General features: G+C 39.1%; 5 protein-coding genes and 3 pseudogenes across 7 annotated transcripts; 6 read left to right on the top strand and 2 right to left on the bottom strand.

Moving 5' to 3' along the window:
* Positions 1 to 1,081: 1,081 nt before the first annotated feature.
* Positions 1,082 to 8,190, bottom strand: LOC110796613 (probable 2-oxoglutarate-dependent dioxygenase At3g50210). Of its 3 annotated transcripts, XM_022001677.2 has the most exons (13): positions 8,012 to 8,166; positions 7,519 to 7,692; positions 4,445 to 4,560; positions 3,516 to 3,634; positions 3,339 to 3,402; positions 2,873 to 2,940; positions 2,451 to 2,509; positions 2,194 to 2,359; positions 2,053 to 2,072; positions 1,923 to 1,969; positions 1,729 to 1,809; positions 1,555 to 1,644; positions 1,082 to 1,462 (listed from the first exon to the last, which is right to left on the bottom strand). In XM_022001677.2, the coding sequence occupies exons 3-13, from the start codon at positions 4,520 to 4,522 to the stop codon at positions 1,334 to 1,336; spliced, it is 921 nt and encodes a 306-aa protein (XP_021857369.1). In that variant the 5' UTR covers positions 4,523 to 4,560; positions 7,519 to 7,692; positions 8,012 to 8,166; the 3' UTR covers positions 1,082 to 1,333. The 3 variants fall into 3 exon arrangements, with proteins under 3 accessions (XP_021857369.1, XP_021857367.1, XP_021857370.1); XM_022001675.2 differs by lacking the exon at positions 7,519 to 7,692 and having other exon boundaries at positions 8,012 to 8,190; XM_022001678.2 differs by lacking the exon at positions 7,519 to 7,692 and having other exon boundaries at positions 4,445 to 4,584; positions 8,012 to 8,168.
* Positions 8,191 to 29,602: 21,412 nt separating this feature from the next.
* LOC110796628 (uncharacterized) lies at positions 29,603 to 32,212 on the top strand. Its single transcript, XM_022001701.2, has 3 exons — positions 29,603 to 30,287; positions 31,024 to 31,550; positions 31,658 to 32,212. Exons 1-3 carry the CDS (start codon positions 29,603 to 29,605, stop codon positions 32,210 to 32,212), a joined length of 1,767 nt encoding a protein of 588 aa, XP_021857393.2.
* A 4,236-nt stretch (positions 32,213 to 36,448) lies between these two features.
* On the top strand, positions 36,449 to 70,731 carry LOC130467462 (DNA-directed RNA polymerase subunit beta''-like; annotated as a pseudogene).
* Positions 70,732 to 70,829: 98 nt separating this feature from the next.
* LOC130466964 (30S ribosomal protein S2, chloroplastic-like) lies at positions 70,830 to 71,707 on the top strand. The gene has a single exon (XM_056835494.1). The coding sequence runs from the start codon at positions 70,994 to 70,996 to the stop codon at positions 71,702 to 71,704; it is 711 nt and encodes a 236-aa protein (XP_056691472.1). The 5' UTR covers positions 70,830 to 70,993; the 3' UTR covers positions 71,705 to 71,707.
* Positions 71,708 to 71,816: 109 nt separating this feature from the next.
* LOC130466963 (ATP synthase subunit a, chloroplastic-like) lies at positions 71,817 to 72,885 on the top strand (annotated as a pseudogene).
* A 14,823-nt stretch (positions 72,886 to 87,708) lies between these two features.
* LOC130467461 (ATP synthase subunit alpha, chloroplastic-like) lies at positions 87,709 to 93,769 on the top strand. Its single transcript, XM_056835971.1, has 2 exons — positions 87,709 to 88,416; positions 93,761 to 93,769. The coding sequence occupies exons 1-2, from the start codon at positions 87,709 to 87,711 to the stop codon at positions 93,767 to 93,769; spliced, it is 717 nt and encodes a 238-aa protein (XP_056691949.1).
* Positions 93,770 to 109,692: 15,923 nt separating this feature from the next.
* LOC110800961 (uncharacterized) lies at positions 109,693 to 120,157 on the bottom strand. Its single transcript, XM_056835970.1, has 4 exons — positions 120,100 to 120,157; positions 119,796 to 120,006; positions 119,412 to 119,676; positions 109,693 to 109,887 (listed from the first exon to the last, which is right to left on the bottom strand). Exons 1-4 carry the CDS (start codon positions 120,155 to 120,157, stop codon positions 109,693 to 109,695), a joined length of 729 nt encoding a protein of 242 aa, XP_056691948.1.
* Positions 120,158 to 126,924: 6,767 nt separating this feature from the next.
* On the top strand, positions 126,925 to 127,717 carry LOC130467459 (ATP synthase subunit alpha, chloroplastic-like; annotated as a pseudogene).
* The last annotated feature ends 16,462 nt before the right edge of the window (positions 127,718 to 144,179 follow it).

Raw genomic sequence — 144,179 nt, 5'->3', positions numbered from 1 at the left:
AGTTTTGTTTCCTCCACCGCCTCACAAGCTACACACCGACTCCATCCCCGACACACGCTTACTCAACCCCCTCCTTGTCGGAAAAGCTCCACGACATGCTCTCCAAAAGAATTTTTTTACTCTAGGTACAATATTACCATGCCAAACTCGTCCCCAAATGTTCGAACCAACCGACGACGAGGCATTATGCTCACAATCAACATCACCAAATATTGCCCGATTCTATTTATTGATTTATGAAAATACAAATACTCCAGATTAGTTGTTACACTTACCTTTGCACAAAGTTTTAGGTGATAAGTGGTTGTTTGGTTATCAATTGTTATTTTATTGAAAAAGTAGATATGATAGGAGTTAGTGGGGTATTTTTTTTAATTGAATGAGAGGGGGTGCAAGGACAAAAAATTTAGTGGGGACAAAAAAAAAAATAGTGGGAAGAGAGAGTATAATAATTGTGTGGTCATTCTTAATTTAAAAGTGTAACAACTAATCTGGGACGGACGAAAAAAGAAAGTATAACAACTAATCTGGGACGAAGGGAGTAATTAAATTGGGAAATTTCAGAAATTTTAAAAAAAAATCACAAAAAAATTGGGCATTTAAATTTAAATATAAAACAATTTAAATAATTATTAAAAGATATTATTTAATTAAAATTTAAAGACAAATTAGATAAAAATGAGTGGCCACAATTTTTGGCAAGTAAAAGAAAATTTATTACTGACCAAAAGGTACGCAAAAGCCCAAAAAACCTACAACTCCAACAAAAAACTAAAAAAAAAACACCAAATTAAGTTAACTCTCCCCACCTTCTAAGAAGGGTCGAAGAGAAACCTATCATTTGTTTTACAACTCAAACAACTAGCAAATCTCTGCTTCTACAAGCAACTCTATAAACAATATTATGCAAAATACTATGTTGATCATCTTGAACTCCTTGAAAAATTCTTCGATTTCTCTTAATCCAAATCGAATAAATTGCTTTAATAAAGCACATAGTATGAAGCTCACCTGTAATGCTAGTTTTCCTACAAGCTTTAGCAGCTTGCATTAAAGGGGAGAGTATTTCTGTGGATCTGCATAATAGAAAGAAGCTTGCTCCAAATACTAGCAGAAAAAGAACACTCAAAAAACAAGTGTGCTACAGTTTCTGCGTCAAACACAAACACCATCAGTATGGTGATGACCACCATAGAAAGGTCCCTAGTTGGTCTGATATTTTTAAGCAAGGGCTATTATTACAGTTGCCCTGTCACTTGCAATTGATTAATTGAATCTTTCATACATCTGAACAACAAACTATAATTCGTACACAGAATTTTATTTTAAAATTTTAATACCGAAAATTAGTCGTTACTTTACCAACTAAATGTTCCCCATAAACAGCTTGACCAAGAATTTTGATTCCCCCCGTCCTCTGCACACAGATGTCCAAGGGCTCGATTGTTGCATCATAATTTGGCTGTCCATTCAAGATAACTTCATTTAGTTTCATAGAAATAGGTTGATACGTAGTAGTAAAAAATAAGATGACAGAAAGAGGGCAAGGCTAACCTCATAGAAGTATGCAACACAAACACGATATTTGGGAGACTTGTTAATGACCTGATGTAAGGTGGACTCATAAAGTCCATTGGATAAAATCTGTACATATTCGAATTCCACATAAAAGTTTAGAGATGCCATTAGCACTAAAAGAAATTTTAACAAAGGGATGGGCAAAAAAACCTTCAACATATCGCCAATGTTGCATACAAATGTCCCAGGAATTGGAGGAGCCCATATCCATTCTCCTGAATGGTTCCGAACCTTTAACGCAATTGAGATGGTTCAATCAAGAATAAGCAACACAAAAGGAGATTACAATTAGGTTGAAGATTCAAGAACTATTTATAACCTTCATATTGAAACAATAGATGTACCTGCAGAGCTGTTATGTTCTCATCTTGATTTACGAGCGTCAAAAGACCTATTGAAGGACATTATGAAATCAATATCATCACATAGATGCCAGACATCTACTACATCTTCAATCTCAAAGCAAAAACTTACCATAATCCGTGTGGGCTCCACTGATGTTATATTATATATAAAGAGTGCACACAACAACAAATTGTAAACATTAAACAGCAAAGAATGAGTGAAAAACAAATGCAAGAATCCAAAAGAAACATTAACTAAAAATTAAGTTACCATCCAATGTCAGCTCCATGTTCGTCATGCCCATTTTCCTTTGAGATCACAGGATAGCCGATCAAACGCATGACCCAAAATGGATCACCAGCTATATGACCTTCCAACTCATTGAACTTCCCACCCAAGGCTAAGGCAATACCTTGCATAATATTCCTAGAAAGTTCTGTTGTTATGCCAATAGAAAGAAACCTTTATTCGCATAAAATACAGTGTTGGCTCAAGGAGGAGAGAACTAAGAAAGTTTGAAAGCATGCCTGCGCAAAGATCAATATATTGCTCCATCACTACTTTAAAGTTCTGAGGATTAGACGGCCTGCAATAAGGGGGAGAAACCCATTATTTAAAGCATCAAAGCTTAAAGTTCAACTAATCCTACATTTTGTGATTATTTCTTAAATCTTTAGGCTGTAAATGCTTGATGCACTATTAGAAAACTCAAGCTAAATGCATTTTCTATCAGTTCCACACAAAACAAATTGTGCAATACTAAGGTTGATTCCCAAAACAAAAGAAACATTAACCATACATAGTATGGTTGCGTGCATATCGGACATGCTTTTGTTTCCAAAAGAAGAACCAATGGTTTATAATGTTGTTATAACTTGCATACATACCGTTTATGCATTTGCCATAGCAAAGAAAACATAGAATATGAAACCAGGGTTTTGCCACATACCATAAGTTAGGTCCTACTAATGGTTTCCCCATATCTCCATACATTCCGAGTTTCAATTCTCTGTAGCACTGGGAAAAAAAGATAATTATATTACATGATAAGTAGTGTATAACTGCAAAAGCTCCCACTAATCAAATACTCATTTCTGGAGTAAAATGATTTGCCACTAGGATCATACCATATCTTCTATGAAAACTTATATTCATAAAATTGATCTGACATCATTGAACACTGGTCGCACTGTCATCCAGATATTTAAAAAAAATCACAATGAAAAGTATGTCCTCCAATACGGTTTCACACATTACGATTATTTTCCTCTTCACAATATACAAAGATCACTATTAAAATATAGCAAGTTCAGGTGAAACGAAATGTATTTTGTTAAGCATATTCCAAGAGTAACTAGTGTTGCTCAACAAAACAAACAAGATAAAATTTGAGGGATTAAAGTACATTGACTAACATCAATAGCTTCATGCACATCAGGTTCACCCTTGGTTACATTGTCTCCAACTTCTTGATAGCCTCTGCATTTAAAGGTTCAAAGTACAGAAAAAGCATAGTGGACTTTTATGTAATTGTGCAAGTGAAGCTCATCGTCAAAATTAAAAGGAATAAGTAATCATAATAGGAAAATAACCTATATCCCGTTGCTGCTGACAACTTGATCTTGAGTTTTTCTTCAAGAGGCAGGTCAAAGAACTTGTGTGTGACATCTCTAACTTCCCTTAAAAGGGAGTCCGGAATGCCATGGCCTTTCTAATTAATCAGCCAAAAAAATACATAACCATTTAGTACATGAATAACAAAACAGAAAAAGCATTCATGCAAATGATGGACTTATGATCTGAAACATTGTTTAGAATTTTCTCCTTCTAGTAATCCTAATGTTCCTTGTTGAAAAACAAATTGCCCGTTCCGACTGTAGTAAATTTTTGTAACAGCATGCTTACAAACAAATGGGTTATGAAGGTGATAGCTAAACTTGGTACATAATGAACAACATAAACTGCGAGACATTATTTCAGCAAAGAGGGTATAAATGTATAGTTAACTTATACATATACTCGTAGTTTAGACGTGATGCCTGATGAAAGCTTTTGATGAGGACAGTACATAATTGTTCCTTACATGGGGATCATTAGGCTCTTGTTACTTTGTCAGTGGGTCTAGGTCACACGGTAACACGGTAACACCGATCAAGGAGGAGGAGAGTTATCCACTTTGATCCAAAGAGACAATTTTATCCCAAAATCAATTGGCTATGGAAGGAGAATTTTTTCAAGCTTATAAGTAGTTATAATCTCTCCACCCTTCCAATTTGGAAAAACTGCTGCATTTTTAAATTTTAATATGGGGTTGAAACAGTTCTTACAAAAAAAATCTTTGTCCCATATTACAGCTATCACGGGGTATTCTGTACATTTTAACATAGTAAATGTGTGATCGATGATCAGACATGCAAGATATGTAGAGTGGGCATGTTAAGAGTAAGGAGGCTAGGGTAACGATAACAACAATAATCTACTCTTAAGAAAACTACTCAAGGGGAGTATAAAATGTGAGTACCACATAGAAAAAGCCAGCCTCTCTACAAGCTTTATCGAGTTGTGTCACAACTTCGCATACACCAACATCCTCGGCCATATTTGCATCATCAGATTTTGCAACTAGAGGACTAATATCTGCATTGTGTCAACGGAAGATGACTGTATCAAACCATTAAGCAAGTCAGAGAATGATGAAAGTAAAATCCACATTATGACTCCCAAGTCATAACTTCGTCGATTTTATTATACTACTATCGATTTAATCATAAGTAATTAGCATAAGAATAGGTGGGCCTCGTTAATAGTTGATAAAAAAGGAAAAAGATATTTACATAATTACCGTCCTAGATAAAGAAAAATTGAATAACAATGGCACATAAGATTTCAAGCCTTTTCATTTTCTAGCTAATTTGTATTCCAATGGTAATTACTAGCTTGATATTCAAATTTGTCACACTTAACCACTTGTCAATTAACTATTTGTCAACTTTAGACAACTACTTGTCCAGCAAAAGTCAAGCAAACTAGCTTGTCCAAACTGATTTGTTTGGCCTAGTTAATATATAACTTTTCCTACAATGATCTAGTTATTAGCTTGAAACTTTTAGAAATTACAAGTTCATCCCTAGCTACAACCATTAGATTGAGACGTGTAATTTTGTCAATCCTTCCTAATTTCATTATTGTAACACATTATAAAATGTATTAAATGCTTATATACAAGCATACAACCATTGACTCATGGATTATCATTACTCCATCCGTATTTTATTATTAGTCACACTTTCTGAAAATTATCGTACCTTAATATGAGTAACACTTTTAATTTTGGTATGTGATGGTCCTTACTCCAAATTATATGAATATTGCTCTCTGTCATATGGTCCCCACGCTTACTCACATCTTCTTTTTCCCACGATATTAAATCCACCACAATCAATTTCTTACAATAAATAATAACCTAGTACCCACTTACCTCTTATTTTAATAAAAATCAAAACCATCTCCCCGAAAATCCCATGCCGGTCAAACGGTTACTTATACTAAAATATGGAGGGATATCCAACCAAAAAACCGCATTAAATATAATTCGTGACAGATACCGTGACAAAAAAAACAGTAGCATCTCATCGGTCAGATTTAAAATTCCGTTAATTACTACTCTCTCAGTTCTATAATGATGTTTCAAATTGAAATTTTGACACTATTCACAATTGAAAAGAACATTTTAAACTTTTCCCGATATACAAGAAAAAGAATGTTCTTGTTAGATCTAGTTTGATTCATCTCAATAATTACTTTAATAATACCAAAATTGTATAATTTTTATTAATATATACTTCCTCGGTTCTTATTTGACACAATTGATTTTGGCACACATATTAAGGAGAGGTAAAAGAGAAAGTTAAAGGACAAAAGTGCTCCTTAACAACAACCAACTCACCAGAGGGTAAATATGACAATTCACCATACAAAAATTTACCATAAGAATTGTGTCAACTAAAAAGGAATTTCCCCAAAATGAAATTGTGTCATGTAAATAAGAACACAAAAAGTAATATATATATAGTGCATTAGCACATGTGAAAAGTATAAACTAGAACATCTTTTATGGAACGGATTGAGTAATTTGTAATACTACATTTGTTCCTAAATGATTTTTACGCTTACTATTTGCACAATAATTAAGAAAGTTTTGTGAATATGTGATGATTGGGGTAACAAATGAAAAAAAGAGTGGTTATAAATTGTCCAACAATGTGACTATGTGGGTGGATGAAAACTAATATTAAGTATTAAAGTATTGTGAGTGGGTAAAATTATGGTGGACACCCATGATTAAAATATGTCAAGTTATATGTTTTGGTGGGCCAGATGAGGGTTTAAATGTAAATCTTATGTATCAAAAATGGAATAAAATAGAGTGTAAACTGTTAGATTATGCAAATAATCTACTTATTATGTGAATATTTTCTAGTGATAATATGTACGTATATTAAGTAGATTAGAGTATGAATCTAATATTGGGGCTTCAACCATCAGCTTAAGCTTTTGGTTGAGTTGGTTCTCTGACATGGTATCGGAGCCAACGTGACGCAAAGGTCACGGGTTCGAATCTCATCAACCCCTCCTTTCAAAGTGGAATATTTCGCGCTGGGTATGAAGAGGCCTATGTTGCATCCACACTTCAAGCCCAAAGGGCTTTCATGTGAGGGGGCGTGATAGAGTATAAATCTAATCTTGGGGCTTCAACCATCAGCTTAAGCTTTTGGTTGAGTTGGTCCTCTGACATAAACAACTTTAAAAAAACGGACTAAAACATAAGAAACTAGTATTGGGCAAATCCCCGTTAACACATGAATTATTTGTCCTTTTTTTTTGAACCGAAATATTGGGTACCCGATACCAAACCCGGAACCGCAAATGACCTGGAGCAAGTATCGGCTGGACTGGTTCCAGTTCCAAATTTTAAGAATCGGTCATAACCAATTCTGGTTCCGAATCTAGATTTTTAGGACCCAGTACCCGGTGGATACCCGTTGGTGCAGGTTCCGAGACCAGTGAGACCGAAACGGGCACAAATAGTTCAAAAAACATGATCATTAATTGTTGTTTTGGGTTAAGATTTAAGAAGTCTAGAAAAAAATAAGCAACTTAAAAATTGTCAAAGCTAATACTCCCTCCGTTCCTAAATAAGTGTCACTTTTCCATTTTTAACGTTCCCTTATAAGTGTCACTTTTCTATTTTTGAACATATACTTTTTCCACTTTTCTATAAATCATAATTACTTTTACTTACACATTCTACCATTTTCCACTTTTCAATCACCACATCCACTTTTATTTGTACTTTATCAATAAATAATTATCTACTTTTTCCTTTCCCAAAACAAAAACATTCTCAATCATTAACTCTTACACACTTTACAATTTTCTTAAGCACCGTGCCGAGGCCCAAAAGTGACACTTATTTAGGAACAGAGGGAGTAGTTTATTAGAAATAACCAAAAGATAATTTACCTTTAACTTAATTTTTATTTAGAAATAACCAAAAGATAATAACCAAAAAAAGTGAAGGTTAACGGGGGGTACCCAGTCCGGAACCGTTCCCACGGGTTCTGATATCGGTTTCACAATTTTTTGAGCCGATTTGATCAATCTGTGACCGGTTCCAAAAATTGAGATCCGGTTCTGATCAGTTATGGTACTTGTTCCTTAGTTTTTACGATCCCGCTAAGCTCTAATTGCACCGAATAATAGGTCAACCTAAACCATTATTTCAGATCATAAGAGAGAACACTATCAAAAGAGAAAAAAAACCAAAAAGAAAGAGCCGAGGAATACGGCCTTTGTTTGACATGAAGTCGAATTTTGCTTCGAATTTCGGAAAAAAAGAAAAACAATTGCTTTATACAAACGACTACATAATTCCTAATTCCTACGGAGTACTGGGCAATGGCTAGAAACGACTACATAATCTGGAAGCTTCATACAAAAAGAATATTTATAAAAATAAAAATTGCTAACGAACTTTTTTTCCAAAAATAAAAATTAAAAACCAGAGATAATAGTGAATAAATTTTACCTATGATGGGAATTGATTTGAAGTCAGTTGCCATTAAATTAAGCTTCAAGTTCACTCTTTTTCTCTTTCTTTTGCTCTCTGCTGAGCTGAACTGATTGATTGTGTGGTGGCGACTTTGGCGAGATACCAAACATTCGCCCAAATGCTCCCGACGTCACTCGTCCATAGTGGTAAATGGTACAATTTCTGCCTTATTTTATTTGTTTTAATATGATGATTTGAGTAAAATATTTGATAGGCTTATTATGCTGATTTGACATTGTAAGTAAAAAAAAATTAATCCGTATCTATACTAATGAGGTTTGAACACTAGACCTCTAGTTTGGATTATAATTCTCATTACCATCTTAACCAACCACCAATTGTAGTTTATCTCTTCACATTAATTTATAAATAAATGTTTACATGAAATCTAAAACAAATAATTTTTATGTGACTTTTTAATTTCCATGGACTAATTTGAAAAGGAAAAAAATTAAAGCATTATGACAACCATGAAGAAACCTGATGTTATAAGTCTCATAAGTATCAACTATAGGATTTCCATATATAGCTGTATATATATCTAATTTGGTGTTTATTAATTTGACGCATAGTTCCACGAGAAAACAAATTATAAGATGATATGATTGAAAACTTACTTCCCATGATAAATGACTTAGCGTGCCTGTGTAGTTGACGAACTTGACGGATATTTTTCATTCTATAGAATACAAGTATTTAGGTCAAATATTGAGCTCAATAAAAATCTAAAACTTTTTGTTATTCAATGTAGCAACCGGGGCATCGCCCGGGCCACACACTAGTTATTTATATGATAATTTGACTAAAATATTGTCAAAATTGTCTAACAATGTCATATTCAATAATCCTATAATTTTGTCCATAGATAAACATTTATATAAAATGAGATAAAACTAGATATATTTTTTTAGGAAATGGTCTTTTGCGGGAAATTTTGCATCGCGATGTGATCGACATATGTCATTTCTGGTGTCTGTTTTAGTGTAATGTAATACGGAGTAGATGATTTTAACAACAATAAGGGTGCGTTCTGTTCACCTTAAAAAAATAAGTTTCAGTTCCAATAAGTTCAGATAAGTTCTAATAAGATTTAACAATAATAATAATAAGTTCACTTGATCTTTGTAGCTTGTTAAGCTTGTAACGTTTTGGTGTTTTCCCATAATAATAATAATAATAATAATAATAATAATAATAATAATAATAATAATAATAATAATAATAATAAATAATAATATTAATAATAAATAATAATAATAATAATAATAAGAAATAAATAATGATAATAATAAAAAAAACTATAATAATAATAATAATAAATAATAATAAAAATAATAATTAATAATTAAATAATTATTCTTATATTCTTCTTCTTCTTAATATTATTATTACTTATTATTATCATTCTTATTATTATTATTAGTGAAATATTACTATTATGATTATAAATAACCCGACACGATATTAACCCGAACCGATAAGAACCCAAATTCGGCGAAAATTGACCCATTATATTCAAATCCGATTTACCCGATCTGACATGAAGATGACCGATATGATTCTCAAATCCGTTTAAACCCAACCCCTTTTCAATTCGTTCCCGTTTAAACCCGTACCCGTTAATACTCGAAACCGTTTCAACCTGTTCCCGTTTAATCCAGGATCTGTTAAAACCCGAACCCGTTTCAACCCATACCCGTTAAATCCTAAACCCGTTAAAATCCAAACCCGTTTCAACCCGTACCCATAAAAGCCCGAACACGTTAAAATCCGAGAGTAGGGCTGACTACTTGGAGTTAGGCCTGCTCTTTCTGTGCTTTAGCTACACCCGTACAACTAGTCCCCAAGAGTAGGGCTGACTACTTGGAGTTAGGCCTGCTCTTTCTGGTCATTTTCTGCGCAGTTGGCTGTATTTTCTCCCTTTTTTTTTTTGAAATATAAACCGTCGCGGTTTACTGTAATAAATTTTGATTTTTGAAACAATAAACCGTCACGGTTTACTGCGCTCCATGTGTCCTTCATCAGGGTGGGTGACTCGAAGAGTTCTTCTAATCTGGGCCATTCATTTTCTCCCTTATGTCACTTCAGTCATTTTTCTTTTCACTTTTGTTACTTCTTACCTTCTTCATCTTTTCGCTTTCTTTCAACTTCCTTTCCTTCGAACTCAATTTCGCCATTTCTGAAGTGTTTTAACCCCAAGTTTTGCGCTTTCTTGTGTTTTCGCATTATTTCGGTGATTGCACGTCGATTGGTGGTGATTTAGTTTCCTGGAAGTGCCAAAGTTTTCTGGGTTCATAGATAAACATTTATATAAAATGAGATAAAACTAGATATATTTTTTTAGGAAATGGTCTTTTGCGGGAAATTTTGCATCGCGATGTGATCGACATATGTCATTTCTGGTGTCTGTTTTAGTGTAATGTAATACGGAGTAGATGATTTTAACAACAATAAGGGTGCGTTCTGTTCACCTTAAAAAAATAAGTTTCAGTTCCAATAAGTTCAGATAAGTTCTAATAAGATTTAACAATAATAATAATAAGTTCACTTGATCTTTGTAGCTTGTTAAGCTTGTAACGTTTTGGTGTTTTCCCATAATAATAATAATAATAATAATAATAAATAATAATATTAATAATAAATAATAATAATAATAATAAGAAATAAATAATGATAATAATAAAAAAAACTATAATAATAATAATAATAATAAATAATAATAATAAAAATAATAATTAATAATTAAATAATTATTCTTATATTCTTCTTCTTCTTAATATTATTATTATTCTTATTATTATCATTCTTATTATTATTATTAGTGAAATATTACTATTATGATTATAAATAACCCGACACGATATTAACCCGAACCGATAAGAACCCAAATTCGGCGAAAATTGACCCATTATATTCAAATCCGATTTACCCGATCTGACATGAAGATGACCGATATGATTCTCAAATCCGTTTAAACCCAACCCCTTTTCAATTCGTTCCCGTTTAAACCCGTACCCGTTAATACTCGAAACCGTTTCAACCTGTTCCCGTTTAATCCAGGATCTGTTAAAACCCGAACCCGTTTCAACCCATACCCGTTAAATCCTAAACCCGTTAAAATCCAAACCCCTTTCAACCCGTACCCATAAAAGCCCGAACACGTTAAAATCCGAGAGTAGGGCTGACTACTTGGAGTTAGGCCTGCTCTTTCTGTGCTTTAGCTACACCCGTACAACTAGTCCCCAAGAGTAGGGCTGACTACTTGGAGTTAGGCCTGCTCTTTCTGGTCATTTTCTGCGCAGTTGGCTGTATTTTCTCCCTTTTTTTTTTGAAATATAAACCGTCGCGGTTTACTGTAATAAATTTTGATTTTTGAAACAATAAACCGTCACGGTTTACTGCGCTCCACGTGTCCTTCATCAGGGTGGGTGACTCGAAGAGTTCTTCTAATCTGGGCCATTCATTTTCTCCCTTATGTCACTTCAGTCATTTTTCTTTTCACTTTTATTACTTCTTACCTTCTTCATCTTTTCGCTTTCTTTCAACTTCCTTTCCTTCGAACTCAATTTCGCCATTTCTGAAGTGTTTTAACCCCAAGTTTTGCGCTTTCTTGTGTTTTCGCATTATTTCGGTGATTGCGCGTCGATTGGTGGTGATTTAGTTTCCTGGAAGTGCCAAAGTTTTCTGGGTTCGTGTTTTTCCTTGAGGGTTTTAGTCCGCCATTGTTGAGCTTCCGCTTTCGTCCTTTCCCTTTCCAGGTATCTCTTTTGCTTCTCTTCTGTTATTTTCTCTGGTTTTTCATGTAAATTCAACTGTTTTGGTGGTTATTTTGTGATTTTTTGTGGTATGTTTGTTGGGTATTGAGTTTAGAGTGTTTTTGTTTGAGGGTTCGCCATTTCTGAACTTCTGAAGCCTTTTCCTTCTTCTTCTCTCCCTTTTTCCTTTTTTTTAATTATTTTTTTTTGTTGTTTCGCACTTTCCTTCCTGTCGTTTTGCACTTTCCTTCCTGTTTTTTTTTATTTTGACTTTCTTTCTTCTACTCTTTGTTTATTCTTTTTTCTCTTTTCTTTCAGTCAACATGTCTGATACCTCTGATAGTGCCAACCCTAGTAGCCCTGGGTATATGAGTGACTCTTCTGAGCCATATTCCCATTCTTCCCCTTCATCTGTTTCTTTATCTTCTGATGAAGAAGCTAGGACAATAGCAGAGAATAGAACTAAATCTATGAACGATGTCATGTCTCGCTCTGAGCCTGCGGTGATATCCATTTCAAGTGGTTCTTCCTCTGGAGGTGGGTCTCCCGTTGCAGGCAGGGCTACGCCTGTTGTGCTAGAGCCTACTCCTTCTTGTCGTCAACTCCTTAGAGAACTGCGCCATGAGCATTTGGCCAGGGCAGTTCGACTGAACCCTCCCCCTAATGCCCCTGTGGGGTTAGATGTTCAACCTTTGTCATAAGTAGCTTGGTTGGACAGTTTTGATCAACTAGACGAGCCTTTTACTGGGGGTATTGATGGGTCATTGCATGTTTACCGCAGACGATCTACGATGGCAACTGGTCCTGGCATTGTTTCTGGTGACGCAGAGCGTCGTGTGGAGAATCCCATTCTTGAGGAGGTGGAGAGTTTTCGTCCGTTTCCCCTGTATGTCGAGGAAGATCTTCCCGTTGGCTCGACTGAGGATTACTTAAGTCCTGAAGTTTCTTTTGATCCTTTAAATGCTGCGCCAGATGCGGACTGGCTTAAGGCAGCTCGCCAACACGATTATCCTGGTGTTGGAAGGGAGCTTTATGCTTTTCCCCCTGGGTACGAGCTGGTCGTTCCCGCAGATGATGCTCGTATTACTGCTCCTCCTCCAGGTCATATTGGCTTGTATTCATATCACTTGGACTTTGGTTTGCGCTTCCCCCTTGATCCAACCTTAGTCAAATTTCTGAAGGCTTTCAATGTCTGCCTGGCGCAGCTTCATCCGTTTGCTGCACGGACCTTGGTTTGTTACTTATGGGTAGTGCATTTCAAAGGTTTCCCTGAGACTCTTTCTTTATGCAAACGGCTGCACTGCATTAGAAGCAGTGATAACAAGGAAGGGAGCATCGGTTGGTTTACCACTTACACTGCTCGGGGCAAGATGACATGCCTGGGTAATCCTACCGGGCAGAGGGAATGGAAAGGGCGATTCTTCTGGCTCTGAGTTCCATCCGACTTTCCTTTGCCTCGTACTTTTGTTCCTCCCAATGGCAAGATGGAGGGTGTGGAGGTCCTTGCTGGTCACAACCTGGAGGATGCTGCTTATGAGTGGTTTGACTCCATGGTCAAGCGTGACGCTAATGGAAAGGACATTGGTCGTGCGCCAAAGAATTGGCTGCCTCAGTCAATGTATATTCTGCGGAATGATGTTCTTTCCGCCATGCACTTGTGCAATACTCATCCCCACGGTATATTTTTCTTTCCTTTCGTCGTTTTCTGTTTTGTACTTAGTTTTTTTTTATATGACATTTTTCTATGTTTCTTTGTCCTGCTAGGTCGCCAACACCTTGACATGAGCTCTTTGGGGTTGGCCGCTGATGGAACCCCGCAGACCAACGAACCGGCAGAAGATCCTGCCAATGCTTATCGCACCATAGCAGATGTTGTTGGCGGGCGCAAAGCGAGTTCTCGGCGTACTGCGCGAGGTGGGGGTTCTACTGCTGGTCGTACTAGCAGAGGTGGTGGCTCTGTGGCGGGGCGTACTGGCAGGGGTGGGGGCTCTACTGGAATGAACATAGGAGCGGGTACCTCTACATCACGTTCCACCCCTGCTCCTCGAGCTACTCCTTCTACTCCTGCCTCTGCCCGGCGTGGTCATACCACTCGTGGGGGAGGTAATGTTGCGGGCCAGCGTCGCTCCCGCCCTGATATGGAAGGTACCTCTGCTGATGCCGCGGGAACTGCTGCAGACCAACTGCGATCTGCCCCAGTGGATCAAGCTCTAAATTCTTCCGCCTCCGAGCAGGTGGAGATTGTAGCTGAGGAGCAGGACGTTCCCTTTGTACAGCATCCGGGCAAGCGGCACTGTACCGGGGAGAGTTCCCGTTCGCAAGAGCAGGCCCAAACTTCCGTCCCTGCGAACCAAAGTAATGCCTCTCTCCCTACTTCCTCTGCTGCTCTGGCTGCTTACTTGGAGGAGCAGTTAAAATTGCCTGAGTCGTTTATTCCTTCCTACGTGAATATTCGAAACAGTGAGTTTTTGGAGAAGGAGTACCTTGATATTCGCCCTGAGGTGAATCCGAATTTAGCTGCTTTCTTCCCCCCAGGGCCCATCAACGAAGATGTTTTTGTCCCTCAATGGGATGTTAGGGCAAACGAGTCTTTATATGCCAGCTTTCCAGAAAAGGGGGGAACGCTGGCATATCGGATGCTGCGAGGGATAGCTCTGCCGGCTGATTATCCGCGTGAGCGAGTTTATACCCCAGGAGCTAATGCTTGCCAAAAAGTATTGGAGGTAACCTTTGTGGTTTATGTAGCTTTTTATACTTAGCTATTTTTTGTGTCTTTTTCCTTTAGCTTTTACTCATATTTATACTTAGCCATTTTTTGTGTGTTTTTCTTTTAAGCTGGGGGTGCTGTGAAGGAGCTCTGTGACTTCTTCATTTACTATCAGAGGAAGCACGATGATCACCTAGCTCTGCTGGAAGATAGGGACAGGCAAATCCGGGATTTGACCCTAGAGAATGAAAGAGCTTCTTTCTCACTCACTATTTCCAATGCCAATGTGCAGGCTGTTTATCTTGAAAGAGATAACCTGGCTAGTGAGGTTGTAACTCTGCGTCCAGCTGGGGAGAATTTGGCTAAGGCTCAGGCAGAGTTAGAAGCAGAGAGAAGACGCACTGAGGATCTGGCCGAGCAGTTGAGTCTTGCTGAGTAGAGGCATGCTGATGAGTTGGCAGGCCTTCGTCGTTCTGTGCAAAAAGAGGTGGCCGCTGCTGTGCGGGAATTTTGCCGATCCGATGCCCAATATGCTCTCTTGACGCAGAGATACGATGGTGGGTGGAAGGCGGCTTCTCTCATTATCAAGCATAAATACCCAGTTTGACTGGAGTTTGATTGAGGAAGATTGGCTCGTTGGCCTGCATCTCACTATTCTCAGGGAGTTGCGAGAAGCCGAAGCTGCCGAAGGTCGTGCCGCAGAGCCTAGTGATGTGCCTGACTTCTGCGTTGAGAACCTTCACCCAGGAGATTTGCCTTCTTCTGATGAGGATGATGCTGAAGGCAATGACGAATAATGGGTGTGGCGGCTATCCCCTTGCTCTTCCTGTATTACCAGATCTGTTATGTAATAGTCTAGTTTAAACAATATCACTTGGTGTTTAGTTTTAGTTTGGTGGCGCTTGTGTCACCTTCTTTGGAACAGTATTCAATAGTTTATTTCTGCTTTGCTTCTTGAAACATTGTTGATTTGGGCTGATTTTTCAACTGCCCAGGGCCATTTTGTAGGGTTGTACTTTATCTTTTCCCTTGGTTTTTTAATGAAGGTATAGCCGCCGGCATGTGTTTTTCTGTGTTGTGTCACTAAGTACTTAGCCAAATTTTCGATATCTTTTTTGCCCTTGAATTGTTCTGGCCTTGGCCAGAGCAAAACTTGTAAAACGTTCTGCGATATTTAGTTAACCCTTTGGGTTGCTTCCAGTTTTTGAATTGTCTTGGCTTTGGCGAGGACAAAACTCAGAGATTGCTTTGCGATAGTTAGCCGACGCTTTGGGTTGTTTCTAATTTTTGAATTGTCTTGGCTTTGGCCAGGACAAAACTCACAGATTGCTCTGCGATATTTAGCCGACGTTTTGGGCTGTTACTAATTTTTGAATTGTCTTGGCTTTGGCCAGGACAAAACTCATAAAACGTTCTGCGACTTCTTTGAGTTGCTATGTATTCTAACCCAGAAATTCATCATGATACTTTTCTTCAGCTAACTTGATTGATCAAGTCAAGTTATATGTTGAAAATGTGCATCATGATGCGTTTCTTGGTTACTTAGCATTTTATTTGCCACAATATATTTTTTCTAGAACAACCAAGCTTATTTCATTATATGTACTCTATGAGGAAGATACAAAAAGGATAATTTTGGCTTATCTTGCCTTATCATCATACAATCACTTATGTTAAACATAGTATTTTTTGAGCATATTGGCGTTCCAGCTGTTCTTTAGCTCTTTTCCTTCCATTGTCATAAGGTGGTATGAGCCAGGGGCTACTTCCTTTGTAATCTGATATGGTCCTTCCCAGTTTGCAGTGAACTTTCCTTCTGCTTTTCCCTTTCCTGTGGCAGCTGTTCGTCTAAGTACTAGGTTCCCTACTTGCATAGGCCTATGTTTGACCTTTTTGTTGTAAGCCCTGCTCATTCTTTCTTTGTTCGCTGCAAGTCTTAGCTGTGCTTGCAGTCTTACTTCTGGCAGAAGATCCAGTGATTCTCTCATGAGTTTCTCATTGGTGCCTTCCTCGTGGTACTGCACTCTGAAACTGGGCAGGGCAACTTCTACTGGTAATATAATACTGCTTCAGCTCCAAAGGCTAACTTGTAAGGACTTTCCCCTGTCGCCTCTTTCTCTGTTGTCCTATTGGACCACAGAATTTCTGGTATGAGGTCTGCCCATGCGCCCTTAAAATCCTCAATCTTTTTTCGCAGAGCTCCTAGGATCTGTTTGTTTGCTGCTTCAGCCTGTCCATTGCTCTGGGGGTGGCATACTGATGCATATGCGAATTTGATCTTCAGCTCTGCGCAATAATCTTTTATTTGGTTACAATCAAATTGTGTCCCATGATCAAAAACCAAACTTTCTGGGATACCAAATTTTGTAATGACATTTTTCCAAATGAAGTCTTTCATCCGTTTAGCTGTTATGCTTTTTGTGGGCTCTGCCTCTATCCACTTTGTGAAATAATCCACTGCCACGATCAGGTATCGCCTTCCTCCACTTGCTGCTGTGAATGGACCCAAGATATCCATTCCCCACTGGGCAAATGGTATGGGGTGGATGATTGGTTACAGGTCATTTGAGGGCTGATTTATTACTGGGGCAAACTTTTGGCATTTGTCACATTTTTTTACACATGATTGTGAGTCACTCACCATGGTTGGCCAGTAGTATCCTGCTCTGAGGGTTTTTAAGGCTAGTGTTCTGCCTCCAATATGGTTTCCACATATTCCTTCATGAATTTCTTTAATGATCCTCTGGGACTCCTCTGTTGATACGCATCTCAGCATGGGTAAGGAGAAGGATTTCTTGTACAACTTTCCTTGATAAATCACAAACCAGTGCTCGTTTCATTTTATCTTCTTCTGCTCTGGTTCTGCTGTAGGAAGACCCCTGCCGAGTTTGTACGATACTATACTGTCATACCATTGTGGCTCTGTGCTGATGATATTTACTGCAGGCTTTTTATCAATACTTTTTTCCTCCCAGACTTCCACCATCACTGTCCTTTCAAGGTCCTGTAACGAAGAGCTTGCTAATTTTGAAAGGGCATCTGCTTGATTATTCTCTGCTCTGGGGACTAACTGAATCTCAAAGCTTTCCAGCTGGGCCACTGCTTCCTTCATTAGTGCCAGATATTTCTGCATGGACGGTTCTCGAGCCTCATACTCGCCTTTATACTGACTGGACACTAATTGGGAATCTGTTTTTAACACGATTTTCTTAGCATCCGCTGCCCTGCATATCTGAATGCCTGCAATAGCCGCTTCGTATTCTGCCTCATTGTTCGAAGCTTTAAACTTAAACTTTATGGCATATTAAAAAACGTTGCCCTCTGGTGAGGTCATTATGATGCCTGCCCCTGACCCTGTGACTGCAGCTGAACCATCCACATAGATCTGCCAGGTCCCTAACGGTTCTTCTTCCTCTTCATATGATGCCTCAGCTATAAAGTCTGTCAGTGCTTGCGCTTTTATAGCAGTCCTAGTCTTGTATTCAATGTCATACTCTGAGAGTTCCACTGCCCATTTCAAAAGTCTGCCTGAAGTATCCAATCTTTGCAAAGATTTCTCCAAGGGCTGGTTGGTTAATACTTGCACTTTGTGAGCATCAAAATACGGTTTGAGCTTCCTGGCTGCTATCATGATGGCAAAGGCCATTTTTCGATCAAAGGGTATCGCTGCTCTGCTGGCGCGAGAATATGACTCACAAAGTAGACTGGTTGCTGGACCTTGTCCTTCTCCACTATCAGGGCCGCTGCTACCGTTTTTCTCGAAGCAGAGATGTACAGCTGCAACACGTCCCCAACCTTTGGCCTAGCTATGGTTGGGAGACTTTTCAGGTGGTTCTTAACTTCTGCAAATGCTTTTTCTTGCTCTGGTCCCCACTGAAATGTTTTATTCCCTTTCAGCAGCTGGAAGAAAGGTAGGGACTTGTCTGCAGACTTGCTAATGAATCTGGTGAGGGCCGCCATTTTTCCAGTCAGCTGTTGGATATCTCTCACATTTTTTGGTTCTGGTAAGTTCAATATGGCCTCTACCTTTTCTGGGTTGGCATCTATCCCCCTTTCACTGACAAGAAAACCCAGGAACTTTCCTGATTTTACCCCGAAAACACACTTCTTTGGGTTGAGCTTCATGCCATATTGCCTTAATGTTGCGAATGCTTGTCGCAGATCTTTCACATGGTCTGCTTCTTTCTTGCTCTTCACTATGGAATCATGGACATACACCTCTACGTTCCGACCCTTTTGCCCTGCAAATATCATATCGACGAGTTTCTGGTAGGTTGCTCCTGTGTTTTTCAAACCAAAAGGCATTGCTCTGTAATTATAGAATCCCGCGTCTGTGACAAATGCGGATTTCTTTCGGTCTGATTCTAACAAACTGATCTGATGATACCTAGAGTCCATGAAACTCAGCAAAGCGTGTCCACTTGTGGAGTCTACCAATTGATCTATTCTGGGCAATGGGTAGCAGTCTTTTGGGCATGCTCTGTTTAGTTCTGTGAAGTCTACACACATCCGCCATTGACCATTTGCTTTTTTGACCATCACCACATTTGCTAACCACTCTGGGTAGTCACACTCTTCTATGAACTTTGCTGCTAGTAACTTGTTTATCTCTTCCTGAATGGCTACGTTCTTCTCCGCAGAGAAAGTTCTCTTCTTTTGTTTTACTGGTCTCACTTCTTTGCTGACATTTAAACGATGAACCATAACGCTGGGATCAATTCCTGGCATTTCGTCAGCCGAGAAAGTAAATATGTCTGCGTGCTCCCGCAGCAAGCCAATAATGTTCACTCTGAGAGATAGATCCATGTCTGTACCGATCCTGACTGTTCTATCTTCTAACCCTTCCTCCACCTCTATTTCTTCAGTTTCCTCCGCGGGTGTGGGCTTTTGCAATCCTTTTTCTCGATGTTCAAAATTTTCCATGTCGAGCAGTGCATCTTTTTTACGTTCCGCTCTTTTTCTTTTCCTGGATTGGGGGATGTCTGCCTCTACGAGGGGTGGAGGTCTGGGTGGCTGCTTTAAGGCTGTATGGTAGCACTTTTTGGCTTGTTCCTGGCTTCCCTTAACCTTTGCTAATCGATTATCATTTATGGTATACATCATGGTGAGGTGGTAAGTGGATACCACTGCCCCTGCGTCGTGGATGAATGGCCTGCCCAGTATGGCATTGTAATCTGCGGGTACCTTTACTATCATGAAGTCCACCATGACATCCTTGATGTCTTTTCCCTGCCCAATCTGCACCGGCAAACTGACTATCCCCTCTGGTATCACTGTTATCCTTGTGAAGCCGATCACCTGGTAATTGACTGACTTTACGTGTTTTTCATCGATCTGCAACTCTTGAAAAGCTGGCCAAAATAAGATGTTTGCAGAGCTGCCTCCATCTATCAGGATACGATGGATTCTCCTGTTAGCCACATTCAGGGCTAGCACCATGGGGTCATCATGGGGGTAGATTATGCCTTTACAATCATCCTCTGTGAAAGTGCACTGTGGGATCTTTGGAGGGGCAGGCCATTTACCAGAGTTATGGTAGTTGACCTGGTGCTTGAACTCGTTTACACTGGCCTTGGCGCCGCTAGCTGTGGTCCCGGCATAAACCGGCCCTCCTGTTATGACCAGAATGTCGCCCGACCTTTTTTGATCTGCTGGGTGGCTCTGTTTAGGATCTGCCTTCTTGTTATTGAATCTGTTATCATTATCCCTGTTCTCATAGGTTCTGCTATATGAGCTCTTTGCTTTGAACTGTGTCAAGTATCCCCTCCGGATTAGGTCTTCAATATTATCTTTCAGGTGAGTACATTCTTCCGTGAGATGGCCATGATCCTTGTGAAAATCACAATATTTCTTCGGGTCCCTGTATTTGTTATACATTTTTGGTGGTCTCTGCCACTTCTCATCTTCTTTATTGATGGCAAAAATCCGAGTTCTGGATGCAACTAAAGGAGTATATTCATTGAACTTACCCCTCTTTTCAGCTCTGAATTCGTTACCTCTGCCTCGGCCCTGTCCATGCCAGTCTTTTCTGGGCTGTTGGTTTTCTCTTCTGTCTGGGTATTCTTTTTTGTATGGCTCTTTCTTGTTCTGACTGCTATAATTGTTCTCACTTGCCACATATCTGCGTGAGGTTGCTCTGCCGATTTCTTCACTTTTGATGAACTCATTTGCCTTCCCCAATACCTCTGCCAGAGTTGTGAATGACTTCCTACCCAGATAACTCTTGAATTCCCCATCACGCAGACCAGATATCATGGCCAGGACTGCCACCTCTTGCTGCAGCTTGGGTATATTTGACGCTTCCATGTTAAACCTGGATATGTAATCCCTCAGAGATTCTTGCGACCCTTGGACGACTGACATCAATTCTCCTGTCATCCTTTCTCTAGCAATATTGGCTACATACTGAGTACGGAATAAGATGGACAGCTGCCGAAAGGAAGTGATCGTCCCTTTGGGTATCTTATCGAACCAACTCTATGCTATCCCCTCTAGTGTAGAAGGAAACACTTTGCACCACATAGAGTCCGTATTGGTGTAAAGCATCATATGCCCCCAAAGGCTGAGAGGTGATTGATTGGATCTGTCTTTCCAGAGTACTTGCAAGTGGGCATTTTTATCTTTTTCATCCTCTCGGAAAGTATTTCATCACAAAAAGGGGAATTATCGGGTCTAACTATAGCTCGGATGGGATTCAGCACACCTGATGCGGAGTGACGTCTTGGGCTAAGCATTTGCTCTGTTCTTGCCCTGGGTTGAGCTCTGCTAGGTGTGATGCTTTCTGCTTCATGCTCTTGATCGTCTACCACTTCCATTTCCGGCTGCAAGTTCCTCCTCCAAACATTGGGGCTATTCTGTGGCCTGGGGCGCTTTCTCCTCTGGTCAACCTCGATCTCCGGAGGTGGCCTCATGACCTTGGGGGTTGTTTGAGTGAGGAAAGTCAAGACTTCCAGGGCTGTGCGCATCTGGTCTGGTGTGAAGTTCTCTCCCAGACGTGCCAGTGAGGCACTTGTCGGGATTTGGATGCCCTGGCTAGGGGTTGCCATGACTCTGGGCTGGGGTGTTTCTCTTGGTAGTCCCGTGTTTTGGGGCATACCGAATTGGGGTATGGTCGCAGGTCTTTGGCTATTTCTGGTAGTGGGTGGTTCTATTTGTTGGATCACTGGTTCACTAGATTCAGTCATTGTACGAAAAGGGGTTAGGTGTTCTCAAGAAGCGAGGCCTGAGAGGTCCCCTCCTTCTAGCGCCACTTGTTCCGAGTATAGAACTGGGAATGCTCTGCCTGGAGACATTGCCGTGTCAGACAGAACGAACGTAAGCTAACCTCGGGGGTTTAACCGAGGAAACCCCCTCCGATGCCTAAGTCAGCAAACGAAATAATATTCTAGAGAGAGAAAGTGGAGAGGGTTAAGAATTGTACTTGTATTGAACGTGTCCGCAAATGAATGGGAACGAAAGTATTTATAAGCGTACTATTCAGTACTTTGGCCTATTCAGATGTCGCCGCGTGTACGTTAGTGATGTACTTGTTATTTGTCCTTTTGCTCAACGACGCATCTCTGTTGTCGTCTAGCAGGTCGCTGCCCCGCGGACCTAGGGGTCTGCGTGGTCCTTGAGGACTTATGTTATTTTCAGTGATTACTTCTTGCGGTTTGCTTTGCTTGGAAGGTCTTGTCAGACGATCAATGGTCTGATGGGACACGGACGGTCTTCTAGGTTACTTCTATTCCCGTACAGTTAGTCACTTATTTTAATTAATTACTAAAAAAATTCAAAAAAGTCATAAACTAATTAAATTAGAAAATCCAAAATACCCAAAAAGAACCCCAAAAAAGATTAACCATATCAATTGGAAAAGAAAAGGGAGCAAAATGCAGCTCAAAAAAGCTTGAAAAATAATCATTAATGGCATAACACCATTCTCATTTACTCGAGGAGAGTATAATTGATTTATCGGCATAGCTGCTTTTGTTTCCCATTGAAGCTAACTCAAACATAGCTATTCACAAACCATAAAATAATTCACAAAATCAAAGAAAAAGAGGGGAAGACATGATCTGATTCGTCATCTATTTTGTATCATCACCAAGAAATCAACCCATTTTACAGCAGAAGGTTTCCTGTCACGCGGCCTGACAGGAACGACCAAATGCTGACGTCATAAAAAACCCACGCGCACCTTGTCACGCGCAAACCATTTTACCCGAGTTTTCCCCTTCCCTCTATCCCTGACTTCTCTCTCCTCCAAAAATCTCTGCCATCTCTCTCTCCTCCAAAACTCAAGCCACCTTCTTGCCGCCGTCTCCGTCACCTCACCGCCGTTGATGTGTGTTTCTCCTCCTTCTATAGATCGAAGAATGGGCCATCACCTCCTCGTCAGTGTCCTCTCTAAAACCCTAGCAACCTTCATTCTCTCTTCTCCTTCCTCAATCTCCTCGATCTCTCCTCCTCGCCGCCGTTGCAAGATGCGCGTTCTAACCCTAGCCTTTTCGTCTCCGCCGCCAGTATACTTGAGGTTTTAAGGTTTTTTATTTTCAGTTTTTGTGTTGTTGAAGTGGATTTGATTTATTTTTTATGTGATCTAGGTGCGGCTGAGTGGGAGATATTGAGCGGGGAAGGAAGGCGATGTTTGACGGCGATGTTTCAGAAGCTTTGAAGCATAAGCAGAGAAACAAGTTCTTGATTGAAATTTTTTTGTCACCATGGTCGTGGGGAACAAACAGTGGAATAACTGATTTCTCTTTACCAAGGCCCATTTTCTAAGTGTATTTATTGATTTAGTTTAGTAATGATTAAATAGGTTTTAGTTATGCCTTTAGTTAATAATAATTTATTTTTAGTTGTATTTTGTTATATTTAGTTATGAAATAAAAGGATTTAGTTACATTTGTTTGAATCCAAAAAAAAAATTGTTTTAGTTATAATTTTCTTATATTCAATTAGTTAAGAATGATATAGTTTTAGTTAAGGATAATTTCGTTTTAGTTAAAAATAAGTCGTTTTAGTTAAGATTAGAATTTTGAGGTTTAGTTATGATTTTATGAGATTTAGTTAAAATTCACGGTTGCTATACGCAACCTTCAATTACTTTGGCGCACCCCTGTAATAAACCAGAAATACCCTTTTTAATTCTTTGGTTTCTGTATGAAATAGTTAGCTATATTTTGTTCAATCTGTATGAAATAGTTAACTCTATTTTGTTCAATCTGTACGAAATAGTTAGTTCCACTATGTTCAATCTATACGAAATAGCTAATTCTGTTTTGTTCAATCTGTACAAAATGGAAGTGTATATTTCATATAAGTTACATGAAGTGACTCGAAAAAAACAGAAAAAAACGGATATTACCTCAATTCCAAGGTCTTCCAATTCAAAAAAAATCGTCCATGTCAATCCAAATACGTATTCTAATTTTATCACATACACGTTACACTAAAATAATTCAAGTTTACGTGAATAAAAATAATAGGGGAAAAGGTTGAGAGAAAACAATAAAAGTGGGGGTTAGGTTTTTTTTTTAGAATGAAACAAATGAAAGAAAAAAGGGTTGCGTTAAGTAAAATCATGCTGCATTTAGCAACCCCCTTAAAATTTTGGAAGTATTAGTTATGATTAAATTTCCAAGGTACAATTTTAGTTATTATTTCAGAATTTTTAATTAAGATTTTTGTAGTTTTAACGAAATTGCGGAACAATGTGAGTGATAGCGTTTTTTCAAGTAAAAGATGGGTCAAAGCAAAAACATTACTCCTAGTCCAATATAAGATCACTCTAGGATCACTTGCAAAAAAAATTCCATAAATTGATTTAATCTTAACTAAAACACGATAATTCTTAACTAAACCTAAGAAAATATTAACTAAAACAAAAAAAAAATCTTAACTAGAACTCATAATGTGTAACTAAACTTAAAAATTCATGACTCGCCCTAAAAATGTAGCTAAAACTAAAAAACTTATGAAGTTCTAACTAAAATTCAAAAAATCCTATCTAAAACTTCCAAAACCATAACTTAAACTCGAAAAATCTTAACTAAAACTAACAAAAATTAACTAAAACTCAAAAAGTTTTAACTAAAATTCAAAAAATTATGATGGCAAGAAAAGAAAAACCACTTTAACGAAATAGGAACAACATGAGTCAAAACCCTTTTCCAAGGAAATGATGGATCAAAGCCCAAAAAAATTACACATAGCCCAATATAATGTCACTTTAGGTTCACTAGTGAAGAATTTTCATTAATCGATTTAATCTTAACTAAAACATGACTATTCTTAACTAAACCTTATAAAATCTTAACTAAACTTAGAAACACGTAATTAAAACTTCTGAAATCATAACTAATTGGTTCCATTGCTTAACTAGTTGGTTTCGTTGCTTAACTAATTGGCTCCGTTGGTTAATTAATTGAATTTCAGGCTTAACTAATTGGTTCCATGACTTAACTAATGGAATTTCAGGTTTAACAAATACTTTCTTTAAATCTGTAAACTTATTAGTTTCATTGCTTAACTAATTGGTTACATTGCTTAACTAATCGGTTCTAATCTTTAACTATTTAGTTCCTTTGCTTAACTAATTAGTTTCAATGCTTAACTAATTGGTTTAATTACTTAACTATTTGGATCCAGTGCTTAACTAATTGATTCCGTTAATTAACTAATCGTTTCTAATGTTTAACTAATTAGTTCCATTGATTAACTAATTAGTTACTATGCTTAACTAATTAGTTACAATGCTTAACTAATTGATTCTATTGCTTAACTATTTGGTTTCTATGTTTAACTAATTGGCTGCATTGCTTAACTAATTGGATTTCATCGCTTAACTAATTGGTTTCATTGCTTAACTAATTAGTTTCAATGCTTAACTAATTGGTTTGATTACTTAACTATTTGGATCCAGTGCGTAACTAATTGATTCTATTAATTAACTAATCGGTTTTAATGTTTAACTAATTAGTTCCATTGATTAACTAATTAGTTAATATGCTTAGCTAATTAGTTACAATGCTTAACTATTTGGTTTCTATGTTTAACTAATTGCCTGCATTGCTTAACTAATTGGATTCGCTTAACTATTTAGTTCTGTTGCTTAACCAATTAGTTACAATGCTTAACTAATTGATTTTATTGCTTAACTATTTGGTTTCTATGTTTAACTAATTGGCTGCATTGCTTAACTAATTGGATTTCTTTGCTTAACTAATTGGTTTCATTGATTAACTAATTAGTTTCAATGATTAACTAATTGGTTTAATTACTTAACTATTTGGATCCAATGCTTAACTAATTGATTCCGTTAATTAACTAATCGGTTCTAATGTTTAACTAATTAGTTCCATTGATTAACTAATTAGTTACTATGCTTAACTAATTAGTTACAATGCTTAACTAATTGATTCTATTGCTTAACTATTTGGTTTCTATGTTTAACTAATTGGCTACATTGCTTAACTAATTGGTTTCATTGCTTAACTAATTAGTTTCAATGCTTAACTAATTGGTTCCGTATGATTTTCTTATTCTAATTTTTTTTTTTAAATACGTATGCTTAACTAATAAACTTTATTGTTTAGCTAATTGGTTCCATTGCTTAACTAATTGGTTCCATTGCATAACTAATTGGATCAATTGCTTAACTAATTAGTTCCATTTCATAACTAATTGGTTTCATTGCTTTACTAATTGAATTTTAGTGCTTACTTAATTGATTTCATTGACTAACTAATTGGTTCGGTTGCTTAACTAATTAGTTCCAGTGTTTAACTAATTGGTTCCAGTGCTTAACTAATTGGTTAAGTTGCTTAACTAATTACTTTCAGTACTTAACTAATTGGTTCCATTGCCTTAACTAATTGGTTCCATTGCCTTAACTAATTGGTTCCATTGATTAACTAATTGTTTCATTGCTAATACTTTTTTTTTATATCTGCAAACTCGGGAAATCTTAACTAAAACTCTTGAAATCATAATAATACGCATGAAATATTAACTAAAACTCATAAAATCTTAACTACACCTTATAAATTATTAACTATAACTTCTGAAAATCATAGTACTAAAACTCACAAATCTTAACTAAAACTATAAAATACGTAACTAAAACTAAAAACACGTAACTTTTAACTATAACAAATTGAACCTTAACTAAAATGATTCTTTTCTTAACTAAAGCAAATTAAGCTTTAACTAAAACGAACTTATATAATTAACTACAACAAAACCAATCTTAACTAAAACGACATTATTCTTAACTAAATATAACAAAAGTGTAACTAAAACAAAAATGTAACTAAACTATAAAATTACATAACTAAATATAACTAAAACCGAATAATTCTTAACTAGAATAATTTAATCATTATTAATGCACATTAAATAAATCAACAATTAGACTTCAAAAAGTACAACCAATCAAATAAAATTTGTTTCAGGGATTGAAATTAATGACGTAATTACAACATCAAGCAACAAGGTAACGCAACATCAACATCAACCTTGGGGCTTTACCTCAAGTGGACAACAACTACACAACAACATCACCGAGGGGATCTCCTCGCACTGCACTCGACTACTCTGTCACCACCGCGTCCAAATACAGCGAAAATCTTATTATCACCATCGTCGCCTCGTCCGACCATTCCGGACCAGCAGAAATCCACCACCCTCCCTCGCAGCACCCATCCGCATCCTCATCGATGTTGTAGCCTGTAGGTTGTTACAAAATCATCAAAATTAGGGTTTTGAAAATCAAAATCGGGGAAATTGAGGATTTTCAGAGGAGAGGGAAAAGAGAGAGTGCCGGAGGTGGCTTAGAACGTGACGGCGATGAGGAGGAAAAGAGCATGGAGATTGTCGGCAACTCCATGGGAAGAAGGAGAGAGAAAGTTGTGTTTTGAGGAATTGAGATTGAGGTCAGGGAAACGGAGATTCCGAGGGGAGAGAAAGAACGAGAGAGTGATGAGGAGAGAGAAACGAAAAATAAATGTTTTTACGAAATAATTTGTTGAGGTATTGTTGACTTCAGCAAATATGTGACAGCTAAGATGGTTTGACGCGTCAGGCCGTCGTTTTTAAGTATTTGTATTTTACAGAAAATTATTTCAAAACATTTGCGAAATCAAAGCAGAATTGTAACCAGAAAAAAAACATGTAAATTGAACGACGACGACAGCAGCAGAAACAACAATGAATTACCCGTTTTCCATAAACAATGAATTACCCGTTTTCCAGAAAAATAATTTCAAGTTTTGAAATTAAAACCGTTTTGAAAAAAACAGGTGAAATTCGAAAGCAATAACAACAACAAATACAGTAGCAGCAACAAGTATGGTGGCGAGAGAGGAGTAGCAGCAAAAAGTTTAATTTTTGGGCGCTATTTTTGGCATTTCTGATTTGATTAGTTTTGGAATTTTTTAATTAAAATTTATATATTAATTAATTAAAATAACTAAAGTACGATTAACGGTTATTATGTTGTTGTTAGTGAAGAATTGGCTGGAATATTTGTAAAAGTAGCAATTGACAACAATAACTAAACACCTAGGTAGTAATTGACAACTTTTAACAAGATAGGTAGTAATTCACAAAGTCACTAAAGATCTAGTAGTAATTGGCAAGTTTTCCTATTATAAAAAACAAATTTATAGATGAACATTTTAAACGGTTAAATGATTAATTTTGTACATCATTATTGATTTTGAATAAATATTTAGAATTTCTCCCTTATTTGTCTCTCTACCTTTCCTCTCTTTTCAGGAAACCCCAAAAAAACCTTAAACCCTAGCATTGCGCCTCTTGCTCCCTGGTGGTCGTAGCCTTAACAACCACCCACGAACTTTCGTGTCGCCGTCATAGTAGTAATTAGGTGTTCAATCAGGCATAAAATGGCACTTTTCACCGGCGAAGAAGTCGAAGAAGGAACGAGGTATTTACACCGATTGCTTCAAACTCCTCTTCGTGCTCTCCTCTTCTCTTCGGATTTCTCTTTTTAGCTTGTACGTATCATCGGAAGGAAACAACCCAAGTAAACTAAGCCGAGTTTGGGTCGGAGGATTAGTTGCATCGATTGTCATCAACCTTGGTGCATATTTCAAGATCATCCCGAAACGCCACCGTTGATAAATCACCGATAAAGGTAAAATTACGGGTTAGGATTTCTATGTTGTGATATGTTGTCCTTAAGGATTTTGGCATCATTCATTCCGAAATTAGCCTTGTCGTCGTCTTGTGGTGTCAGAAAACGCCAACCTTGACGGTAAAAGTAAATATTAGGCTAGGGTTTCTAAGTTGGTCTTAAATTGTTCCCTATCGCTCGCTCCAACCTCTGTTGTTTGTAGTGTAGTCGCTTTTTGAGTGGGTTGGATTACACCTCGTTGGTGGTGCAAGTAAGTCCCTCTCAACAAACAAGGTTGAACACAAGTAATGCCTAATTGCTTTGTAATGGTCTTTAAAGACCCTAGTGATATAATTTGTTTAGATTGTTTTATAATGGTCTTTAAAGACCTTAGTGGTGTAGTTTTAGGTTGTTAACTTTCTTTTATTAATGCAACTTAAGCCTATGTAAAAAAAAAACACAAAGAAACTAGAAAGAATGAATGAATATGAATCTTTGTTCTTCGGATGCATAAATAATGCATAACTATTCATTTCTCATGATTGCTCGCATATTTGTTATTCCATTAAATGTTTGTTTGTTGAGTAACATCAATAATACAAACAAGGTATAAATTTTATATTTGGTCGTGCAGTGATCAACTTTGTGTCGACTAACAATCATATGATTCAACTTCATCGAATATCATACACAAGTATTAATAAATTTGCATGTATGTTCCACCATTCTCCCAGCCTCAATCTCATGAACTTTCTTTATTAGTACAATATATTTGTAAAACCATACGGTATGTTGTATTCGTCCGAAAATAAGTCACTGGTAATAATAGACTCTGTACCTAATACCTATACTTAGTGAGCAGAACGTGGAGAAAGTCCTTGTTGTGCTTATAAACGTAGCAATATTAAGGTGAAGAGAAAAACCACGACATTACGACATTACTTAGTTATATGTGGAGTGAGGAGAAAGATACAAGAATAATAGAGATGGCATCACCACTGATGGATGTCTATCTGGAAACAGCTGCAAGAGAAGGGAATGAAAGTTACCTGAATGAAATTCAAGTAAATGTCAGCGGAGAAGAGAACGGAGAAGCAACTCCGGATGAAAGCTACTTCCTCGGTCAAACACCGGATGGGGACAACATTTTTCACTTGGCAGCTAGCCGAGACCGCTGTGGCTTCATAGTGAAGGCTCTGCAGAAAATTCCTGCAGTAGTGCTGCTAATCTGCCAGAGTAATTGCCGGGGTGAAAATCCGTTGCACATTGCTGCGGGATTAGGTCACCTTGAATTAGTGCAGGCGCTAGTAAATTTCTACAAGTCTCACTTGCAGGATGTCAAAGATAGGAAGGCGAGATCCACCTTACTGTCTCTTATGGTGGTTGAAGAGGGAACCAGTCCTGAGCCATGGGCAGCTCAAGACTCGAGTGGAAACACACCACTGCACGAGGCTCTCAAGAATGGATATGAGGAGGTGGCAGTTTACCTGCTTCAGGTGGAGCCTAAATTGGCTAATTCTGCTAACAATGCTGCAGAAGGAACCCTATACCTTGCTGCAGCATATGGTCATGAGCAAGTTCTCCACATGATCCTAAACTCTGACATTTCTTACAGCATAAGTGCACCAGCTGGGTTGACTCCACTCCACGCAGCAATACACAACTGCACAGGTAAGACTTTAATACTCGCACTTCAACCACCTATATGTAATATGTGCACTGCTTCATTGGTTTGTATCTAACAGTTCCTTTCCCCAAAAACAATTGGAACTTAACCAAAATGTTCCTTTTTCTCTACAAACCAACAACTTCCCTCGAGAACATTCTATACTACAATAGCCATTCTAACTCATAAAACCCAACACTAAAGACAAACCATAGTGATTTAGTGACAAACAATAGTGATTTGGTAGGGGGGGAGAGGAAAGTTGATTTTTTAAAATAAAATAAATAAAATATTTCCTCTGTTCCTTAAATATTGCTTCATGTTGACTTTACGCTTCCTAACACATGACTTCGACTCTTAATCTCTTGAATGCATAAGTAAAAATCATAAAAAAATTGACATTTAGAAAATATATATCGATAAGAATCTAACAAGATCCTACAAGATTACCTATTTTCTTATGTATATATTACAAAAGATGGTCAAAGACACATCATGAATAGTGTAAAAGTCAAAATGATGAGATATTTGTGAAACGGGAGAAATATTGTACTATTAAAATGCAACAAAATTTAGGGAACAATCATGTCATGTTTTATTTTCCTTACTTCCCGTGAAAAATGTCAAATGGCCACTACACTATGGGACTGAGAGAGTAATCATTTTAATGAAACATTGTCCAATGTTTTCAAAAAATAATTTCTCTATGTACCTAAGTATATCAACCATGTTGCTATGCAGAAGATGTTGTTAAACTCTTGCTAGAGAAACACCCAGAGCTAGCAAAGATAGCAGATAAGCGCAAGCAAACAGCTTTATACTACGCAGCAGTAGCAAACAAAGAGGGACATGTGGAAGCGATACTAAAAACGGAGAAATCGTGTGCATACCTACGTGACGAGAAAGGTCTTACTCCTTTACTTATTGCAGCAAGTCTTGGCCAATTAAAAGCTGTTCGTGCAATCCTCCTTCATTGTCCTCAGTCTGTTACAGTTTGTGATACTAATTGTAAGACTGCCCTACATCTTCTGAAATTGGGAGGTTACCAAGAAGGCACAGAAATGCTTAGTATTCCAGAACTGGAGAGGCTCGTCAATATACCAGATATAGAAGGAAATACTCCATTACATCTGGCAGCAAAGAACTCTGACCACATTATGGCAAAGGTCATACTAGATACTGATAAGTCAGGGATTAATCTGAGGAATAAAGAAGGTTACACACCATTGGATTTTATAAAAGTACAGCAACAACTCTCTGAAAACATGGTAAGTAGATCTTAAATATTTGTGATCTGTACCAAGCATCTTGTAACAAATAAAGGACTAGTAAAGTTATGCAATGATAACGAAATTACTTTGATATTTAATCGCAGGCAGAAATAGGCTACCACCTACTAATGGAAGGTGACAAACAAACACGTACTCAACCTCAAGTGATCAACAAAACAGTGCTTTGTCCAGAAAAAGCCAACGAAAGAATACAGAAAAACTTCAGTACCCTCGGGGTTATAGCTGTAGTTTTAGCAGCTGTTACTTTTGCCGCAGGATTTCTAATCCCAGGTGGGTTTGATAGAAGTGGTAGTGCTGTTCTTATAAGGGATACAGTTTTCAAGGTGTTCATGCTGTCAAACACAGCTGCTATGTGTGGCTACACAGTCGTTCTGTTCACTACTCTTTGGGAAATGATGCTTGCTCAGCGAAGTGATGAGCCTAGATATCTTCTGTCTTTCAGCATCCATATTCTTCAATTGTCTTTCTATGCAACACTCATAGCCTTTGTGAGCAGTGCATATGCTCTGACATCAGCTCGGTCACTATGGTTGGCAATTGTTCTAGTGTGCTTGCCTCCATGTGCAGTTTTACTAACTATATCAAAATCCCTTGTTTTTCGCCTAGCAAGAATTTTCTCCAGACTTCAGATTTATTGAAATAGGAGAGAGATAACTACCTTAGCATTTTTTTCTAGTACCTTGTATCTAATCTGATTCCTATTCATGTAAACTTACCTCTATGGTCCAAATAGTTTGCACACCATGGCATAAATATTTGCAGCTGCAGTCATTCTATATACAACGATAAGGAAACAGTTCCTAATTTACATTCGATTCCAGTAACCTGTAATATTTGTTCTGAACACCTGAAACCCATGTAATATCATCAATCAGACGATCAGGAGCTCCAGTCATAAATTTTTTTAGCATCCAACCCTGATTAATCTTCTCTCATCTATCTACACCCTTACCTATAGAATTGCAAAGGGTCAAATAAACAGGGGAAACAAAAGATGAACATCATCAAGATAATTCCCTGTAAAACAAAAACAAAACCCTTACTTCAAGGTAGGCTCAGTTTTTTTATTAAAAAAAAATAAAAACAACCTAAATCACTCTGCAAGTCTGCAACCTCTCACATACTACAAGAAAATACCTGTCAAATCAATATCTTGCACTGAATACTCTTCCCATTACTCTAGAGAGCCATGATACTAAAGCCATCAAGAAACATGCATCAATCTAGCAACCAGCACAAACCACTTCATGGATCATTATAAGATGAGCTAATTCATAATTTCAAAAACCCAGAGGGAGGTTAGACGAAACCTCAAATCATCAATCAGCACTCTAATACTAGTACCCTTGCCCTAATGCCTCAAATATGAGTCAGCGTAGGGCACGCGGCAAGGGGTCGGCTGTACAGGCACCAACCCTCAAATGGCAACCAGAAATAGGCTCGCCGAGAACAAATCAAAATTTATTTTCAAAATGACTAATGATTTAATCTTCTGTGATGTTTACCTATTCGACTAATCTCGCATTATCAGAGTAATATTCTAGAGACAAAACCAACACTAGTAAAATTCTATATTTAAAAGACGATACGAAACAAACAAAAGTGAACAAAGAAGGCTTCATAAATCCATCAAAATTCCCAGAAATCCAAAACATGTACAGTAGAAACAACGACAACAACCCTAAATTTGTTCTTGATACAAGTAAATTCGAGCAATTATATAGTTAATACAAAACCCTAAGAAGAAGAAATTAAACAGGAGAAGATGAACCGATTAGTTGATATCTGCGTCGTCGAAATCATCGGAGAAAAAGTTGAAGAAATCCGCATCGGCGAGCTTGTTGCTGTCTGGAGCCATCAATCCTTCGCCGAAAACCTCGAGTGGATCGATGTCGTCGACATCCATCGCCATTGCAGCACCTTGCTCCTCCAGCTCCGCTAGGTAGTCCCCCGGAATTGTCTTCATCTTTCTATCTACTCGTTACCCTTTCTATCTCTTGGGAAACCGATTACGGGAAAAGAGAGCGTCTAATTTTCAGTGTTTTGGGAAACAGACGCGAAATATATATAGACGCTAGGAGGCCCAAGACCAAAAGGTGCACACGCACAATCTACGCAAATTTTTTGCTCCGCTAAAGTACAGTCGGTGTTGGTTGTACCTAGAGCTGTTCAAAATTAAACTGACCTGAGAATCCAACTTGAATCGACTTGTATTCCGAAGGATTGTAAATCAATCTGAATTCGAAATTTTGTTAAACTAGAAAACCCGTAACCCGATCGTATCCGATTCATTATAATCGACGACCAATTTTGACCCGTTAATGCATGACCTGGACCCAAACCTGATACCCTACCGGAATATAACCGATAACATAACAAACCCGACAGGACAATGTAGACTTGTCAAACGGGTCAGTCGGGTTAAAAAATTATTTTTGGGTTAATTCGGGTCGGTCACTTTCAGGTTTGGGTTTACAAATGCTTGTTCAAGACCCAGAATTTTCGATTCTGGTCGACCCAACGGGTTGAGAGATATTAAAACGCGTATTATATTTTCATTAATATAGGAATAACATACAAAATATGGGCACAAATTAACAAATTTTCCTACACAGGTTTATATTTAGTCAAATTCAACCATAAAATGACGTGTAATTCAAATTAAAATCATATTACACCCAACAATAGTAACAAGAACTTGTGTACTATGCTTAAAATTCCTCATATTTAATACTACTAGTTGTTGGACCGCGCGCGGTCCCCCAAGATATTAGAATCGGTTCGGGATATTTAATTAGCGTGTAAGCAAAATCTGTAGCGTAAAACACCGAGCCAACCATTAAGCCAAAAAACAACGAAAAATGCTAAAAGATTACACAAACAATCACGAAGTTATGGAACCGTACGAATTGGTGACCATCATATTTTTATCTAGGGAAGATAGATACAAAGTACTCGGTGCAAATTAGAACATAAGGTACTCGACATAGTGCCCGAGTTATAATATGTACAAGAGTAGTTATGTTTATATTACAAAATATTTAAGGGGTATTTGTTGAGAACACCGCACTACGGGCTTGTCCCCTTTAAAAACCTCTAGGTAGTGAGGCTTCATTACCACCTTCTATACTATCGCAACATAAGCTATTTCTGTTGACATGAAGCGTAGGACTCGTAAGCATAGTAAGCGCAAATTCTAAAGGGTTTGATTCTAGGCTAAGCTGAGACTACCTATATCTTACAAGTTTCCAAGGTAGATTAACCACAATACTAATTATTTTACAAGCGATTAAGCTTAGCTAAGCAAAAGGGTGGATGACTGATTGACTTGAATTACTGACCAGAGGATCTAGCTTCTTCATCCTAAGCAAAAGGGAGGACTAATGATGCACTTGAATTACTTACCAGAGGAGTCATCCTCTTCTTCGTTTGATTGTCTTGCAATACTCCCCTGTGCATCACGTAGCTCAGCTATGAATTCCTACTTCAGTTTCTTTTTAGGAATGGCTCCTTGCTCTGGCTGCTTCCCAGTCACCATTTCCTGCTCAGGGTTCTTCCTACGAAGCGTTGGTTGTTCAAGCTGCTGCCTAGCGACCATTGCTTGTGCAAGCACCTGGTTGGCACTCGGTTCCTGTTCAGCCTGCTGATGAGCAAAGTGATGCTCAACATTTTCTGCTTGGACCTCCTCTGGTTCCAAAGCAATCGATTTCAAGCACCATTCAAGCACGTCGTTCTTTGAAAGGCCCACTGTTGGACCGATTTCCAGCAGAAAGTAGTTGGACTTGAGCATTTCCTTGAGCTGTTCAAAGGTCGTTCCATCATCCTGGAAATATAGGTGTTTGTTAAACTCAGGAAACATGTTTCAGGCTCTGTATGGTAGAAGAAAAAATTGACACCGAAGAATTAATAAAGACAACACAAACTGCAATATCATACATGTAAGTGACTAAGTTCCTAATTGTATCTGCAAGTCTTGTAGAAAGTTCCAGGGGAAAAGGACAGCACCTTACAGAAACCACTTAGAACTTGATAAATGTAGAAAAATAAAGCTCAGTTTGTTGTAACGCTAATTAAAAGGACTTGAAAAAGGCATTAGTTTCATTGTTTCCCTTGGAAAAGGGAAAATTTTCGAAAGAACAAGACTATAACGCGTAGTAAACTTAATCCTTAAGACCACATTCCAGAACATGCAACCTGGATCAGAGTTCGCCTGTATTCTAGTTTTCTCTGCGTTGTTTACAGTTATTTGATTTAGAATGCTGGAGTGTATGGCTGCCTTTGTGTAGTCTCTGTTTGTCTTTCATTTCTTATGTAATTTGCAGTTTTAACCTGATAAATTTAAATTTGATTTCCTTCAATGGTCAGCCTAATTTGATAACAATGTGTAGCGTTGTGTCCTTTTCTTTCTAAATTTGTACATATATTTTAATGGGTTTTGCAAGATTTTTCCATGTTGACTTGTTAGTCTAAGGGAGATAGGCTTACACTGTGCTTCATCCTGAACGTGTCTGCAGCTGTCATCCTGAACAACTTCTCAGAATCTTCAGTGAATGAGGTGCATTCTATCGTGCGAGTCCTATCAGATGCCACGAAATTGTAGGTAATCCTGCAATGATCATTTTCAAAAGTGTTACACAACATTACATGTAATCGTCTGTAAAAAAGCATTCTTAAGTTTGTAGCTTACTTGGGAGTAGACACGGTATCTGCCTTACATCTGGTGCAAGTGTAGGTTGTCCCTGGTGGAATGTCTCCATGCTGTCCACAAGCAGAGTACCCCAGGTATGCATTGATCGTGCTCATTTGAGGGTTGGGTATTGTAACCCTTAGCCAACGGCGTTGCTCTTGCAAGGTGTTGCATGGCTAGGGAAAAAATGCGACAGGTTCACAAGTCAGGCACACTTCTTTATATTCCGAAGTGCATCAACATTACCGGAACAATAAGATATACACTATCCGTGTATCACTTTTTCTCATATGAGTGTGAGTTTCCAGCAGGTTTTAGCTCAGTTACCCCAGACCACTTTCTTGAAGTCAGTGGTGGTTACCAGGTGTTTATTTTGTGATCGCTCTATTATGAAGCAACATTATAACTACTCTAATAAGACAAATTGTGAGGGGGTCGAAAAAGCACGAGGCTAATGCGTGACCTCGTCCCTCGTGGGCGTGACGTTGTCAGATCAAGTGTATTTGGATTTCCTGTGAGTTTACACCCAATCGACTAGTAATATAAGAGTCGCCATCCAGTTTTTAACGACAATGAGAAAAACTGACAAAACCCGGTTATCGTGACATAAAGGGAGTGCCATTATGTTCGACCACGACGGCCATAGGTTCCCTTGTGATCCCTGGTGTGGGGATCGCTCAACGTACACCCGCAGGACAGAGATTGAGAGTTCGGGGGACTGTAACTACCGAGAGGAGTGCTCATCGATAATACTCCAGAGGCAGATTACCTTACTAGCTCAGCATAAATAATTGAAGGGACATGCGTTAAACTATTAAACTATTCTGAATTGATTTTAGCAATATACAACACATAATACTAAATCGACCGTGATTATCTTATTTAGATTGATTTAAGGTACTTAGCATGATAATTCAATTGTTCAAGGTATTATCTTATTAGGCGTGATAGATCAATCAAATTAATAGTTTGACAATTTTATAAAAGGGTGATGAAAGCGATTAAATCATATGAGGGACACATTACAACGCACCCTTGAGAGGTGCGTTGTGGTTCTCAGAAAATTAACCACTTGGCTTTGCTATTTCTCCTTTTATTTAACGAATCGCGGGTTTCTAAGCAATGTTCCAGTATTTCGGCTTAATTCATCAAGCTACAAGGGGGAGGATGCGTTCTGTTCGATTTTTGGGTCGATTGCGACAGAACGCCGGATCAATTTCGCAGCGTGAGGCTTAGGCTTAAGGCTAGAGTCAATACTCAGGTTATGGAATTGTGTGTTCTTTTTCACGTCGGTTTTAGGCTGTATTTATGTTAGGTTATGATACATATGATATTACATAAATCATGCGGAAACAACCATTAACCCAGGATTACATATTATTTACACATAATCATATAGCATAATTTAGATGCATACTCTTTGTTGCGTGCCCTCCCTAGCTGCGCCCGAACCGAGCAAGAACAAGTCTTTAGGACTCCAAGTGTCGTCCCTCCGTAGATAGTCCACAGCACGTCCGGATCCGCCTTAAGATTGACCAACTAGAATCGCCCTTAAGGTGCTAGAATTTTCGGCACTTTTGAGCAAGATGTGTGATTGAATTTTTCTCTCAAAAACTCACTTTGAATACTTTAAAAAACTCGTTATAAATTGTGAACCCAGGCCACATATTTATAGGGGTATGGAAAGAGAATTGGAATCCTATTAGGATACGAATTAATTAAACTTAGAATCCTACAAGAACTCTAATTAATTAATTTATCAAATAGAATTAGGAATTTAATCATTAACCGAACTCTGCACGTTTTAGGAATCGTGCATGAACACAAACACTTACGCACACACACACGGCAGCCACGATGGGCCGCCCATGCGCGTGCGTGCGAGCAGCAGCCCACGCAGCGAGGCCTACGCGAGCTACAAGCCCACGCAAGCACCTGCGCGCGCTGCGCGCGCTGTGCGCGCTGCCACGGCCTGCTGGGCCTGGCCTTGCGCTGGGCCTGGCGTGGCCTTGGCTGTTCGTGTGGCGCGCTTGGCTTGCTGGGCGATGGCCTGGCTTCGTGCTGGGCCCTCGTCCGGCAGGCCTCGTCCGATGCTTATTCATACGATACGCTTCCGATTAAATTTCCGATTCCGGAATTCATTTCCGATACGAACAATATTTAACATTTCCGATTCCGGAATTAATTTCCGTTTCGAACAAATATTTAATATTTCCGTTTCCGGAATTATTTTCCGATTCCGATAATATTTCCGATTATGACAATATTTCCGTTTCCGGCAATATTTCCGATTCTGGCAATATTTCCATTTCCGATAATATTTTCCGATACGTACCATGTTTCCGTTTCCGGCAACATCTACGACTTGGATAATATTTATATTTCCGATACGATCCATATTTCCGTTTCCGGCAATATCATCGTTTCCGGAGTATTCATTTCTTGCCTGTGACGATCTCAGCTCCCACTGAATCCAAGATCCGTCGATTCCGAATATCCATAGATGGAGTATTTAATGCCATTAAATACTTGATCCGTTTACGTACTATTTGTGTGACCCTACGGGTTCAGTCAAGAGTAAGCTGTGGATTAATATCATTAATTCTACTTGAACTGAAGCGGCCTCTAGCTAGGCATTCAGCTCACTTGATCTCACTGAATTATTAACTTGTTTAATTAATACTGAACCGCATTTATTAGACTTAACATAGAATGCATACTTGGACCAAGGGCATTATTTCCTTCAGTCTCCCACTTGTCCTTAGGGACAAGTGTGCATTTCCTAATTCCTTTGTCGCTCGATGCTTGCTCTTGAACATAAGGTAAGAGTTGTCATCCTTATTATGTCCAGAGGTGTTCCTCGGTTTCAGAGTTCAACTGATCAAATAAACAGATAATCATAGCCTATGATTCATCCGAGCACGGCCATGCATTTCACAGTTTCTAGCTCTCCGAGTGGCCTTGTACAACTTTTAAGCATCTCATCCCGATTTATGGGAGGACAATCCCAATCTTGCGATCTTGAGATTAGACTTCGTTTGATAGGTGATTACCTGAGCGTTGCCTTTATAGCCTCCTTTTACGGTGCGACGGTTGGTCAACGTCAAAGCAACCAGTTCTCAAACAAGTAATCTCAAATCACTCAGGTATTGAGGATTTAGTGTCTAATAATTTTAATGAAATTTACTTATGACAGATTTTCATCTCTTACAGTAAAGTTTCATAGGTCTTGTCCGATACTAATCTTCCCAAAGTAAGTATCTATGCAAATGATTATGACATTGCCATGTCCACATAGTTCAAGAAACAGAACTACTAGTCATCTTGCATTCTAATCGTCTAACGTTTTCTATGCGTCCAATTTTATAGAAAACTCCGACTAGGGACCATTTTCAACCTTTGACATTCAAGTTCACTTGATAGACATTTCTTAGTCACAGGACTGGTCCTGACAGTCTATCTTGAATATATCGTCAAATTGAAGGGACTCATCATTTAATAAACCACAAATTAAATGGAAAAATGAATTCTTTTCATTTATTGTGAATGATTAACCAATAATGTTTTACAAAGATTTAAACTCTAAAACTTTAAAACATTAAATAGAGACATCAAAGCCATTCTCCAATATGCTTGATTCCCATAGCTGCAGTGTGCGAGTTGTGCTTCGCTTGCGGCAGAGGTTTAGTTAATGGATCTGATATGTTGTCATCAGTTCCAATCTTGCTTATCTCGACTTCTTTTCTTTCAACGAACTCTCGTAGAAGGTGAAATCTACGAAGTACATGCTTGACTCTCTGGTGGTGTCTAGGCTCTTTTGCCTGTGCAATAGCTCCGTTATTGTCACAATACAGGGCTATTGGTCCTTTAATGGAGGGGACTACACCAAGTTCACCTATGAACTTCCTTAGCCATATAGCTTCCTTTGCTGCTTCATGTGCAGCAATGTACTCCGCTTCAGTTGTAGAATCCGCAATGGTGCTTTGCTTAGCACTTTTCCAGCTTACTGCTCCTCCGTTTGAGGCAGAAGACAAACCCAGACTGTGATCTGAAATCATCTTTGTCGGTTTGGAAACTTGCGTCCGTATAGCCTTTAACAATTAATTCATCATCTCCACCATAGACCAGGAAGTCATCTTTGTGCCTTTTTAGGTACTTCAGAATGTTCTTGGCAGCAGTCCAATGCGCCTCTCCTGGGTCTGACTGGTATCTGCTCGTAGCACTGAGTGCGTACGCAACATCCGGGCGTGTACATATCATAGCATACATTATTGAACCAATCAATGATGCATATGGAATCCCATTCATTCGTCTACGCTCATCAAGTGTTTTTGGGCACTGATTCTTGCTTAGAGTCATTCCATGAGACATGGGTAGGTAGCTTCGCTTGGAGTCCGCCATCTAGAACCTATCAAGCACCTTATTGATATAAGTGCTTTGACTAAGTCCAATCATCCTTTTAGATCTATCTCTGTAAATCTTGATGCCCAATATGTACTGTGCTTCTCCTAGATCCTTCATCGAAAAACATTTCCCAAGCCAAATCTTGACAGAGTTCAACATAGGAATGTCATTTCCGATAAGTAATATGTCGTCGACATATAATACTAGGAAAGCAATTTTGCTCCCACTGACCTTCTTGTATACACAAGATTCGTCTGCGTTCTTGATGAAACCAAAGTCACTGACTGCTTCATCAAAACGTATATTCCAGCTCCTGGATGCCTGCTTCAATCCGTAGATTGACTTCTTTAGCTTGCATACCTTTTTAGCATTCTTTGGATCCTCAAAACCTTCAGGCTGTGTCATAAACACAGTTTCTGTTAAAACGCCGTTTAAGAAAGCAGTTTTGACATCCATCTGCCATATTTCGTAATCGTAATATGCAGCGATTGCTAACATTATCCGAATATACTTTAGCATTGCAACTGGTGAAAAAGTTTCATCGTAATCCACACCGTGGACTTGCCTGTAACCTTTTGCAACCAATCTAGCTTTGAAAACTTCAAGTTTCCCATCCTTGTCCTTTTTCAGTTTGAAAACCCATTTGCTTCCAATGGCTTGGTAGCCATCTGGCAAATCGACCAAATCCCATACTTGGTTTTCAGACATGGAGTCTAATTCAGATTGCATGGCTTCTTGCCATTGCTTGGAGCTAGGGCTCGTCATAGCTTGTTTGTAAGTCGCAGGTTCATCACTTTCAAGTAATAGAACGTCATAGCTCTCGTTCGTCAAAATACCTAAGTACCTTTCCGGTTGAGATCTATATCTTTGCGATCTACGCGGGGTAACATTTCTAGATTGACCATGATTCTCACCAGATTCTTCTAAAGATCTCTGAGTTTCATCCTGAATGTCATCTTGAGCATTCTCTAGAGTTTGTTGTTCGACTCGAATTTCTTCGAGGTCTACTTTTCTCCCACTTGTCATTTTGGAAATGTGATCTTTCTCCAAAAAGACACCATCTCGAGCAACAAATACCTTGTTCTCAGATGTATTGTAGAAGTAATACCCCTTTGTTTCCTTTGGATAGCCCACAAGGATACATTTGTCAGATTTTGGATGAAGTTTGTCTGAAATTAATCGTTTGACGTATACTTCACATCCCCAAATCTTAAGAAAAGACACATTTGGAGGCTTTCCAAACCATAATTCGTATGGAGTCTTTTCGACAGCTTTAGACGGAGCTCTATTTATAGTGAGTGCAGCTGTATTTAGTGCATGTCCCCAAAATTCTAATGGAAGTTCGGCCTGACCCATCATTGACCTGACCATGTCTAGCAAGGTTCTGTTTCTCCGTTCCGACACACCATTCCATTGTGGTGTTCCAGGAGGAGTCAATTCTGATAGAATTCCACATTCTTTCAGATGGTCATCAAATTCATAGCTCAGATATTTACCGCCTCTATCAGACCGCAGTGCCTTAATCTTCTTGCCTAATTGATTCTCTACTTCACTCTGAAATTCCTTGAATTTGTCAAAGGATTCAGACTTATGCTTCATTAGGTAGACATAACCATACCTACTGAAGTCATCAGTGAAAGTGATAAAGTAGCTGAAACCACCTCTAGCATTTGTACTCATTGGTCCACATACATCTGTATGGATTAAACCCAATAGTTCATTTGCTCTTTCTCCAACTTTAGAGAAAGGTTGCTTTGTCATTTTGCCAAGTAAACATGATTCGCATTTACCATAATCCTCTAAGTCAAATGGTTCTAGAATTCCTTCCTTTTGAAGTCTTTCTAAGCGTTTCAAGTTTATATGGCCTAATCGACAATGCCACAGATAGGTGAGATCTGAATCATCCTTTTTGGCCTTTTTGGTATTTATGTTATATACTTGTTTGTCGTGATCTAATAAATAAAGTCCATTGACTAATCTAGCAGATCCATAAAACATCTCTTTAAAATAAAACGAACAACTATTGTCTTTTATTAAAAAGGAAAATCCCTTAGCATCTAAGCAAGAAACTGAAATGATGTTTTTAGTAAGACTTGGAACATGGAAACATTCTTCCAGTTCCAAAACTAGCCCGGAGGGCAACGACAAATAGTAAGTTCCTACAGCTAATGCAGCAATCCGTGCTCCATTTCCCACTCGTAGGTCGACTTCACCCTTGCTTAACTTTCTACTTCTTCTTAGTCCCTGTGGATTGGAACATAAGTGTGAGCCACAACCTGTATCTAATACCCAAGAAGTTGAATTAGCAAGTATACAGTCTATAACGAAAATACCTGAAGATGGAACGACTGTTCCGTTCTTCTGATCTTCCTTTAGCTTCAAGCAATCTCTCTTCCAATGCCCCTTCTTCTTGCAGTAGAAGCATTCGGATTCAGAAGTGGGTTGACTGACCTTCCTCTTTACAGATTTGGCGCCAGTTTGCTTTGTTGGGCTGGCCTTGTTGCCACCTTTCTTAGCATTCCTCTTCTTTCCAGATTTCTTGAACTTGCCCCCACGCACCATAAGCACATCCTGCTTATCACTTTTGAGCGTCTTTTCAGCGGTCTTCAGCATACCGTGAAGCTCAGTGAGCGTTTTGTCCAGACTATTCATACTGTAGTTCAGTTTGAACTGATCATACCCGCTATGAAGAGAATGGAGGGTGGTGTCTATAGCCATTTCCTGAGAGAATTGCTGATCCAGCCGACTCATATTCTCAATGAGTCCAATCATTTTGAGAACATGTGGACTTACGGGCTCGCCTTTCTTAAGCTTGGTCTCAAGAATTTGCCTATGAGTCTCGAATCTTTCGACTCGAGCCAGATCTTGGAACATGTTCTTCAACTCACTGATGATTGTGAAAGCATCTGAGTTGATGAACGTTTTCTGCAGATCCGCACTCATGGTGGCGAGCATTAGACATTTCACATCCTTGTTGGCATCAATCCAACGATTGAGGGCTGCCTGAGTGACCCCGTCGCCTGCAGCTTCGGGCATCGCCTCATCCAGGACATACTCCTTTTCTTCCTGCATAAGAACTATTTGCAAGTTCCTTTGCCAGTCAAGGAAGTTTTTCCCGTTCAACTTCTCCTTTTCGAGAATTGATCGAATGTTGAATGAATTGTTGTTTGCCATATTAAAAACTACAATTGAAAAGAATAAACAAATAAATAACCATTCACAGTTTCTCTTAATAAACTTAAATTCTAGCATACATGCATAATTCAATGTTTATTAAGCATTTTATTCAAGTTATGTGTTCCGGCAGGTGTGAATAAAATGATTCCAAGATCCTAAAATCATTGAAGAACTAAGCACAGTTTGTCGACTTAATCCTAGAACATCTTAGGTAAGCAAAAGCCTTTTGCTAATAGTCTAGAAACTATTCTTGGTTGATAGGTACGTCTAAGAACTTATTAGGTAAACTTATCGATTTTGCCACGACATAAAAGGACTCCTTACTTATATCGTTGAGTTTCACCAAAACTAACATGTACTCACAATTATTTGTGTACCTTGCCCCTTTAGGACCAATAAGTAACACCTCGCTGAGCGAAAACTATTACTAGATTGATGTAAAGGATATCCAAGCAAGTGTATATTTTGGCATGGCACCTTTTAACTCAATTTTTAAGTTTGGAACTTAAGGCTCTTACTATGTTGGTTAGATTTTAAGTGAACTAAAATCCTTAATCATGCAACATAATCAAGCTTTTGATCTCATGCATTTTAAGACATATTTAAAAGCAATAAATAACTTAAAACATGCATAAGATAAATGTGATCTAGTATGGCCCGACTTCATCTTGAAGCTTTAACTTCAAAGTTCGTCTTGAAAATCTCCGTGGGAGGCACCATTTTCTTCAAATAGGATAAGCTATAATTAAAACTAATTACAACTATTTGATGGTACGCAGACCATATTTGAATTGAAAAACAACTTTGGTACTATAGACCAATTACATTCAAATTAATGGTACGCAGACCATATTTTCTATCCTATTTGGGCCATACTAGTCACTTCATAACCTGCAAAACAGTACATAAACAATATATACCATTCACCCATTCATTATCATGAATGGCCCACATAGCTGGTTAGTAAAACACATTATGCATCACGTAAACATTTGCAGCAATTAATCAAGGGCACCAATAATCTACCAATTATTCAGTCCTTATTAATTCTAATCAAGTTGTTTTAACCTTAAGGATTTGTAGACCTAATCAAGAGTTTATGACTAAAAAGGGCTCCCACTCAAACCAGTAAATTCATATGCTTTACTAATTTTAAACATAAAAATGTATTTCTAGTCTAACCGGAAACATACAAATTTAATTAAAATTTAAAGCTCATATAAATTTATGATTGAATCCAAAAAGTTTAATTTAATTTCAGTCGTATTTAAATTAATTCATGATTTTAATTTTAGTAAAATAATTAGAATAAATAAAATTTATTATAATTACAATATTCAAAATTAAAATACAAGAAAATAATTTAAATTATTAATTTTAAAATTAATTAAAATTACGCGAATTGAAATTTTCAAATTAAACATTCAAAACGATCTAATCGTAACGCAAACACCCTACGCATTGCACGCCCATGGGCCGCACGCACACAGCCATCGCTGGCCATGTGCGCGCAGCCCATGCGCTCGTCGCATAGCTGCTGTATCACCATCGCAAGCCATCGCACGATGTGGTGCTTGCTGCGCGCGCGCCAGCGCTGGACGCACGCTCGCCATCGCTCGCAGTGCGCGCTCGCCAGCGCTCGCAGTGCGCGCTCGCCAGCGCTCGCAGTGCGCGCTCGCCAGCGCTCGCTGTGCGCGCGAGCCATTGCTCGCTGTGCGCGCGAGCCATTGCTCGCTGTGCGCGCGAGCCATCGCTCGCTGTGCGCGCGACATCGCTCGCTGGGCGCGCGACATCGCTCGCTGGGCGCGCGACATCGCTCGCTGTGCGCGCGAGCAACGCTGGGCGCAGCGCTCGTGGCACGCGAGCTTGCGCTCGCTGCGCGCGAGGCTGCGCGCTCTCGCGCGAGGCAGTGCGCGTTGTGGCGCAGCTCGCTTGCTGCCCACACGCGACTGCCTTGGCTTGCCTTTCGCCCATGCCCATTTGTTCATAGCTCGTGGCCCACGACACAAGGCAGGGCTGCTGCCTTGTGCTCGTGCACCATGCCTTGCTCATTGCATTGGTGCCGCACGGGCGACGAGCTCCCTTGCTCGTCGTCGTATGCCCGCACTATACAACACCCCTTAAGGGTAACACGAAGCGTCCTTTGCTTTGTGCGTGCAAGTTATATGAACGAATCGCATAAAAAATTTAAAATTTATATTTAAAATTAATGACAAATTAATAAATAATATTAATTTCATAATTTTAGGGCGAAAAAATCGAAAATTTATTATTCAATTGATTTCCGATTTACATGGATTCAAGTCTAGGTCATAAAAATTTAAAATTTATCATAAATTTACAATTTTTATGGTGGTTTTTAATCATAGGTTTCTAATTAAATTATAATTAATTATGAAAATCAAATTAATTCTAAATTATTCTAATTTTCAACAAATTAATCATAATTACAAATTAGATTGCATAATTAACAAGGCTAGGCATTCAAACTTGTTAAACATATACAGTAGGTCAATAAAAAATTCAAGATTTATCAACAAGAATCGCAAATATTTAATTTAACATCTTAAATTTACGAAATTTTGCATTCGAAAAACTAAAACCTTCGAAAAGTCATAGTTAGGCTTCGAATTTGAGAATTCTGGGTTCGGCAGAAAAATACTTTTTTTGTCAAAATTTTAGAATGCCTTTTACATGCGGAATTGACACAAAAATCACTCGATTTGGATGAGTAACGAAGAAACTGCCGAAAAACTGCGTACGTATAATTAAATAAACGCAATTTGCAATTAATTAACAATTACGAAAATTAATCACCCCTTTTAATTCTTGCAAATTTGTAATATTTAACCATGTTCATGCAAATTAGATTATGAAAATAATAAGGGGCACGTGATACCACTGTTAGGTTATGATACATATGATATTACATAAATCATGCGGAAACAACCATTAACCCAGGATTACATATTATTTACACATAATCATATAGCATAATTTAGATGCATACTCTTTGTTGCGTGCCCTCCCTAGCTGCGCCCGAACCGAGCAAGAACAAGTCTTTAGGACTCCAAGTGTCGTCCCTCCGTAGATAGTCCACAGCACGTCCGGATCCGCCTTAAGATTGACCAACTAGAATCGCCCTTAAGGTACTAGAATTTTCGGCACTTTTGAGCAAGATGTGTGATTGAATTTTTCTCTCAAAAACTCACTTTGAATACTTTAAAAAACTCGTTATAAATTGTGAACCCAGGCCACATATTTATAGGGGTATGGAAAGAGAATTGGAATCCTATTAGGATACGAATTAATTAAACTTAGAATCCTACAAGAACTCTAATTAATTAATTTATCAAATAGAATTAGGAATTTAATCATTAACCGAACTCTGCACGTTTTAGGAATCGTGCATGAACACAAACACTTACGCACACACACACGGCAGCCACGATGGGCTGCCCATGCGCGTGCGTGCGAGCAGCAGCCCACGCAGCGAGGCCTACGCGAGCTACAAGCCCACGCAAGCACCTGCGCGCGCTGTGCGCGCTGCCACGGCCTGCTGGGCCTGGCCTTGCGCTGGGCCTGGCGTGGCCTTGGCTGTTCGTGTGGCGCGCTTGGCTTGCTGGGCGATGGCCTGGCTTCGTGCTGGGCCCTCGTCCGGCAGGCCTCGTCCGATGCTTATTCGTACGATACGCTTCCGATTAAATTTCTGATTCCGGAATTCATTTCCGATACGAACAATATTTAACATTTCCGATTCCGGAATTAATTTCCGTTTCGAACAAATATTTAATATTTCCGTTTCCGGAATTATTTTCCGATTCCGATAATATTTCCGATTCTGACAATATTTCCGTTTCCGGCAATATTTCCGATTCTGGCAATATTTCCATTTCCGATAATATTTTCCGATACGTACCATGTTTCCGTTTCCGGCAACATCTACGACTTGGATAATATTTATATTTCCGATACGATCCATATTTCCGTTTCCGGCAATATCATCATTTCCGGAGTATTCATTTCTTGCCTGTGACGATCTCAGCTCCCACTGAAACCAAGATCCGTCGATTCCGAATATCCATAGATGGAGTATTTAATGCCATTAAATACTTGATCCGTTTACGTACTATTTGTGTGACCCTACGGGTTCAGTCAAGAGTAAGCTGTGGATTAATATCATTAATTCCACTTGAACTGAAGCGGCCTCTAGCTAGGCATTCAGCTCACTTGATCTCACTGAATTATTAACTTGTTTAATTAATACTGAACCGCATTTATTAGACTTAACATAGAATGCATACTTGGACCAAGGGCATTATTTCCTTCAATTTATAGGAAAAGGGTGTGTGGAAAGATAGATTTTAAGATACGAATCCAAAAAGAATCCGGAGATAAAACGGCCCCAGGCACTTTCAGCGCCCAGGGCTGGGCGCCGAAGATTTCGGCGCCCAGATCCAGGCGTTGAAAATGGGATCTGGGCCGAGTTCTTTGTCAGATTTGGATTCTTAAAACGCGGAGCTTTCGAGATTTATCCGAGTCTTTTAGTGCGTATTAACTTATGACGGAATGCGTCTGGGCCCGTTACGAACTCTAGGCTCGTTAGGAATTTAATTAATACGTAACTCTTATTTTTGAATTATACCAGGAATGCAAATTCTATCTCTTTTAGGATTTATGTTGGAGTGCAACAGGTTTCTATCTTTTATCACTTTGCCACTTTTAACAACTACCTTTTACGGTAGTTACTATTCTTAGCAGGTTTCTTTAAATAGCAGTTTTGGCTGAAATGAAAAGGGTGATTGAGATCCGTTATTTTATAGGAGATGCGTTGCCAAGTGGAGATTTATGTTCTCATCATCGAACCTTCCCTTTCGGGAATGGGGACAAAAGTAGGTGTCTACAGTTAGCCCCCACTTTGACTGAGTCTCGAGATGAGACGATGGTCAAAGTACTAGACGGAGTGCATCATACAAGACATGGTGTATGTGACCTGTTTTGCGAGGGTCTCACGAGCCCTCGAGTGATAACATTTGACTTAAGGGTCATCATTTGAAGTGTTAACACATTCCTCACGTGTCATTGGAATTTGTTAACTGATAGTATAGAAACTCCCTCACTTTGTCATTGGAAGTATCTAAGATGTTTTCGAAATCAAAGCTATAAAGTGTAACTAGGCCTGGCCAAGCCCAATCACGAGGTAAAACGTTTTAAAGATTCTCATTTTCAGGGTTAGCTAAACGAGAAAACCCCCTTGTTTTTGTAGGATGTAAAACGAAGGAAAATCCAGCACATCGCTCTTTTTTGGAAAAGCGGAAAACCAATCCTTTGATTTTTTGAAAAGGGAAACCATCCTTTGATTTTTGGAAAAGGGAAACCATCCTTTGATTTTTGGAAAAGGATAAACCGGGAAAAGTTATCGCTGCAGCGAGTAAGGACCTACGTGGTTAGTGACGCAGACCCCGCCCGCTGAAGGTGGGCGAGCCTGTCCGCTGAGGGTGGACACCCCGTCTGATAGAAGTGGACGAATCTGTTTTGAAGTTTGAAAATAAGGACCTACGCGGTTTGTGACGTAGACCCCGCCCGCTGAAGGTGGGCGAGCCTGTTTTTGTTTTGAAGATTTTATTTTCTTTTTTATTTTCGAAAATTGAGGACCTGCGCGGTTAGTGACGCAGACCCCGCCCGCTGAAAGTGGGCGAGCCTTGTCCTCTAAGGGTGGACGCCCGCCCGCTGGAGGTGAGCGAACCTGAATTCGTCTTTTCGATTTGGGACTCGCGTGGTACGTGCCGCGATCTTGCCCGATTGAGGTGGGAAAGTCCCTATTTCATTTGTTCTTGTGATTTATTTTGAGAATTTTCTTTTTATTCATTCTTGTAAGAGCGAATTCTTTCGAGGGATGCTCGGATTTAGTTGCAACCTGAATGTGGGTTGGCAACGTGTCTAAACGGACCATCGTTTCGTGGTCGTCTGCCTTTCATTATTTTGAACAATTCTTTACGGCTCATAGGATGTATGTCACCGTTTAGAACTGGCCTAGTTATGCCAGTACTTGGGTCCTTGTGAAATGACCGGTGGGACCATATGTGAATGTTAATGGAGACCTTTTGCTTTGAGGTTGAGTTCATTTTTGAATTTGTCCAAGCACGGGACGTAGCTTGGAAACGTCGTTTCAACTTGCATCCCTTTGCATATTTTCCTTTTTTCGAGCCCCCAAGCATTTGTACTTGGTGGTCGTTCTTTGCCAAGAGAAGTGCGTATTTTATAACGTCTTTAATCGTGTTTGGGACCGTGCTCGTATGTGCGAGCGATCTTTGTAGTGGTATGCTACTTTGATGAAGTCGTGGAGTGCGACTTCATTTTCCGGGCAACAAAGTTTTGCTTCATTTTTCAATATTTAATACATCGAGCTTACTTCGGCCCGGATTGATCTTTTTGACAAATAAACGCTTTTTAATTTGAGAAACCAACGACTTGATTTTTGTTTTTGTGTTTCGAAGAATGACCTTGATTTTTATTTTTTCTATACAGCCTTGAAAAATGTACACATATTTTTTCCTTGAGACGAGTCTAAGTTTCGACAAGCTTTAACATTTGTTTTCACTTTTCGGGCTCTAAAGGTGCTTTGAGCTTGATCTTGATTTCAACAGGGCCTCGTGTCTACTAACACGGTTTTAAGTCCTTTCCTGCTCCGCGTTTGAAGGGTCCAGACCTTGGGCTACATTTCCGGCGCCTATGACCTGGCGTTAAAAATTTCGGCGCCCAGCCTTGGGCGCTGGATATATATTCTATTTTGGCAGTTCCCGGATTTCTTAACGCTTTTCCGAATGGGATTAGGATGTCACTTGATGCTTTCGTGTATATATAGGGGTTAATTACGTCTTTCTTTTTCACCACTCTCAATCTTCCTCTCTTTTGCAATTGCTTAGCTTTTATTCTTCCCTACTTTTGCCATGTCGATTCCTCCCTTCTCCCTCCAACGAGTTGTTAGGCGCTGGCTAAGAGCCCTTAATCCCACAGAAAAGGCTTTTTTGAAAGGATACCACTTAGAGGCATTCTTAGGCTTACAACAAATTAATATTGATTATAATTTTCTGTATGCGGCCCTGAACGTTTGGGATTCTGATCACCATGTTTTTGTCTTTCGGGGCAATGAAGTATGCCCTTTGCCAGATGAATTTGCCGCGATCCTTGGTTATCCTACCAATGCTACTCCTGCTACCCCTGGCACTGTTGAAGAGGGTAAAACAACTATAGGGGCTTTCCTAGGACTAGATGCTAACATGCTCGCTGAGATCGTTGTGGGTGATAAGGTTAATTTGGCAAAGCTTGTAAAACATCACTTTAGACCTAGTAAAAATATGACTGAACAGAAATTGAACATTCGAGCACTTGTATTCTGCTTGTTGAACCACTATTTACTGTCGAATAACAATGGCGAGTTCGGTGACATAAGGTTGATCCCTTTGATCAGCCAGATGGAAAGTTGCTATTCCATTATGCCGTTGGTTGTTGCCGAGACCTTACTGAGTGCGGATGAGTTAAAAAAGGATGCCAAGTCTGAAATTTTTAAGGGGAGCCCCCTATTGCTGCAGGTAATCGATCGTTTATTCGCGCAAAGTAATACGCATATTTTTTCTTTTTCTTTTCTTTTTTCGTTTGCCTCGACAGCCCCCTGCCTGGAGCTGATTTTCAGCGCCCAGAGCTGGGCGTCGGAATTTCTGGCGCCTGGTAGGCAGGACTTTCGTTTATTATTATTTTTCTGATCGTACTTGTTTTTTGCAGATTTGGCTCATGGAACGACTTAGGCTTCTAAAAGCTCCTGCCGATCCTAAACATTATCGCCCTGTAGCCTTGGGTAACCGAAAGTATTTGCACCAAGGCCGGGACGAGGCCGAGTGGGCCTCCTATTTCACTCATGGAATATGCTCTATTAAGTGGGTGGTACCGTGGTGGGGTTTGACTAATATGACGGGGGGTTCCGAGGTGTTAGTTTATGTTTCTTTGTTGGGGCTATCTCGGCCCGTTTATATCTTTCCCTACCGAGTCATGCGACAATACGGCTTAAGGCAGACTATCCCGTTTTCCGATACGGTTCCACCTAAAGTAGCGGTCTTTTCACAAGCACGGGTTCAAGCATGGGCTAAGTATTATGGTGGCCTCCCGCGTTGGACCGTGGCTAGAGATGGCTTTGTGGGTCTTTCCGAAAACTACAAGTTGTGGATGAGTTCCGATGATAAGGCTGTGAGAACTAAGGCTCGAAATGAAGAGCCGACTGAGCTTTTGATACCTTGAGGTAGGGCTAAGTATGAGAGTCGTGATTCTGCTAATCCTCGCGATCATGGTATTAAGAATGTAAAAGCTCGTCCTGATCGAAAGCGAAAGGAAGTTCTTCCCCGTTCCAGTTCTAGGCCTAAAAAGGTGCCTAACATGAAGGGGCCTGCCGTTCACAAAAGAAATGCAAGTTCTCGCGGAGATCGTCGCCGGAATAATGTATGGGTTAGGAAAGTTCAGCCCCTAGTAGAACCAGTGGCTAATCCAATTGATGTTGATAATCCTTCCCCTACCATTGTTTGTGCCCTTGGCTGAGTGGGCTATAGCTGTTCAAACTGAAAATGTTTCTGAGGCCTTGGCATCCTTGGAAGTTAGTGTCAAGGAGCCTGTTCTTATAGAGATTGATATAGGGGCAGCGCAGAAGCCTGTGGAGGTGGACCCCGCGAACATTGCCCTCTACAAAACTTTATTTGATGATCCGGAAGAACTCGAGTAGTGTAGTTCTTGTTAGGGTGTAGGTGCCCTTTATTTATTTCAGTTGTGTTTGTTTTTCATTCCTTAGCACTTTTGTTTTCCTTCTTATTATATTAATAAAGGCGTAATTTTATTTTTCTTGTTTTCCTTTTGCTTCTCTTTTTTTTATTTGCTCATTTCCAACACTTATGCACATTATATTTTTGATTTGATTAGACCAAATATAATCCATAAATAGGATTGCCTACGTATCCTTGTTAAATAACTTTAACTTAGAATCAGGTCGCGCGTAGTTCTAGCTAGAATAAATTCTAGGATGCCGAATTTGATAAGTACGTTCTGAGATGGAAACATATCATTCGAAACGATAGAATAAGTGAAGTTTATTATTATTTTAATCTGCTGCTTTGCCGTAAGCCAAAAATTTGTTTTATTTTTTGAGTACATGTATTTGTACGAAAATCTTTTCATGTGTTTTTTTTTGGTACGTATATCTGAATACGTGCTGTACCCCCCAAGTGTTCGTTATTTTTCCGTGTATGTGCGGATAAAATGACGAGAACTTCTGGGCAAAGTTTGGCAAGCAGAGAGATTCAGCGCCCAGGCTGGGGCGTTAAAGATTTCGGCGCCCAGCTCTGGGCGCTGAAAGTGATTCCTGGGGAGAATTCTTGGCGTGTTGCTTCTTTTCCTTCACATGTTCTTGCGTTTATTCCTTTTTCTTTGTTTCATTTACTTTTTGTTCGTCAGAAATCAATTTTGACGCTATTTCGGAAGCTTTTTGGGCTGTTAGCGTTAGACGCATTTTCGTCCAGATTAATTTTTTCTATTCGTGACTCGAAACGGCTTTGAAAATGGATTTAGGGTGCGGAAGATATGAAGATCTTTGCATAGGCTTTTTAGGTGGGTTGAGGTGCGTGTTGTTAATGATGGGGATGATGGGTTTGTTAGGTTATGATACATATGACACTACATAGATCATGCGGAAACAACCATTAACCCAGGACAACATATTATTTACACATAATCATATAGCATAATTTAGATGCATACTCTTTGTTGCGTGCCCTCCCTAGCTGCGCCCGAACCGAACAAGAACAAGTCTTTTAGGACTCCAAGTGTCGTCCCTCCGTAGATAGTCCACAGCACGTCCGGATCCGCCTTAAGATTGACCAACTAGAATCGCCCTTAAGGTACTAGAAAATTTCGGCACTTTTTGAGCAAGATGTGTTTTAATTTTCTCTCAAAAAAAAAACTCACTTTTGAATACTTTGAAACTTGTGTATAAATTATGACCCCTAGGCCTTTATTTATAGAGTTATGGAAAAGGAATCGTAATCCTAGTAGGATACGAATTAATTGAAATTAGAATCCTACATGAATTCTATTTAATTAATTTATCCAATTAGGAATAGAAATTTAATCATACACTGACTCTTGTAGATTCAGGAATCACGCATGAGCACAAACTCACACACACACGGCAGCCACAAGGGCTGCCCATGCGCGTGCGAGCAGCAGCCCGCGCAGCACGGCCCACGCATCCGTGGCCCTTGGCGCGCGCTGGGCCTGCCTTGCGGTAGGCCTGGGCGCTGCCTTGGCTGGGATTGTGGCGCGCATGCTTGCTGGGCGATGGCCCCGGCTTCGTGCTGGGCCTTCGTCCGGCAACCTCGTCCGATGCTAATTCGTACGATACGCTTCCGATTAAATTTCCATTTCCGGAATCTATTTCCGATACGAACAATATTTAATATTTCCGATTCCGGAATTAATTTCCGTTTCGAACAAATATTTAATATTTCCGTTTCCGGAATTATTTTCCGATTCCGGCAATATTTCCGATTCTGACAATATTTCCGTTTCCGGCAATATTTCCGATTCTGGTAATATTTCCATTTCCAATAATATTTTCCGATACGTACCATGTTTCCGTTTCCGGCAACATCTACGACTTGGATAATATTCATATTTCCGATACGATCCATATTTCCGTTTCCGGCAATATCATCGTTTCCGGAGTATTCATTTCTTGCCTGTGACGATCTTAGCTCCCACTGAAACCAAGATCCGTCGGTTCCGAATATTCATAGATGGAGTATTTAATGCCATTAAATACTTGATCCGTTTACGTACTATTTGTGTGACCCTACGGGTTCAGTCAAGAGTAAGCTGTGGATTAATATCATTAATTCCACTTGAACTGAAGCGGCCTCTAGCTAGGCATTCAGCTCACTTGATCTCACTGAATTATTAACTTGTTAATTAATACTGAACCGCATTTATTAGACTTAACATAGAATGCATACTTGGACCAAGGGCATTATTTCCTTCAGTCTCCCACTTGTCCTTAGGGACAAGTGTGCATTTCCTAATTCCTTTGTCACTCGATGCTTGCTCTTGAACATAAGGTAAGAGTTGTCATCCTTATTATGTCCAGAGGTGTTCCTCGGTTTCAGAGTTCAACTGATCAAATAAACAGATAATCATAGCCTATGATTCATCCGAGCACGGCCATGCATTTCACAGTTTCTAGCTCTCCGAGTGGCCTTGTACAACTTTTAAGCATCTCATCCCGATTTATGGGAGGACAATCCCAATCTTGCGATCTTGAGATTAGACTTCGTTTGATAGGTGATTACCTGAGCGTTGCCTTTATAGCCTCCTTTTACGGTGCGACGGTTGGTCAACGTCAAAGCAACCAGTTCTCAAACAAGTAATCTCAAATCACTCAGGTATTGAGGATTTAGTGTCTAATAATTTAATGAAATTTACTTATGACAGACTTTCATCTCTTACAGTAAAGTTTCATAGGTCTTGTCCGATACTAGTCTTCCCAAAGTAAGTATCTATGCAAATGATTATGACATTGCCATGTCCACATAGTTCAAGAAACAGAACTACTAGTCATCTTGCATTCTAATCGTCTAACGTTTTCTATGCGTCCAATTTTATAGAAAACTCCGATTAGGGACCATTTTCAACCTTTGACATTCAAGTTCACTTGATAGACATTTCTTAGTCACAGGACTGGTCCTGACAGTCTATCTTGAATATATCGTCAAGTTGAAGGGACTCATCATTTAATAAACCACAAATTAAATGGAAAAATGAATTTCTTTCATTTATTGTGAATGATTAACCAATAATGTTTTACAAAGATTTAAACTCTAAAACTTTAAAACATTAAACAGAGACATCAAAGCCATTCTCCAATATGCTTGATTCCCATAGCTGCAGTGTGCGAGTTGTGCTTCGCTTGCGGCAGAGGTTTAGTTAATGGATCTGATATGTTGTCATCAGTTCCAATTTTGCTTATCTCGACTTCTTTTCTTTCAACGAACTCTCGTAGAAGGTGAAATCTACGAAGTACATGCTTGACTCTCTGGTGGTGTCTAGGCTCTTTTGCCTGTGCAATAGCTCCGTTATTATCACAATACAGGGCTATTGGTCCTTTAATGGAGGGGACTACACCAAGTTCTCCTATGAACTTCCTTAGCCATATAGCTTCCTTTGCTGCTTCATGTGCAGCAATGTACTCCGCTTCAGTTGTAGAATCCGCAATGGTGCTTTGCTTAGCACTTTTCCAGCTTACTGCTCCTCCGTTGAGGCAGAAGACAAACCCAGACTGTGATCTGAAATCATCTTTGTCGGTTTGGAAACTTGCGTCCGTATAGCCTTTAACAATTAATTCATCATCTCCACCATAGACCAGGAAGTCATCTTTGTGCCTTTTCAGGTACTTCAGAATATTCTTGGCAGCAGTCCAATGCGCCTCTCCTGGGTCTGACTGGTATCTGCTCGTAGCACTGAGTGCGTACGCAACATCCGGGCGTGTACATATCATAGCATACATTATTGAACCAATCAATGATGCATATGGAATCCCATTCATTCGTCTACGCTCATCAAGTGTTTTTGGGCACTGAGTCTTGCTTAGAGTCATTCCATGAGACATGGGTAGGTAGCCTCGCTTGGAGTCCGCCATCTTGAACCTATCAAGCACCTTATTGATATAAGTGCTTTGACTAAGTCCAATCATCTTTTTAGATCTATCTCTGTAAATCTTGATGCCCAATATGTACTGTGCTTCTCCTAGATCCTTCATCGAAAAACATTTCCCAAGCCAAATCTTGACAGAGTTCAACATAGGAATGTCATTTCCGATAAGCAATATGTCGTCGACATATAATACTAGGAAAGCAATTTTTCTCCCACTGACCTTCTTGTATACACAAGATTCGTCCGCGTTCTTGATGAAACCAAAGTCACTGACTGCTTCATCAAAACGTATATTCCAGCTCCTGGATGCCTGCTTCAATCCGTAGATTGACTTCTTTAGCTTGCATACCTTTTTAGCATTCTTTGGATCCTCAAAACCTTCAGGCTGTGTCATAAACACAGTTTCTGTTAAAACGCCGTTTAAGAAAGCAGTTTTGACATCCATCTGCCATATTTCGTAATCGTAATATGCAGCGATTGCTAACATTATTCGAATAGACTTTAGCATTGCAACTGGTGAAAAGGTTTCATCGTAATCCACACCGTGGACTTGCCTGTAACCTTTTGCAACCAATCTAGCTTTGAAAACTTCAAGTTTCCCATCCTTGTCCTTTTTCAGTTTGAAAACCCATTTGCTTCCAATGGCTTGGTAGCCATCTGGCAAATCGACCAAATCCCATACTTGGTTTTCAGACATGGAGTCTAATTCAGATTGCATGGCTTCTTGCCATTGCTTGGAGCTAGGGCTCGTCATAGCTTGCTTGTAAGTCGCAGGTTCATCACTTTCAAGTAATAGAACGTCATAGCTCTCGTTCGTCAAAATACCTAAGTACCTTTCCGGTTGAGATCTATATCTTTGCGATCTACGCGGGGTAACATTTCTAGATTGACCATGATTCTCACCAGATTCTTCTAAAGATCTCTGAGTTTCATCCTGAATGTCATCTTGAGCATTCTCTAGAGTTTGTTGTTCGACTCGAATTTCTTCGAGGTCTACTTTTCTCCCACTTGTCATTTTGGAAATATGATCCTTCTCCAAAAAGACACCATCTCGAGCAACAAACACTTTGTTCTCAGATGTATTGTAGAAGTAATACCCCTTTGTTTCCTTTGGATAGCCCACAAGGATACATTTGTCAGATTTTGGATGAAGTTTGTCTGAAATTAATCGTTTGACGTATACTTCACATCCCCAAATCTTAAGAAAAGACACATTTGGAGGCTTTCCAAACCATAATTCGTATGGAGTCTTTTCGACAGCTTTAGACGGAGCTCTATTTATAGTGAGTGCAGCTGTATTTAGTGCATGTCCCCAAAATTCTAATGGAAGTTCGGCCTGACCCATCATTGACCTGACCATGTCTAGCAAGGTTCTGTTCCTCCGTTCTGACACACCGTTCCATTGTGGTGTTCCAGGAGGAGTCAATTCTGATAGAATTCCACATTCTTTCAGATGGTCATCAAATTCATAGCTCAGATATTCACCGCCTCTATCAGACCGCAGTGCCTTGATCTTCTTGCCTAATTGATTCTCTACTTCACTCTGAAATTCCTTGAATTTGTCAAAGGATTCAGACTTATGCTTCATTAGGTAGACATAACCATACCTACTGAAGTCATCAGTGAAAGTGATAAAGTAGCTGAAACCACCTCTAGCATTTGTACTCATTGGTCCACATACATCTGTATGGATTAAACCCAATAGTTCATTTGCTCTTTCTCCAACTTTAGAGAAAGGTTGCTTTGTCATTTTGCCAAGTAAACATGATTCGCATTTACCATAATCCTCTAAGTCAAATGGTTCTAGAATTCCTTCCCTTTGAAGTCTTTCTAAGCGTTTCAAGTTTATATGGCCTAATCGACAATGCCACAGATAGGTGAGATCTGAATCATCCTTTTTGGCCTTTTTGGTATTTATGTTATATACTTGTTTGTCGTGATCTAATAAATAAAGTCCATTGACTAATCTAGCAGATCCATAAAACATCTCTTTAAAATAAAACGAACAACTATTGTCTTTTATTATAAAGGAAAATCCCTTAGCATCTAAGCAAGAAACTGAAATGATGTTTTTAGTAAGACTTGGAACATGGAAACATTCTTCCAGTTCCAAAACTAGCCCGGAGGGCAACGACAAATAGTAAGTTCCTACGGCTAATGCAGCAATCCGTGCTCCATTTCCCACTCGTAGGTCGACTTCACCCTTGCTTAACTTTCTACTTCTTCTTAGTCCCTGTGGATTGGAACATAAGTGTGAGCCACAACCTGTATCTAATACCCAAGAAGTTGAATTAGCAAGTATACAGTCTATAACGAAAATACCTGAAGATGGAACGACTGTTCCGTTCTTCTGATCTTCCTTTAGCTTTGGACATTCTCTTTTGTAATGGCCTATTCCATCACAATAAAGACAGCTTGATGTGGACTTGTCCTGCTTTGATTTAGCATTGCCCTTGGACTTTCCACCTTTCTTGAATGGTCTCTTTCTAGCCTTGAGTAAATCTTTGGCTTCACAGTCCAGTACTATTTCAGCCTTTCTGACAAGGTGAATAAATTCTGCAACTGTTTCTTCTCTTGGTTCACTTAGGTATTGTTGCTTGAAGCGACCAAACCCACTGTGTAGTGAATTGAGCAAGACAGAGACTGCCATCCTTTCGCTTATTGGTGTTCCTAGTAGACTTAGGCGATCAAAATATGAACACATAAGATCCACATGGAACCTCAGTGGGACGCCTACCCTCTGTTTAGTGCGAAGGAGCTGAACATGTGTTTCTTGGACCTCCATCCTATAACACCTGTTGGGAGAACTAACCTTTAGACCAGACATTGATTCAATCAACTCATGGACGTTCAGGTCCCTGTCCTCCGTACTTCCACGACAGATATCCCTCAGATTCTTGATGAGCGTAAAAGGTTCATAGGCTACAAACCTTCTAGCCCAATCATCAGGGATATTGTTCAGCATGAGACTCATAACCTTTTTGAGATCCGCATCCCAGGCGTAAAACCTCTCAGGGGTCATGTCTCTGGCATAGTAGCTTGGCATGGGATGTGACAGTACATACTCAAGTCCATTGAGTTTGACTATTTCAACTAGCTTAGCTTCCCATTCAAGAAAATTTGTTAGGTTCAGCTTGACCATAAGCTCAGAACCCATGATGATGTTTTGATTGTTGTTTGCCATATTAAAAACTACAATTGAAAAGAATAAACAAATAAATAACCATTCACAGTTTCTCTTAATAAACTTAAATTCTAGCATACATGCATAATTCAATGTTTATTAAGCATTTTATTCAAGTTATGTGTTCCGGCAGGTGTGAATAAAATGATTCCAAGATCCTAAAATCATTGAAGAACTAAGCACAGTTTGTCGACTTAATCCTAGAACATCTTAGGTAAGCAAAAGCCTTTTGCTAATAGTCTAGAAACTATTCTTGGTTGATAGGTACGTCTAAGAACTTATTAGGTAAACCTATCGAATTTGCCACGACATAAAAGGACTCCTTACTTATATCGTTGAGTTTCACCAAAACTAACATGTACTCACAATTATTTGTGTACCTTGCCCCTTTAGGACCAATAAGTAACACCTCGCTGAGCGAAAACTATTACTAGATTGATGTAAAGGATATCCAAGCAAGTGTTTATTTTGGCATGGCACCTTTTAACTCAATTTTTAAGTTTGGAACTTAAGGCTCTTACTATGTTGGTTAGATTTTAAGTGAACTAAAATCCTTAATCATGCAACATAATCAAGCTTATGATCTCATGCATTTTAAGACATATTTAAAACAATAAATAACTTAAAACATGCATAAGATATTTGTGATCTAGTATGGCCCGACTTCATCTTGAAGCTTTGACTTCAAAGTCCGTCTTGAAAATCTCCGTGGGAGGCACCATTTTCTTCAAATAGGATAAGCTATAACTAATTACAACTATTTAATGGTACGCAGACCATATTTGAATTGAAAAATAACTTTGGTGCTTTAGACCAATTACATTCAAATTAATGGTACGCAGACCATATTTTCTATCCTATTTGGGCCATACTAGTCACTTCATAACCTGCAAAACAGTACATATACAATATATACCATTCACCCATTCATTATCATGAATGGCCCACATAGCTGGTTAGTAAAACACATTATGCATCACGTAAACATTTGCAGCAATTAATCAAGGGCACCAATAATCTACCAATTATTCAGTCCTTATTAATTCTAATCGAGTTGTTTTAACCTTAAGGATTTGTAGACCTAATCAAGAGTTTATGACTAAAAAGCGCTCCCACTCAAACCAATAAATTCATATGCTTTACTAATTTTAAACATAAAATTGTATTTCTAGTCTAACCGGAAACATACAAATTTAATTAAAATTTAAAGCTCATATAAATTTATAATTGAATCCAAAAATTTAATTTAATTTCAGTCGCATTTAAATTAATTCATCATTTTAATTTTAGTAAAATAATTAGAATAAATACCATTTATTATAATTATAATATTCAAAATTAAAATCCAAGAAATTAATTCAAATTATTAATTTTAAAATTAATTAAAATTACGTGAACTGAAAATTTCAAATTAAACATTCAAAACGATCTAATCGTAACGCAAACACCCTACGCGTTGCACGCCCATGGGCCGTACGCACACAGCCATTGCTGGCCATGTGCGCGCAGCCCATGCGCTCGTCGCATAGCTGCTGCTGTCCTATCGCAAGCCTCCGCACAGCGCCCCATCGCACGCGAGCTATCGCTCGCAGTGCGCGCGCGCGAGATCGCTCGCTGGGCGCGCGACATCGCTCGCTGGGCGCGCTGGCTCGCTCGCTGTGCGCGCGAGCCATCGCTCGCTGGGGCGCGACATCGCTCGCTGGGCGGGCGACATCGCGCGCTGTGCGCGCGAGCCATCGCTCGCTGGGGCGCGACATCGCTCGCTGGGCGAGCGACATCGCGTGCTGTGCGCGCGAGTAGTGCTGGGCGCAGCGCTCGTGGCACGCGAGCTTGCGCTCGCTGCGCGCGAGGCTGCGCGCACTTGTGCGAGGCAGCGCGCGTTGTGGCGCAGCTCGCTCGCTGCCCACACGCGACTGCCTTGGCTCGCCCTTCGCCCATGCCCATTCGTTCATTGCTCGTGGCACACGACACAAGGCAGGGCTGCTGCCTTGTGCTCGTGCACTACGCCCTTGCTCATTGCATTCGTGCCGCACGGGCGACGAGCTCCCTTGCTCGTCGTCGCATGCCCGCATTATACAACACCCCTTAAGGGTAACACGAAGCGTCCATTGCTTCGTGCGTGCAAGTTATTTGAACGAATCGCATAAAATTTAAAATTTATATTTAAAATTAATGAAAAATTAATAAATATTATTAATTTCATAATTTTAGGGCGAAAAATCGAAAATTTATTATCCAATTGATTTCCGATTGATATGGATTCAAGTCTAGGTCATAAAAATTTAAAATTTATCGTAAATTTACAATTTTTATGGTGGTTTTTAATCATAGGTTTCTAATTAAATTACAATTAATTATGAAAATCAAATTAATTCTAAATTATTCTAATTTTCAACAAATTAATCATAATTACAAATTAGATTGCATAATTAACAAGACTAGGCATTCAAACTTGTTAAACATATGCAGTAGGTCAATCAAAAATTCAAGATTTATCAACAAGAATCGCAAATATTTAATTTAACATCTTAAATTTACGAAATTTTGCATTCGAAAAACTAAAACCTTCGAAAAGTCATAGTTAGGCTTCGAATTTGAGAATTCTGGGTTCGGCAGAAAAACACTATTTTTGTCAAAATTTTAGAATGCCTTTTACATGCGGAATTGACACAAAAATCACTCAATTCGGATGAGTAATGAAGAAACTGCCGAAAAACTGCGTACATATAATTAAATAAACGCAATTTGTAATTAATTAACAATTACGAAAATTAATCACCCCTTTTAATTCTTGCAAATTTGTAATATTTAACCATGTTCATGCAATTTAGATTATGAAAATAATAAGGGGCTCGTGATACCACTGTTAGGTTATGATACATATGACACTACATAGATCATGCGGAAACAACCATTAACCCAGGACAACATATTATTTACACATAATCATATAGCATAATTTAGATGCATACTCTTTGTTGCGTGCCCTCCCTAGCTGCGCCCGAACCGAACAAGAACAAGTCTTTTAGGACTCCAAGTGTCGTCCCTCCGTAGATAGTCCACAGCACGTCCGGATCCGCCTTAAGATTGACCAACTAGAATCGCCCTTAAGGTACTAGAAAATTTCGGCACTTTTTGAGCAAGATGTGTTTTAATTTTCTCTCAAAAAAAAAACTCACTTTTGAATACTTTGAAACTTGTGTATAAATTATGACCCCTAGGCCTTTATTTATAGAGTTATGGAAAAGGAATCGTAATCCTAGTAGGATACGAATTAATTGAAATTAGAATCCTACATGAATTCTATTTAATTAATTTATCCAATTAGGAATAGAAATTTAATCATACACTGACTCTTGTAGATTCAGGAATCACGCATGAGCACAAACTCACACACACACGGCAGCCACAAGGGCTGCCCATGCGCGTGCGAGCAGCAGCCCGCGCAGCACGGCCCACGCATCCGTGGCCCTTGGCGCGCGCTGGGCCTGCCTTGCGGTAGGCCTGGGCGCTGCCTTGGCTGGGCTTGTGGCGCGCATGCTTGCTGGGCGATGGCCCCGGCTTCGTGCTGGGCCTTCGTCCGGCAACCTCGTCCGATGCTAATTCGTACGATACGCTTCCGATTAAATTTCCATTTCCGGAATCTATTTCCGATACGAACAATATTTAATATTTCCGATTCCGGAATTAATTTCCGTTTCGAACAAATATTTAATATTTCCGTTTCCGGAATTATTTTCCGATTCCGGCAATATTTCCGATTCTGACAATATTTCCGTTTCCGGCAATATTTCCGATTCTGGTAATATTTCCATTTCCAATAATATTTTCCGATACGTACCATGTTTCCGTTTCCGGCAACATCTACGACTTGGATAATATTCATATTTCCGATACGATCCATATTTCCGTTTCCGGCAATATCATCGTTTCCGGAGTATTCATTTCTTGCCTGTGACGATCTTAGCTCCCACTGAAACCAAGATCCGTCGGTTCCGAATATTCATAGATGGAGTATTTAATGCCATTAAATACTTGATCCGTTTACGTACTATTTGTGTGACCCTACGGGTTCAGTCAAGAGTAAGCTGTGGATTAATATCATTAATTCCACTTGAACTGAAGCGGCCTCTAGCTAGGCATTCAGCTCACTTGATCTCACTGAATTATTAACTTGTTAATTAATACTGAACCGCATTTATTAGACTTAACATAGAATGCATACTTGGACCAAGGGCATTATTTCCTTCAGGGTTCATGTTTTATAATTTTTTTTGAGAAACATTTGCATTGTTTGGATTTGATTTCTTTTGGTTTCTTTGGGTTGCACGGATTTGACCTTTATGTCTTGGAAATATGAAGGGGATGGTGTGGTTTATTTTGTGGATTTTCGGGAATTGGTTTTGATGTCACGATTCAAGACCGAGTGGGCCTTGCTATTGGGCCAACAGTGGGTCGCTTCCTTACATTTTTTTGATTTTTATATTTGCAAGTATGATTAGTGCTTATTTAGTGTTAGAATAATATTTTAGGAGAAAATTTACGCCTTTATTAATTTGGAAAGTAAGGAAAACACACTGAAATAAATTAATCAATATTCTAAGGGTTCTTAGGACCATATCTAGAGCTTTATTTTTTCTATCATCTAAAGAACTACTAGGCGTTTTGCTAAAGTGCTCTCTACGGCTCAAGCCTTGGGTTTAGTCTCGTAGAACCTTGGTCCTTCGCCTGTACTCATCTTGAACTCTATTCCCTTTGCGTTGACCCACTGACATGTCTTCACCCATCCGTTCTCGGCCTCTTCTAGTGTTGATGTAGGAGCGATTAACCGAGTTGGATCGAAACCTTCATCTTGTAGAGCTAGGGTAGTTATCACAGTCTCGTCCTCCATAGGCCTCGATTCGTTAAACAATGTCCATAGGGCTTGGTTGTCCAATATTTCAGCTGTTTCAGTCTTGGTGAGGTGGGGTGCCTCATCCAAAGTATGACAGTCATGGAAAATTTCAAATCCGGGCTTTAGCAGGCCATCCTGAACGAAGGGTTCAGAGAAGTCACAACATGGGTGTTCTTCTCCTTCCCGGACAAACATACCGTTAAGGGTTCTTTGATATGGGGGAAGAAGGGTGGCTTGTTTTGTCTTGGCTGGCTTAAGGCGTAGCCTAGACAAGTGGTCAGCAATATCTTCCTCCGTTGGTTCATAGCCTAGGCCAAAGGGAGTAGATTTGTTGGGTGGGGGATGGAACATGTAGTTCTTCTTCCTTATGCCCAATGGAGTTCTCGGGAAATAGCCTTGAGCTAGCAATATTCTAGGGATGACCCGGGATGCACGCGGATCTAGAAATGCTAAATTATAGTCCTCAATGACTTGGATGGCTTCATCCACTTGAAAACCGTAAAGGTCTTCTGCAGTTTCGGCCGTTCCAACCATAGTACAACTGACGTCGAGAAGAGGGGCGCGTATTTCCAGAATTACCCCGTTATGATTAAGTTTAACCATTTGGTGCAAGGTAGAAGCCACACCTCCTAAGTCATGGAGCCAAGGGCGTCCTAAGAGGAGGTTGAAAGTGGGCTTGATGTCGATTATTTGAAATTCGTGGTACGTGCCACGGGCTCGGTTTGTATTGTGAGGTTGATTTTTCCCAACACAGGCCTTCGAGAGTTATCATAAGCTCGTACCCCTTGCGTGGAGGTTTGGAAGTCATCGCTTCCTAGCCCCAAGCAATGGGCGGCTCGCAATGGGTAAACATTTACCGCTGAACCGTTATCTACGAGTGCTAGGGGAATGTTTTGTCCTTTGCATCCGACCATTAGATAGAGGGCCTTATTGTGGGCGCCTCCTTCTTTAGGTAAGTCTTTGTCAGTAAAAACTATTGCTTTTTCCTCAACATCTCTTGTGACGTGGTTAACCAACGAGTCAGTTGTGATGTCCGTAGGGACTGAGATGAGGTCAAGTGAGCGAATAACTTTTTCACGATGTTCCTTTGAAGTGCACATGAGATCCTAGATGGTAATCTCGGCTTTAGTTCTTTTTAGTTGCTTCAAGAGAGGATTTTCTATGACTTCTGCGACGGTGGTGTGCCGTATGTTTTCAGGAGTCTGTCTGACTAGGATGTCGTCCCCGGGAGGTGGGCGAATATCCTGTTGGTATACCCTTCCGGACCGAGTGAGATTGTCAACTTCGGACTCTTGAGGGGTGGTGTCAATGGGAGCATGCCCGGGCCAAGTTTCAGTAAAGAGGTCCTGGCCCGATACTTGAGACAGGTAGACATCTTCAGCATCATCATCCCACACACCGCACACTTCTCTCTCGATTTGATCCCTAGGGACCATGGCGAGTGGTGCACTTTGAGGCGTAATATACACCGCAGGGTCAAAGTTCTTATTTTCTGGTTGATCGAGAGAGATGTGACAAGAACCGAGTGGGCTCTTGTTGTTGTTGGGTTTGCCAACGTTAAGGAGAGGTATTACTTCATCCTCTATCATATCCTGGATCGTGTGTTTTAGATTCCAGCAGTTTTCAGTATCGTGCCCATTTCCCTGATGGAATTTGCAATAGGTGCCCTCGACCCAATATTTATTTTTGAACGAAGGGTCGGGTGTGGGGCCTATGGGCCTTAGCTTTCCTTGATTGGTCAGTCTTTGGAAGGCTTGTACGAGAGTCGACCCGAGTGGGGCAAACTTTCGATCTCGGGTCCACCTTCCAGGGCTCCTTCGGGTTGGGGTTTCTTCTATGACGTGGACCTCTTGGGCTTGAGGCGTGTGGCCCCTGTTGTAGGTGTTACTTTTGTATGCAAGCTTACTTTGTACTGTTTTTGCGAGGTCATCCTCGATTTTTATTCCTACATCATAAACCCTTTTGAAGGTATCAAGGCCCAAGTACCTAAGGTGTTGTTTATAAGCTGGATCCAGGTTGTCAATGAATTTTTGGACCAATTCAGTTTCAGGAGGCCTATTGATTAGTTGGGCCGCTTGGTCTCTCCATCTAGCAAAATAGGTCGTGAAACCTTCATTTTTCTTTTGGAAGAGGACTTCCAGCTCACGCATGGTGACTTGAAAATCCATGTTTGACGAGTATTGCTTGATGAAGACATTGACAAAGTCCTCCCAAGTGGGGAAGAGCTTAGGGTCTTGGTGGTAGTACCATTTGAGTGGCACAGGTTCCAAGGACAAAGGAAAGGCAGGCAAATACATGGACTTGTCCACACCTTTCAAGTTCATGGCATTCACAAAGCTCAAGAGATGATCACGGGGATTGTCCGTGGCTTTGAACTTTGGTAAGTCAGACGAACTGAACTTTTCCGGTAGTTTGCCGGGAAAAGGTTTAGGATCGAGGGATAAATACTTGCTCCCCATGGTTTGCTGCAGAACCATTTTTTCGTTCTTCTTTTCGTTATCGAGGTCATTTTTGGCTTGCGCAGCCGCTAACAGAATATATAATTTCTTGTTACGGACCCCGCAAAGGGGTTGTGGATACTGCTGTACGAACATCCGATATCTCACGCGCAGGCTTGTCGAAGTAGTTCAACATATTGTTGTGCGTAGAAGAGATTGTGGCACCATTCGAGGTATTTCTGTAAGTCCTCAAAACAGTACGATGCCGGAAAGAATTTTGATCCAAACATTAATTGGTCGTGTATTAGCAGACGATATATATATGGGTTCACGATGCATTGTCACCCGAAATCAAGATATCGGGGTTGGGCTTGTCAATCGATTCATAACGCTTCGAACCCAACTAATATCCATCCAAACTCCTTTTACTTGTAGGAGTGCGTCTTGGATCTGTCGATTATGTTATGGCCGGAGTCCTACTCACGGCGGCCTGGTTGAATTGGGAGAAGCTGTAGGTATTATTGCAGGCCAATCCATTGGGGAACCTGGTACTCAACTAACATTAAGAACTTTTCATACGGGTGGAGTATTCACAGGAGGGACTGCAGAACATGTACGAGCCCCTTCTAATGGAAAAATCTGAGGATTTGGTTCATCCCACACGTACACGTCATGGACACCCTGCCTTTCTACGTTATATCGACTTGTATGTCACTATTGAGAGTGACGATATTCTACATAATGTGAATATTCCGCCAAAAAGTTTTCTTTTAGTTCAAAATGATCAATATGTTGAATCTGAACAAGTGATTGCTGAAATTCGCGCAGGGACATCCACCTTGAATTTTAAGGAAAGGGTTCGAAAACATATTTATTCTGATTCAGAAGGAGAAATGCACTGGAGTACTGATGTGTACCATGCACCCGAATTTACATATGGTAATGTTCATCTCTTACCAAAAACAAGTCATTTATGGGTATTATCAGGAAAGCCGTACAGATCGAGTGTAGTCCCTTTTTCGCTCTCCAAGGATCAAGATCAAATGAACACTCATTCTCTTTCTTTCGAACAAATATATATTTCTAACCCCTCAGTCACTAATTAACGATCAAGTAAAAGATAAATTATCGGACTCTTTTACTAAAAAAGAGGATAGGATTACGGATTATTCAGAACTTAATCGAATAGGTCATTGTAATCTCATCTATCCTGCAAAAAATTTGGATTTATTGGCAAAGAAACGAAGAAATAGATTTATTATTCCATTTCAAGGAAGTCAAGAACGAAAAAAAGAATTAATGTCCCTTTCCGGTATCTCGATTGAAATACCCATAAATGGTATTTTCCGTAAAAATAGTATTTTTGCTTATTTCGATGATCCTCGATACCGAAGAAAGAGTTCGGGAATTACAAAATATGGGACTATAGAGATGCATTCAGTCGTTAAAAAAGAGGATTTGATTGAATATCGAGGAGTCAAAGAATTTCGACCAAAATACCAAATGAAAGTCGATTGGTTTTTTTTCATTCCTGAAGAAGTTCATATCTTAGCCGGATCTTCGTCCATAATGGTACGCAACAATAGTATCATTGGAGTAGATACGTGGATCCCTTTAAATACAAGAAGCCGAATAGGCGGGGTGGTCCGAGTGGAGAGGAAAAAAAAATATTGAACTTACCATTTTTTCGGGAGATATCCATTTTCCCGGGGAGACAGATAAGATATCCCGACACAGTGGCATTTTGATACCACCAAGCAGGAAAAATTCCAAGGACTCAAAAAATTTTAAAAAATGGATCTATGTCCAACGGATCACCCCTACTAAGAAAAAATATTTTGTTTTGGTTCGGCCGGTAGTCCCATATGAAATAACGGACGGTATCAATTTAGCAACACTTTTCCCTCAGGATTTGTTGCAGGAAAGGGATAATGTGCAACTTCGAGTTGTCAATTATATCCTTTATGGAAATGGTAAAGTCACTAGAGGAATTTCTGACACAAGTATTCAATTAGTACGTACTTGTTTAGTATTGAATTGGAATCAAGATAAAAAAGGTTCTTCTATCGAAGAGGCCCGCAGTTCCTTTGTTTAAGTAAGAACAAATGGTATGATTCAAGATTTCTTAGAGGTCAATTTAGTGAAATCCGCTATTTCATATATCAGTAAAAGAAATGATCCATCATCCGAAAAAAAGGAGGGATCAGATCATACCAATATGAATCCATTTTATTCCATTTATATTTATTCAAAGACAAAACTTCAAAAATCATTTAACCAAAACCAAGGAACTGTCCGTACGTTGTTGGGTATAAACAAAGAATGTCAATTTTTTTTAATTTTGTCATCATCCAATTGTTTTCGAATAGGTCCATTCAAGGGTGTCAAATATCCCAAAGAATTAATTAAAAAAGATCCCCTAATTCCAATTAGGAATTCATTTGGTCCTTTAGGAACAACCCTTCAAATTGCTAATTTTTTTTCATTTTACTATTTAATAACTCATAATCAGATCTTGATAACTAATTATTTGCAACTTGACAATTTAAAACAAACCTTTCAACCATTTAAATTTCAATATTATTTAATGGATGAAAATGGAAGAATTTATAATCCCGATCCATGCAGTAACATCATTTTTAATCCATTCAAGTTGAATTTGTATTTTCTTCATTATCATTTTTGTGAAGAGACATCCACCAAAATTGACCTTGAACAATTTGTTTGTGAAAATGTATGTATAACCAAAAAAGGAACGCATCTAAAATCGGGTCAAGTTCTAATTGTTCAATTTGACTCCGTAGTAATAAGATCGGCTAAGCCTTATTTGGCTACTCCAGGAGCAACACTTCATGGTCATTATGGAGAAATCATTTATTAAGGGGATACATTAGTTACATTTATATATGAAAAATCGAGGTCTGGTGACATAACGCAAGGTCTTCCAAAAGTGGAACAAGTCTTAGAAGTTCGTTCGATTGATTCAATATCCATGAATCTAGAAAAGAGGATTGATAGTTGGAACGAACGTATAACAAGAATTCTTGGAAGTCCTTGGGGATTCATGATTGGGGCTGAGCTAACTATAGCGCAAAGTCGTATTTCTTTGGTTAACAAGATCCAAAAGGTTTATCGATCACAAGGGGTGCAGATCCACAATAGACATATAGAAATTATTGTACGTCAAATAACATCAAAAGTCTTGGTTTCAGAAGATGGAATGTCTAATGTTTTTTTGCCCGGAGAACTAATTGGATTGTTTCGGGCGGAACGAACGGGACGCGCTTTGGAAGAAGCGATATGTTACCGCGCTACCTTATTGGGAATAACGAGAGCATCTCTGAATACTCAAAGTTTTATCTCCGAAGCGATTTTTCAAGAAACTGCTCGAGTTTTAGCAAAAGCAGCTCTACGGGGCCGTATTGATTGGTTGAAAGGACTAAAAGAAAACGTTGTTCTGGGGGGGGGGGATGATACCTGTTGGTACCAGATTCAAAGGATTCGTACACCATTCAAGTCAACATAAGGACATTCCTTTGAAAACAAAAAAACAGAATTTATTCGAGGGAGAAATGGGAGACACAGAGAATTATTTGAGTCTTGTCTTTCAAAGAATTAAAGAATTTCTGTAATAGATCAAAACAACAATAATTTTTGGGGTTTATATAGAAGAAATTCATCTTTTTTATCTTTTATGTATTTTTTATGGTTATTTAATTTAGTAATAAAATAAAGAAATTAAATAACCATAACAAATAGAAAGGAATTAATGGTTTTGGTTGTATATCAATGGCCAATCCAAGGTAGAAAAGAAGGTTCCATTGGAACAATTTTTTATTTCAGAATACCTCATCTCTTTAATAATATTAAAAAAAAGAGAAAGTGTGGGGAGAAATGACAAGAAGATATTGGAACATCAATTTGGAAGAGATGATGGAAGCAGGAGTTCATTTTGGTCACGGTACTCGGAAATGGAATCCTCGAATGTCGCCTTATATCTCTGCAAAATGTAAAGGTATTCATATTATAAATCTTACTAGAACTGCTCGTTTTTTATCAGAGGCTTGTGATTTTGTTTTTGATGCATCAAGTAGAGGAAAACAATTTTTAATTGTTGGGACAAAAAATAAAGCAGCTGATTCAGTAGCACGGGCTTCAATAAGGGCTCGCTGTCATTATGTTAATAAAAAGTGGCTTGGGGGTATGTTAACGAATTGGTCCACGACAGAAACGAGACTTCATAAATTCAGGGACTTGAGAATGGAACAAACGGCAGGGAGACTCGCTCGTCTTCCAAAGAGAGATGCGACGATGGTGAAGAGACAATTATCTCACTTGCAAACATATTTGGGTGGGATCAAATATATGACAGGGTTACCGGATATTTTAATCATCGTTGATCAACAGGAAGAATATACGGCCCTTCGAGAATGTATTACTTTGGGAATTCCAACTATTTGTTTAATCGATACAAATTGTAACCCGGATCTCGCAGATATTTCGATTCCGGCAAATGATGACGCTATAGCTTCAATTCGATTAATTCTTACCAAATTAGTATTTGCAATTTGTGAAGGCCGCTCTAGCTATATAAGAAATCCTTGATTCATAATAAATCAAAAATTGACTTCCTAAACTCTCTATCGGTTACTAGATTTTGAATCTCAAAAACTAGTTCAAAATAACAGGGGATATTATGTAATTAATTAGTATCCGAAATAGAAAATTTTAATTAAAGTAGACAAGTCGAGAAAGAGCTGATTGAATCAAAATAATTTTTTTAAGTTATATTTCTGTAAGAGGACAATATGAATGTTCTATCATATTCAATCAACCCGCTAAAGGGGTTATATGCTATATCGGGTGTGGAAGTAGGTCAACATTTTTATTGGCAAATAGGAGGTTTCCAAATCCGGCCAGGTCCTTATAACTTCTTGGGTTGTAATTGCTATCTTATTAGGTTCAGCTGCTATAGCTGTTCGGAGTCCGCAAACAATTCCGACTGGTGGTCAATTTTTTTTTGAATATGTCCTCGAATTCATCCGAGACGTGAGCAAAACTCAAATTGGCGAAGAATATCGCCCGTGGGTTCCCTTTATTGGGAATATGTTTCTATTTATTTTTGTTTCGAATTGGTCAGGGGCTCTTTTACCTTGGAAAATCATACAGTTACCTCATGGGGAGTTAGCCGCACCCACGAACGATATAAATACTACTGTTGCTTTAGCTTTACTCACGTCAGTAGCCTATTTCTATGCAGGTCTTACAAAAAAAGGATTAGGTTATTTTGGTAAATACATTCAACCAACTCCAATTCTTTTACCCATTAACATCTTAGAAGATTTCACAAAACCGCTATCACTTAGTTTTCGACTTTTCGGAAATATATTAGCGGATGAATTAGTAGTTGTTGTTCTTGTTTCTTTAGTACCTTTAGTGGTTTCTATACCTGTCATGTTTCTTGGCTTATTTACAAGTGGTATTCAGGCTCTTATTTTTGCAACTTTAGCCGCAGCTTATATAGGCGAATCCCTGGAAGGTCATCATTGATTTGTCTTAGGAAGAGTTTATCTCCTAGTCTAGATATATGTGTATGTGTGGCTCAAGATACTCTATAAAGATAATCTATTTAGAGCATATAAATATCCAAATACATACAGTCTAGTGGTAATAGAAAAAACGATATTCGAGAAGTGTAAAACAAAAAGACGTTGGTTAGTCGAGAGGGGATACCCCTGTTATATGGAATCTAATGACTATAAGCTAATTCTTGCAGATTCGATTTTTCGAAGAATGTTCTAAAATTCGATTGAATTTCAAATATAATAGGCGGTTTACGTTATGTAAGAAACCTATGTATATTTTATATTAGATATTGACAAGTTATATATGAAAGAATATTTATTTTGCCCTACTTGAATTTGGATAGAGACACCAACCGACGAAGTCCTTTCCTATTCGTTTATGACTGCGAATTGAATGGATAAACAGACAAAATATAAAAAAAGGTCGAAGAATGATTAGAAAAAGAAAAAGGAAATGGAAAAACTCAAGTTATATTGATTCAGAAAGACTCAACAATATAGGAACTAAAAAAAATCAAGTCTTTCTAATTATTTAATAATATTAATTATTATTTCAACTGGATAAATATTAGCAATGGAACAATTAAGTCATAATGCATTGGTTGATTGTATCATTAACCATATTTTTTTGTGTGTGAGGAACTTATCATGAATCCACTGATTGCTGCCGCTTCCGTTAGTGCTGCTGGATTGGCTGTAGGGCTTGCTTCTATTGGACCTGGAGTTGGTCAAGGTACTGCTGCGGGACAAGTTGTAGAAGGTATTGCAAGACAGCCCGAAGCAGAAGGAAAAATACGAGGTACTTTATTACTTAGTTTAGCGTTTATGGAATCTTTAACAATTTATGGATTGGTTGTAGCATTAGCGCTTTTATTTGCGAATCCTTTTGTTTAATCCGAAAAGGAAAAGAAATAGGAGAAATACACATTTCTTTTATAGTCTTGAACTTGCAGGTTGCTTTTTCACATTTATAAGAAAATATCGCTCCTACACAATGACTTATTCGTTGAGAAAATAATACACGGAAAGGACTTAATTTGAGGATGAAGAATTCGTGTTACCCACTCGGTTTCTGCTTTCCTCCCCCTTTTTAGTCCGAAGGAGAAGTGTTGCAACAAAGAGAGTATTTCGAAATTCACATGAAACCTAGTACCTAATTAGTAATTCTATAAATCCAATAAGTATTATTCTTATTGAGAATCTCAATAAAAAAAATATCATTTAGAAGTAGCAAACAATTGAAATAATACAACGATTTTTTTGTTTATCTATAAGAGGAGATCATATGAAAAATGTAACCGATTATTTCGTTTTCTTGGGTCACTGGCCATCCGCCGGGAGTTTCGGGTTTTGTGAGGGGGTCGAAAAAGCACGAGGCTAATGCGTGACCTCGTCCCTCGTGGGTGTGACGATTCTTTTTTATTCAATCAAGTGTAATTGGATTTCCTGTGAGTTTACACCCAATTGACTAGTAATATAGGAGTCGCCATTTAGTTTTTAACAACAATGAGAAAAACTGACAAAACCCGGTTATCGTGACATAAAGGGAGTGCAATTATTTTTGACCACGACGACCGTAGGTTCCCTTGTGATCCCTGGTGTGGGGATCTCTCAACATACACCCGCAAGGTAGAGATTGAGGGTTCGGGGGACTGTAACTACCGAGAGGAGTAATTCGCTCGTCGATAACTCCAGAGGCAGGATATCCTTACTAGCTCAGCATAAATAATTGAAGGGACATGCGTTAACTATTAAACTAATCTGAGTTGATTTTAGCAATATGCAACATATAATACTAGATCGATCGCGATTATCTGATTTAAACAACATTAAGGGACCTAGCATGATAATCCAATTTCCCAAAAATATTATATTTGTTAGGCGTGATAGAACAATCAGATTTAGTTAGTTTAACAGTTCATAAAAAGGGCGAGGAAAGCAGTTAAATCATCAAAAAGGGACACATTACGACGCACCCTTGAGAGGTGCGTCACGGTTCTCAGAAAACTAACCACTTTGACTTTGCTATTTCTCCTTTTTATTTAACGAATCTCAAATTATGGGACAGGATACGTTCTGTTCGATTTATGGATCGATTGCGACAGAACGCGTGAACAATTTCGCAGCGTGAGGCTTAGGCTAAGGGTTGGAGTCAATACTCAGAATATGAATTGTGTGTGTGTTCCTTTCACGTCAAATTTGGGGTTGTATTTATAGGGAAGAGTTCGTGGAAAGATAGAATTGCAGAGTTCTAATCCACAAAGAATTAGGAAAAAACACGTACCCAGGTATTTTCAGCGCCCAAGCCTGGGTGCCGAAGATTTCGGCGCCCAGAGCCAGGCGTTGAAAATAGGGTCTGGGCTGTTTTTTTAGTCAGATTCGGATTCCTGAAATCCGTAGTGTTTGAGACTTAATCGAGTCTTTTAGTGCGTATCAATTTCATGACGGAATGCGTCTGGGCCCGTTACGAACTCTAGGCTCGTTAGGATTTTAATTAATACGTAACTCTTATTTCCGAATCATATTAGGAATAGGATTCTCGCAGTTTTCTATCTCATTTAGGATTTACGTTGGAGTGCAACACCTAATTCTGACAGGTTTCTATCTTTTATGACTTGCCACTTTTAGAAGCTACCCTTTACGGCAGTTACTATTTTTAGCAGGTTTCTATAAATAGCAGGTTTCTATAAATAGCAGGTTTCTATAAATAGCAGGTTTCTATAAATAGCAGGTTTCGGGTGAAATGAAAAGGGGTAATGAGATTCGTTATTTTATAGGAGATGCGTTGTCAAGTGGAGATTTATGCTTTCATCATAGAACCTTTCCCTTTCGGGAATGGGGACAAAAGTAGGTGTCTACAGTTAGCCCCCACTTTGACTGAGTCTTGGAGTAAGACAATGGTCAAAGTATTAGACGGAGTGCGTCACACAAGCCATGGTGTACGTGACCTGTTTTGCGAGGGTCTCACGAGCCCCCGAGTGATAACATTTGACTTAAGGGTCATCACTTTGAAATGTCGACATATCCCTCACGTGTCATTGGGATTTGCCAACTGATAGTATAGAAACTTCCTCACTTTGTCATTGGAAGGATCTAAAGGTGCGTAGAAACTCCCTCACTTTGTCATTGGGAGTAGCTACAGATGTTTTCGAAATCAAAGCTATAAAGTGTAATTGGGCCTGGCCAAGCCCAATCACGAGGTAAAAATGTTTTTTTTTTTTTTTTTTTTTTTTTTTTTTTAAAGATTCTCATTTTCAGGGCTAGTTAAACGAGAAAACCCCCTTGTTTTTATGGGACGTAAAACGAAGGAAAATCCAGCACATCGCTCTTTTTTGGAAAAAACGGAAAACCAATCCTTTTAATTTTTTGGAAAAGGGAAAACCAGAAAAAGTTATCGCTGCAGCGACTAAGGACCTATGCAACTTGCGACGTAGACCTCGCCGGCTAAAGATGGCGAGCCTGTCCGCTAAGGGTGGACGCCCCGTCCGAAAAAGTGGACGAATCTTGTTTTTTGAATATTTGAAAATAAGGACCTACGCGACTTGTGATGTAGACCCCGCCGGCTAAAGATGGCGAACCTGTCCGCTAAGGGTGGACACCCCGTCCGATAGAAGTGGACGAATCTATTTTGAAATTTATTTTTGGAAGATTCTTTTTTCGAAAACTGAGGACCTGCGCGGCTAGTGACGCAGACCCCGCCCGCCGAAGGTGGGCGAGCCCTGTCCGCTAAGGGTGGACGCCCCGCTCGCTGGAGGTGAGTGAACCTGAATTCGTCCTTTTGATTCGGGATTTGCGTGCCGCGATCTTGCCAACTGAAGATGGGCAAGTTCCTATTTCTTTGGTTTTTTGTGATTTCTTTTGAGAATTTCTTTTTATTCATTCTTGCAAGAGCGAATTCTTTCGAGGGATGCTCGAATTTAGTTGCAACCTGAACGTGGGCTGACAACGTGTTCAGACGGACCTTTGTCTTGCGACCGTCTGGTTTCGTGGTTTGAGCTAGTCTCTACGGCTCGATTTTTGCCACTACTTGGTCTTTGATCAGAGGACCATGCACAAGTGTCAATGAAGACCTTTCTCTGAGGTCGAACCCTTTTTTCTTTGAGATATCCAAACATGAGATGGTGTATGGCGTAGTCCGGGAATGTGATTTTGATCGTGCGCTCCTTGTTGGAGTATATTTTTTCGCGAGCCCCCAAGCACTGGGGCTCGTCGGTCGTTTTTCGCATCTTGTAATCATGTTTGGGGTCATGCTCGTATGTGCGAGCGACCTTTTATAGTAGTGTGCTACTTTAGCGAAGCCGTGGAGTGCGACTTTAGTTTTCAGGCGACATCCGGTTTTAGCTTGGCCCGGATTAGTCCTTTGACAGACAAACATTTTTTATTTGGAAAACCAACGACTTAACGATACACATTTTTGGTGTTTCGAAGAATGGCCATGATATTTAACTTGTTTTTGAAAAGTGTACATAAGCATTTTCTGAGACAAGTCTAAGTTTCGACCAAGTTTTAATGTTTATTTTTTTTGCTTATTTGGGAGCTAAAGGTGCTTTGGGCTTGATCTTACTTGCAATAGGGCCTCGTGTTTAGCAACACGGTTTTAAGTCCTTTCCTGTTCCGCGTTTTGTGAAATCCGGGCCTTGGGCTGCATTTCCAGCGCCCAAGGCTAGGCGTTAAACATTTCGGCGCCCAGCCGTGGGCGCTGAAAGTCTTTTCCTGGTGATTTTTGACTTTCAGATTTCCTAACACGTTTCCGAATGGGATTAGGATGTCACTGGGTGCGTCCAGCTATATATAGGGGCTAGATACGTCCCTATTTTCCACCACTCTCAATTTCTTTATCTCTTTTTTGCTGTGTTTTAATTACTCATTGCTTTTGCCATGTCGATCCCTACTTTCTCACTCCAACGGACTGTTAGGCGTTGGCTACGGGCCCTTACTCCCACCAAAAAGGCTTTGTTCAAAGAATATCACTTAGAGGCACTTTTAGGCTTATAACAAATTAATATTGATTATAACTTTCTGCATGCTGCCCTAAGCTTTGGGACTCTGATCATCATGTTTTTGCCTTTCGGGGCAACAAAATATGTCCTTTGCCAGATGAGTTTGCTGCGATCCTTGGTTATCCTACTAATGCTACTCCTGTTACCCCTGGCACTATTGAAGAGGGTAAAACAACCATAGGGACTTTCCTAGGACTAGATGATAACATGTTTTCTGAAATTGTTGTAGGTGACGAGGTTAACTTGGCAAAACTTGTAAAACATCACTTTAGGCCTAGTAAGAATATGACCGAACAGAAATTGAATATTCGAGCCCTTGTATTTTGCTTGGTGAATCACTATTTGCTGTTGAATGACAATGGTGCGTTCGGTGACATAAGGTTGATCCCCTTGATTAGCCAGATGGAAAGTTGTTATTCTATTATGCCGTTGGTTGTTGCCGAGACTTCGCTGAGTGCGGATGAGCTGAAGAAGGATACCAAATCTGAACATTTTAAGGGGAGCCCCCTATTACTACAGGTAATCGATTTATCCTTGCACACGTATACACGTTTTTTTTTGCGTACACAACGAGTTTCAGCGCCCAGGGCTGGGCGCTGGAATTTTCGGCGCCTGGTCCTGGGCGTTGAAACTGCGCACCAGGAACCGTTTTATTTTATTATTTTTTTGATCGTGCCCGTTTTTTGCAGATTTGGCTCGTGGAACGGCTTAGACTTTTGGAAGCTCCTGCCGATCCTAAACATTATCGCCCTATAGCCTTGTGTAACCGAAAATACTTGCACCAAGGCCAAGACGAGGCCGAATGGACCTCCTTTTTTACTTATGGCATTTGTTCTATTAAGTGGGTGGTACCATGGTGGGGTTTGACTACTATGACAGGGGGTTCTGATGTATCGGTTTATGTTTCCTTGTTGGGGCTATCTCGTCCCATTTATATTTTCCCTTACCGAGTCATGCGTCAATATGGTTTAAGGCAGACTATCCCCTTTTCTGATACGGTACCACCTAAGGTAGCGGCCTTTTCACAAACACGGGTCCTAGCGTGGGCTAAGTATTATGATGGTCTCCCGCGTTGGGCCGTAGCTACAAATGGCTTTGTGGGTCTTTCTGAAAACTACAAGTTGTGGATGAGCTCCGATGATAAAGATGTGAGGGCCGAGGCTCGTAATGGGGAGCCGGCTGAGCTTTTGATACCTCGTATTCGTGTTAAGTATGAGGGTCCTGATTCTGCCAAACCTCGTACCTATAGTATTAAGACTGTGAAAGCTCGTCCTGATCGAAAGCGAAAGGAAGTTCCTCCCCGTTCCAGTTTCAGGCCTAAAAAGATGCCTAACATGAAGGGGCCTGCTGTTGTTAAAAGAAATGCAAGCTCTCGCGGAGATCGTCGCCGGAACAATGTATGGGTTAGGAAGGCTCAGCCGCCTGTAGAAACAGTGGCTAGTCTAGTTGATGATAATAATCCTTCTCCCACCATTGCCTGTGCCCTTGAGGTTGAGTGGGCTATAACTGAGAATGTTTCTGAAGCCTTGGCATCTTTGGAAGTTAGTGTCCAGGAGCCGGTTCTTATGGAGATTGATATTGGGGCAGCGCAGAAGACTGTGGGGGTGGATCCTGCGAACATTGCCCTCTACAAGACTTTATTTGATGATCCGGAAGAACTAGAGTAGTGTAGTTCTTGCTAGGGTGTAGGTGCCCTTTATTTATTTCAGTTGTGTTTGTTTTTATTCTTAGCACTTTGTTTTTCTTCTTATTATTTTTTCAATAAAGGCGTATTTTTATTTTTCATTTTCATTTATTTTTGTTTCTCCTCTTTTTTATGTTTTTACATGTCTAACACTTTTGCACACATAATATGTTTTTTTTATATTGGACCGAATCCTTGGTAAGGATTGCCTACGTATCTTGTCAGAATCAGGTCGTGCGTAGTTCTAGCTAGATAAGTTCTAGTATGCCGGATTTCGGTAGATATGCCCTGAGGTGGAAGCCTATTACTTAATCGGTCAAATGAGTGAAGTATTATCATTATTTTTCATCTGCCGTTTTTTGCCATAAGTCACGTAAAATATGAAATTCGACTAATTTGTATGGCTACATTCTTGGTAAGCCTATTTGGATACGTACTGTACCCCCCAAGTGTTCGTTATTTTTCCGTTGTGTGCGGATAAAATGACGAGCACTTCTGAAAAGAAAATTTTTGGCAGGCAGAGAGTTTCAACGCCTAGGCTGGGGTGTCAGAAATTTCGGCGCCCAGCCCTGGGCGCTGAAAATGACTTGGGCGGTTAATTTTTGACGCTTTGCTTCACATGTTCTTGCATTTATTTCTTTTTTTGTGCCTTGATCTTTTGCTCGTATTTAAAGTCAATTTTGAGGCTATTTTGGAGGCTTTTTTGACTGTTAGCGTGAAATGCATATTTGTCCGGATTAATTTTTTCTATTCGTGACTTGAAACAGTTTTGAGAATGGAGTTAGGGTGCGGAAGTTATGAACATATTTGTGTAGGCTTTTGAGGTGGGTTGAAGTGCGTGTTGTTAGTGAAGGGTATGATGGAATTATGTTTTATGAATCTGTTTTTTGGTAACATTTGCATTGTTTTGGATTTTGATTTCCTTTGATTTCTTCGGGTTGCATGGATTGACTCTTATGATGACACTGGTTGGCTTTTTAGGTTTTGGGGATATGAATGGGATAGTGCGGTTTATTTTGTGGGTTTCGGGAACTGGTTCCCATGGCACTATTTCAAAACCGAATGGGCTTCGTTTGTTGGGCCTAGAGTGGGCCGCCTCTTTGTTTTAGTATTTTGCAAGTACATTTGGTGCTTATTTAAAGAAAAATTTTTAGGAGAAATATTACGCCTTTATTGATTCGGAAAGTAAGGAAAACACACTGAAATAAAACTGACCTATATCTTAAGGGGCCTTAGGACCATCTAAAGTCTCTATTATTTTTTCTACCAATCTAAAGAACTACTAGGCGCTTTTTACTAATGGTGCTCTATGTGGCTCAAGCCTGGGGTTTAGTCTCATAAAACTTCGGTCCTTCACCGGTACTCATCTTGAATTCTATTCCTTTTGCATTGACCCACTGATATGTCTTCACCCATCCGTTCTCGACCTCTTCTAGTGTTGATGCAGGAGAGATTAACCGGGTTGGATCGAAACCTTCATCTTGTAAAGCTAGGGTAGTCATCACAGTCTCGTTCTCCATAGGCCTCGATTCGTTAAACAATGTCCATAGAGCCTGGTTGTCCAATATTTTAGCTGTTTTAGTCTTGGTGAGGTGGGGTGCCTCATCCAAGGTGTGGCAGTCATGGAAAATTTCAAATCCGGGTTTTAGCAAGCCATCCTGAACGAAGGGTTCAGGGAAATCACAGCATGGGTGTTCTTCTCCTTCCCGAACGAACATCCCGTTAAGGGTCCTTTGATACGGGGGAAGGAGGGTGGTTTGTTTGGCTTTGTTAAGGTATAGCCTAGACAGGCGGTCAGCAATATCTTCCTCCGTTGGTTCATAGCCTAAGCCAAAGGGAGTAGATTTGTTGGGAAAAGGATGGAATGTGTATTCCTTCTTCCTTATGCCCAATGGGGTTCCTGGGAAATAACCTTGAGCTAACAGCATTCTAGGGATGACTCGGGATGCATGCGGGTCTAGGAATGCTGGATCATAATCTTCGATGACCTGGATTGTTTCTTCCATTTGAAACCCGTAAAGGTCGTCTGCAGTTTCGGCCGTTCCAACCATAGTGCAACTGACGTCGAGAGGAGGGGCGCGGATTTCTAGTATTACCCCGTTATGGTTAAGTTTAACCATTTGGTGCAAGGTAGAAGCCACACCTCCTAAGTCATGGTGCCAAGGTCGCCCCAAGAGGAGGTTGAAAGTGGGCTTGATGTCAATTATTTGAAACTCCGTGGTGCGTGCCACAGGCCCGATTTGTATGGTGAGGTTGATTTTTCCCAACACAGGCCTTCGGGAGTTATCATAAGCTCGTACCCCTTGCGTGGAGGTTTGGAAGTCATCATTTCCTAGCCCCAAGCAATGGGCGGTTCGTAATGGGCAAACATTAACCGCCGAACCGTTATCTACGAGCGCTAGGGGGATGTTTTGTCCTTTGCATCCAACCACTAGATAAAAGGCCTTATTGTGAGCACCCCCCTCTTTGGGCAAGTCTTTGTCAGTGAAAACTATGGCCTTTTCTCCAGCATCTCTCGTGACATGGCTAACCAGTGAGTCAGGTGTGATATCTGTAGGTACTGAGATGAGGTCGAGTGAGCGAATAAGCTTTTCGCGATGTTCCTTTGAAGTACACATGAGATCCCAGATGGTAATCTCGGCCTTGGTTCTTTTTAGTTGTTTCAGGAGAGGATTTTCGATGACTTCTGCGAAGGTGGCGTGCCGTCCATTCTCAGGAGCTTGCCTAACCGGGATGTCGTCCATAGGAGGTGGGTGAATATCAGGTTGGTATATTCTTCCGGATCGGGTTAGGTTGTCGACCTCGGGCTCCTGAGGGGTGGTGTCAATGAGAGCATACCCGGGCCAAGTTTCGGTGAAGAGGTCCTGGCCCGACACTTGAGATAGGTAAATATCTTCAGCATCATCATCCCACACACCGCACACTTCTCTCTCGATTCGATCCATAGGGACCACAACGAGTGGTGCACCTTGAGGCGTGATGTACACCGTGGGGTCGAAATTCTCTGGTTGGTCGAGAGAGATGTGACAAGAGCCGAGTGGGCTCTTGTTGTTGTTGGGTTTGCCAACGTTAGGGAGAGGTATCACTTCATCCTCTATCATGTCCTGGATCGTATGTTTTAGATTCCAGCAGTTTTCAGTGTCATGCCCATTTCCTTGATGGAATTTGCAGTAAGTACCTTCGACCCAATATTTTCCCTTGACAGGAGGGTCACGGGTGGGGCCTATAGGTCTCAACTTTCCTTGATTGGTTAGTCTTTCAAAGGCTTGTACCAAAGTCGACCCGAGTGGGGCAAACTTTCGATCTCGGACCCATCTTCCAGGGCTTCTTCGGGCGGGAGTCTCTTCTACAGCATGGACTTCTTGGGCTTGGGATGTGTTACCCCGATTATAGGTGTTGTTTTTATATGTGGGTTTGCTTTGTATGGTTTTGGCGAGGTCGTCCTCGATCTTTATTCCCACATCATAAACTCTTTTGAAAGTGTCAAGTCCCAGGTACCTAAGGTGTTGTCTGTAAGCCGGGTCCAGGTTGTCAATGAATTTTTGGACCAATTCTGTTTCTGGAGGCCTATTGATTAGTTGGGCCGCCTGGTCCCTCCATCTAGCAAAGTAAGTCGTGAAACCCTCATTTTTCTTTTGGAAGAGAACTTCCAGCTCGCCATGGTGACTTGGAAATCCATGTTCGACGAGTATTGCTTGATGAAGACATTGACAAAGTCTTCCCAAGTGGGGAAGAGCTTAGGGTCCTGGTGATAGTACCATTGGAGCGGCACAGGTTCCAAGGACAAAGGAAAGGCAGGTAAATACATGGACTTGTCCACGCCTTTCAAGTTCATGGCATTCACAAAGCTCAGTAGATGATCACGGGGGTTGTCCGTGGCCTTGAACTTTGGTAAGTCAGATGAACTGAACTTTTCTGGTAGTTTGCCAGGAAAAGGTTCAGGATCGAGGGAGAAGTATTTTCTCCCCATGGTTTGCTGTAGGACCATTTTTTCAATCCTCTTCTCGTTATCGAGGTCATTTTTGGCTTGCGCAGCCGCTAAAGCTTCATTTTCCATTTTCAATTGGCCCATGAGTTGGGTCATTTGGACCATCTGGTCTCGCAAATCTTCGATGGACATGTTTGAAGGTGCGAATCGAGGTTGGGGAAGCGGAGATCCTTGGAATGAGGGACGACGGACGGAGCTTGGAGTCACTAAACCTGATGTTGGCGATGTATCTTCGAGACGCACTAACCGTTGATTCTCTGATCGGCACCCAGTGGCAAGACCAGTCCTAGGCATAAGATAAGCTAAAGTTTAGGTTCCCAAAGTTTCAAGCATTACTTAGTCTAGACTTCGACTCTCTCTATTGGTTTTTCACTCTTTCTTTTGTTGGTACACTTTTTAGTTTTTTTTTCTTTTGGTCATTCTTTGGATTTTCGAAACACTTGCCCGTGTGACATTCATAGTTATTAGCATGTTCGGTTTTGGTGCCGAGCATTGTCGTCGTAGGAGGCCTAACAACGACACAAAGAGTTATTAATTTTTTTACGAGTCGCTTTTGAAATCGAGTGCTTTTCTTACGCCCTCGTAGCAATTCCTTTTACGAACATTTTTTGTGCTACGTATTTTCCTTTTGCGCGAGCACCGAGGCTGCTGCGCCTGGCCAGAAGGCCAAGCAGCAACTTCAGCGCCCAACGAGGGGCGTGAGAAATTCTGGCGCCCAGCCAGGGGCGCTGAAAATGCGTCCGTGATTGGTGCTCGATTTCTGTTTGCGTATATTTTTTGTTTATGCGACTTCGATTTGCGTGCTTTCCTAATAACGTCCTTTACGCGTTGTGCAGCGTTTGTGGGATTCGTCACAGGCCATCCCGAGCGTCGCTTTTTTGTGGCGATCATTCGGGTTTGCGGAACACGTATTTCGGTATAACTCTCTGGCAAATTAGTCTATGAATGTTTGGACAATTTTTAAGGTTGTTGGTTTTTTCTAGGATAGCTTGTCACACACAATCACATATTTCGCTACACATAACTAACATTCATCATGAGGCGATAATAACATGTCATGTAGTTTATGATAGGCTTCTATGGGTAGTTATTTGCGCCTGGCTTGGTACCGCTTCTATCGTAGATCCAACACATGCCCCGGTCGAGGTAGTGTCTTCAACAGACGAATTTCGCTCAAGAGGCCAACCCGCAAGTGCAAGCCAAGGGGGCATGCAGGCGAGAGGGACCTAATGAGCGAGCGATTGGGTTCGGGATAGGTGTACTACCTGCACAAGTACCGAGTGGGCAACATGCGCGGCGTATGCACCCCCCTATTGGCGGAAAAAGGTATCCTTAGTCCCAACTCCCGAGGGAGCCGAGATTCGTTATGCGGTTCTGCCCGTTCACATTAATATGCTGATTTTCAGGTCGTCCCAACTTGATGGGGAAATAAACGCGGGGTAGGATCGTTTCACCCTTCGGCTATTTTTATTACCTACAAGCACGAGTATTTCCTTCACTATCCCCAGTGGAGTCGCCACTGTGAGGGGTCGAAAAAGCACGAGGCTAATGCGTGACCTCGTCCCTCGTGGGTGTGACGATTCTTTTTTATTCAATCAAGTGTAATTGGATTTCCTGTGAGTTTACACCCAATTGACTAGTAATATAGGAGTCGCCATTCAGTTTTTAACAACAATGAGAAAAACTGACAAAACCCGGTTATCGTGACATAAAGGGAGTGCAATTATGTTTGGCCACGACGGCCGTAGGTTCCCTTGTGATCCCTGGTGTGGGGATCTTTCAACATACACCCGCAAGGTAGAGATTGAGGGTTCGGGGGACTGTAACTACCGAGAGGAGTACTTCGCTCGTCGATAACTCCAGAGGCAGGATATCCTTACTAGCTCAGCATAAATAATTGAAGGGACATGCGTTAACTATTAAACTAATCTGAGTTGATTTTAGCAATGTGCAACATATAATACTAGATCGATCGCGATTATCTGATTTAAATAGCATTAAGGGACCTAGCATGATAATCCAATTTCCCAAAAATATTATATTTGTTAGGCGTGATAGAACAATCAGATTTAGTTAGTTTAACAATTCATAAAAAGGGCGAGCAAAGCAGTTAAATCATCGAAAAGGGACACATTACGACGCACCCTTGAGAGGTGCGTCACGGTTCTCAGAAAACTAACCACTTTGACTTTGCTATTTCTCCTTTTTATTTAACGAATCTCAAATTATGGGACAGGATACGTTCTGTTCGATTTATGGATCGATTGCGACAGAACGCGTGAACAATTTCGTAGCGTGAGGCTTAGGCTTAGGGTTGGAGTCAATACTCAGAATATGAATTGTGTGTGTGTTCCTTTCACGTCGAATTTGGGGCTGTATTTATAGGGAAGAGTTCGTGGAAAGATAGAATTGCAGAGTTCTAATCCACAAAGAATTAGGAAAAAACACGTACCCAGGTATTTTCAGCGCCCAGGCCTGGGCGCCGAAGATTTCGGCGCCCAGAGCCAGGAGTTGAAAATAGGGTCTGGGCTGTTTTTTTAGTCAGATTCGGATTCCTGAAATCCGTAGTGTTTGAGACTTAATTAAGTCTTTTAGTGCGTATCAATTTCATGACGGAATGTGTCTGGGCCCGTTACGAACTCTAGGCTTGTTAGGATTTTAATTAATACGTAACTCTTATTTCCGAATCATATTAGGAATAGGATTCTCGCAGTTTTCTATCTCATTTAGGATTTACGTTGGAGTGCAACACCTAATTCTGACAGGTTTCTATCTTTTATGACTTGCCACTTTTAAAAGCTACCCTTTACGGCAGTTACTATTTTTAGCAGGTTTCTATAAATAGCAGGTTTCTATAAATAGCAGGTTTCTATAAATAGCAGGTTTCTATAAATAGCAGGTTTCGGGTGAAATGAAAAGGGGTAATGAGATTCGTTATTTTATAGGAGATGCGTTGTCAAGTGGAGATTTATGCTTTCATCATCGAACCTTTCCCTTTCGGGAATGGGGACAAAAGTAGGTGTCTACAGGTTTAATACCGATATTTTAGCAACAAATCTAATAAATCTCAGTGTAGTGCTTGGTGTATTGATCTTTTTTGGAAAGGGAGTGTGTGCGGGTTGTTTATTTCAAAAATAGGTTGGATTCAACCAACTGTACCGCTTTCTTTTTTAATTAGGGCGAAAGGTGAATGATTTCACGAATGACTTCTGAAATTAATAATAAAGAAATCATATGTAAGAACCAGAGCATTTCGTGATTTGTTGGTAAATATACTTTGATTCTCTATCAACCAATAATTTGGGACCATAACATGGTTAAAACTTAAATTGTTTGAAGTCCAGGCACAACAGGGTATTCTTTCTACCACCATGTTAATACTTAAATATACCGAATACCGAGGCTAAAATTAAATAAAGTAAAGAAACATAGTTACAAATTTTTCGATATATTATACTCATGTCGATAAAATTATTGGAATCTCTTATTTATTGTTATAGGAAAAATGTTTCGCCTTTTTTTTATTAAGTAAATAAATGGCAAAGGCTGAGTCGATGACCTACGTATAAAATAAGAAACATTTTTGGATTTGAATAAAAAAAAACAACTTTGCTGACAATTACTTATATATTTTTTTTTGTTTGGGTCAGAAGAGTTCTCCGAATATTCTAATCTTGATTAGTGATGGGTTTCCATTTTTTGTTGACTATGAACAGAGAAGAGAGGATAAGTTCATTACATTCAAAAAAGATATGGAAATTTGCCATAAAAAATTGAAGTAATTGAGCGTGAGTGCCAAATGAATTGAAAAATTCACGTTTGGTTCGGGAAGGGATCATGAATGTTTTGAAATGAATGGAAAGATAATCTACTTTCATTAAGTGATTTATTAGATAATTGAAAACAGAGGATCTTGAATACTATTCGAAATTTAGAAGAACTACGCAGAAAGGCCATTGAACAACTGGAAAAAGCCCGGGCTCGCTTAAAGAAAGTCGAAATGGACGCGGATCAGTTTCGAGTGAATGGATATTCTGAAATAGAACGAGAAAAGATGAATTTGATTAATTCAACTTATAAAACTTTAGAACAATTTGAAAATTACAAAAACGAAACCATTCAGTTTGAACAACAAAAAGCGATTAATCAAGTCCTACAGCGGGTTTTCCAACAAGCCTTACAAGGAGCTCTAGGAACTCTGAATAGTTGTTTGAACAATGAGTTACATTTACGGACCATCAATGCTAATATTGGCATGTTTGGTGCGATGAACGAAATAACTGATTAGTCCTTCTATTTAATTGTAGGTATTATTTTTTTGTTTCGAAAAAAAAAGAATTTAAGAAAGACTCATGGCAACCATTCGAGCAGATGAAATTAGCAAAATTATCCGTGAACGTATTGAAGGATATAATCGAGAAGTAAAGGTTGTAAATACCGGTACAGTGCTTCAAGTGGGTGACGGCATTGCTCGTATTCACGGTCTTGATGAAGTAATGGCAGGTGAATTAGTAGAATTTGAAGAGGGAACAATAGGTATTGCTCTGAATTTGGAATCAAATAATGTTGGTGTTGTATTAATGGGTGACGGGTTGATGATACAAGAGGGAAGTTCTGTAAAAGCAACAGGAAGAATTGCTCAGATACCCGTGAGTGAGGCTTATTTAGGGCGTGTTATAAATGCCCTACCTAAACCTATTGATGATAGGGGTGAAATTACAGCTTCTGAATCTCGGTTAATTGAATCTCCCGCTCCTGGTATTATTTCCAGACGTTCCGTGTATGAGCCTCTTCAAACCGGACTTATTGCTATTGATGCAATGACCCCTGTAGGGCGTGGTCAGCGAGAATTAATTATCGGGGACAGACAAACTGGTAAAACAGCAGTAGCCACAGATACGATTCTCAATCAACAAGGACAAAATGTAATATGTGTTTATGTAGCTATTGGACAAAAAGCATCTTCTGTGGCGCAGGTAGTTACTAACTTCCAGGAAAGGGGAGCAATGGAATACACTATTGTGGTAGCCGAAACAGCGGATTCCCCCGCTACATTACATGTAATACCTCGTATTTTTATAATATTTATAAATATATTTTATTATATTTATAAAGCATTTTACGATTTATTATCGTTTAAATAATATTTAAACGCATTGCATTTAATGTATTTTAATTAATTACAATATTTATTATTTTAATTAATTACGAAACGAATTTAATTCTTGAGTCGGGAAATTAAATGAGTTGCAAATGATTTTTAAAGCTTCGGGTTTTAAATAAAAAGTCCAATTCGTTTTATTAAACGAGCCCAATCCAAAGAGTTTAAATTAAATCCTAAGCTAGCCCAATCATTTAATTCCCAAGCCCAACTCCAATATCCTAAGCCTAGCCCATCAAGGGATTAGGGAGCCTATAAATAGACTCCTCCATCATTAAACGAACCCCTAAAAATCTCATAAACCCTCTCTTTTGCTTTGCTTGCCCATCACTCCATCTCCTCTCTTTTCTCTCATCCGCACGCCCACACGCACACAGCCCCGTGCTCGTGCTACTGCGCCCTCGTGCTGCTCGGCCTCACGCCCAACGCCCACTCCCTCTCGCTCTCTCCTCTCGCACGCCCGGCGCCAATCCCTCTCTCTCTCTCGCACCGCACAACTCGCCCCCTTGCGTGCTGCTGTGCGCGTGTGCTGCTGTTGTTGCTGTGTGCCTTTGTGCACGCACCCCCTTGCTCGTCTCCGTTGCCTCGTGTGCGCAGCGCACACCCCTGCATCGTCTCTCTCTAGCTCGCACGCTGCGCCCAGCCGTGCGCGCTGCCCCTCTTGCTCGTCGCCCCTTTGCTGTGCGCGCACACACACGGTCGTGTGTGTGTGTGTGTGTTGTTCGTGTTCGTTTTCCAATCTCTTTTCGCCCAATCACATTAATTCGTGGTTGTTCCGTGCTATAGGCCGGATTGGTATAATTCTCTTCTTTCTTACCTATTCTATTTAAATTTCGTATTTTAAATTATTATATTAATATTGTTTTGAGTAATTAAAATGTTGGGAACTGGTTATGAATACCGTGGTTTGAGGATTTGTGTGTTGTGATTCATTAGGTTTGTTTTAATTATCAAAGGATGAATTTTCAGATTTGTTTATTGAATAAAGCATGGATTTTTATGATAATAAACTAGTGTTATTAAGATTTTCAAGTTAGGGTTTTAATCTAGACCTAATGAGTCAATTGATTAGCATAATTAGGTGATGATTTTAATTATGATAATCAATTCTATTTTCAGATTTGAATAAAGGTTTAAAGTGTCGATTTTTATTGATTTAAAAGGCGGAAAAAGTATATTTTCGTACTAGGGATTGATTTTGCAAATTGAGACGATTTTATTATTGAAAAACGATTGAATTCTAAAGTCTAAAGGAGGTTTTAATTTTTATAAAGTTGCTGGAAATTTAATGAACATGGAAATAATTTAAGTTTCATTATTTTGATGATAGGAGGTGATTTCTAGTTGAGTGCTCGTTATTGCAAAGTGGCCCCTACGCTTAGGTATTCAAGGTACGTACAAGTCTAGGGCGACAACACCTTTTGTCAATGACATTACATGATTGTTGATGATGTGAATTACATTATGTGGAATCATGTTTATTTTGGTGAACGAGCATGTGATTTGTGATGTTGGATTTATAGGATTAATTGTTGAACAAGCATGTTGAAATTATTATGAGTATGGATTTCATTGTCAATCATGTTGTTCAATATTTATGCATGTATGGTTTATTTCACATGCAAGGGATGGATTATTTATTTGTATGCTATTGTACGGGATGTCTAGCATACTTTGAGCCATTTATTTGTACCTCGTTGTACTATTTACTTTACCACATGTGAAGGGTTAGCTTACGTAAGCCACCGCACATGTAGGGTTCAGTTGGGAATATTATGTATGAAATGAATTAGGATTTGTCGTGCAAGGGCACAACCCTCATGTTAATGTGCATGATGTGGAATCTCACTTTGGTGAGGAGGAACATGGTAGTAATATCACAAGTGTCTTGCTTGGTTGATCACAAGTCTTAAAGCATTAAAATAAGATTGTTTTGGTTGATTGTTTATTAATGGTATGTCCGTATGTATGCATGTTGTCGAGTCTTGAGTTCGCCTTTATTAAAATATTAATAAACGTAAAGTGCAACCGGAACAAGCTTCAAAACTGTTGGAACGTATATACCTTGAGTATGAACAATGGGGGAGTTTTGCCGGAAAGCTCCTACTCCTACTAATGATACAAGACGTTGTTTCATTTATATTATGCGCAGGAATTCCGTCGGTATGGCCCGACACTTGGTATGGCCCAATTTTATTATTATATATTTGGTGTATGGTTGGCTCCCATCACTCTTTTCCCATTGTGGATTATTCTTTTGGCCCGTTCGAAGCTTATTCTAATTAAATTGTGAGTCAAGAGTCGAGTCAAGAGTCGAGTCTTGTGTCTCATGATTGTTTGTTAAGTATTATATGGATTTTTCATGTCGATTAGTACTTAGTGAGTGATGCATGTTTTAGTTTCAGTTACTCTATGCTTGTAAGTAATCAGCTTTTGCTGACTACGTGCTTTGTGTGTTTCTGGTCATGGCCTTTGCCTTAATAACCCTATGATGATCCATCATTTGCACTTGCATTGTTGGGGAGTAGAATAATATAGCAGGTTGGTAGATCAAGTACGATCGAAATTATGTGGCTTGGGATGATTGAGAGAGTTGCATGCTTTCGTTCTTTGAAACTATTTTATTTAATACTTTAATTATGTTTGAAATGTTTGAATTATTTATGTTTTGGGTTTTGGGCCATTATGGTTCCAAATTGTAGGAGGCCTCAATATTTCATTAATTATGGTTTTTAAAAGTTAGTTGACATTTAATTCCGCTGCGTAATTCTGGTAATAGCCTTAACCGTTATCACGGTGGCGGTAATACTTTAGTAATTCCTTTATTTTAAGTTGGAAAATGGTTTTATAAAAGTAAGGAATTATTAGGGTGTTACAAAGTGGTATTCAGGAGCTTAAGGCTACTTTGTAGTAAGTAATACTACAAAGTGGTATACTAGAGCTTAGTTTCATTCCTTCTTTGCAGTAAGCAATACTACAAAGTGGTAATCGGAGACTAATGCGGAACTTTAGGATTTTTAAATATTATTTTCCTAAAGTCAAAACATATTATTTTGAGTACTCAATATTTTAAAGGTCAAATATCAATTATTTTGGGTCGTTTGAAATGAGTTGAAAAGTTGGGTTATTATTTAATTTAATTAAAATTTCCGAAATATTTTTCTTATTTATTTATTTATTTCACTCGAAAATTTTGAACTAAATTCGAAAAAAAAAATCTTATAATTTTCGGATTTTCTTAAAATATCCGAATTATTTATTTTATTTAATTATTTATTTATTTATTATTATTCGAATATCTTTTTTTTCGAATTTATATTTGGATTTTTTGGTATTTCCTACCTTAAAAATACACCATTTTTATATTTACTACCTTATGAAAAATTTATTTTAAATTACTACCTTAAAGTTCCATTTTTTTTGTATTCACTACCATTTTACAGTTTTCTCATTTTAAAATTGAGATATCTCTTTCGTTTCTTAATCATTTTAAGTGATTCAAAGCTTATTCTTCTCATTTATGTGTAAGGATTCCATAGGGATCCGACTTTTTAACATTTCGTAAAAGTTTAAACAAATTAAATATAATTTGTAAAATTTTAAAATATTTATGAATTATCAAACGAATTTTTTTGAAATGACGTTCTCAATGAAATTTCTATAGAAAAAGGAAAATAATGAACTTTGAATCACTTTAAACGATTAAGAAACGAAAGAGATATCTGAATTTTAAAATGAGAAAACTGTAAAGTGGTAGTAAATAAAAAAAAATTAGAAGTTTAAGGTAGTAATTTAAAATAAAAATTTCATAAGGTAGTAAATGCAAAAGTTGTGTATTTTAAAGGTAGTAAATACCAAAATTTCCTTTATATTTTAATTTTTCGGATTTATTTTTATTTTTTAAGTATCCGAAATTTATTTATTTATTTATTTATTTATTTAATTAAACAATAATTCTTATTAATTTTCGATTTTAATTTGAATAATTTCAACAAAGTTAGGAGTTATTTCTTAATTAATTTCTTAATTAATATTATTTTCAAGTGAGAAATGGGCAGACTTTGAAGGGCATATTAGTCTAAGAATGCATATTATGTGACAATGTGATTATTAAGTGCCATGTATATGTTCTAACCATGTTTTATCTTGCTTCATGTGATTAATTGCATCATATTTCATGTTGAGCATATATTTGTGCATTGAAATTGTATGGCTCCACGAACTATTTATTGTATCCTTTGGGGTTGGAATTTCTATGGAAACGCGTTAGTAAGACTTTTGAGTTGTGAATTTTCAGGAATTAAGGATGCTACCTTCTAAGTTCACCAGTCTAGGATACTTAGAGAAGATGGATAATGAGACTCCTCGCACGTATGTTCAAAAGATCGTGTTTGCTTGTGACTATTTGGCTTCGACCAAGAATATGCCCCAACTTAGGCACAAAGATATGATGGCTAGTATGATTATACATTGTTTACCACATAAAAACCCCTACATAGACCTCAAGAATAGGTTCAGTGACATGCATTATGGTGATGGTACCCCTAATTGGTACAATTATGGGACTAGTGATGGTAGGTGGAAGTATGATTCCGAGGTTCTTGCTACTATCCTAGAGGTTGCGGAAAATAGCTATGAGGATGGAAAGTATTCTGCGGGTTTTGGTATGGGCTATGGAGGAATAGAAAGTGATGGTGAGGATGACATGATCCATGATGAGCAAGCTAGTGATGTTGAGGAGGATAGTGATGATGATGTGGTAGAGATTGAAAATCCTAACCCTATAGTTCCTGAACCAACCATTGAGATATCCAGTGGGTCTGAAGATGAGCTTGAAGAGAATAATGTGGATGATAGTGAGCCACATCAAAATGATGAGGCTATGGATGAAGACTCAGATCCGGAAGAAGATTTGAATGATCCTAATGATCAAGACTTTACTCCGGATCAATACAAGGAAAGAAATGATCGTCGTGATGACGTTAGTCTCTAGAGAAATGTAATCCTTAGTTTTATTTTTCGTTGATTAATAAAGTGGCAAAGCTACTATTTATGGTTTAGTTTATTATAGTTGGAGAATAAATGTTATGGCATTAGTGGATGTAAGACTTATTCATTGGAGTTTTAATAAAAGAATAGAATTTCCTTTTTCGTTATCCTTTAAGTTTAATTCTCAATCCTAAGTCTTGTGGGTATCGCAAAGGGATTAATTGTTATTTCTTCAATGAAATTTTATGTGCAAGGTGGTTTAGTAACAACCATCTAAATCTACTTGCATCGAATAGTGGGGTGAGAAGGCCCAAGAATGGCGCCAACTCTTCCCCTAGGTTGCGCTTAAATGTGTTCTTGTTGTGAGTAGGTTCGTTGTCGAACTAGTTGTTAGGTTATGATACATATGACAATTCATAAATCATGCGGAAAAACCATAAAGCCAGGAAAACATATTATTTACACATAATCATTTAGCATAGTTTAGATGCATACTCTTTGTTGCGTGCCTTCCCTAGCTGCGCCCGAACCGAACAAGAACAAGTCTTTAAGACTCCAAGTGTCGTCCCTCCGTAGATAGTCCACAGCACGTCCGGATCCGCCTTAAGATTGACCAACTAGAATCGCCCTTAAGGCACTACTTATTTTCGGCTAAATGGGCAAGAGTTATGGCTGATTTTTCTGCTTAAAAATCCTAGCTTTGAATACTTGAAAACTTGTGTATAAATAATGACCCTAGGCCCTTATTTATAGAGGTATGGAAAAGGAATTGGAATCCGATTAGGATACTAATTTATTTAATTAGAATCCTGCTAGGACTCTATTTAAATAAACTTTATCTAATAGGTTTAGGATTTAATCTTTTATCGAATCCCGATAGCTTTAGGATTCGCACACGAGCATCGCACGAGCACCGTACACCCGCGCAGGCCTTGCGGCCCACGCTGAGCGCACAGCGCTCGGCCCATGCTACTGTCCGCGCGCGCCCATGGCTTCGGCTGGGCCTAGCTTGCGCTGGGCCTGGTCGAGGCTTTGGCGTGTGTTGGTGATGCGTGTGGCTTGCTGGGCGATGGCCTGGCTTCGTGCTGGGCCTTCGTCTAGCGAGCCTCTTCCGATGCTAATTCGTACGATACGCTTCCGATTAAATTCCCGATTCCGGAATTTATTTCCGATACGAACAATATTTAATATTTCCGATTCCGGAATTAATTTCCGTTTCGAACAAATATTTAATATTTCCGTTTCCGGAATTATTTTCCGATTCCGATAATATTTCCGTTTCTGACAATATTTCCGTTTCCAGCAATATTTCCGATTCCGGCAATATTTCCATTTCCGATAATATTTTCCGATACGTACCATGTTTCCGTTTCCGGCGACATCTACGACTTGGATAATATTTATATTTCCGATACGATCCATATTTCCGTTTCCGGCAATATCATCGTTTCCGGAGTATTCATTTCTTGCCTGTGAGGATCTCAGCTCCCACTGAAACCAATATCCGTCGATTCCGAATATCCATAGATGGAGTATTTAATGCTATTAAATACTTGATCCGTTTACGTACTATTTGTGTGACCCTACGGGTTCAGTCAAGAGTAAGCTGTGGATTAATATCATTAATTCCACTTGAACTGAAGCGGCCTCTAGCTAGGCATTCAGCTCACTTGATCTCACTGAATTATTAACTTGTTAATTAATACTGAACCGCATTTATTAGACTTAACATAGAATGCATACTTGGACCAAGGGCATTATTTCCTTCAGTCTCCCACTTGTCCTTAGGGACAAGTGTGCATTTCCTAATTCCTTTGTCGCTCGATGCTTGCTCTTGAACATAAGGTAAGAGTTGTCATCCTTATTATGTCCAGAGGTGTTTCTCGGTTTCAGAGTTCAACTGATCAAATAAACAGATAATCATAGCCTATGATTCATCCGAGCACGACCATGCATTTCACAGTTTCTAGCTCTCCGAGTGGCCTTGTACAACTTTTAAGCATCTCATCCCGATTTATGGGAGGACAATCCCAATCTTGCGCTCTTGAGATTAGACTTCGTTTGATAGGTGATTACCTGAGCGTTGCCTTTATAGCCTCCTTTTACGGTGCGACGGTTGGTCAACGTCAAAGCAACCAGTTCTCAAACAAGTAATCTCAAATCACTCAGGTATTGAGGATTTAGTGTCTAATAATTTTAATGAAATTTACTTATGACAGATTTTTATCTCTTACAGTAAAGTTTCATAGGTCTTGTCCGATACTAGTCTTCCCAAAGTAAGTATCTATGCAAATGATTATGACATTGCCATGTCCACATAGTTCAAGAAACAGAACTACTAGTCATCTTGCATTCTAATCGTCTAACGTTTTCTATGCGTCCAATTTTATAGAAAACTCCGACTAGGGACCATTTTCAACTTTTGACATTCAAGTTCACTTGATAGACATTTCTTAGTCACAGGACTGGTCCTGACAGTCTATCTTGAATATATCGTCAAATTGAAGGGACTCATCATTTAATAAACCACAAATTAAATGGAAAAATGAATTCTTTTCATTTATTGTGAATGATTAACCAATAATGTTTTACAAAGATTTAAACTCTAAAACTTTAAAACATTAAACAGGGATATCAAAGCCATTCTCCAATATGCTTGATTCCCATAGCTGCAGTGTGCGAGTTGTGCTTCGCCTGCGGCAGAGGTTTAGTCAATGGATCTGATATGTTGTCATCAGTTCCAATCTTGTTTATCTCGACTTCTTTTCTTTCAACGAACTCTCGTAGAAGGTGAAATCTACGAAGTACATGCTTGACTCTCTGGTGGTGTCTAGGCTCCTTTGCCTGTGCAATAGCTCTGTTATTATCACAATACAGGGCTATTGGTCCTTTAATGGAGGGGACTACACCAAGTTCACCTATGAACTTCCTTAGCCATATAGCTTCCTTTGCTGCTTCATGTGCAGCAATGTACTCCGCTTCAGTTGTAGAATCCGCAATGGTGCTTTGCTTAGCACTTTTCCAGCTTACTGCACCCCCGTTGAGGCAGAAGACAAACCCAGACTGTGATCTGAAATCATCTTTGTCGGTTTGGAAACTTACGTCCGTATAGCCTTTAACAATTAATTCATCATCTCCACCATAGACCAGGAAGTTATCTTTGTGCCTTTTCAGGTACTTCAGAATATTCTTGGCAGCAGTCCAATGCGCCTCTCCTGGGTCTGACTGGTATCTGCTCGTAGCACTGAGTGCGTACGCAACATCCGGGCGTGTACATATCATAGCATACATTATTGAACCAATCAATGATGCATATGGAATCCCATTCATTCGTCTACGCTCATCAAGTGTTTTTGGGCACTGAGTCTTGCTTAGAGTTATTCCATGAGACATGGGTAGGTAGCCTCGCTTGGAGTCCGCCATCTTGAACCTATCAAGCACCTTATTGATATAAGTGCTTTGACTAAGTCCAATCATCTTTTTAGATCTATCTCTGTAAATCTTGATGCCCAATATGTACTGTGCTTCTCCTAGATCTTTCATCGAAAAACATTTCCCAAGCCAAATCTTGACAGAGTTCAACATAGGAATGTCATTTCCGATAAGTAATATGTCGTCGACATATAATACTAGGAAAGCAATTTTGCTCCCACTGACCTTCTTGTATACACAAGATTCGTATGCGTTCTTGATGAAACCAAAGTCACTTACTGCTTCATCAAAACGTATATTCCAGCTCCTGGATGCCTGCTTCAATCCGTAGATTGACTTCTTTAGCTTGCATACCTTTTTAGCATTCTTTGGATCCTCAAAACCTTCAGGCTGTGTCATAAACACAGTTTCTGTTAAAACGCCGTTTAGGAAAGCAGTTTTGACATCCATCTGCCATATTTCGTAATCGTAATATGCAGCGATTGCTAACATTATCCGAATAGACTTTAGCATTGCAACTGGTGAAAAGGTTTCATCGTAATCCACACCGTGGACTTGCCTGTAACCTTTTGCAACCAATCTAGCTTTGAAAACTTCAAGTTTCCCATCCTTGTCCTTTTTCAGTTTGAAAACCCATTTGCTTCCAATGGCCTGGTAGCCATCTGGCAAATCGACCAAATCCCATACTTGGTTTTCAGACATGGAGTCTAATTCAGATTGCATGGCTTCTTGCCATTGCTTGGAGCTAGGGCTCGTCATAGCTTGTTTGTAAGTCGCAGGTTCATCACTTTCAAGTAATAGAACGTCATAGCTCTCGTTCGTCAAAATACCTAAGTACCTTTCCGGTTGAGATCTATATCTTTGCGATCTACGCGGGGTAACATTTCTAGATTGACCATGATTCTCACCAGATTCTTCTAAAGATCTCTGAGTTTCATCCTGAATGTCATCTTGAGCATTCTCTAGAGTTTGTTGTTCGACTCGAATTTCTTCGAGGTCTACTTTTCTCCCACTTGTCATTTTGGAAATGTGATCTTTCTCCAAAAAGACACCATCTCGAGCAACAAACACCTTGTTCTCAGATGTATTGTAGAAGTAATACCCCTTTGTTTCCTTTGGGTAGCCCACAAGGATACATTTGTCAGATTTTGGATGAAGTTTGTCTGAAATTAATCGTTTGACGTATACTTCACATCCCCAAATCTTAAGAAAAGACACATTTGGAGGCTTTCCAAACCATAATTCGTATGGAGTCTTTTCGGCAGCTTTAGACGGAGCTCTATTTATAGTGAGTGCAGCTGTATTTAGTGCATGTCCCCAAAATTCTAATGGAAGTTTGGCCTGACCCATCATTGACCTGACCATGTCTAGCAAGGTTATGTTCCTCCGTTCCGACACACCGTTCCATTGTGGTGTTCCAGGAGGAGTCAATTCTGATAGAATTCCACATTCTTTCAGATGGTCATCAAATTCATAGCTCAGATATTCACCGCCTCTATCAGACCGCAGTGCCTTAATCTTCTTGCCTAATTGATTCTCTACTTCACTCTGAAATTCCTTGAATTTGTCAAAGGATTCAGACTTATGCTTCATTAGGTAGACATAACCATATCTACTGAAGTCATCAGTGAAAGTGATAAAGTAGCTGAAACCACCTCTAACATTTGTACTCATTGGTCCACATACATCTGTATGGATTAAACCCAATAGTTCATTTGCTCTTTCTCCAACTTTAGAGAAAGGTTGCTTTGTCATTTTGCCAAGTAAACATGATTCGCATTTACCATAATCCTCTAAGTCAAATGGTTCTAGAATTCATTCCTTTTGAAGTCTTTCTAAGCGTTTCAAGTTTATATGGCCTAATCGACAATGCCACAGATAGGTGAGATCTGAATCATCCTTTTTGGCCTTTTTGGTATTTATATTATAAACTTGTTTGTCGTGATCTAATAAATAAAGTCCATTGACTAATCTAGCAGATCCATAAAACATCTCTTTAAAATAAAACGAACAACTATTGCCTTTTATTGAAAAGGAAAATCCCTTAGCATCTAAGCAAGAAACTGAAATGATGTTTTTAGTAAGACTTGGAACATGGAAACATTCTTCGATTTCCAAAACTAGCCCGGAGGGCAACGACAAATAATAAGTTCCTACAGCTAATGCAGCAATCCGTGCTCCATTTCCCACTCGTAGGTCGACTTCACCCTTGCTTAACTTTCTACTTCTTCTTAGTCCCTGTGGATTGGAACATAAGTGTGAGCCACAACCTGTATCTAATACCCAAGAAGTTGAATTAGCAAGTATACAGTCTATAACGAAAATACCTGAAGATGGAACGACTGTTCCGTTCTTCTGATCTTCCTTTAGCTTCAAGCACTCTCTCTTCCAATGCCCCTTCTTCTTGCAGTAGAAGCATTCGGATTCAGAAGTGGGTTGACTGACCTTCCTCTTTACAGATTTGGCGCCAGTTTGCTTAGTTGGGCTGGCCTTGTTGCCACCTTTCTTAGCATTCCTCTTCTTTCCAGATTTCTTGAACTTGCCCCCACGCACCATAAGCACATCCTGCTTATCACTTTTGAGCGTCTTTTCAGCGGTCTTCAGCATACCGTGAAGCTCAGTGAGCGTTTTGTCCAGACTATTCATACTGTAGTTCAGTTTGAACTGATCATACCCACTATGAAGAGAATGGAGGATGGTGTCTATAGCCATTTCCTGAGAAAATTGCTGATCCAGCCGACTCATATTCTCAATGAGTCCAATCATTTTGAGAACATGTGGACTTACGGGCTCGCCTTTCTTAAGCTTGGTCTCAAGAATTTGCCTATGAGTCTCGAATCTTTCGACTCGAGCCAGATCTTGGAACATGTTCTTCAACTCACTGATGATTGTGAAAGCATCCGAGTTGATGAACGTTTTCTGCAGATCTGCACTCATGGTGGCGAGCATTAGACATTTCACATCCTTGTTGGCATCAATCCAACGATTGAGGGCTGCCTGAGTGACCCCGTCGCCTGTGGCTTCGGGCATCGCCTCTTCTAGGACATACTCCTTTCCTTCCTGCATAAGAACTATTTGCAAGTTCCTTTGCCAGTCAAGGAAGCTTTTCCCGTTCAACTTCTCCTTTTCGAGAATTGATCGAATGTTGAATGAATTGTTGTTTGCCATATTTAAAACTACAATTGAAAAGAATAAACAAATAAATAACCATTCACAGTTTCTCTTAATAAACTTAAATTCTAGCATACATGCATAATTCAATGTTCATTAAGCATTTTATTCAAGTTATGTGTTCCGGCAGGTGTGAATAAAATGATTCCAAGATCCTAAAATCATTGAAGAACTAAGCACAGTTTGTCGACTTAATCCTAAAACATCTTAGGTAAGCAAAAGCCTTTTGCTAATAGTCTAGGAACTATTCTTGGTTGATAGGTACGTCTAAGAACTTATTAGGTAAACCTATCGATTTTGCCACGACATAAAAGGACTCCTTACTTATATCGTTGAGTTTCACCAAAACTAACATGTACTCACAATTATTTGTGTACCTTGCCCCTTTAGGACCAATAAGTAACACCTCGCTGAGCGAAAACTATCACTAGATTGATGTAAAGGATATCCAAGCAAGTGTATATTTTGGCATGGCACCTTTTAACTCAATTTTTAAGTTTGGAACTTAAGGCTCTTACTATGTTGGTTAGATTTTAAGTGAACTAAAATCCTTAATCATGCAACATAATCAAGCTTTGATCTCATGCATTTTAAGACATATTTAAAAGCAATAAATAACTTAAAACATGCATAAGATAAATGTGATCTAGTATGGCCCGACTTCATCTTGAAGCTTTAACTTCAAAGTCCGTCTTGAAAATCTTCGTGGGAGGCACCATTTTCTTCAAATAGGATAAGCTATAATTAAAACTAATTACAACTATTTGATGGTACGCAGACCATATTTGAATTGAAAAACAACTTTGGTACTTTAGACCAATTACATTCAAATTAATGGTACGCAGACCATATTTTCTATCCTATTTGGGCCATACTAGTCACTTCATAACCTACAAAACAGTACATATACAATATATACCATTCACCCATTCATTAACATGAATGGCCCACATAGCTGGTTAGTAAAACACATTATGCATCACGTAAACATTTGCAGCAATTAATCAAGGGCACCAATAATCTACCAATTATTCAGTCCTTATTAATTCTAATCAAGTTGTTTTAACCTTAAGGATTTGTAGACCTAATCAAGAGTTTATGACTAAAAAGGGCTCCCACTTAAACCAATAAATTCATATGCTTTACTAATTTTAAACATAAAAATGTATTTCTAGTCTAACCGGAAACATACAAATTTAATTAAAATTTAAAGCTCATATAAATTTATAATTGAATCCAAAAAGTTTAATTTAATTTCAGTCGTATTTAAATTAATTCATGATTTTAATTATAGTAAAATAATTAGAATAAATAAAATTTATTATAATTACAATATTCAAAATTAAAATCCAAGAAAATAATTTAAATTATTAATTTTAAAATTAATTAAAATTACGTAAACTGAAAATTTCAAATTAAAATTTCAAAACGATCTAATCGTAACGCAACAACCCCACGCAACGCACGCCCATGGGCCATACGCACACAGCCATCGCTGGCCATGTGCGCGCAGCCCATGCGCTGCGTCGTATCGCTGCTGCTCACCATCGCAAGGCATCACGCGAGCTGGTGCTCGCTGCGCGCGCCAGCGCTAGACGCACGAGCATGCTGCCGCAGCCCATCGCTGGACGCAGCGCTCGTCGCACGTCACAACACGCACCCGCACGCCATCGCTGGGCGCAGCACTTGTCGCACGCACAACAAGCACTCGCACGCCATCGCTGGGCGCAGCGCTCGTCGCACGCACAATAGCGCTCGCACGCCATCGCTGGGCGCAGCGCTCGTCGTACGCACAACAGCGCTCGCTGCGCGCGAGCGATCGATACTTGGCGCAGCACTCGTGGCACGCGAGCTTACGCTCGCTGCGCGCGAGGCTCCGCTCGCTTGCGCGAGGCAGTGCGCGCTGTGGCGCAGCTCGCTTGCTGCCCACACGCGACTGCTCGTGCCTTGCTCTCGCCCTCGCCCATTCGCCCATTGCACACAGCCCACGACACAAGGCAGGGCTGCTGCCTTGTGCTCGTGCACCATGGCCTTGCTCATTGCATTCGTGCCGCATGGGCGACGAGCTCCCTTGCTCGTCGTCACACGCCCGCACTATACAACACCCCTTAAGGGTAACACGTAGCGTCCATTGCTTTGTGCGTGCAAGTTATATGAGCGAATCGCATAAAAATTTAAAATTTATATTCAAAATTAATGACAAATTAATAAATAATATTAATTTCATAATTTTAGGGCGAAAATCGAAAATTTATTATTCAATTGATTTCCGATTAACATGGATTCAAGTCTAGGTCATAAAATTTAAAATTTAACATAAATTTACAATTTTTATGGTGGTTTTTAATCATAGGTATCTAATTAAATTATAATTAATTATGAAAATCAAATTAATTCTAAATTATTCTAATTTTCAACAAATTAATCATAATTACAAATTAGATTGCATAATTAACAAGGCTAGGCATTCAAACTTGTTAAACATATACAGTAGGTCAATCAAAAATTCAAGATTTATCAACAAGAATCGCAAATATTTAATTTAACATCTTAAATTTACGAAATTTTGCATTCGAAAAACTAAAACCTCCGAAAAGTCATAGTTAGGCTTCGAATTTGAGAATTCTGGGTTCGGCCGAAAAATACTAACTTTGTCAAAATTTTAGAATGCCTTTTACATGCGGAATTGACACAAAAATCACTCGATTTGGATGAGTAACGAAGAAACTGCCGAAAAACTGCGTACGTATAATTAAATAAACGCAATTTGCAATTAATTAACAATTACGAAAATTAATCACCCCTTTTAATTCTTGCAAATTTGTAATATTTAACCATGTTCATGCAATTTAGATTATGAAAATAATAAGAGGCTCGTGATACCACTGTTAGGTTATGATACATATGACAATTCATAAATCATGCGGAAAAACCATAAAGCCAGGAAAACATATTATTTACACATAATCATTTAGCATAGTTTAGATGCATACTCTTTGTTGCGTGCCTTCCCTAGCTGCGCCCGAACCGAACAAGAACAAGTCTTTAGGACTCCAAGTGTCGTCCCTCCGTAGATAGTCCACAGCACGTCCGGATCCGCCTTAAGATTGACCAACTAGAATCGCCTTAAGGCACTACTTATTTTCGGCTAAATGGGCAAGAGTTATGGCTGATTTTTCTGCTTAAAAATCCTAGCTTTGAGTACTTGAAAACTTGTGTATAAATAATGACCCTAGGCCCTTATTTATAGAGGTATGGAAAAGGAATTGGAATCCTATTAGGATACTAATTTATTTAATTAGAATCCTGCTAGGACTCTATTTAAATAAACTTTATCTAATAGGTTTAGGATTTAATCTTTTATCGAATCCCGATATCTTTAGGATTCGCACACTAGCATCGCACGAGCAACGTACACCCGCGCAGGCCTTGCGGCCCACGCTGAGCGCACAGCGCTTGGCCCTCGCTACTGTCCGCGCGCGCCCATGGCTTCGGCTGGGCCTGGCTTGCGCTGGGCCTGGTTGAGGCTTTGGCGTGTGTTGGTGATGCGTGTGGCTTGCTGGGCGGCCTGGCTTCGTGCTGGGCCTTCGTCTAGCGAGCCTCTTCCGATGCTAATTCGTACGATACGCTTCTGATTAAATTCCCGATTCCGGAATTTATTTCCGATACGAACAATATTTAATATTTCCGATTCCGGAATTAATTTCCGTTTCGAACAAATATTTAATATTTCCGTTTCCGGAATTATTTTCCGATTCCGATAATATTTCCGTTTCTTACAATATTTCCGTTTCCAGCAATATTTCCGATTCCGGCAATATTTCCATTTCCGATAATATTTTCCGATACGTACCATGTTTCCGTTTCCGGCAACATCTACGACTTGGATAATATTTATATTTCCGATACGATCCATATTTCCGTTTCCGGCAATATCATCGTTTCCGGAGTATTCATTATTTGCCTTTGACGATCTCAGCTCCCACTGGAACCAAGATCCGTCGATTCCGGATATCCATAGATGGAGTATTTAATACCATTAAATACTTGATCCGTTTACGTACTATTTGTGTGACCCTACGGGTTCAGTCAAGAGTAAGCTGTGGATTAATATCATTAATTCCACTTGAACTGAAGCGGCCTCTAGCTAGGCATTCAGCTCATTTGATCTCACTGAATTATTAACTTGTTAATTAATACTGAACCGCATTTGTTAGACTTAACATAGAATGCATACTTGGACCAAGGGCATTATTTCCTTCACTAGTGCCTTAGTGATGTCATGTCCAACCAATATTAAAGTTAGCCTTTTTATTTATTCAGGAGAAGGGATATGGCTAGCCAAGAGATTTCTGAAGTGGTTAGACAACTAGCTGAGGTAGTTCGTGACCTATCTCAAACCAGAGCAAACCCAATGCATGACCTGACTGGGGAAATGTTTAAGAAAATATCTCAAAGCAAGCCTCCACTCTATAGCGGAGAGATCGAACCTAGTGTGCTTGAGAACTGGTTGAGAGAGTTTGATAAACTCATTGTAGCTGTGAATTGCCCCGAAAACCTTAGGGTGAATAGTGCTGTGTACTACCTGAGAGGTGAAGCTGATTTATGGTGGGAACGATGTGAAAATACCCTTAGAGCCACACCTAACTTTGGATGGGAAGCATTCAAAACTGCACTAAGGAACAAGTTTTACCCACCCTACCTGAAGAAGCAAAAGGCGCAGGAGTTCATTGAACTCAAAATGGGAGGTCTGTCTGTGACGGAATACTATTCTAAGTTTATAGAGCTGTCTAGGTTTGCACCTGAAGTGGTGGCAACGGAAGAGCTCAGGGCTCAAAGATTTGAGAATGGTTTGACCATGGACTTACAACTGTTGTTGTCTGGAGAGACCTTTACCTCATTAGACACCCTGTACGGAAAGGCTGCTCACCTGTATAGGTTACAGCAAAGGAAGAATGGTAGTGCTGAAAAGAGAAAGGATGGTGGAAGCTCGAATCAAGGAAATAACATCAGATTCAGGGGAATTTTAAGAAGCACAAAGGAAATGCGAATTTCCAGTTTAGGGCTAACAATGGTGGTAATCGCAACAACCAAGGTGGTGGAAATCAGTCTGGAAGGAATGGAATACGGACCTACGAATGTAGGCGCTGTAACATGAATCACCCTGGAAAAGATTGTGATGGGAATTTGGTGACTTGTAGATTCTGTCAGAAGTTAGGCCATAGGGAGTATGAATGCTATTCTAAGAATGGAAAGCCTAATCAAGGTAACCACCAAGGCAATAACCGGAATAATCAGAACCGGAATGGGGGAAATGGAGGTGGAAGTCAAAGGAACTACCAAAGTGGTAACAATGGCAATAGCAATGGCAATCACCAGAACCATGGAAAGCCTGGAGGGAACCAACAGCAGAATGGGAATCGAAACAACAATGGGAACACCAATGGAGGTGGCTATAACAAAGGAGTTGCCCAAGGAAAGTTGAATGTGATATCTAGGCAAGAAGCGGAGACTTCCTCTGACGTCATAGTGGGTACTTTTTCTATTAATTCCGTTTCAGTTAAAGTTCTATTTGATTCTGGTGCGACTTATTCTTTTATATCAGTATATGCTTTGGGGAAATTAGGGTTGAAAGAGCCTGAATCAATTGAAGTACCTATAGTCATACCTACTGGTAGTATAGTGAAGTGTACCAAAATCCATAGAGATGTGCCTATGACCATAGCCAAGACCGTGTTCTTATCTAACCTAATCGAATTCGAGCTAGGAGAGCTAGACGTAATTCTAGGAATGGATTAGTTGGCCAAGTTCAAAGCCAAAATAGATTGTGAGAAGCAGAAGGTTCACTTGAGGTCTAGCCTAGGAAAAGTAGTGTCATATCGTCGTTTTGGTAAACCTAAGAACATAGGAATCATCACGGCAATGGAACTCGTGAAGCTAGTCAGTAAAGGGAACCCAACCTTCTTATGTAATGTGAGGAACTTAGAGCATGTGATCAAGGATCAACCTGAGGATATTGCAGTAGTCAATGAATTCCTTGATGTATTTCCAGAAGAGATCCCGGGGATGCCTCCCAATCGACCTATTGACTTTACCATAGATTTAGTGCCTGGAACCGCCCCTCAAAAGCACCTTATCGAATGGCTCAAGCAGAAATGAATGAATTAAAAAGCCAACTAGAGGATCTATTGGAGAAAGGTTATATTAGGCCAAGTGCATCGCCTTGGGGAGCACCAGTGTTGTTTGTGAAGAAAAAAGATGGAAGTATGAGGCTCTGTATAGACTACAGGGAGCTCAATAAGGTCACAATCAAGAACAAATATCCATTACCTAGGATAGAAGACCTATTTGACCAACTAAACGGAGCAGGAATCTTTTCAAAGATCGATTTGCGTTCGGGTTATCATCAATTGAGAATCGCTGACCATGACATACCAAAGACTGCATTCAGAACTAGATACGGACATTATGAGTTCACTGTTATGCCTTTTGGGTTAACCAATGCCCACTAGTGGAAAAAGGGTCATTTGCATCGCACTTTTAATCACATTTGCATCGCACATTGTGCGTGGCAAAAGATCTCGATGCAAATGACTAAAAGTCATTTGCATCGCACAAAAGTGCGATGCAAATGACCCTTATTTGCGTCGCACATTAAGCAAATGTGCGTGGCAAATGACTTTTCAGGCACCATGTTGAAAAGTCATTTGCCACGCACATTAGCTTAAAGTGCGTGGCAAATGACGTTCAGGCGCCAAAAAAAAAGTCATTTGCCACGCACAATAGCTTAATGTGCGACGCAAATGACAATTTGAGCGCCAAAAAATTAAGTCATTTGCCTCGCACATTAAGCTAACGTGCGTGGCAAATGACTTATTTTTTGTTTTTTTTTAAAATTGGTTTTTTAATATTTTATTGGAAATTCCGACATGATCGTCTTTGAAAGTAGACGCTTCCCAATACCGGGAATACATTTAGAAATAATACCTGTCACAATAGTTTACAACGTAATTAACGTTCCCAATAAAAGGCAACTAAATTCGTCATAGATCAACCAACATGTTACAACAAACATAAAATTACTACAACAAAGGTATCTAGCTAGAGATCGAGTTCATATTACAAATTAAGCTAAAAGTCGACATTGTTCATGAAGTAATCTGCCCAAAAATCTTTCACCTCATTAATCTCCTCCGGTGAATAAGGCAATGTTCTTGAAAAATCCTAAAAAAGTGTAAATAAATCAATTTATCAACGATCGATCAATATAATAGTTTTGTGTACTTCAATTTATTATATAAATTAAAGTACGTAGTTTATGAGAACATACCTTAGTAAGATCTTGACTATTACCATGATTCATTATTATGTCGTACATAAAACGCATGACGTGGTAGCCAAATTCTAGTGATCCCGGTTGTTGAGAACACTACATGCATTAAAATAAATAACACAAGTAAAATTTCTATCACATTGTATGTTATAATTTTGAAAAACTTGATTCTTAGGTAAATAATAAACTAATTATACCTGTGCTGGAATCCATGTTAATTTAGTTCCCTTAGATTGTCCACTTAATCTCTTGTAACTCCGAAAAGCACTACACATTCGATAAAATATGCAATTATATATACTTTGTTTATGTACACATGTAAATGCAAAGAATATTTTACATGTAAGTGCAATTATAAATCACTACTTTACTTGTTTCCTTGGGTCATATTTAGGCAAAAATGAAGTTTTCGAACCCAACTTTGAACTAACGAACCTAAGGAATGTTTTCAAACTTATTACACGTTTAATATGCATATTTACAACTTTCTAAGGCTCTTTACAATCTATTATTTCACATTTAAGGCTAATTGGGTCGTTCTAGGACATTTTTAGGCAAATATGACGTTTTCGAACCCAACTTTGAACTAAAGAACCTAAGGAATGTTTTCAAACTTATTACACCTTTAATATGCATATTTACAACTTTCTAAGGCTCTTTACAATCTATTATTTCACATTTAAGGCTAATTTGATCGTTCTAAGTCATTTTTAGGCAAAAATGAAGTTTTCGAACCCAACTTTGAACTAAAGAACCTAAGGAATGTTTTCAAACTTATTACACGTTTAATATGCATATTTAGAACTTTCTAAGGCTCTTTACAATCTATTATTTCACATTTAAGGGTAATTGGGTCGTTCTAGGACATTTTTAGGCAAAAATGACGTTTTCGAACCCAACTTTGAACTAAAGAACCTAAGGAATGTTTTCAAACTTATTACACGTTTAATATGCATATTTACAACTTTCTAAGGCTCTTTACAATCTATTATTTCACATTTAAGGGTAATTGTGTCGTTCTAGGACATTTTTAGGCAAAAATGGCGTTTTCGAACCCAACTTTGAATTAAAGAACCTAAGGAATGTTTTCAAACTTATTACACGTTTAATATGCATATTTACAACTTTCTAAGGCTCTTTACAATCTATTATTTCCTATTTAAGGGTAATTGGGTCGTTCTAGGACATTTTTAGGCAAAAATGACGTTTTCGAACCCAACTTTGAACTAAAGAACCTAAGGAATGTTTTCAAACTTATTACACGTTTAATATGCATATTTACAACTTTCTAAGGCTCTTTACAATCTATTATTTCACATTTAAGGCTAATTTGGTCGTTCTAAGTCATTTTTAGGCAAAAATGAATTTTTCGAACCCAACTTTGAACTAAAGAACCTAAGGAATGTTTTCAAACTTATTACACGTTTAATATGCATATTTACAGCTTTCTAAGGCTCTTTACAATCTATTATTTCACATTTAAGGGTAATTGGGTCGTTCTAGGACATTTTTAGGCAAAAATGACGTTTTCGAACCCAACTTTGAACTAAAGAACCTAAGGAATGTTTTCAAACTTATTACACGTTTAATATGCATATTTACAAATTTCTAAGGCTCTTTACAATCTATTATTTCACATTTAAGGCTAATTGGGTCGTTCTAGGGCATTTTTAGGCAAAAATGACGTTTTCGAACCAAACTTTGAACTAAAGAACCTAAGGAATGTTTTCAAACTTATTACACGTTTAATATGCATATTTACAACTTTCTAAGGCTCTTTACAATCTATTATTTCACATTTAAGGGTAATTGGGCCGTTCTAGGACATTTGTAGGCAAAAATGACGTTTTCGAACCCAACTTTGAACTAAAGAACCTAAGGAATGTTTTCAAACTTATTACACGTTTAATATGCATTTTTAAAACTTTCTAAGGTTCTTTACAATCTATTATTTCACATTTAAGGCTAATTTGGTCGTTCTAAGTCATTTTTAGGCAAAAGTGAAGTTTTCGAACCAAACTTTGAACTAAAGAACCTAAGGAATGTTTTCAAACTTATTACACGTTTAATATGCATATTTACAACTTTCTAAGGCTCTTTACAATCTATTATTTCACATTTAAGGCTAATTTGGTCGTTCTAAGTCATTTTTAGGCAAAAATTTAGGGATATCTTACAGGTTTACACCTATAATAGATGCATAATAATCGAATTAAACAGTAAAGACCAAAAGGATGAGACGATGAGTTCTTACCGGATGTGGAAAACTGGAGCCCAAAACCAACAGTTCATTGCTAGGACACCATAGATATGCCAAAGGCCAGAATACTCATAGTACGTCTTTCGATTATCCGTCAAAGGCAGCTTGTAGTTGACAAGAATGAAGAAAGATATCCAACCATGAAATTGTATAGCAAGATTGAGTGCAGAAAAAGAAACAGGTTCCTGGAGAAACAAGTCGAAAATATTTGAACTTGCTAATTGAAGGACAAATAAAGTTAATACTACTGCAAAATAATCTAACATGTTGAGTAATATAGTATTTTGATGATTATGAACAAATGATGATTATCTGACTAATGTGTGTATTGTTTAGATGTGCATGAACAAGTAATGAAGGTCAATAAAGATCATTTAGTTGGAAATTTCTGAAGATATATACAAGAAGAAGTGAAGTTCCTGAAAGGAACTCAAGAAGTGAAGGGAACTTCAGAAGAGAAGTCTAATTATATAAGTATACCATTAGACTTAGAGTTTGTGTCCTTAACTACTGCATACTTGTTTATTAGTTTAGTTTTCTTCATCTTGCTTGTATTGGTTGTCATCACTGACTTTATGGTTTTGATGACAACTAGCAAACGACTAACCTATGTTTGAGTTCCAATATGTATACGAAACAAATATAGGTTTGATGAAGAAACAAACATGAAGAGTTCAAGTCAATAAATCAAGTATCCAAGCTGCAACAAAGTTCTTCAAAGGAACACAAACAGATCAGTTCCTCAGCAGATCCTACGAGGAACAACGAGTATAAAGTTCCTGAGTAGAAACAAGCATGGAGAAGTTCCAGAGGCGGAACTATCAACATGAGGCTCTTGAGTTGGAGCATCATGAAGCATGAAGAAGAAAATAAGAGTTTATTTTCTAGGATTCATGTAAGTATGTAGAAACTTGAATAATTGAGGAACACGGTGCCAAAAGGAACTTGTCGGAACTTATGAGAAATAACGTCAGTTTATCTTCCTAGAATACTCCTAGTTTTAAGGTAATTTTAAGTGTCAATAACGTGGCTTTTAACACTCCTAGTTGTTAGGGATTTACCTTTGACTTTGAGTATTTATCTCCTAGTAAAACTCTATTTATTTATGTTTTTAAAATAAAAGATAATTTTTATAAAATCTTATTTTAGTTAGGATTCTGATTTTTATATCATATATTTATTTATTTATTATTTAAAATTCGTTTTTAATAATGTCCTATTCATTCTAGGATTTGTTTTGAATATCTTTTGTAGTTTAATGTGTTTAAAATTTTATTTTTAATAAATAAAAAATAATTAATCTTTTTGTAAAATAAAATCTGATTGTTAGTTATTTTATTTTAATAAAATTTATTTTTCTATTTTATTAAAATCAGATTTAAAAGGTTTTGTTTTAGAAAATTAAAATCATTGTTTTACGTTGTTTTGGAAAAACTACATTAGTGGAGAAATAATAGGAGATCATGGAAAACCTGATTATGCTTAGCCCTAACTCCATGATTTTCTCTACTGACTAAAGTCATGGGATCATGCCTAAATTGAAGGGCTTAATGGTTGTTAGTGGAGAAGATTATGGAGAAAGTGGTTGAGGTTTCTTCCTCTATAAAAGGAGAGCTTTCTCATTCATTCGAGAGTGTCTGACTTCTCGGTCATTCCACAGAGTCTGGTTTACGTGGAAGGTAATTAAAGAAGATATATTTGTTCCACGTTTTTTAGTCAGTTCCTGCAGTTCCGAGTTCCTGTCAGTTCCGAGTTCCTTTACAGTTATTCACTCTCTACATATTAGAGTTTAATCAATTATCAAATGTCAATATTTTAAGAGTTGTTCAAGGGTTGAGTGAGCTCTTGTAATGGGTAATTTGTCAAGGGTTTGAGTGAATTCTTGTATAAGTTTTGGGCAGGAACTTGAGTGAGTTCCTGATGTGTATGGGGTAGGAACTTGAGTGAGTTCCTGTTGTATTTGGGGAGGCTTTGAGTGAAGTCTATGAGAGAGAAGCTGATAGGCTTTGAGTGAAGCAAAAGAGTCAAGAGAGACTTCTAGGGAAGTCAGTGAGAGCGTAGTTGTTTGAGGAACAACTATTGGAACTTGAGTTCGTAGAGGAACTCAAGTAATGCCCGAGTTCCTTATAGGTTTGTAACTGAGTTGTTGCCCTATAGTGAAAAGAGTTTAAGTTGAAATCCCTAGTGGGTCGAGGTTTTCTTTCTAGTTGGGCGTAGAAAGTTTCCTCGTAAAATCTCTCTTGCATTGTTTCTCTACTTGCTTAAAGTTTCTTTATAATTCCGCAAAATTGGCTAGAAAGTTCCATACTACAATTCACCCCCCCTCTTGTAGTGTTCCATCCGAATAACAATTGGTATCAGAGCCGGAACTCGCTGATAAGCAGGAAACCCTGCTGAGTTAAGTTCCTGGAATGAGGAACAATTACAAGAAACTTGATGAAAGGAACTCGATCCTACCCATTCAAAGGAACAAGGCAGATCTGACTTTTATTGTTGAATAAAAGTCAGTCAAGGTATAACTGGCGATCTTCTAAGGTAAATATCTATTCCTTTAGACCTTCTTTGTGTGCATACATTAATTTATTGCGTGTTCCTTGCATTGTTTCTAATGGAACTTCTGTTTTGTTTTGATTTAAAATTGAATTTGAAAAATCTAAAATCTATATTTAATAAATGATTTTTCAATTTATTTTTTCAAACTTCAGTACATTAAATTTATTTCAAGGAAACGTATTTTGAAAATGCATATATGTGGAACTCGGAGTTTTTAATTTTTAGGCAACAAAATATCCTACTTATTTTTTCTCTGCCTAAAAACTATTATTTTATATGCTTCATGAATATATTGAATATCATTTATATGAAGGCATATTGTATCTTGGTATTAGTTGTTGTGTTGATTAATTTCTTAACAGTTACTACTAACAAGAAGGGACCCAAATCTGTTGGGTTCCCTCGACAAAGAAATTGGTACAGGAACAAACAAAGGTGCACATTAATATGTCAGAGTTCCTGTTAATTTAAGTTCTACATTGAGGAACTCGCTGGATCATTGTTGACCCACGAGTTATACTTAGGAACTCACGAAGGTGCGACATTATAAAAATACATTACATCATCTCCCCACATCCGAACAAGGATCAAAATCCGAAGAGAAACTTTCGAATAAAGGAACTCATTTCAGCACCATTCCAAGGAACAGATAAAGGCTGCAACGAAAAGATCCTTAATGATACAGTTAAGGTAAACATCTAATTTTTGAGATCTTTATATGCATACGCTATTTATTTAAATCAAGTTCCTAACAACGTTTTATGAAAATTGTTCAAATATATTTTAAAATTTGTTTAATCGATTTTGGATTGTCTCAAATATGTTTTTGTGAGACAAATTTCAGATTCTAAAACTGATTTTGCATTCATGCATTATTTGAATGGTTCAAGGAACAAGACAAAGGAACAATGCATATAGCCACTCTTGGAACTTGGTTTCCCTGCAAAGGAAACTTTATTCTTTGGGCTGCATAATTTAATGTTATATCATTTTATTGTCCAAATAACGGATTTTTCATGTATTATGAGTATATTGAATATTTATTATATGTATGCATGTTAAATCTTAGATCTAGCAGTTTAAAATAATCTTTTTCTAAGATGCTACTGCTAAAAAGAAAGGAACTGAAATTATGTCAGGTTCCCAAGACCATGAATTGTTTACAGGTCTGTTAGTATACAATTTTTGTATACTTTAATCTTCTAAATTATGCTACCTAAATATATTTACTACTAATGCATGATTTTGGAAGGTAGTAGAAGCGAAATTATTTTTACAGGTTTATAACTCATGATTGTGTGTATGAGGTAAAGGAACAACATCAGAACTACACCAAGAAAAAATGAGTTGGAAATCCATTAGATTCGTTGGAACAGTGAAGAGGAACTCAGGCTCGGAACTTGGAACTTAAGATGTAAACTAGTTCCAGTTCCACCAGCATGTAAGTTCCTTCCAAATATGATGGGTCATATCAACGAATCAACTCACATGCACTATATAATTGGAAGTCACTTTGAACATCTCAAAGGAACTCAATCATGTGAAATGCTAGTAAGGTTGTTCCCTCATTTTACTTGTGTTAATTAATGTTGAATTTTTTTATATAAACCTGTTTCTCTTAAATTATTGTGCAAACTAACCTTATTTGTGTTATAGGTTTTGTTTTGGAATTTAATATGTATAAAATGCATAATAATAAGTTTCATTGATCAAAGGAACTCTTCCTAAGTTCTGGTGAAACAATCAGCGAACTCAAGGTTACAGTAACTTGATAAATGGTGCATAAACTATTTGATAGCAAATTTTTGGTGTCAAAGTTTTTCATGTACAAGTTCTTGGTTCATGTTAACCTAAGTTCCATGGAACAAAATATATGTTTCATGTTTCTTTCGTGAAGTAACTTTTTCAGGAACATCATATTTTGTTATTATGTCTGATTATATATATATTTACTTTAGACTAACCCGCTAATCATAACTTTGCACAAAAGTACTACACTTGAGTGTTATTTTTTCCCAGATTACTCATATTAAAATAACTCAAGATGGAGAATGGTCATGAAGACCATAGGAACATGTTCTAGCTTACTTGTAACATGAAAAATGAGGTGGCTACAACTAAGGGGGAACAACTCGTTATATCTCGACAATGATTGTTCTATGAAAGAAAATTCACTATTATCGTTTGGTTGCTACCTACATTGGAAACTTATAACTTTTGACAGTTAAGGTAAGATTGGTTCCAAATGAAAAGTTGGTAAGTCAAGTTCCTGTTCCATTGTGAATTTTTATTGTCGAGTAATTAATGCACATTTGTTTAGAGTTTCCAAAATTATGTTTTCTCTGGTAATTTTAAAAATAAATTACATCATCAGTAATAAATGTCATAGTTGAAGGGAATCAAAGAGAGAACACATACTTTGTGGATCACAATTTGGTTCCTAACAATAATTTGATATTTCTAGGGGTTATTGAAGATGATCCAGAGTTTACAACAAATATAAAAATGTGCGTTGAAATAAGTGAATATATTACTTGTGATTGAAACTAACATGACTATTCCCAGCAACAGGTTAAAGTTTATTTCAATATTGAACTCGCAAGTTCCTGTAGAACTAATCGAGTTTCTAATGATAAAATATGTCACTATTAAAAGCAACAGTAGCCAGCTACATAAGTTCATGTCGAGGAACTTAAAACTAAGGTTCAAGTTCCAGTTCATGAAGCTGAAGATCAACTCGATCAATCAATATCATGCAACAAGTTCCACGACTGCTCTAGTAGTAGAGAAATTGCCAGATTCATTTATCGAGTTCCTGTGTGCACTACAACATTCATTCAATCAATTTTTCAATGACATCGACAAAGGAACTCAGAGAAGGTTGGTTCTTGAAAGGAACAACCAGTCAGAAAGATGTGAGGGCATCAAGATGATGGAACTAGCACTCAAGGAACTCGAACATAAATTCATCAAAATTAGTCCAGCACATCAAAGTAATCATACACATGGTGAAAAATTATATAAGGTACATTTTTTTTGTTATATTGTTTACTTATTAATTTAATTGTACACGTCTTGAAATGCATTATGTGATTATGCTTTCCTTATGATTTCATCTATTCATGGACTGTTTAGAGGATCAATACTTAATGAAGCAATGACATGAGCATAACCTAGTCTTTTCTATGAGTTTTGTTGATTTGGAACTCCTATACATGTTTAGATAAGGCAATTATGTATGCTTAAAGTAAATGTGTCGCAGTTATATTTTGTGCTGTAAAAGGCATACTCACTTGCCCAAAGAGTATTAGAGGTCTCATAATAGAACTATATGGATGCTATCAAACAAGAAAATCCTAAGTTGCCAAAGAAACAATGGAAGAAACATTGATGGAACTAGGCAAGTAGATTCCCATAAAAATAGTTCTTTATCTTGCTTAATATTGTCAGAGGGAACAAACCTATATTTTAACCAACTTCCACTTATCCACACCATATGTATTTGAAGAACAACATCTTTCCACAAGACTGGTTTGTGTGTTCGTGATTGGGTTGAGCATTATACTACATTCGCAAAGAGTGTTCTATTGTGCCGAGCCATTAGCATTATTCTACAACCTTTGGGTTGTGTGTCCGTGCTAAGTACAATCATACTCTACAATCCAGTATTGTATCTCTACGTTGTATTCTTTATTCCTATCATTAACATTTCATAACTTCGAAGATCCTTATTTCCAAAATTATCATTCCACTCATATCCCGACACTTCAAATATACTACTTCCCACGAGCTCTAAGTTAATATTCATTGATTTGTATGGTTTGATGATACATAAAGAGTTATAAATGGATGGATACATTTTGAGGGGGAAGTTTGTGGAAGAAGTGAGAAGCAAGTTTATTATACTTTATCAATTGATATTTCGAGGGAAATCATTAGATGGAGCTACACTTACAAGCTCCAAAATGAAGAGAGGAATGGTAAGGAACTCTGGGGGAATAAGGAAGGAACAAATGTAAATGATTCATATTTGGTGGTGGAACTCAAGTATGTATGAATATATTTTCTCTTTACTGTTGTACTTAAAAACTCTTGGAAAGTGCCACAACGTGTAATGACACCCTTGTTTCAAAAAAAAAAAAAAAAAAAAAAGCTATGATGAAAAAAAAAAATGAAAAAAAAAGAAAAAGAAAAAGAAAAACAAGGGTGATCAAATCTTTATTATTTCCTAGATGACATATGATTCTGAAGACGTTTACTCATGGAATCAGTTGAAAGGGGAACATAAACAAAAATTGAAAGAACTTGATGAAATACGTTCAAGTTCCTTTTATCAGTGTGTTTCTCAAGGAAAGTTGGTGGTTGAAGAGAAGTGAACTTGATTGGTACATATCATGGTGAACGTGTGTTATGTTTAGAATAAATTTCAAGATTGTGAGGTAAAGTGATAAACTCTAATGATTGTTAAGAACCTCACTTTGAAAACCTAACTATAGAGCACACTATCTATCTCAAAGTTCCCTCTATTCAAATTGTTCCATAAATTTCTCTCATACTTCTTTGAGCCCGATATTACAATATCATACTCTCTTAATCCATTTTTGACTTTCAAATTTGATCTATGCTTGACTTTAATTTATTATTTGTCAAGTTCCTTCAGTAATTTTAAAGTTGGATCTTTGGATTGTGAATTGGAAATTCGTGTAGCATATGCATCCTAAGTTTGAAAATTGAGCATCTTGAGACTTTTAGGACTAACAAGTGTTTAACCTTTATGGTGGTAATTGTGGCATATAGCAATATGTATATATGATTTACCTAAAGCAAATATGTGTAAGAATGTCCTTTTCGATAGTGACAAAAGGGGGAAGATTATGTATAATGCTTATTGTCTAATATAGTCAAGTCTAAATCCTCTTATGCATGACTTGTTCAATAGTTTCCAGTCTGTATTATTAAGGGGGAATTAATGTACATCTTTAATGTCTAATTTGCGATAAGCATCATTTGTTTGTCATCATCAAAAAGGGGGAATATTGTTGAGTAATATAGTATTTTGATGATTATGAACAAATGATGATTATCTGACTAATGTGTGTATTGTTTAGATGTGCATGAACAAGTAATGAAGGTCAATAAAGATCATTTAGTTGGAAATTTCTGAAGATATATACAAGAAGAAGTGAAGTTCCTGAAAGGAACTCAAGAAGTGAAGGGAACTTCAGAAGAGAAGTCTAATTATATAAGTATACCATTAGACTTAGAGTTTTTGTCCTTAACTACTGCATACTTGTTTATTAGTTTAGTTTTCTTCATCTTGCTTGTATTGGTTGTCATCACTGACTTTATGGTTTTGATGACAACTAGCAAACGACTAACCTATGTTTGAGTTCCAATATGTATACGAAACAAATATAGGTTTGATGAAGAAACAAACATGAAGAGTTCAAGTCAATAAATCAAGTATCCAAGCTGCAACAAAGTTCTTCAAAGGAACACAAACAGATCAGTTCCTCAGCAGATCCTACGAGGAACAACGAGTATAAAGTTCCTGAGTAGAAACAAGCATGGAGAAGTTCCAGAGGCGGAACTATCAACATGAGGCTCTTGAGTTGGAGCATCATGAAGCATGAAGAAGAAAATAAGAGTTTATTTTCTAGGATTCATGTAAGTATGTAGAAACTTGAATAATTGAGGAACACGGTGCCAAAAGGAACTTGTCGGAACTTATGAGAAATAACGTCAGTTTATCTTCCTAGAATACTCCTAGTTTTAAGGTAATTTTAAGTGTCAATAACGTGGCTTTTAACACTCCTAGTTGTTAGGGATTTACCTTTGACTTTGAGTATTTATCTCCTAGTAAAACTCTATTTATTTATGTTTTTAAAATAAAAGATAATTTTTATAAAATCTTATTTTAGTTAGGATTCTGATTTTTATATCATATATTTATTTATTTATTATTTAAAATTCGTTTTTAATAATGTCCTATTCATTCTAGGATTTGTTTTGAATATCTTTTGTAGTTTAATGTGTTTAAAATTTTATTTTTAATAAATAAAAAATAATTAATCTTTTTGTAAAATAAAATCTGATTGTTAGTTATTTTATTTTAATAAAATTTATTTTTCTATTTTATTAAAATCAGATTTAAAAGGTTTTGTTTTAGAAAATTAAAATCATTGTTTTACGTTGTTTTGGAAAAACTACATTAGTGGAGAAATAATAGGAGATCATGGAAAACCTGATTATGCTTAGCCCTAACTCCATGATTTTCTCTACTGACTAAAGTCATGGGATCATGCCTAAATTGAAGGGCTTAATGGTTGTTAGTGGAGAAGATTATGGAGAAAGTGGTTGAGGTTTCTTCCTCTATAAAAGGAGAGCTTTCTCATTCATTCGAGAGTGTCTGACTTCTCGGTCATTCCACAGAGTCTGGTTTACGTGGAAGGTAATTAAAGAAGATATATTTGTTCCACGTTTTTTAGTCAGTTCCTGCAGTTCCGAGTTCCTGTCAGTTCCGAGTTCCTTTACAGTTATTCACTCTCTACATATTAGAGTTTAATCAATTATCAAATGTCAATATTTTAAGAGTTGTTCAAGGGTTGAGTGAGCTCTTGTAATGGGTAATTTGTCAAGGGTTTGAGTGAATTCTTGTATAAGTTTTGGGCAGGAACTTGAGTGAGTTCCTGATGTGTATGGGGTAGGAACTTGAGTGAGTTCCTGTTGTATTTGGGGAGGCTTTGAGTGAAGTCTATGAGAGAGAAGCTGATAGGCTTTGAGTGAAGCAAAAGAGTCAAGAGAGACTTCTAGGGAAGTCAGTGAGAGCGTAGTTGTTTGAGGAACAACTATTGGAACTTGAGTTCGTAGAGGAACTCAAGTAATGCCCGAGTTCCTTATAGGTTTGTAACTGAGTTGTTGCCCTATAGTGAAAAGAGTTTAAGTTGAAATCCCTAGTGGGTCGAGGTTTTCTTTCTAGTTGGGCGTAGAAAGTTTCCTCGTAAAATCTCTCTTGCATTGTTTCTCTACTTGCTTAAAGTTTCTTTATAATTCCGCAAAATTGGCTAGAAAGTTCCATACTACAATTCACCCCCCCTCTTGTAGTGTTCCATCCGAATAACATAACATATTGCAACAAACAGGAACACATAAGAACCTGAATTCCATAAACACGACGAAAAGGCCATCTTCTGTGATACTTGACAGGCTTCTCGCCGAGCTTTCTTCTTTCCTCCTCCCTTGCAAGCATACAATAGTAGCGGCAATCACTGTGGCAATCCCATTGTTTCCATTTTAGATAGAGAGGTTCTTGGAGGTACCACCGACCATCAGAAATGTTACCATCAGCGGTGAATATGCAATGCTGAAAGCATTGTTGACTTCCAACACAACCCGTCTCCTGACAATTCTCCACACAACCCCTGGAGACATGAAGATATAAACAGTTGAAGATTTCTACCCTGTCAGCATTATTGGAGATAATGACAAGCAACAGAATGGTTGAAAAGTGCAAATAAAGTTCATCAAAGAAATGGAGTACACAGCATCAATAACGGCTAATAATAACGCCAAAACATTCACTGGAATCATTTCTAACACCAGCACTTTACTCCACTGAATTTGCTGATAAGTTACACTTTTAAGATATATGCTAAGCCTAAGAGAACAGTCCCTCAAGAACATATGGCAGAAAAAAAAGTCCATCAACGCAAAGAGACATAAATATATAAGCACAGGAAAATTCCACATTGCTACAAGTCCAGTAATCCACTCCTATTACCAATTAATTTGCTCTTTCAAATGGGATGTCACTTGGATCGTAACTCGTAAGTGTTAATACTGACCATCATTGTCTGTTAACTCAATTTTCTCAATCTCATTCTGAAATCTTTCTTCTTCCATTACTTTTTCAATACCTCTTCTGCTAAATGGAGACTGATTCTTAATCTAACAGCAATTATCTTTCAAAAACGCTTAGTTCTTTTTTCATTGCTTATCATCCTGGCATGGTTTCACCCACAAATTGAGGAATTCCAATTATCTACGCATATTGCTCTCTTCACTTAAAACAAATCAGTTACATTGTCACACACACACCTCATTGACCACAAATACCTGAGATCTAGTGAGTCAAGCATGAGTATGGAGGTCGAACAACCAATCACCGAAAGACTCAGGGTACGATGACAGAACACCATCTGAAATCTATAAGAACTAGAATAGAATCAATCAATCAGTGAACTTGATGTAACCATCAAACCTTTAATTTCTATAATCCCGTCATTTTCCGAATTTCAATTATAATGTCCACAATTAAAATTAAAATACACAATTAAAATTCAATAAATATCAAAACTATTCAATACCTAAGAGAGGAGAGACGACAATGAACGAGGGCGGCTGAGTGGGTGGCGGCGTGGGCGGCGGCGTGGGAGGTGACCCTAAAAACAGAGCAGTGAGGGGAAGCAGTGAAGCACGCAGCAGTGAGGGGAAGCTGAATTGTTCGCGCGCAGCAGTGAGGGGAAGCAGTGAACGCCGGCGCGGCAACGATGGAAGGCGGCGAAGCAACGACGGTAGTGCCGCCGGTGAGAACAAAGCAGCTAGTGTTGGTGTTGGTGGTGGTTTCGTTGGGGAGGGCGCTAGTGTTGGTGTTAATTTGTCGAGCAATAACCTAAGTCAGATGAATATTCGTTTTGCAATTAAGGGTGAGCGCGAATTCGAAAAAAAAAATTTAGTCATTTGCCACGCAGAATTATAAATCTGCGATGCACTTAATTGAGTAATTTGCGTCGCAGATTTATAATTCTGCGTGGCAAATGACTCTAGGGTGCTCCTAGAGTCATTTGCCACGCAGAATTATAAATCTGCGATGCAAATGACTAAATTTTATGCTAAAATTTGTTATTTGCTTCGCATGTTCAGAATGGCGTGGCAAATGCGGGGATGCAAATAAGCCTTTTTCCACTAGTGCGCGCCCCTGCATGCAATATTTATGGACTTAATGAACCGTGTATTCCATGCCTATTTGGACAAGTTTGTAGTGGTTTTCATAGATGACATCCTAGTGTATTCAAAGAGTGAAGAAGATCACGCGGAACACTTGAGATCGGTGTCGAGTACCTTGAGAGATAACCAGTTGTATGCCAAGTTCTCAAAGTGTGTGTTTTGGTTGGAAAGAGTTGCATTTTTGGGATATTTTGTGTCAAAAGAAGGAGTGGCTGTTGACCCTGCTAAGATCAAAGCTGTTAGTGAATGGCCTACACCCAAGAGTGTGACTGACATTCGTAGTTTTCTGGGATTAGCTGGCTACTATAGACGATTTGTGCAAGACTTCTCTAGGATAGCCAAGCCCATGACTACCTTGATGAAGAAGGAAACCATGTTTGAATGGAGTGACCAGTGTGAGGAAGCATTCCAAGCCTTAAAGACGCGATTGACAACCGCGCCAGTGTTAACCTTACCCGATGAGAGTGGTGCATACGATGTATATAATGATGCTTCTAAGAATGGTTCAGGGTGTGTATTGATGCAAAACGGGAAGGTTATTGCGTATGCGTCAAGGCAATTGAAGCCATATGAATCCAATCACCCTACCCATGATTTAGATCCAGCGGCTATAGTATTCGCATTGAAAATATGGAGACACTATCTGTATGGTGTGAAGTGTAGGATATTTACGGATCACAAAAGTTTAAAATACATCTTCACATAGAAGGATTTGAATATGCGCCAACGAAGGTGGTTGGAGTTAATTAAGGACTATGATTTGGATATCCAGTACCATGAGGGAAAAGCCAATGTAGTTGCGGATTCCTTGAGTAGGAAATCAAGTCATAGTGTTAATGCGTTAATAGTTGCTAACGAGCTGTGTAAGGACATGCATCGTTTGAACCTTGAAATAGTAAGTGGTGAAAGCCTTGTGGGAATAATGAATGCCTTAACCATCCAACCGTCAACATTTGATGAGATTAGAGAGGATCAAGCTGGTGATGTAAAGATGGAGCGAATCAAGGAAAAGATTTTGCAAGGTAAGGAGTTAGATTTCCGAATCCATGATGATGAAAGTTTGAGGTACAAAGGCAGGTGGTGCGTGCCTCAAAAGTGTGGAGAACTGAAAGAAAGATTGATGAAAGAAGGGCATAATACGCCATATTCTGTGCACCCAGGGGGTGACAAGTTGTATAAGGACTTGAAAAAGGTCTATTGGTGGCCAAGGATGAAGAACGAAGTGGCTGAATTTGTTGCTAGATGTTTGACTTGCCAGAAGGTTAAAATTGAGCATAGGAGACCTCAAGGGAAGGTCCAACCTTTAGAGATTCCAAGCTAGAAATGGGACTGTATTTCTATGGACTTTGTCACTTGTTTACCTAAGTCAAAGACTGGGAATGATACAATTTGGGTTGTGGTAGATAGGTTGACCAAGTCAGCAGTGTTTATCCCAATGAAGGAAACCTGGAAAATGGAACAACTTGCTAAAGCCTACATTAAGAATGTTGTGAGGTTACATGGAGTTCCTAAGGATATCGTATCAGATAGGGATTCAAGGTTTCTTTCGAATTTCTGGAAAAGTGTGTAGAAGAGTTTTGGTACGACATAAATGAGTACAGTCTTCCACCCATCCACGGATGGACAAACTGAAAGGACTATCCAAACCCTGGAGGATATGCTTCGGGCATGCGTTATTGATTTCCAAGGAAGTTGGGAAGATAGCCTAGATCTGATTGAGTTTTCCTATAACAATAGCTATCATGCTAGCATTGGAATGACACCATTTGAGGCTTTGTATGGACGAAAGTGTAGAAGTCCACCCTGTTGGAACGATATTAGTGAAACCGTAGTGTTGGGACCTCAAATGATAGAGGACACCATGAACCAAATCAGAACCATCCAATCAAAGATTCAAGCGACGCAGGATCGCCAAAAGAGTTATGCAGACTTGAAACGTAGGGATGAAGAGTTCAACATAGGTGATAAAGTGTTGCTCAAAGTGTCACCAATGAAAGGTGTCATGAGATTTGGGAAGAAAGGGAAGTTAAGCCCTAAGTACATAGGCCCATATGAGATCTTAGAAAGAATCGGAAAGGTAGCTTATAGACTAGCGTTGCCTATGGACTTGCATAGAGTGCATAATGTGTTCCACATATCTCAGTTAAGGAAATATATCCCGGATAAATCGCATGTGTTGCAACCGGAGACCATAGAATTAGACCAAAGTCTAACCTTTGAGGAAAGACCTGTCAAAATCCTTGATAGCAAAGTGCGTAGTACGCGTACTAAAGATGTGAAAATTGTCAAAGTGTTGTGGTCTAATCAAGAATCTGAGGAAGCCACTTGGGAAGCGGAGGACGAAATGAGAAAGAAATATCCCGAGCTGTTTCCCGAGGTTAGTTGAGTTACGGGGTCGTAACTCGTGTCTTTTAAGGGGGTAGAGTGCGGTAGAATTTCACGCTTTTTACCTTGTTTTCCCCTATTTTATGCTCAATTTAGTGCTTTCTATTGAATTTGCACTTATTATTGTCCTGTTTAATCATGTGAAGAGCACATCAACTTAAAATTTTTGTAAATGAACGTATTGAAAGTCTCAGAAAGTCTCAAGTTTTGAGTTGAATTTTGATTTCCGAACCCAAGTTTCGGGATGAAACTTCTTTAAGGAGGGTAGACTGTAATACCTCGTATTTTTATAATATTTATAAATATATTTTATTATATTTATAAAGCATTTTACGATTTATTATCGTTTAAATAATATTTAAACGCATTGCATTTAATGTATTTTAATTAATTAGAATATTTATTATTTTAATTAATTACGAAACGAATTTAATTCTTGAGTCGGGAAATTAAATGAGTTGCAAATGATTTTTAAAGCTTCGGGTTTTAAATAAAAAGTCCAATTCGTTTTATTAAACGAGCCCAATCCAAAGAGTTTAAATTAAATCCTAAGCTAGCCCAATCATTTAATTCCTAAGCCCAACTCCAATATCCTAAGCATAGCCCATCAAGGGATTAGGGAGCCTATAAATAGACTCCCCCATCATTAAATGAACCCCTAAAAATCTCATAAACCCTCTCTTTTGCTTTGCTTGCCCATCACTCCATCTCCTCTCTTTTCTCTCGTCCGCACGCCCGCACGCACACAGCCCCGTGCTCGAGCTGCTGCGCCCTCGTGCTGCTCGGCCTCACGCCCAGCGCCCACTCCCTCTCGCTCTTTCCTCGCGCACGCCCAGCGCCCACTCCCTCTCTCTCTCGCACCGCACAGCTCGCCCCCTTGCGTGCTGCTGTGCGCGTGTGCTGCTGCTGTTGCTGTGTGCCTTTGTGCACGCACCCCCTTGCTCGTCTCCCTTGCCTCGTGTGCGCAGTGCACACCCCTGCCTCGTCTCTCTCTCGCTCGCACGCTGCGCCCAGCCGTGCGCGCTGCCCCTCTTGCTCGTCGCCTCTTTGCTGTGCGCGCACACACACGGTCGTGTGTGTGTGTGTGTGTTGTTCGTGTTCGTTTTCCAATCTCTTTTCGCCCAATCACATTAATTCGTGGTTGTTCCGTGCTATAGGTCGGATTGGTATAATTCTCTTCTTCCTTACCTATTCTATTTAAATTCCGTATTTTAAATTATTATATTAATATTGTTTTGAGTAATTAAAATGTTGGGAACCGGTTATGAATAACGTGGTTTGAGGATTTGTGTGTTGTGATTCATTAGGTTTGTTTTAATTATCAAAGGATGAATTTTCAGATTTGTTTATTGAATAAAGCATGGATTTTTATGATAATAAACTAGTGTTATTGGGATTTTCAAGTTAGGGTTTTAACCTAGACCTAATGAGTCATTTGATTAGCATAATTAGGTGATGATTTTAATTATGATAGCCAATTCTATTTTCAGATTTGAATAAAGGTTTAAAGTGTCGATTTTTATTGATTTTAAAGGCGGAAAAAGTATGTTTTCGTACTAGGGATTGATTTTGCAAATTGAGACGATTTTATTATTGAAAAACGATTGAATTCTAAAGTCTAAAGGAGGTTTTAATTTTTATAAAGGTTCTGGAAATTTAATGAACATGGAAATAATTTAAGTTTCATTATTTTGATGATAGGAGGTGATTTCTAGTTGAGTGCTCGTTATTGCAAAGTGGCCCCTACGCTTAGGTATTCAAGGTACGTACAAGTCTAGGGCGACCATACCTTTTGTCAATGACATTACATGATTGTTGATGATGTGAATTACATTATGTGGAATCATGTTTATTTTAGTGAACGAGCATGTGCTTTGTGATGTTGGATTTATTGGATTAATTGTTGGACAAGCATGTTGAAATTATTATGAGTATGGATTTCATTGTCAATCATGTTGTTCAATATTTATGCATGTATGGTTTATTTCACATGCAAGGGATGGATTATTTATTTGTATGCTATTGTACGGGATGTCTAGCATACTTTGAGCCATTTATTTGTACCTCGTTGTACTATTTATTTTACCACATGTGAAGGGTTAGCTCACGTAAGCCACCGCACATGTAGGGTTCAGTTGGGAATATTATGTATGAAATGAATTAGGATTTGTCGTGCAAGGGCACAACCCACATGTTAATGTGCATGATGTGGAATCTCACTTTGGTGAGGAGGAACATGGTAGTAATATCACAAGTGTCTTGCTTGGTTGATCACAAGTCTTTAAGCATTAAAATAACATTGTTTTGGTTGATTGTTTATTAATGGTATGTCCGTATGTATGCATGTTGTCGAGTCTTGAGTTCGCCTTTATTAAAATATTAATAAACGTAAAGTGCAACCGGAACAAGCTTCAAAACTCTTGGAACGTATATACCTTGAGTATAAACAATGGGGGGAGTCTTGCCGGAAAGCTCGTACTCCTACTAATGATACAAGACGTTGTTTCATTTATATTATGCGCAGGAATTCCGTCGGTATTGCCCGACACTCGGTATGGCCCGATTTTATTATTATATATTTGGTGTATGGTTGGCTCCCATCACTCTTTTCCCTTTGTGGATTATTCTTTTGGCCCGTTCGAAGCTTATTCTAATTAAATTGTGAGTCAAGAGTCGAGTAAAGAGTCGAGTCTTGTGTCTCATGATTGTTTGTTAAGTATTATATGGCTTTTGCATGTCGATTAGTACTTAGCGAGTGATGCATGTTTTAGTTTCATTTACTCTATGCTTGTAAGTACTCAGCTTTTGCTGACTACGTGCTTTGTGTGTTTCTGGTCATGTCCTTTGCCTTAATGACCCTATGATGATCCATTATTTTCACTTGCATTGTTGGGGAGTAGAATAATATAGCAGGTTGGTAGATCAAGTACGATCGAAATCATGTGGCTTGGGATGATTGAGAGAGTTGCATGCTTTCGTTCTTTGAAACTATTTTATTTAATACTTTAATTATGTTTGAAATGTTTGAATTATTTATGTTTTGGGTTTTGGGCCATTATGGTTCCAAATTGTAGGAGGCCTCAATATTTCATTAATTATGGTTTTTAAAAGTTAGTTGACATTTAATTCCGCTGCGTAATTCTGGTAATAGCCTTAACCGTTATCACGGTGGCGGTAATACTTAAGTAATTCCTTTATTTTAAGTTGGAAAATGGTTTTATAAAAGCAAGGAATTATTAGGGTGTTACATTACAGTATCTCGCTCCTTATACCGGAGCGGCGCTGGCGGAATATTTTATGTACCGTGAGCGACACACTTTAATCATTTATGATGATATTTCCAAACAAGCACAAGCTTATCGACAAATGTCTCTTCTATTACGAAGACCACCTGGACGTGAAGCTTATTCGGGAGATGTTTTTTATTTGCATTCACGACTTTTGGAAAGAGCCGCTAAATTAAGTTCTCTTTTAGGTGAAGGAAGTATGGCCGCTTTACCAATAGTCGAGACCCAAGCAGGAGATGTTTCGGCTTATATTCCTACTAATGTAATTTCCATTACAGATGGACAAATATTCTTATCCGCCGATCTATTCAATGCTGGAATCAGACCGGCTATTAATGTGGGTATTTCTGTTTCTCGGGTAGGATCTGCGGCTCAAATTAAAGCCATGAAAAAAGTAGCTGGTAAATTAAAATTGGAACTGGCGCAATTTGCAGAATTAGAAGCCTTTGCACAATTTGCTTCTGACCTTGATAAAGCTACTTAGAATCAATTGGCAAGAGGGCAACGATTACGCGAATTGCTTAAACAACCCCAATCCGCCCCTCTCACGGTAGAAGAACAGGTAATGACTATCTATACCGGAACGAATGGTTATCTTGATTCATTAGAACTTGATCAAGTAAGAAAATATCTTGTTGAATTACGCACTTATGTAAAAACGAATAAACCGGAGTTCCAAAAAATGATATCTTCTACCAAGACATTTACTGAGGAAGCAGAAGCCCTTTTAAAAGAAGCTATTCAAGAACAGATGGAACGCTTTCTATTTCAGGAACAAGCATAAAGAATTTTGATCAAAGGGGTTATTTTCGACCCTACAAAACATATGGAGGTTATTTTCCAGGTATTCTATGTTGTGTTTTTAAAGGGTAAGGAATAACATGTGCAGTGTGTAGACACCTACTTTTGTCCCCATTCCCGAAAGGGAAGGTTCGATGATGAGAACATAATCCCCACTTGGCAACGCATCTCCTATAAAATAACGGATCTCAATCACCCTTTTCATTTCACCTAAAACTGCTATTTATAGAAACCTGCTAAGAATAGTAACTGCCGTAAAAGGTAGTTGTTAAAAGTGACAAAGTCAAAAAAGATGGAAACCTGTCAGAATTAGGTGTTGCACTCCAACATAAATCCTAAAAGAGATAGAATTTGCATTCCTGGTATAATTCGAAAATAAGAGTTACGTATTAATTAAATTCCTAACGAGCCTAGAGTTCGTAACAGGCCCAGACGCATTCCTTCATAAGTTAATACGCACTAAAAGACTCGGATAAATCTCGAAAGCTCCGCGTTCTAAGAGTCCAAATCTGACAAAGAACTCGGCCTAGATCCCATTTTCAACGCCTGGATATGGGCGCCGAAATCTTCGGCACCCAGCCCTGGGCGCTGAAAGTGCCTAGGGCCGTTTTATCTCCGGATTCTTTTTGGATTCGTATCTTAAAATCTATATTTCCACACACCCTTTTCCTATAAATACAGCCTAAAACCGACGTGAAAAAGAACACACAATTCCATAACCTGAGTATTGACTCTAGCCTTAAGCCTAAGCCTCATGCTGCGAAATTGATCCGGCGTTCTGTTGCAATCGACCCAAAAGTCGAACAGAACGCATCCTGCCCCTTGTAGCTTGATGAATTAAGCCTAAATACTGGAACATTGCTTAGAAACCCGAGATTCATGAAATAAAAGGAGAAATAGCAAAGCCAAGTGCTTAGTTTTCTGAGAACCACAACGCATGCACCTCTCAAGGGTGCGTTGTAATGTGTCCCTCGTATGATTTAATCTCGTTCATCACCCTTTTATAAAATTGTCAAACTATTAATTTGATTGATCTATCACGCCTAATAAGATAATACCTTGGACAATTGAATTATCATGCTAAGTACCTTAAATCAATCTAAATAAGATAATCACGATCGATTTAGTATTATGTGTTGCATATTCCTAAAATCAATTCAGAATAGTTAAATAGTTTAACGCATGTCCCTTCAATTATTTATGCTGAGCTAGTAAGGATAATCTGCCTCTGGAGTATTATCGATGAGCACTCCTCTCGGTAGTTACAGTCCCCCGAACTCTCAATCTCTGCCCTGCGGGTGTACGTTGAGCGATCCCCACACCAGGGATCACAAGGGAACCTATGGCCGTCGTGGTCGAACATAATGGCACTCCCTTTATGTCACGATAACCGGGTTTTGTCAGTTTTTCTCATTGTCGTTAAAAACTGAATGGCGACTCCTATATTACTAGTCGATTGGGTGTAAACTCACAGGAAATCCAAATACACTTGATCTGACAACGTCACGGCCACGAGGGACGAGGTCACGCATTAGCCTCGTGCTTTTTCGACCCCCTCACAGTGGCGACTCCGCTGGGGACGTTAATGAAATACTCGTCCTCGTAGGTAATCAAAATAGCCGAAGGGTGAAACGATCCTTCCCCGCGTTTATTTCCCTATCAAGTTGGGACGACCTGAAAATCAGCATATTAATGTGAACGGACAGAACCGCATAACGAATCTTGGCTTCCTTGGCATGTTTCATCTCTAGAGTTGGGAATAAGGATACCCATCGCCACCCGGGGGGTGCATACGCTTCGAATATTGTCCACTCGGCACTTTCGCTAGTAGTACACCTATCCCAAACCCAATCGCTCGCCCACTAGGTCCCTCTCATTGGTGCATGCCCCCTTGGCTTACATCGTGATTGGCCTCTTGGGACGAAATTCGCTCGTGAATGCATTTCCCCGACCGGGGCATGTGTTGGATCTACGATAGAGGAGGTACCAAGCCGGCGCAAATATTACCCATAGAAGCCTATCATAAACTACGTGACATATTATTTTGCATCATGTTGTAATGTTAGTTATGTGTAGCGAATTATGTGATTGTGTGTGACAAATAATACTAGAAAACCAACGACCCTAAAAATTGCCCAAACATTCATAAACACCAATTGGCCGAAGAGTTATACCAAAATACGTGTTCCGTAGCCCCGGGCGATCGCCACAAAAATAAGCGACGCCCAGGCCAGCCTGTAACGGATCCCATAATGCTGCACAACGCGTAAAGGACGTTATTAGGCGAGCACGCAAAATTAAGTCGTATATACGAAAAAAGGATACGCGAACAGAATACGAGTACCAGTCAGGGACGCATTTTCAGTGCCCCTGGCTGGGCGCCAATCATTTTCAACGCCCAGAGCTGGGCGCTGAAGTTGCTGCCTGGCCTTTTGGTCAGGCACAGCAGCTTCGGTACCCGCGCATAAAGTATACGTAGCAATAAAAAAAATTTCGTAACAAATTTGCTACGAGAACGTATGAAAAAAGGCACTCGATTCTAAGAACGACTTATAAAATCAACAACTCCTTGTGTCGTCATTAGGCCTCCTATGACGACAATGTTCGGCACCAAAACCGAGCATGCTAATTAAAATAACTTTGAATGTCACACAGGAAAATGTTTCGAAAATCCAAAGAATGACCAAAAGAAGAGCCAAAAGTGTACCGACAAAAGTGAGAATAGAAAACCAGTAGAAAGAGTCAGAAGTCTAGACTAAGTAATGCTTAACTTTGGGCCTAAACTTTAGCTTGTCTTATGCATAGGGCTGGTTCTGCCACTTGGCGTCGATCTGAAAATCAAAGGTTTGTGCGTCTCGAAGCTACATCACCAACACAAGGTCTAGTAACTCCAAGCTCCATCCTTCATTCCCCCTTTCAAGGATCTCCGCTTCCCCAACCTCGATTCGCACCCTCAAACACGTCCATGGAAGAATTACGAGACCAAATGGTCCAAATGACCCAACTTATGAATTAACTGAAAATGGAAAACGAATCCTTAGTGGCTGCGCAAGCCAAAAATGACCTCGATAACGAGAAGAAGATCGAAAAAATGGTTCTGCAGCAAACCATGGGGAGCAAGTATTTCTCCCTCAATCCTAAACCTTTTCCCGGCAAACTACCGGAAAAGTTCAGTTCATCTGACTTACCAAAGTTCAAAGCCACGGACAATCCCCGTGATCATCTCTTGAGCTTTGTGAATGCCATGAACTTGAAAGGTGTGGACAAGTCCATGTATTTGCTTGCCTTTCCTTTTCCTTGGAACCTGTGCCACTCAAATGGTACTACCACCAGGACCCTAAGCTCTTCCCCACTTGGGAGGACTTTGTCAATGTCTTCATCAAGCAATACTCGTCAAACATGGATTTTCAAGTCACCATGCGCGAGTTGGAAGTCCTCTTCCAAAAGAAAAATGAAGGTTTCACGACCTATTTTCTAGATGGAGAGACCAAGCGTCCCAACTAATCAATAGGCCTCCTGAAACTGAATTGGTCCAAAATTCATTGACAACCTGGACCCAGCTTATAAACAACACCTTAGGTACTTGGGCCTTGATACCTTCAAAAGGGTTTATGATGTAGGAATAAAGATCGAGGATGATCTCGCAAAAACAGTACAAAGTAAGCCTGCATACAAAAGTAACACCTACAATAGGGGCCACACGCCTCAAGCCCAAGAGGTCCACGCCGTAGAAGAAACCCCAACCCGAAGGAGCCCTGGAAGGTGGACCCGAGATCGAAAGATTGCCCCACTCGGTTCAACTCTGGTACAAGCCTTCCAAAAACTGACCAATCAAGGAAAGCTAAGGCCCATAGGCCCCACACCCGACCCTTCGTTCAAAAATAAATATTGGGTCGAGGGCACCTATTGCAAATTCCATCAGGGAAATGGGCGCGATACTGAAAACTGCTGGAATCTAAAAAACACGATCCAGGATATGATAGAGGATGAAGTAATACCCCTCCCTAACGTTGGCAAACCCAACAACAACAAGATCCCACTCGGTTCTTGTCAAATCTCTCTCGTTCAACCAGAAAATAAGAACTTTGACCCTACGGTGTATATTACGCCTCAAGGTGCACCACTCGCCATGGTCCCTATGGATCAAATCGAGAGAGAAGTGTGCGGTGTATGGGATGATGACGCTGAAGATGTCTATCTGTCTCAAGTATCGGGTCAGGACCTCTTTACTGAAACTTGGCCCGGGCATGCTCCCATTGACACCATCCCTCAAGAGTCCGAAGTTGACAATCTCACTCGGTCCGGAGGGGTATACCAACAGGATATTCGCCCACCTCCCGGGGACGACATCCCAGTCAGACAGACTCTTGAAAACATACGGCACACCACCGCCGCAGAAGTCATCGAAAATCCTCTCTTGAAGCAACTAAAAAGAACTAAAGCCGAGATTACCATCTGGGATCTCATGTGCACTTCAAAGGAACATCGCGAAAATCTTATTCGCTCACTTGACCTCATCTCAGTCCCTACGGACATCACACTTGACTCGTTGGTTAACCACGTCACAAGAGATGTTGAGGAAAAAGCAATAGTTTTTACTGACAAAGACATACCTAAAGAAGGAGGCGCCCACAATAAGGCCCTCTATCTAGTGGTCGGATGCATAGGACAAAATATCCCCCTAGCACTCGTAGATAACGGTTCAGCGGTAAATTTTTGCCCATTGCGAAACCCCCATTGCTTGGGGCTAGGAAGCGATGAATTCCAAACCTCCACGCAAGGGGTACGAGCTTATGATAACTCTCGAAGGCCTGTGTTGGGAAAAATCAACCTCACAATACAATCCGGGCCCGTGGCACGTACCACGGAGTTTCAAATAATCGACATCAAGCCCACTTTCAACCTCCTCTTAGGACGCTCTTGGCTCCATGACTTATGAGGTGTGGCTTCTACCTTGCACCAAATGGTTAAACATAATCATAACAGGGTAATTCTGGAAATACGCGCCCCTCCTCTCGACGTCAGTTGTACTATGGTTGGAACGGCCGAAACTGCAGAAGACCTTTATGGTTTTCAAGTGGATGAAGCCATCCAAGTCATTGAGGACTATAATTTAGCATTTCTAGATCCGCGTGCATCCCGGGTCATCCCTAGAATATTGCTAGCTCAAGGCTATTTCTCGGGAACTCCATTGGGCATAAGGAAGAAGAACTACATGTTCCATCCCCCACCCAACAAATCTACTCCCTTTGGCCTAGGCTATGAACCAACGGAGGAAGATATTGCTGACCACTTGTCTAGGCTACGCCTTAAGCCAGCCAAGACAAAACAAGCCACCCTTCTTCCCCCATATCAAAGAACCCTTAACGGTATGTTTGTCCGGGAAGGAGAAGAACACCCATGCTGTGACTTCCCTAAACCCTTCGTTCAGGATGGCCTGCTAAAGCCCGGATTTGAAATTTTCCATGACTGTCATACTTTGGATGAGGCACCCCACCTCGCCAAGACTGAAACAGCTGAAATATTGGACAACCAAGCCCTATGGACATTGTTTAACGAATCGAGGCCTATGGGGGACGAGACTGTGATGACTACCCTAGCTCTACAAGATGAAGGTTTCGATCCAACTCGGTTAATCGCTCCAACATCAACACTAGAAGAGGCCGAGAACGGATGGGTGAAGACATGTTAGTGGGTCAACGCAAAGGGAATAGAGTTCAAGATGAGTACAGGCGAAGGACCAAGGTTCTACGAGACTAAACCCAAGGCTTGAGCCGTAGAGAGCACTTTAGCAAAACGCCTAGTAGTTCTTTAGATGATAGAAAAAATAAAGCTCTAGATATGGTCCTAAGAACCCTTAGAATATTGATTAGTTTATTTCAGTGTGTTTTCCTTACTTTCCAAATTAATAAAGGTGTAAATTTTCTCCTAAAATATTATTCTAACACTAAATAAGGACTAATCATACTTGCAAATATAAAAATCAAAAAAATGTAAGGAAGCGACCCACTGTAGGCCCAATAGCAAGGCCCACTCGGTCTTGAATCGTGACACCGAAACCAATTCCCGAAAATCCACAAAATAAACCACACCATCCCCTTCATATTTCCAAGACATAAAGGTCAAATCCGTGCAACCCAAAGAAACCAAAAGAAATCAAATCCAAACAATGCAAATGTTTCTCAAAAAAAAAATTTATAAAACATGAACCCATCATCCCCATCATTAACAACACGCACCTCAACCCACCCAAAAAGCCTACGCAAAGATCTTCATATCTTTCGCACCCTAACTCCATTTTCAAAGCCGTTTTGAGTCACGAATAGAAAAAATTAATCCGGACGAAAATGCGTCTAACGCTAACAGCCCAAAAAGCTTCCGAAATAGCGTCAAAATTGATTTCTGGCGAACAAAAAGTAAATGAAACAAAGAAAAAGGAATAAACGCAAGAACACGTGAAGCAATGCGCCAAGAAATCTCCCCAGGAATCATTTTCAACGCCCAGAGCTGGGCGCCGAAATCTTTAACGCCCCAGCCTGGGCGCTGAATCTCTCTGCTTGCCAAACTTTACCCAGAAGTGCTCGCCATTTTATCCGCACATACACGGAAAAATAACGAACACTGGGGGGGGGGTACAACACGTATTCAGATATACGTACCAAAAAAAAACACATGAAAAGATTTTCGTACAAATACATGTACTCAAAAAATAAAACAAATTTTTGGCTTACGGCAAAGCAGCAGATTAAAATAATAATAAACTTCACTTATTCTACCGTTTCGAATGATATGTTTCCATCTCAGAACGTACTTATCAAATTCGGCATTCTAGAATTTATTCTAGCTAGAACTACGTGCGACCTGATTCTAAGTTAAAGTTATTTAACAAGGATACGTAGGCAATCCTATTTATGGATTTGGTCTAATAAAATCAAAAAATATAATGTGCATAAGTGTTGGAAATGAGCAAATAAAAAAAGAGAAGCAAAAGGAAAACAAGAAAAATAAAATTACGCCTTTATTTATATTTAAAAATAATAAGAAGGAAAACAAAAGTGCTAAGGAATGAAAAACAAACACAACTGAAATAAATAAAGGGCACCTACACCCAAACAAGAACTACACTACTCGAGTTCTTCCGGATCATCAAATAAAGTTTTGTAGGGGGCGATGTTCGCAGGGTCCACCTCCACAGGCTTCTGCGCTGCCCCTATATCAATCTCCATAAGAACAGGCTCCTTGACACTAACTTCCAAGGATGCCAAGGGCTCAGAAACATTTTCAGTTTGAACAGCTATAGCCCGGTCAGCCTCAAGGGCACAAACAATGGTAGGGGAAGGATTATCAGCACCAATTGGATTAGCCACTGGTTCTACTAGGGGCAAAACTTTCCTAACCCATACATTATTCCGGCGACGATCTCCGCGAGAGCTTGCATTTCTTTTGTGAACGGTAGGCCCCTTCATGTTAGGCACCTTTTTAGGCCTAGAACTGGAACGGGGAGGAACTTCCTTTCGCTTTCGATCAGGACAAGCTTTTACAGTCTTAATACTATGGTCGCGAGGATTAGCAGGATCACGAATCTCATACTTAGCCCTACCTCGAGGTATCAAAAGCTCAGCCGACTCTGAATTTCGAGCCTTCGTTCTCACAGCCTTATCATCGGAACTCATCCACAACTTGTAGTTTTCGGAAAGACCCACAAAGCCATCTCTAGCCACGGTCCAACGCGGGAGGCCACCATAATACTTAGCCCACGCTTGAACCCGTGCTTGTGAAAAGACCGCTACTTTAGGTGGTACCGTATAGGAAAACGGGATAGTCTGCCTTAAGCCGTATTGTCGCATGACTCGGTAAGGAAAGATATAAACGGGCCGAGATAGCCCCAACAAAGAAACATAAACTAACACCTCGGAACCCCCCGTCATATTAGTCAAACCCCACCACGGTACCACCCACTTAATAGAGCATATGCCATGAGTGAAATAGGAGGCCCACTCGGCCTCGTCCTGGCCTTGGTGCAAATACTTTCGGTTACCCAAGGCTATAGGGCGATAATGTTTCGGATCGGCAGGAGCTTCTAGAAGCCTAAGTCGTTCCATCAGCCAAATCTGCAAAAAACGGGTGCGATAAGAAAAAATAATAATAAACAAAAGTCCTGCCTGGGGCGCACTTTCAACGCCCAGGACCAGGCGCCAGAAATTCCGACGCCCAGCTCTGGGCGCTGAAAATCAGCTCCGGGCAGGGGGTTGTCGAGGCAAACGAAAAAAGAAAAGAAAAAGAAAAAATATGCGTATTACTTTGCGCGAATAAACGATCGATTACCTGCAGCAATAGGGGGTTCCCCTTAAAATTTCAGACTTGGCATCCTTTTTTAACTCATCCGCACTCAGTAAGGTCTCGGCAACAACCAACGGCATAATGGAATGGCAACTTTCCATCTGGCTGATCAAAGGGATCAACCTTATGTCAGCGAACTCGCCATTGTTATTCGACAGTAAATAGTGGTTCAACAAGCAGAATACAAGTGCTCGAATGTTCAATTTCTGTTCGGTCATATTTTTACTAGGTCTAAAGTGATGTCTTACAAGCTTTGCCAAATTAACCTTATCACCCACAACGATCTCAGCGAGCATGTTAGCGTCTAGTACTAGGAAAGCCCCTATAGTTGTTTTACCCTCTTCAACAGTGCCAGGGGTAGCAGGAGTAGCATTGGTAGGATAACCAAGGATCGCGGCAAATTCATCTGGCAAAGGGCATACTTCATTGCCCCGAAAGACAAAAACATGGTGATCAGAATCCCAAAAGTTCAGGGCCGCATACAGAAAATTATAATCAATATTAATTTGTTGTAAGCCTAAGAATGCCTCTAAGTGGTATCCTTTCAACAAAGCCTTTTCTGTGGGATTAAGGGCTCTTAGCCAGCGCCTAACAACTCGTTGGAAGGAGAAGGGAGGAATCGACATGGCAAGAGTAGGGAAGAATAAAAGGTAAGCAATTGCAAAAGAGAGGAAGATTGAGAGTGGTGAAAAAGAAAGACGTACTTAATCCCTATATATACACGAAAGCATCAAGTGACATCCTAATCCCATTCGAAAACGCGTTAAGAAATCCGGGAACTGCCAAAATAGAATATCCAGCGCCCAAGGCTGGGCGCCGAAATTTTTAACGCCAGGTCATGGGCGGCGGAAATATAGCCCAAGGTCCGGACCCTTCAAACGCGGAGCAGGAAAGGACTTAAAACCGTGTTAGTAGACACGAGGCCCCGTTGAAATCAAGATCCGGGCCAAAGTAAAGCGTTTATTTGTCAAAATTATCAATCCGGGCCAAAGTAAGCTCGATATATTAAATATTGAAAAATGAAGCAAAACTTTGTCGCCCGGAAAATGAAGTCGCACTCCACGACTTCATCAAAGTAGCATACCACTACAAAGATCGCTCGCACATACGAGCACGGTCCCAAACACGATTAAAGACGTTATAAAATACGCACTTCTCTTGGCAAAGAACGACCACCAAGTAAAAATGCTTGGGGGCTCGAAAAAAGGAAAATATGCAAAGGGATGCAAGTTGAAACGACGTTTCCAAGCTACGTCCCGTGCTTGGACAAATTCAAAAATGAACTCAACCTCAAAGCAAAAGGTCTCCATTAACATTCACGTTTCCAAGCTACGGCCAGTTCTAAACGGTGACATACATCCTATGAGCCGTAAAGACTTGTTCAAAACAATGAAAGGCAGACGACCACGAAACGATGGTCCGTTTGACACGTTGCCAACCCATATTCAGGTTGCAACTAAATCCGAGCATCCCTCGAAAGAATTTGCTCTTACAAGAATGAATAAAAAGAAAATTCTCAAAAGAAATCACAAGAACAAATGAAATAGGGACTTGCCCACCTCAATCGGGCAAGATCGCGGCACGTACCACGCGAGTCCCAAATCAAAAAGATGAATTCAGGTTCGCTCACCTCCAGCGGGCGGGGCGTTCACCCTTAGCGGACAGGGCTCGCCCACCTTCAGCTGGCGGGGTCTGCGTCACTAGCCGCGCAGGTCCTCAGTTTTCGAAAATAAAAAAGAAAATAAAATCTTCAAAACAAAAACAGGCTCGCCCACCATCAGCGGGCGGGGTTTACGTCACAAACCGCGTAGGTCCTTATTTTCAAACATCAAAACAGATTCGTCCACTTCTATCAGACGGGGTGTCCACCCTCAGCGGAAAGGCTCGCCCACCTTCAGCGGGCGGGGTCTGCGTCACTAACCACGCAGGTCCTTAGTCGCTGCAGCGATAACTTTTCCCGGTTTATCCTTTTCCAAAAATCAAAGGATGGTTTCCCTTTTCCAAAAATTAAAGGATGGTTTCCCTTTTCCAAAAATCAAAGGATGGTTTCCCTTTTCCAAAAATCAAAGGATTGGTTTTCCGCTTTTCCAAAAACGAGCGATGTGCTGGATTTTCCTTCGTTTTACGTCCTACAAAAACAGGGGGTTTTCTCGTTTAGCTAACCCTGAAAATGAGAATCTTTAAAACGTTTTACCTCGTGATTGGGCTTGGCCAGGCCTAGTTACACTTTATAGCTTTGATTTCGAAAACATCTTAGATACTTCTAATGACAAAGTGAGGGAGTTTCTATACTATAAGTTAACAAATTCCAATGACACGTGAGGAATGTGTTAACACTTCAAGTGATGACCCTTAAGTCAAATGTTATCACTCGGGGGCTCGTGAGACCCTCACAAAATAGGTCACATACACCATGGCTTGTATGACGCACTCTGTCTGGTAATTTGACCATCGTCTCATCTCGAGACTCAGTCAAAGTGGGGGCTAACTATAGACACCTACTTTTGTCCCCATTCCCGAAAGGGAAGGTTCGATGATGAGAACATAAATCTCCACTTGGCAACGCATCTGCTATAAAATAACGAATCTCAATCACCCTTTCATTTCAGCCAAAGCTGCTATTTATATAAACCTGCTAAGAATAGTAACTGCCGTAAAAGGTAGTTGTTAAAAGTGGCAAAATCATAAAAGATAGAAACCTGTCAGAATTAGTTGTTGCACTCCAACATAAATCCTAAAAGAGATAGAATTTGCATTCTTGGTATAATTCGAAAATACGAGTTACGTATTAATTAAATTCCTAACGAACCTAGAGTTCGTAACGGGCCCAGACGCATTCCGTCATAAGTTAATACGCACTAAAAGACTCGGATAAATCTCAAAAGCTCCGTGTTCTAAGAGTCCAAATCTGACAAAGAACTCGGCCCATATCCCATTTTCAACGCCTGGATCTGGGCGCCGAAATCTTTGGCGCCCAGCCCTATGCGCTGAAAATTCCTAGGGTCGTTTTATCTCCGGATTCTTTTTGGATTCGTATCTTAAAAATCTATCTTTCCACACACTCTTTTCCTATAAATACAGCCTAAAACCGACGTGAAAATAACACACAATTCCATAATCTGAGTATTGACTCTAGCCTTAAGCCTAAGCCTCACGCTGCGAAATTGATCCAGCGTTCTGTCGCAATCGACCCAAAAGTCGAATAGAACACATCCTGCCCCTTGTAGCTTGATGAATTAAGCCTAAATACTGGAACATTGCTTAGAAACCCGAGATTCGTTAAATAAAAGGAGAAATAGCAAAGCCAAGTGGTTAGTTTTCTGAGAACCACAACGCACCTCTCAAGGGTGCGTTGTAATGTGTCCCTCGTATGATTTAATCGCTTTCATCACCCTTTTATAAAATTGTCAAACTATTAATTTGATTGATCTATCACGCCTAATAAGATAATACCTTGGACAATTGAATTATCATGCTAAGTACCTTAAATCAATCTAAATAAGATAATCACGATCGATTTAGTATTATGTGTTGCATATTGCTAAAATCAATTCAGAATAGTTTAATAGTTTAACGCATGTCCCTTCAATTATTTATGCTGATCTAGTAAGGATAATCTGCCTTTGGAGTATTATAGATGAGCACTCCTCTCGGTAGTTACAGTCCCCCGAACTCTCAATCTCTGCCCTGCGGGTGTACGTTGAGCGATCCCCACACCAGGGATCACAAGGGAACCTATGGCCGTCGTGGTCGAACATAATGGCACTCCCTTTATGTCACGATAACCGGGTTTTGTCAGTTTTTCTCATTGTCGTTAAAAACTGAATGGCGACTCCTATATTACTAGTCGATTGGGTGTAAACTCACAGGAAATCTAAATACACTTGATCTGACAACGTCACGCCCACGAGGGACGAGGTCATGCATTAGCCTCGTGCTTTTTCGACCCCCTCACACAGTGTTACCATTCCCTCAATGCGTCTGCTCTTTCTCCTTTTGGATCAGTAATGATTCTAGTAGACATGGTAGAACCAAGGGAGAATCCTGTACATTAGTCAGCGTCTTTGGTAAGATAATTGAAACTGTGTATGCAGACACTAATGGAGGACTAAGGTAATCAATACCTTTATGAGAGGTGCCTCTCAAAGCCGTGAATCCAAAAACAGTGAACTGTTCTGCCCATGAGGAGAGCGGTTTGCAATGTTCTCCAGTCAGCTCGTTCCAAACAGAAATTGTCATTGGCTGCTCATTGATGCAAAATTGCCGAAGGTTTGGCACGTATGATTAAAGTGCTAGATGTTTAGATTTTTAAATAGGGTCTGAGTTGTACCTATGGTCTGTCACCACAATTTCACGAACTAAATATTCGCGTTGTTCAAATCCAGTGACTTTCCGTGCTTCTTCTTCAAGGTACAGAACAACAGCAACAACATCTGCAAATAAAAGGAGCATAGAAATAAGCGTTGGCGCATGTGTATAGTATCACAACATGGTAGGGAAAAGGGTAGTTTCTTTACCAAATCTGTCAGTTGGATCATACATTCTTGGGATAGTGGCTAGGCATTGGTATTCTGGTAATATTGGGCCTGACTCAGCATTAATTCGTTGGATCACCGCCTGTGAGCCAAAGCTCATCCGGTATCCAAGCAGACCATACTTCGCGTCTTTGGCTTTCCAATAGTCATCGCTGGGTTTAATCGTAGCATTAGCTATCTCATAACTCCCCAAATGTTCAATAGCTTCCTTGTAGACATCGATTTGATTTCCAAAAAGTGCAGCACGCATTCGATTTCCCTGCCTAAAGCAATAGCATAAAACATCTTAAATAATCTACCACCACCAGTATACAAAGTATAGGAATCCAGAAAGCTAGGTTAAATGGAACTTTTATTTACCATTACAAGATAGCATTTCCATGATTTAAAGAGATGAAGAACGGAAAAACTCTGCTGCAGTGGTCTGAATCCCATGCAAAGTTGTTCAGCTTCTTTAATTGACTTTGGAGCTTCTTTGGCTGCTGTTTTTCCTATTGGTTCTGTAATTGGGTGTTTAGTGATTTCTCTTAGTTTTAAGCCTTTACTCTCTAGTTACCTATAAACCAAGTGAATCCTCTGACAAAGCAGCAAGCTGGGAAACTCCTTTGATTTTATGATTTAAAACATTTGGTTATGCATTTTATACCGGGATGTTCTCTCTCATAGTTTCATTCTTGAATTCTAAGTATTACCTTAATGATCAAGCATATTGCACTCTTACTCCTCAAGCTCAGACAAATTTCAAAAAAGGCTTAGCTGCATTTTGTTATGTGATAGGTTACCTGTTATATTTCATGGCCAGTTTCTTAGTTCATAAGTTTAGTGTTAGTTGCATCTGATATACAAGATAGAGTGGATATCAGTATGGGTACATTAAGACTTGAGAGATTGCGTGAAATTCATCACAGAAAAATAAATCTAATATTACATATACTGCTTTTTCTTCGATTTAGTTCAGTAAATAGATTTATGCATGTATGTTCACCCTAACTTAACCGTTGCAAGACTAATTTATGCATGTACATAAACTGGTCTCGGTATAAGAAGAATAGGTATGTGACTTTTGTCACTTAAGTTTATAGGTTCTCTAGCATATTAGTTTTTAGTTTCCGACATCTCATATTCTCATATTTTTCCGTGAAATAAAGTGTGCGGTTGCTTCTTAGTATTAGGAAGACCTATGTTACTATATGGAATTTATCTGCGGTAGTATATTTTTATGTTTGCATACGACTAAACCGACATAAGAATATGTTATAGTTAGCCTAAGTAAGGAGAGGATGTGCTCCCATATATGCGTGCATACTTGATAAACAAAACCGTAATCATACATGGTTAACAATAAGGGAGCATAGTCGAAAGCCCTGTTTTCCTAAGGTAACCGGTTTTTAAAAAGAATGTAGTAGGAGAGAATGGTAACTGGGAGCTGCGGCATGTTCTAGGCAGAGCTTAATCTTTTCTAAATGGCAGCTATGCATTGGGAATGAAGCAGCAGAAGGAAGCCTAACACTTATGGGGGGAACACTGATGTCTACCACTTACACAGAAAGCATGCACTTTGGGAATAACTGATTATGGTCAACATTTCATTTAAATCACTAATCTGGGTGGCCTTAAACTGCTGACTTTACTGCATAAATCAGACTGATACACATGGCATCCAACCTTATTCATGGTTGGGCCTCCCTGCCCTCCACTCTGTGAATAGCTAAAGCCCACCAATGACTTTGCATCATAATATAATATAAATTAACAACTGTATGGGCAGACTCCTCTATAAAAACCAACCTTCCTTCAACTCACTCTCTCACCTATCCTCTATTCAGGCTCAGACTAAACCCACCCCTTAAACAAAGCCTCTTCAGGTATATAATTTTCTGAAGGGCAATAAGCTCCCGTTCACCAAAAAGGCCCAAAACTAAACGCTCCTCAAATGGCAAGTGATGTCAAGATCGGGTCTTTTGTTGTACCATATGGTACAAAACAAATCGTATTCATCATGCTTAGATGGTGTATGCGTACCTAGATACTTACAGAAACATCACAATTAATACGAATGGTCTGAAGTACTATCGATACTAAGAAACATGGTCTGCTATACTGTCGATACTAACACGACATGCAGTTAAATTACCAGGCCATGTGTAGGTTTGATGAAGGTGAAGGTGTATGAAACTAAGGGTTGACACCACCAATTCCCGGTTCGATTGGCTGTCCCCCCAGGTTATGCACCTTCCGAATCACAAACCACCTAAGGACCAGCACTATATAAGCAACAAACGGTAACCGTTGGACAGCTATATTATGAGCCTGTTTTGGTTGCATTGGTTGCCATGTGACTGGTCCTCCCCGGGCACAGGCTTGATCAGACAGTCAGTCATGTCTTGCCCCTATAATGTATAGAGAGCTACCTTCGATCCAATGTATCCTAAAGTTAGAACTATTAATGAAGCAGTGTTATTCATGTTCCCTAAATTTGCAAGTGTTGTATGTATTATCTATTTGCTTTTACATTATCGTTTTGTGCCTTATGACGATGCTATCCCGTTAACTTATTTAACGTATCTATTAATGCTAAATAAGTTAACGGAATAGCATCGTCAATAGCAAGCCATATGAAAAAACAACAAACAGGCCAAGGGAAAGAGACTATACCAGAAAAAAAAATTAAAAACAGCAGTTGCATGCATACAATTCGACATAAAACATTTATGATTGCAGTGGTCACCACGTGCGACTAAACATGCAGTCATATTCAGGAAATCCAATAACTTGATAGATGTCATACGCTGGCCAGTAATTCTTATGTTTTTTGAAAAGAGTAAGAAGGTAGGATGGTGTTCTCATAGATAAGTATCAAATACAATAACGGAGTATGGTTCTGTTTTTCAACTAAGTGTAAGGAGTTCATATGTTTTTTGAAGAGCGAGAAGGTACAACTTTACCCGTTATTCTTCTGAATGTACAACTAAGTGAAAGGAGTTCCAGAAATTCTAATCACTGATTATGGAACGAGGTAAATAGAATAGGTAGAAATTCTAATCATTGATTACGGAACGAAAAATTCTAATCACTGGACGGTATTCATATTGTGAACTCATTTTCAGATCTGAAGTGTTTGTGATACTCTACATTTTTTATACTACTATGTGTTCAACATTTTCAGGTTTGAAGTGGCTGTGCTATTCATAATGTGTGTGTGTATATATATATATATATATATATATATATATATATATATATATATATATATATATATATATATATATATATATATATATATATATATATATATATATATATATTTATATACTGAAAATCTTATTTATTAATCCACACCAACTGCTGCTCGAGAAATGAGCAGAATGTCAGAACTAACCCTAAAAGATTGAACACTCAGCAGTCAACTAAGATTCAGGAGCTTAGTAAAGGCATGGGGAAAAACCAGATGGAAATAAACTTGCAGAGAACATGTAAGCAAGCATGAAAAAATGGACAACGAAATGAAACAATTATACCTTGTCATCCTCCATCACAAGTCCTTGGAATAGGATTCCCTTTGAAGGAGAG

The sequence above is a fragment of the Spinacia oleracea genome, chromosome 2 (genome assembly GCF_020520425.1).
Source record: "Spinacia oleracea cultivar Varoflay chromosome 2, BTI_SOV_V1, whole genome shotgun sequence".
Classification (NCBI taxonomy): Eukaryota; Viridiplantae; Streptophyta; class Magnoliopsida; order Caryophyllales; family Amaranthaceae; genus Spinacia; species Spinacia oleracea.
This window is presented reverse-complemented; position numbering and strand designations above follow the sequence as displayed.

Bases quoted from the DNA above. Each gene is read 5' to 3' on its own strand.
- LOC110796613 (XM_022001675.2), bottom strand. From the start codon at position 8,045: ATGGCAACTGACTTCAAATCAATTCCCATCATAG. The intron at 3,635-4,444 runs GTACTCACATTT...CTGATTAATTAG, and splicing joins AGGCTGGCTTTTTCTATGTG to AAAGGCCATGGCATTCCGGA. The intron at 1,463-1,554 runs GTTAGCCTTGCC...TTGAATGGACAG, and splicing joins GTGTTGCATACTTCTATGAG to CCAAATTATGATGCAACAAT.
- LOC110796628 (XM_022001701.2), top strand. From the start codon at position 29,603: ATGGCATCACCACTGATGGATGTCTATCTGGAAACAGCTGCAAGAGAA. The intron at 30,288-31,023 runs GTAAGACTTTAA...GTTGCTATGCAG, and splicing joins AGCAATACACAACTGCACAG to AAGATGTTGTTAAACTCTTG. The intron at 31,551-31,657 runs GTAAGTAGATCT...ATTTAATCGCAG, and splicing joins AACAACTCTCTGAAAACATG to GCAGAAATAGGCTACCACCT.
- LOC130466964 (XM_056835494.1), top strand. From the start codon at position 70,994: ATGACAAGAAGATATTGGAACATCAATTTGGAAGAGATGATGGAAGCA.
- LOC130467461 (XM_056835971.1), top strand. From the start codon at position 87,709: ATGGCAACCATTCGAGCAGATGAAATTAGCAAAATTATCCGTGAACGT.
- LOC110800961 (XM_056835970.1), bottom strand. From the start codon at position 120,157: ATGGAAGAAGAAAGATTTCAGAATGAGATTGAGAAAATTGAGTTAACA. The intron at 120,007-120,099 runs GTCAGTATTAAC...CTGGACTTGTAG, and splicing joins TGAGTTAACAGACAATGATG to CAATGTGGAATTTTCCTGTG. The intron at 119,677-119,795 runs GTACTCCATTTC...TCATGTCTCCAG, and splicing joins TTAGCCGTTATTGATGCTGT to GGGTTGTGTGGAGAATTGTC.